This window comes from Macrotis lagotis, chromosome 1, assembly GCF_037893015.1.
Source record: "Macrotis lagotis isolate mMagLag1 chromosome 1, bilby.v1.9.chrom.fasta, whole genome shotgun sequence".
Taxonomy (NCBI): Eukaryota; Metazoa; Chordata; class Mammalia; order Peramelemorphia; family Peramelidae; genus Macrotis; species Macrotis lagotis.
This window is the reverse complement of record NC_133658.1, coordinates 138597409-138741587: the sequence shown is the minus strand read 5'-3', so window position 1 is coordinate 138741587 and position 144179 is coordinate 138597409. Positions and strand designations below refer to the sequence as shown.

Genomic DNA, 144179 nt, shown 5'->3' with positions numbered 1-144179 from the left:
CCATCAGCTCCTTTTGGTTAGAGCTGCTATTATTCTGTGTGATGTATCACATCAAACAGGACATGAATGAAGAAAGCATAATGATTAAACTGTTCCAGCATAAGTCAATGCAGGCAGGGATGAAATAGTCAAAGAGCAGTTTTGATAGTGCCTACTTTTCAGAACTGGGTCTTGTCTAACCTTCATCTTTGATTTTCTGCCCTGCAAATGCCTGGGCTTTGATCTCTACTTTTGCCTTAACTTTGAATATTATGGCTCAGCCTACTTGTCTCCTTTCTGAAAGGACTCTTGACTCCCTATACGCTGGTTTTGTTGCCCCAGTGGAAACTGTATTTGAATCAGAATCAGAAGGTGTAGGTCTCTGATACACACTAGCTATGTGTCTGTGGACTAATCACCTCACTCTTCTGAAACTTCCCCTATAAAATGGCATCATGAAATTCAGGCAAACCACTTCACATGGTGATTATCAGGAAACAAGTTTGTAAACCTTCAAGCACTTCAGAAGTGTGAGGGAGTGTGTTGCAGTGGGACTAAGGGTTGAATTTGGATTCAAGCTTTAAATGATTGTTCAAATCCTACCTGTGCCACCAACTATGTAACCACAAAACACTTAAAATTCTTTGGACTTCAATTTTCTCTTCTTTATAAAATCAAGTGATTGCTCTAGATGATTTCCAGGGTTACTTCAACTTTCCAGTCTCACTCTTTGTGATATTTCTATTAAACTTTGGAGTTGTAGAAGTATTTAGCATAGCTCAAACCCCTCATTTTACAGATGAGGAAATGAATTCTCAGAGAAGTTTGTACTTATCCAAGACTACCTAGGAAGATGTAGCAGATTTATTGGTTCTTTGATCTGAAGTCCAGCACTATTTATACTACAGCTTCCTACTTCATTAGAATTAGCTTTCATCTGAACATCTCCAGCTTGAATCTAGTAGTTGCTTTGGTCCCTCTGTTTTTTTTTTTTTTTTTTTTTTTGCAAGTGACCTGGCCCAGTGCTACCTGGTCGTTTCCTCCCTTTTCCGCACTAGCATGTTTCCTTATTGTTGCTTATAGTTCCATATTGTTCCATATTTTTCAGTCATATCTGATTCTTTGTGATGCTATTTAAGGATTTTTTGGCAGGGTTACTGGAGTGGTTTGCCATTTCCTTTTCCAGATCATTTTATAGATGAGGGAACTGAAGAAAACAATATCAGGTGACTTGCTCAGGGAAAGCTAATAAATGTCTGAGGCTGGACTTGAACTCAGGTCTTCCTGATTCCAGGTCAGGTACTCTATCCTCTACACTACCCAGTGGCTCCTCATTACCAACTGTATACTGGATATTTCTACTCAGATGTACCATGGGAGTCCTATGAGTTTGTCTTATGAGGTTGAATATAACATCTCAAAAATAGAACTCATGACCTTTCCCCCTAAAAATCCCAATATCTTCCACATTTCCTTATTTTTTTTTTTTAGTTTTTGCAAGGCAATGGGGTTAAGTGGCTTGCCCAAGGTCACACGGCTAGGTAAATTATTAAGTGTCTGAGGCTAGATTTGAACACAGGTACTCCTGGGCCATTGCTCTATCCACTGTGCCACCTAACTGCCCCCAAATTTCCTAATTTCTACTGAGAATACCACTCCCTTTCTGTCACCCAGGTTTACAAGTTTGGAGTCATCAGCAACTCTTCAACCATCCTTATCTCACATATTCAATCAATTATCAAGTCTTATTAGTTCCACTTCCATGACATCTCACATCTGTCTCCTTTTCCTCACTCACATTGCCACTGATATGGTCATTAGCTTCTCTTTGCCTCCTCAATCCATCCTCTATACAGCCACTGAAAATGATTGCCTAAAACACAGTTTTCACTGTCACTCTCCTGTTCAAAAAACACCATTGCTCCCGATTACCTTTAGTATTAAATAGAATCACCTCTGTTTAACGCTCTTTCCAACCTGGCTCAAACCCACCTTTTACATACTGTATAATCCAGTGAAAATGACTTTCTTGTTGTTCCTCAGGTACATTTTGTTTCCCATCTCTGTCTTTTAACTGGTGGTCTGCCTTACCTTTGGATGATCTCCCTCCTTATTTCCATGACATAGGATTTCACTGGATCTCTTTTTTCCTTGAAAGTTCACTCAAGTTGAGTCTTCTCCTCTCCTCAATTTCTGATGCTTCTTTCCAAATTACATCCCTAATTATTTTCTATGTCTTGTTTGTTCCTATAGAGTGTGAGCTCCTTGGGGAAAGGGACTATTTAATTTCTGTTTTTGTATCTTGCACAGTGACATTAAAAATGCTTGAACATTATTTCCCTGATTCCACCAAACCTTGCTTGGGTAGGATGCAATTTACTCAAGAATATGCACCTGTAAAGCATCCTGGAAATGTCTGACTGCTTGTCACTCATCCCTGACCCAGACTCTGCCCCTGCAAAAGCCAGAAGAAATGAAACAATGACCCTCTTGGGTATCAAAAAAATGCTGGAACTGAGCTAAGGGAAATTGTTTATTCTGATTCTAGCAAGCAAAATCCATTAAGTCTGACAGAAACACAGCAAAAGTTAAGATTTGTCATCTGTTTAGGGGGGGAGGGATGGGAAGCATTCAACTTACTTTTTTTGCCAATTTAAGGTTATTATATCCTCTGCACCTGCTTAGTATAGTCTCTGTCATTCTATTAATTTTCCAAGGAAACCAGTTGAACTTTTCCCACATTTTCTGTATGGTTTGGTGAAGAGTTGGTATCTTTGACACATGTTGAGGTGTTTAGCTATGGAATCTAAATAGCCAACTCCCAAAGAAAAAGGTCACTATTTTTTTAAACAATTATCTGTATTTCTTTTATTTAGGGATTTTAAAATTGAGGATGGAAAAGCAGTAATTCTGTTTGGGTATAACAGTCCAAGGTAATGTACTTAATGTAATTTATCATGCAAGATCAACACTAGGAGGAAGGTTGCAAGCAAAGGTAACAACTTAAGAGACCTTATCTTTTCTACCACTTGTCATACGTTAATCACTCCCTTTTTCTATAGGCAGCAGCTAATTCTTCTAAAAGAATTTAATTGTATCATTATATGAGTTCTGAATACCTGGGCTAATCAATATTGCTATGTGTTGTTTTTTCAATCATATTCAACACTTTGATTCCATTTGGAGTTTTCTTGGCAAAGATACTGAAGTGAGTGATTTGTGATTTCCTTCTCTAGATCATTTTACTGAAGAGAAAACTGAGGCAAACAGTTACTGTTTGTGACCAGGGTCACATAGCTAGTCAGCATCTGAGGCCAGAATTCAAATTTAGGAAGATGAGTCTTTCTGACTCTAGGCCCAGAACTCTCTCATTGTGCCAAATGTTATTTTGAAGCATAAAAAGAAGTAGATAAACATATAGTTGGGGATACCAGAGACAACTAAATGAAGTAATTTGAGAACACTGAGAATTCAATTCAATTTGAGAATTCTTTCTTCAGTGCCTTCTTTGTGCCAGACACTGTGTAACACACTGAGGGTGCCAAGATACACCTCATGTGTGCAGCTTAGTAAATATAAGGCTGTTAGTTTAGAAAGAGGAGGCTCAAAGAATTGGGGAGGTGAGAGGGGGATCAGCTTCACTGGGACCCTGATACCTAAAGTAAGCCCTGAAAGAACCTAAGAGTTATTTTTTTTAGTGACATGGAGTATTTTATTTAATATTTATGCTCATTTTGTACAAATAATATTTTTTATACATTAATAAAATATTCTTGTTTAAGAGTTAATGAAATACCCCCCATAAATATAGACTCAGTTGAGCGATAAAGTAAAGGGGAGAGGAAAAAAATTAAAATTAAAAAAATAATAGTAATAATTGTAGGTATGGCTAGGTGGCGCAATGGATGGAGCAAAAAAAATTAGAAGAAAATGTGAAACATCTCATTGAAAAAACAACTGATATGCAAAACAGACTTAGGAAAGATAATTTAAAAATTATTGGAATACCTGAAAAAGGTCACTATTAACATGGGTGCTTCCCAGTCACAATCTTGGGGATGGATACGTTTCTCAGGCTATTGCTAAATAACTTTGAAGAAGTAAGGGTTTCAATTGACCTCATGGCTGAAGAACCAGTTGGGATTGACAGTTAGGAAGGGGAAAGCAAAGGAATTAGGAAAGTGAGAGGAGGGGCAGATTGTCTCAGAAGTTAGAAATATGTGTGCATGTGAGAGGTGTTTACTCATTACTAAAGCATAGGAACCTCCCCTCTCACTTGCTTCTCATTTTGGTCATAGGATGTTATATAAGGGACAAGGAGGGACCTTGGAATTAATTCAATTGAATATCCTCATTTTACAGATGAGGAAACTGAGATTGAGGTTACATAGTCAACAAGTAGCAGAGAGACAATATGAATGCAGTCCATGACTCTGAGTCCAGCTCTGCTATTATTATTATTGTTGTATTGCTGAACATTTTGATGCATCTACAATCATCTCATCAATGAAGACAAGACCTCCAGTGGCACAAAGTATAGTCCACCCACTGCTACTACTCATGCCATGCAGTCCTTGCTCTGCATGTCCTCAGAAGACTTCAATGTGAAGTCTACCCAGTGCCCCAGAAGTTTTCCTTTATTGCAGAGATTCTTAACCTGGGGTCACAGAATTTATTTAAGAACACACATGTGTATATACACACCTGCAATGCACATGCAGATACACAATGCATACATATATGTGCTCATATAAATGCATGCCCATAGTACAGCACAAGCAGGTAATGCAATATATATAAATATGTACATGCACACCACACATACATGCTCACACAGAGATGCAAAGGCATGGTGCAATGCAACATGCCAACAGCCATGCTTACATGTATATGTGTGTGTATATATATATATATATATATATACATACATATATATAATCACATATAAGCATGACAAATACACCTCCATGTGTGCATTCTGTATACAACACACACAAAATTTACATAGAAATGTGTATACATAATGCACCTTTGTACACCCATATACACACATGGGACAATACATGCAATGCATATATGACTGTCCACATGCAACAATACATCTGTTTACATACATACATGTGTGGAAGTAATTTTCAGTGTTTAGCTGCCCTGTACATGCAACAAACATATCCATGAAGTATGAATGCATCATGGATATGTATATATGTACATGTAGGAACACATGTTTTATATGGCATGGTGAATTGGTTTCTTTTGTAATATTATGGATTTTATATATTTTAAATATGTATAAGGGTAATAAAGGTAGATATAGATATAGATATAATTTTTTCCAGCCCTAAATCTCTGAACCCTTTATTATTTTTAATAAACATGATCTATGTTAAATTTTAGGAATCTGGCACTTTCAGAGGATGTAGAGAAACTGATTTATTATCAATTCTACTACTACTGCTACTACTGACAATTGAAAAGCAAAACTTTTTCCACTTGGATCAAGTGAAAAAGAAATTCCCTCTCTATTAATAGGTTGGTAATATGTCTCATCACAGGTCCTCTGGAATTGTGGTTGATCATGACATAGTCAGAGTTCTTAAATGTATCAAAGATGTTTTCATAGTGTTGTTTATGTAAAAAAATGTTTTCCTGGTTCTGCTCATTTCACTCTGCATTAGTTCATAAAAATCTTTCTATTTTCTCTGCAATTATTATCTTTTTAATTCTGCAATTATTTCCTACAGCAAAATAGTATTTCATTACATTAATACAATCATAATTTATTCCACCACTCCTCCGTTTATGGTACCCTCTTAGTATTTTTCTTTGTTCCCATACAAAGAACTGCTATAGATATTTATATATGTATAGGTCTTTTTCTTCTTGATTTGCAGAGTAGCTAGGTGGTGCAGTGGATGGATCACCAGTCCTGGAGTCAGGAGGACCTGAGTTTAAATGTGACCTCAGACACTTGACACTTATTAGCTGTGTGACCTTGAGCAAGTCACTTAACCCTGACTGTTTTGCAATCATTTCTAGTTGTCCTGATCTGTATCTGGCCATTGGACTCAGATGGTTCCAGAGAAAAAAGTGAGATTGGTGACTTAATATTGCAACCCCTCCTCAAATCCAATTCACTTGCATGTCATTACATCACCTCCCTGACATTCTCTTCAAGAAGTCAGGACAAATATCATCATTTGGTTTCTTTGAGGTATAGATCTTGTAGAGTAGAGAAAGTCTTTATTTTCTTTCTCTGATCCTCTCTCCTCTGCCTTAATGTGTTTCCATTGTCTTGAATCATTTTACTTGGCAGTGCAAGTCAGACACAGTAGTCCCAATTTATATTGTAGCCCAAAAGGAAATCAGCAAACTCTTGGATTTGTAAACCACTGAAAGTGATTTTTTGTCTATATTTCTGGAAACCTTTCTGCCTCACAACTGAGTTTGGGAAGTATCAAGGGTCACAAACTCTTTTCTTTTTGAATCAGTTGTTTGTCCAGACTGTATGGATGCTGGTGAATGCCAATGAAAAGTGTATCATCAAAAAAGACAATCTCAGGATACTGCCTCATGTGGACAAGACTTGATGGAATAAATATTTTCCCCTATGTATTGTTTCTCTAGGGATATGCTGGTAAAACACAACTCCCTTTTAAGGTAAATATTATACACTCAACCTTATTATTTCCATTTTCTTAATAATTTTTAAGTTTAATTTTCATTGTTCTCTGTCACTCTATTAAGTCTAGACAACCCATAAAATAGTAAATCAGACCAAGATTATTAGCATTTGCCATTTCCAAGGCATATATGCACACACTGGAAATTTAACATTTGGTTGAGCTGGCTACAGAACACCCTTGTGTTGACCTGGACTCAGGGTCATGAATTGCCTTCATAGTCTATCTCTACTATTTGTTGACTATGTAGCCTCAATCTCAGTTTCCTCATTTGTAAAATGAGAAGGTCCTTCCTCATCCCTTATATAACATCCTATGACTAAAATAAGAAGCAAGTGAAGGAGGAGGTCCATATGCTTTAACAATAGGTAAACACCCTTCACACACAAACATGCATATTTCTAACTTCTGGGACAATCTGCCCCCCTTTCACCTTCCTAATTTTCTGCTTGCAGTGATACCTCTTCTCCATCCTGGACTTCTTTTCTTCTCCTGTATTATGGTTAGTTATCAATATCATACCTTAACCAAGTTTGAGTGATGCAAGGCAAACTTGGGTAATAAACCCTTGATTTCCTTACCAAATGAAGAGACCAGAGCAACTAAGATTAGCCATAGTTTAGATGGTAGACATTTATAACCATAGTGTTATCTCTTTTTTTTTAGGTTTTTTTGCAAGGCAAATGGGGTTAAGTGGCTTGCCCAAGGCCACACAGCTAGGTAATTATTAAGTGTCTGAGACTGGATTTGAACCCAGGTACTCCTGACCCCAAGGCTGGTGCTTTATCCACTATGCCACCTAGCTGCCTCTATAGTGTTATCTCATAAACCAAAGAGAAGCATGTAAAAAAGTCTTAGTCTGAGATCCAACTAAAGTCTTAGCATCCTAAGAGAATTTATAAATGAAAGTAAAGGGACAACAAAGAGAGGAAAAAGGAAACAGATTTGCCAGCATTTTTATAACATTATTCTATTGTTCTCTTCTCATTCTCAGTTGTATTGGAACTTTGTCATTTAGATGCTAACACCCAAGTACCTAGTATACTATATAAAGAAATATAGGCATACTTTATTTTAGTGTACTTCTCTTTCTTGTACTTTGCAGATACTGCTTTTTCAATAACAAGTTGAAGGATTGCAGCAACCCCGCATCAAGCATTTTTATTGGCAACATTCCCAACAGCATGTGCTTATATAGTGTCTCTATGTCACATTTTGGTAATTCTCTCACTATTTCAAACTTTTACATTATTTTAATCTCTTTTATGGTGATGTGTGATCAGTGATCTTTGATTACTATTATAATGGCTTGGGGTGCCAGTAACCAAATCCAAATAAGATAGAGAACTCAATTGATTAATGTTGTATGTGTTCTGACTGTTCTATATACCCACTGTTTTCCTTCTCTTTCCCTGTCTTACAGTCTTCCTATTCCCTGAGACAACAATGTTGAAATTAAGCAAATTAAAAATCCTACAATGACCTCTAAGTATTCAAGGTGGGACAAAATGTGTTGTTCTCTTATTTTAAGAAATTACCACAGTCACCCTAACTTTTACTAGCCACCATCCTGATCAGTGATCAGCCTTCAACATGGAGGTAAGACCCTCCTCCAACAAAAAGTTTCCAATTTCTTACTAATTATTAGTATTTTTAGGAATAAAGAATTTTTAAATTAAACTTATATGTAATATGAAATTAAGCAAATACTATTATACATTTAATAGACTATGGTATAGTGTAAATATAACTTTTATGTGTGCTCAAAAAACAAAAATTCATGCAACTCATTTTACTGCTAAGAGATGATTATTTCTGTCTTATATTAATAAACAATTATTGAGTTAGAGCCAGGATAATTTTATCTTATTATTTCCTCATTCATAAAGCAGCCCATTATAGTTTATTCACCCAGTAACTGAAGAAAATTGCTGATAATGAGATTAGATTAACATTTTCCTCAATCTTTTTCAGACCTCCCCCAGATGGGCAAACTCTACTGTAGTCTGTCTACTCAGGTTTGGGTGAGGAAGAGTAGATCCTTTGTTTAGACTACTCAAGACTAGGTGTGGTCTGGGAGTAAAAATGACAATCAATATCATTCCACCCTCCCACTTCCCAGACCTTCATTAGGATAAGTCCTGCATTTCATTATAATATTCATTCTTCTAATTAATTGTTAACCAATCAGAGTTGATTGCTGCCTGTCAAGAACACCCTCTCTTTCAAGGGCATTTAAGTATCAAGAAGTCACTGTGATTCATCTCCAGTTCATGAAAGATGGTCAAATGACCAATTGCTTTATTAATTATTCACTAACCATAATTAACAAAGTGATTAATTACCCAGAAATTATATCTCTAGAACTTTTAATTCATCACATTATGATATTTGCTTTATTGTGGTGGTCTGGAGCTGAACCTGCATTATCGTTGAAGTTATGCTTATATAAAATATCACACACAAAAAAAAAATGAATTAGGGAAGAGCAGCAGGACCTGACCAGTTATACCCAGAAGAAATCCATGCCTGAGGAAAATCAAACTGAAAACATTAGGGGATTGTTTTTATTTTCAGGAAATCTCAAAAGTTCAAGTCCACCAGCATTTATTAATGTGCTAAGTACTGGAAATACAAAGAAAGGTTAAAAAATCCCTTGCCCTTCAGGAGCTTACAGTCTAATGTGAGGAGAGTCTAAAGAGGGGTAAGAGTGGATAAAACCCTGGATGGAAATAACAAAAAAGTTGTGTGTGAATATATAGGGGGCTCTTATGAGCAGACTATACCAAAACCATGTGTAAAAATAATGATTCTTTTTTTTCCTTTATAAAATATTGTGAGAATGATATAGTCAGAGAATCTGGGGTCAAATTCCATCTGTACTACTTGCTTCCTCTGTGACTTTTGAGAAAATCTCTTGACCTCTCTGGATTTTGTTTTTCCTTGTCAATAAAATGAGGTAGTTGTATTAAATGATCTCAAAGGGCCTGAAGTCAAAAGCCTCGTCTTAAGGAATTTAAATCTGGCTTCAGACAATTTGTAGTTGTATGACTTTGGACAAGTCTCTTAACCCTTTTTACCACAGTTTCCTCATTTGCAAAATGACTTGGAGAAGGGAAAGACAAATTTCTCCAGTATCTTTGCCAAGAAAACCCTAAATGGGGTCTCAAGGAGTTGGACCCTTCCAGTTCTAAATATGTGATTTTTTTTAATTGAAGGTATCTAATGAAAATATGACTCTCTCTCTCTCTCTCTCTCTCTCTCTCTCTCTCTATATATATATATATATATATATGTATATATATATACATATATATATATATAATATATGCTCATATGAATCATTTTCTATAGTAGATAACATCTTTACAGTTATAGAAAGGTACAATCTTAAACAAAATAATGTCTAGACCCTAGAGGAAAGAGTCTTATATTAGTTGGCAAAGGATCTCCAGTCTCTTACACTAACTGTGTGATCTTTTGCAAGTCACTGAATTTCTCTGGGCTTCAGCTTCCTTACCAACAAAATAAGGGTATTGTGTTAATTGACTTCTAATTTTTTCCCCTAGCTAGGTCTATGAGCCTATGATCTCAATTAGAGCTTGCTTCTGACAAGGCATCTCTCATCCATATGTTAAGAGCACACAAGATTCCTTGTTAAATATAATCATGGAGATTACTCTGTTCAGTGACTCTCTGATTATTGATGTCAAGTGAGGCAGAAAACCAGGAGACATATGCTTGCCAAGGGATTTCTTTACTGCCATGAAGAATGTCTTGTGAAGAGTCCAAATGGTTGAAGAATTCCCTATAAAATGGTCTAAGACCTTCCAGGTGTTCATTTACAGATGATGTAATGCTCATCACACCATGTCCCTAAATACTCCAGGGCTACCTCTGGAAGGTCCTTGACCACCCAAGGGATCAACCTAATGATCAAGAAAGGAAAATAAAAGAGTAAAAAGCTATTTATTACTTGGATTAAAATGTGATGGTGAATGGTCAATCTATTGAGTTAGTATATCAGTATATCCATTTGTATTAGTTTTAATGGATCAATACCTCCATTTATATTGGTTTTATATGTATCAAAGCACCCATTTTTATTGGTTTTAATTTATCAATGTTATCTCCTATTGGTTTTTACTATTTCAATGCACCTATCAAGTTTGATGAGGTAAGGGAGAAGGGAAGAAGTATTAAGTAATATCTATGTGCTAAGTATTTCGCAAATATTATTCCATTTGGTCCTCACAACAATACTGGGAAGAAGGGTTTATGATGATTTCCATTTTTTTTCAGTTGAAGAAATCCAGGCAGATAGAAGTTAAGTGACTTTCCCAGGGTCACACAACTAGCAAGTGTCTTAAGCCTGATTTGAATTCAAATCCTTCTGACTCCAGGTACAGCATTTACCCACTTTTCCAGCTAGTAGATAGGCAATGGGTTAAGCCTGACATTGATTGAATAGCAAGAAGAGAATGGACTGTATAGCATTTGGAAAACTGTGTATTGCTTTCCACAATGCCAAGGGTTTCTAGACATGACTGCCCTCCTCCATATTTTTGACCCCAATATTATCTTAATGAAGCTTTTTGACTACAAAACACAGAACACCATGTCTTCAAAGAATCCAAATTATAGGGGTGACTAGGTGCCACAGTGGATAGGAGTCAGGAGTACCTGAGTTTAAATCTGGCCTCAGACACGATAATTACCTAGCTGTGTATCCTTGCTCAAGCCACTTAACCCTATTTGCCTTGCAACCCCCCTTCCAAAAAAAAGAATCAAAATTATAGGAGACACAAATGGCAATGAAGACACCTATACATAGTGGGCACAATTGACTGATCGAATCACTAGGAATGACTTGCATATAGGCATTAACCTTTGGTATATTATTTAAGAAAAATGAGATCAGAAAAGATATACCTGTCAAAAATCAAGGCCAAGGGCACTATGTGGACATCTTGAGCACTCAACCAGTAAACTTGAGATTTTAGACTTCCAGTGTTAGAATTTATGAGAAGACATGAGAAAGAATCAAGGAAGCATGGACAAGTTGAATATATGACTTTGGTATGAATACTTACGTTCATGACATTTTATGAAATGTTAGAGATTCATAGATCCAGTTTCCTTAGTTCTTTTTAATGTGGTTGTTTGGGCCTATGACTTTATCAGGGCAAAGAACTCTTAGTGTGGAAATCCTTTTCCTTGACTCATTCATATTAGATTAATAGCTCTTCTGCAATTTGTCCTTTTACTAGTCTTCTTTTTCCTCCTATTGCTTTCTTCCTACTTAGACTTTGGTATGGGTTGTCTCTGTGGACTTCTGGCATTAACCTCAGAAGGGTATTATTTTAACTGTCTTGAATTTCTTCTGGGACCATATCCTTCCCCATTCTGTACTTGTTTCCCTCTGGCTTTGCTAGCTGCCAATAGCCAATAGCTCCAGTTCTATTCTTAATCCCTTATCTCCATTATTCAATACTGTGTTAGGCTCCTACCTTTGCTACTTCATCTAACCAAGAGTTTACTTTCAGGGCTCTTGAAAATCCTTCCACTTCCTTTAACCAGGACCATTCCACTGTGCCTAGCTGAGTTACTATGTTGAAGATTTACGGAGGACTGTGATGAAGTTGGAGTTTCTCACACATATGAATATAGCATGAGTGTCTCTGTGTTTTACTCTGTATTTTTCTGTTTGAGAACAGTGTGTTTAGCATCCAAGCTGCACAAATGTTTTTTAAAAGTGAGAGAAACATGGATGGCTTTGCCAAGCCCCAAAGCACCACACTTAGAAATGTAAACTGTTTGGTAACAGGACAGTTTCCATGTACCATACATAGTGAGGAAGGCCCAAGGGCCCAGGAAACAACTATAAGAGTGCAGCTAACTGAGTATTTCTGTGGTACATCACCTCCATGTATACAATTAGAGTTATATAAATGAACACACATATAAGCCAGTGTATGTTATTAAGAAATCGTGGGTGAGTGAAAGGATGTTTCTATATGATGGGTAATTCAATATTTATTGTTTAGCATTTTTTCTTATTCTCTGGACCAATTTTCTCCAAAGTGGGGGCTGAAGTCTGATTCCAAGTAATGTTGCAAACCACTTTCCCTGCAACTGTAGATTATGGGACTTGACTCTGACATCACCAAAATGGCCCTTTTACCCTAATCCTCTCGTCATTGTGCAAATTTCTGTGGAAGATCCTACACAGGCATCCAAAGTAGCAGCACATGATAATTTATTGTAAAACTGCATTTTTAAATGTTGAGGCTTAGAGTGAACTATACCTATATAATATCTCAGAGTGATTTTCTCTTTAAATGACCATCCTCTAGACAATATATTCTAGTTGATCTGGAATTTCTCAAGAATATCATTCTGTTTCCTACATCAAATTGTGATGCTTTCCACCTGGGTTTTCTGATATGGGGATTGAGGGATGAGATGAAAGACTTTTCTAATTTTTCTTAGAAGCACTGAGGTCCACAGCAACTATTGATCAACTTTGAGAATTCCCTGTGTATATCATGTATATACCTAGTTTGCATCTCTCCCATCAGTATGTAAACTTACTAATGGTAGGGACTGTCTTGTATTCCCAGTGATTGGCACAAAGTTAGCGCCCAATAAATGCCTTTGAATGTTTCTTGTTGATAAAGTAGGTACTTACTAAATATAGATTTAATTTTTCAAGTTAGTATAATTGTCTGAGTTTACTGGTTGCTTATGCTACTGCAAATCCAAAGTCTCATTGAGAAAATTAAGAAAAATCCTGCTGATATAGTAGTCTCCATTAGTGTCTTCTAAACCTTCCTTTGCAAACTCTCCCCCCCAGTTTGCTCATATCTTTGTGGTTCCTTCTTTTATTTTTGTTGTTAATAAATTACATTTATATGTCTTCATAATGCTTATAGTATCTCATTGTGAGTTTCAAAATAATAGCACACAGGGGTGGCTAGGTGGTGTAGTGGATAAAGCACTAGCCCTGGAGTCAGGAGTACCTGGGTTCAAATCCGGTCTCAGACACTTAATAATTACCTAGCTGTGTGGCCTTGGGCAAGCCACTTAACCCCATTTGCCTTGCAAAAACCCTAAAAAAAATAATAGCACACATTTACATCATTCTTTATGGGTTTGTAAAATGCTTTCCTCACAACAACCTTTTGAATTGACAATACACCTTTTTTAATTCACATTTTAAAGTAGAAGCTGAGATTCAGTAAGAGTAAATGACGTGTTCAGAGACACACAGCTGATTCCTCACAATAACCTTTTAAAGTAGGAAACATAATTTTTAAATCCACATTTTAAAGTAGAAACTGAGGTTCAGTGAGATTGATTTGTTCAAATGCACAACTAATTAGTGATAGCTTCTTATCTAGTATACCAGTCTTTTGCATCATTGGTATCATGATATCTTAGCTAGCATTTATATAGTACCTACTATCTGCCAGGAACCACATGCAAAGAACTTTACCAAAAAATTATCTTATTTTGTCTTCACAATGTCTCTGGGAAGTAGGAACTATTATTATTATTCCCATTTTATAGATTAGGAAACTGAGACAAACAGTGACTTGCCCAAGATCACTTGTACATATATATTTGAGGCTGGATTTGAACTCAGATATTCCTAACTTTGAGTTTAGGAACTTGCCAACTACTGACTTTATGTCAAAAGGCAGGTTGGGAACCATTTTCTCTAGGTGACTTTGCAAAGTCACCATTTTTTACAATCCCCTTGAACAAGGTTTACAAATTCTCTTTGAACTTGAACATGTAGGTACCTGATTTGTGTCTAGCCAACTTTGTAAGATAAGGTGGTCTTTCTTACCTGATCATAATTGCTAGTACTCTCATGGCTACATGAGTGAGTCATCTCTACTGGAATGAAGTGAAGCTTTTAGTTTCATATTCTTTCTCAGCCCTGCTATAGGATGAAAAAGCAGGCATAAGAGAAGGCTCCTCTTCTTTGCCAGTGGTTTTCACCAGACACACAATTCAACTGATAAAAGATGATCATATCTTAAAATATTTTATGTATAAAAATATTTATAGCAGCTCTTGTTTTTGAAGTGACAAACAATTAGAAATTGAAAGAAACCAACGATTGGGGAGTGATTGAATAAACTGTTGTATGAATATTATTGATAAGTAATACAAGAACAGGTGGACTTCAAAAAAAACTGAAAAAATTTACATGAACTGATGCTGAGTAAAGTCAGCAGAACCAGGAGATATTTTTCCCCCCTACTGGCAATATTATATGGTGATCAACTATGATAAACTTAACTCTTCTCAACAATAAAGTGATCAAAGACAATTCTAAAAGGCTTTTGATGGAAAATACCATCCAGAAAAAGAACTATGGATCCTGCATATGGACCAAAACATATTATTTTCACTTTTTAAAATTTATTGTATGTTTCTTCTTTTTTTCATGGTTTCCCCCCATTGTTCTGAATCTTCTTCCACAACATGATGAAAACATGTTAAACATTATTGTATAGGTATAATCTTTATCAGATCACTCCCTGCTATGAAGAGGGAAGGGGAAGGGAGGGAGGGAGAAAAATGTGTAACTCAAAACTTTACAAAAATAAATGTTGGACATTATCTCTACACATAATTGGAAAAATAAAATTAAAACTAAAAACATGACTAGTCTTCTTCAAACTTTTTGTCTTCATGTAATATAGCTCTTTATTCTTAGTATACATCATTCAGAGTAAATTATCTAAAATATAAAACTCAACTATCTTTATTAAAGGGAAAGAATCTTTATTGTTCCAGTGTTAGAAATTCTCAGCACATTTAATTAAACACTTTTTATGTGCTCAGAACAGACTCTAAATATTAATGTCACACCTTTAAAGTGCTTGGTAGTTTATGAGATAACACAATTAGAAGGAAGCCTTAGAGGAAATTGAGCTACAGAGTAGGTAAAGACTTGTCCAGACAAAAATAGACTTGGCCAAGATCACACATAATAAATGTCTAAGGTAAGATTTGAACACAAACCTTCCTGACTCCAAATCTAGTAGTATCCTCTATCGTGCTTAGCACTGTGACTAAGATATAGTAGGAGCTTAATAAATGATTTTTTTTTTGACTGACTACCCACACTGCCATTATGTTTCTTGTATAGAACTTTTCCTTTCATCAGTACTATTTCAGGTACTTTGACATTATTATCTATATTTTACAAATGAGGAAACTAAATAGTAATGAGGTTAAAAGGATTTTATCTTTCCATCTGAATTAAAGAAATTTCCATTATATGTTGTTGCCCTCCGTTAGAAGTTCTTGAGAGTAGGACTGTAGTGCTTTTCTATTTATATCCAGACTTCTTAAAAATATAGTAAGTGCTTAATATAATAAGTGCTTAATAAATTTTTTTTTGTTCATTCCTTCATTTATTCAAGACCCCATAGCTAGTAAATGTTGGAAATGGGACTTGAAGCAGGCCACCTAACACTGTTTTTCCATGACATCATGCTTTGCCTATAGTTTAAGAGTAGGGTCCATTGTGGTCCAATTTCTCTTAGGCTAGTTAGGAGGTTGGAGGTAATAATATATGGATTGAAGCATGGTGGCACCATCTCTGTCAGCTCTCTGACTGAAATAGGCTCTAGGTACAAAGCACCACTCCAAAATCATTGCTTCAGATTTCCAGCACAACAGCTTAATGATGGCTAATAACAGCTAGCATTTACATAGTACTCTAATATTTGCAAAGTTCTTTATAAATATTACTTCATTTTATCCTCTCAACAACCCTGGGAGATAGGTTCTATTATTATCTTCATTTTACTGATGGGAGAACTGAGGCAGACATATGTTAAATGAGTTGCCTGTGCTCACATAGCAATTAATTGTCTCAATTGAATTTGAACTCTGGTCTTCCCAACTCCAGAATTAGTATTTTTTTCTACTGTGTCTCTTAGCTGCTCTTAGATTAGATTCTGCCTAGATTAATTTGAAGAATATCTTCTTTTCTGTTTTTCATTTTCTTTGATCTTCTCCTACTTTTATTAAAGACTCTCCATATCTGGTCCCATGGAAACTTTCTCCCCTTACCTCCTATGCCTTCCCTTCAGATGTCCCACATTCTAGCTGAGTTTTACTTTTTACCTCTCTGTGATAGTATCCTATATTCTCCTTCCCCCATTCCTTTACTCATACAATTCCCTTTGCCTGGAATTACCCCTAAGCCTTTGCCTAGGTTATTCACTATTTAAAGTCCAACTCAAATGCCTATGCATCCAGGGAGGCTTTTCCAATTCCATCTCTCCCCTCCAGCAACTAATCATCCAGCTTTGACTCTCACAAGATATTTTATTTTTATGACTTTTTTAAAAAATTATATTTTTAACATGAATTATAGTTATCTCTGTGTTCCTTTTTCCTCCCTTAGTCTTCTAAGCTCCGTGGATCTTGTTTTATTTAAACTTTGTATCTCACTCAGTTCAGAACACAGGGCTCTTCCTAACACAGAAACTCAAGTTGGATTGAGTTAATTTTATTTTGCTCACACTTAGTCCCTTGGAGTTACAACAACATTAGTTGGCTTGTCTGCTCCTCTATTGTTCTGTTTCCTGTCACTCAGATTCTAGCTCTTCACATTAGCATTTACAAGGTTTTCTGTTGGCATTTAACATACATAAGATAACTTTTGTCCACAGAAAGAAGTATATTCATTATGAGCATATATCTGGAGATGAGGTTATTCATCAAGCCTGAAACAAGACTCTAGAGGAGGCAGATTAGCCTTTAGAGGTATGTAGAAGCCTTTAGATCTGTGGTAAACAGATCTCCCTTGTTCAAAAGAAGGAGGTCATAATCTCTCTCTGACACTTGTATATTAGGATGGCTAATTAATGCTTCATTAGCTATCATTTCTTCAAGTAGTGATCAGGAATAAGATTAATAAATGAAGCAGCTGTGAAAATGCAATTACAAGCATTTACATGGTTTTTTCTCTGCTAGGTTGTTGTCTGTCCCCTCCTTTTTTGTTCAGCAAAGGAAAAATGATGTTGACCCAGAGTGTGTTGGGAGAAAACTCCAGGAATGAATGAAAAAGCATCATGTGCCAAAGATTGAGCTGGAGATACAAATTCAACTAAGAAATTCTATCGTACCCTCCAGGAGCTTACATCTTAATAGGAAATGTCTACATTTGTAGGCAGGTATGGTGAGGGAGGAATATTGTAGCCAGGAAAATCAGAGAAAATAGTGACTGGAGTAATAGAGAAATTGACTGATGTGGTCTTTTAGGGAATGGTAGTATTGATTTGCTTATATTTTTCAGAATTAGAGTTAGAAAGGGGACAGGATTCATGAATGTGGTATGGGATAGGTATTGTGGGGAAGGAGAGGTTTCTCTGCCAAGACAAAGAATTCTGATGAAATGGAGAAGGCTAAGTGAGTTAGAAAGACTTCTAATTACTTAAATGTATGAGCAAAATCCTAAAAGGCTTCAAAATCTTCACCACATATCAGATATTACAACTATCATATAACAGAAAATACCTTCAATTTGTTATTAAAACATCTGAGTTCAAGTCTCAGAAGTGTCACTTAGCTGAGTAACAGAGGGCAAGTCACTTAAACTCTATGTGTCTCAGTATTCTTCTCTTTAAAATGAGCAAGTTGGACCAGATGATCATTAAATCATTGATTTGGAGTTGGAAAACTCCTTGAAGACAGAGATTGCTGAATCAGTTCATATGGTCTCTGGAGAATATATTGTTAAATTTTCAATAGGAACATTTTCACCTTGGAAATCAATAAGCACTGCATTTTATTATTATTTAGACTTAAGAAAATGTTGGAGAAATATTAATAATGAAGATTAAACTTAAAAGTATATTCTGTGTACATTTTTCCCTTAAGAGTTGATTGTTAGGGGTGGCTAGGTGGCATAGTGGATAAAGCACTGGCCCTGGAGTCAGAAGTACCTGGGTTCAAATCCAGTCTCAGACACTTAATAATTACCTAGCTGTGTGGCCTTGGGCAAGCCACTTAACCCTGTTTGCCTTGCAAAAACCTAAAAAAAGAGTTGATTGTTAAAGATTTACTATAATCCCCCTGCTCAGGGATCATCTAGACCAATTTTCTCTTTTTGACATTAAGGTTTGACTTACAAAAGAAGGTCATAGTATTTGAATGACCTACCTATGGTAATGCAGGTACTGAGGGACAGAGGTCTCTGAGATTCCTTTTACTCATATACTCTTAGATTCTATGGACCTTAAATTCCATGATTTGGAAAAGGAAGAGTAACGGTTTCTGTACAAGTCATATTCTAAGCTCCAAGTAAGAACAGATTGAGGCTATTTTTTTTTCCTTCACTTCCATTGCATATACCTAATGTATGTTTGTTGAATTGAGCTGAATGGGTTTCAGAAGAATGAATGAGTTCTAGTTCTGGCATAAATTCACTTTGAGACTTTGGATGGACCAGTCATGTAATGTCTTGGATCTTAGTTTCTTTCTCTGAAAAACGTGGGTGATAATACCTTAATCTTATGATCTGGGGGCATAGATTGGATGCTCTTGTGTCGGTCCTTTTTGTCTAGAGGCTATGATTCTGTGTTTTTGTCCAATCTGTTGCCAAAACTTTGTAATTGGCTGAAGATTCCCATGTACTAATTTCGTTGCTATTCCAGGTGAGCAATGGAAGGATTAAACTTTTACACAAAGGAGAAAGGGCTTGCCTTGAAATATGCAGAATTATGTGAAGTATTATATGAAGCATGTATGACATGGAGGGGCATTGTAATACTGGTTCAAGTCCTAACTTTGCCAGTGACAAGGGCAAGTCATCATATATCTAGACCTCATAGTTTCCTAAGAGGAGAAAGTTAGACCTGTTGGTTTCTATGGTCTCATTTCAGACACAGCATTTACATGTCACTCTCCTATGCCTCCTCAACTTTACTTGAGGACTTAGTATTCACACCCTAGGAAAAACAGATACTTCTAACAAAAGGCAGGGTAAAAAATAAGTAGAGGATATATAATACATCTATGACGGAGTTTGGAGCATAATTTTATAAGAAGCAGCATGATTCAGGGCCAAGAACACTGAATTTAAAAAGAGGCTTTGAAGACAAAGGAACAAGGTTTGAATCTTAACTTTGCCACTTAAGACAAGTCAACCAGTCAATTACCTTAGGTGATTTTGGACAAATCACCAAATGCTATGAACCTGTTTCTTCTTCAGTACAATGAGACTAGAAGCTTTCTGACACACCATGATCTATAATCTTAAACTGAAGGACATGCAGAGGAAGGCAACTTGGATAGTGAAAAATCTTGAACTAATACCAACTAGAAATAGCAATGACCAGCATTTATAGAGAGCTTTAATGTTTTTCAAAGCACTTTCCATGTGTTATGAAGGAATTGAGGATGTTTAGTCTTGGAATGAGAAAAATTGGATTGGAGGCAACATGAAACAAACTTTTCAAATATTTGAAGGCCTGTAATATGGGGAAAAAAGATTAGTCTAGTTCTGTTTGGGCCCAAAAGGCAGAGTTAGGAATAGGCAGCAGAAGTTACAGAGGCAGATTTCATCCAGATGGAAAGAAAAAACTTTCTAATAATTAAATCACCCCCGAAAGCAAAGTGACTCCTATGAAGGGGAGGGTCCTCCTCATTAAAAAGTTTTGGAGCAAATGCTAGATGACCATTTGTCAGTTATGTGGGAGATGACTTATGAGGTCATTTCATCTTGGGAACACTGTGATGCTATACAGACTTAGACATAGTTCCTCTGTTAATGTTAATAGCAACAGCTCACATTTTTACAATGCTTAATGGCTTATTTTGCATGCCTCCTTTGGTCTTCCCAATAACTCTAGGAGGTAGTTAGCAGAAACATCATCATTCCTATTTTACAGGTGGGAAAATGAAGGTCCTAAGAAATAAAATGGCTTCTACAAGGTTACAAAACTAATAAGTAGGTTCTCATATTAACTCAAAGAGTCTGGGTTCAAACCCTGGCCTTCTAAATTGTGAGTGATGATGATGATGATGATGATGATGATGATGATGATGATGATGATGAAGATGATGATGATATTTGTCCTTCATTCTTGAAGAAGACAATGACATCGTGGGAAGTGATGCTATGACAAGCACATGAATTGGATCTAAGTGAGGGAATGATATGCTAAGTCACCAGCCTCACTTTCTCCTCCAGAGTCATCTGGATCCTGTGGCCAGTATGAATCAGGATGACTGGAGATGACCCAGGATGTGAGGCAATCAGGATTAAGTGATTTTCCCAAGGTCACACAGCTAGTGTCAAGTCTCTGAGGCTGGATTCAAGCTCCTGTCCTCTTGACTCCAAGGCCAGTACTCTCTATCCACCGCATCATCTAACTTCCTACTCAATTGATGAATCTGACTGTAACCATAACTATGACATTTCCCACTGCATCTTAGAAGAAGAAACCTGGGAGTCTTGAATGCTAGGGTTTATATATCTATCATTTGAATGTGGTGGAAATAACCAGCTAACTTACTGCATTTTCCAATTAAAGCAAAGCAAATAAGAATATAGTGAAAGCATTGTCCTACAGGTAAGAGCAATCTGAGGCCATTTGCAAGACTACAAGATACGGAGACACTGGAAAATAGCAATGATATGACATAAAAACATTTCATTCCCCAGGGAAGTGAGTATTTGGTGAGGAACAGTAAGACATTAGGGAAAATATTGTTTTAATAGATCATTGAAAGGGAACTTTTTATTGCCCAAGGTAAATCCTGCACCAGCTTCAAGGAGATTCAAATATCAAGACTGAGGTTCAAGGATTTAGAATGTTTCAACTTTAGACTTGGAAAGGATCTTAGAGACCCCGTCATTCTAGTTAAAGACAAGCAATGACTTATAGGCCAGGCGTCTAACATTAAATTGTTTTAAGGTCATGAAGCTAGAAATCAATGACATATAGTTGATAAGAGTACTGAATTCAGAAAGACCTGGGTTTGAATCCTGCCTCAGATACCTGCTAGCTATATGACTTTGGATAAGAGATTTAATGAGCCTGAGCTCCCTCATCTGTAAAATGGGGACAATAACCTCCTAGAGTTGTTGTGATGATCAAATGAGAATGTATGTAAATAGCTTTATAAACTTGAAGTTTATATATAAATATCAGCTATTATTAGAATATGGCACAGCTGGGATGAACACCCAGGTCTCTGATTTGGCTTTCACTTTTTTCCTTTTCTACTACTTATTTAATTCCCTGCTCTTCTTTTCCTTCTTAATTCTCCCTCTCCCAAAGAATACATATGTGTGCACACTGATACACAGATACATACTCACACACACACACACACACACACACACACACACACACACAAACACATCTACACTAACACAAACGCACTCCTTAGTATCAATAAAGGACAGAGGTCAGTGATAATGCATTCTCTCTTTCTGGACTGACTAGTTATATAGTTCCACCTTAAGCCAAGACACTGAGAAATTTCTGGACCAACCAGGTGCCTCTGAGAGTTATGCATAACCCCGGGCCATAGAGACCTCCCCCCCCCCCCCCCCCCCCCGCTAGTACATGCTAACAGCTTGTACTCCCTCATGCATTTTCCAGTTAACACAACTATTAACTCCTGGATGTCATCAATCTGTGCCCACATACAACTTCCCCACAGACTTCCAGCAACTCTGCCACCTGCCTGCCCTTCCTGATCCGGCACCCCACTCTGTTAGCAGTGACACCCCTTCCTTTCCCCCTCCTCGCTGTGTCTGACACTAACTCACTCAGAAACTTGCCGCTGGGGCTGGAATTTTGTCGTTGCTATGGAAGTGGGAACCAGTTCAGCCTTCCAAACTCACAAAGTGTCCAAAAACACACACAGCGTCTTGAGCTGACATGCCACTGACAACCTGCGATGACGGGGATGTACGTTTGAGTGTCATCTTGACAAGGAGCAGGAGACTCTATCTGCTGGCCCATCAGCCCGGCCATCTGTCTCCTGAGATTATCTGCACTTGACTGGCGAGGATCTGATGCCTCTGCCTGCCTTTCTCTCTCTCTCTCTCTCTCTCTCTCTCTCTCTCTCTCTCTCTCTCTCTCTCTCTCTCTCTCTCTCTCTCTCTCCCTCTCTCTCTTCCTCTCTCTCTCCTCTCTCTCCTCTCTCTCCTCTCCTCTCCTCTCCTCTCCTCTCCTCTCCTCTCCTCTCCTCTCCTCTCCTCTCCTCTCCTCTCCTCTCCTCTCCTCTCCTCTCCTCTCCTCTCCTCTCCTCTCCTCTCCTCTCCTCCTCTCCTCTCCTCTCTCCTCTCCTCTCCTCTCCTCTCCTCTCCTCTCCTCTCCTCTCCTCCTCTCCTCTCCTCTCCTCTCCTCTCCTCTCCTCTCCTCTCCTCTCCTCTCCTCTCCTCTCCTCTCCTCTCCTCTCTCTCCTCTCCTCTCCTTTCCTCTCCTGTTCTCTCTCTCTGTCTCTCTTCATCTTCCTCCCTCCGTCTCTCCCTCTCTCTCTCATTGCTTGGCTCCTGTATCTTGCGAATGGAGGTCAGCACCTTGGCTGGACCTGTTCTGCTGGAGTAAGAGAGGAGTGGTAAGAATGTGGGTGAGGCTATGGCCACCAGCCAGGCTTTGACAGTTGCAAGGTCAGAGACAGACATTTCAACTGGGTGATACAGGGAAATGAAGGGGTAGGGGGAGGCAAACTAAAACCCTCCCTTCCTTGTTTGAGGTCCAAAACCACAGAATTCAGGATTTCTTCCCTCCTTGGAAAGTGATTCTTGTGCATTGGGGTGGTACAGTTTCAAACTGTAGATGTATAAAACCTAGTATCTAAGTGGTGATGGGAGGGATGCCCATGAGATATGGATTCCATATAGTTTCCCAGGCTTGATTTTCCTCAATGGAGATGACTGATAAAAGGTCCATTCTGAATGTACAGAACCACTTTTGGCAGGAAAACAGCTCAACCCTCAAGTTCAAAACTAGGGAGATGGAGGTAAAAAGAAAGATTACAGATTCTTGAATCATGAAATTTGATATTAGGAGTAAATGAATTGGAATGAAAGGCAAGGTTACTAAGGTTATGTTGAAGACAGCTAGAGGTGTGTATGACATTCCTTTGCACCAGTGGATCTGCATCACTTTTACTGTATTTAAATACTACCTTATTTCATAGTTGTTTATCTAGATCTTTTTTTTTCTGACTTAGATTGTAAGCACCTCAATGCCAGGGGTTAAATCTTAAGGGATACATCTTTGTATCCCTAGTAGTACCCAGGATGCTGCCTTACACATAGTAGACACATTGAATACTAAATAAATGAATGATTTTTATTTCAAAAATTCCCTGATTTCAGATCACAAAGCATGTTTTGCATTGGTAAGCATGCTAGTCTTACATTCAACAGACCTGAACTCAAGTCTTTATCCCATCATTTACTGGACGTGACCCTATAGAGATTCCTCTACTTTCATTTACTCATCTACATGATGGGGATAATCATACCATGTCACAAAGCTATTGTGAGGAATAAACCCTAAAAGTAAACACACCTATATGGATGCATACATACATACATGCACACACACAGTATGCATAAAAAACACACAGGAACATAAGCATACAATACATATATATGTATATACAAATATATCTATGTGAATATATGTGTAGCATATAAATTAGTCAGTAGGAGTAGTAGTAGTAGTTTTTGTGGTCAGAAAAGTTAATCACCTTGACTTTGTTATATCTCCTTAAATGAATGAGGAGCAGTTGAATTGCATATTTATTCAGCATCTACTATGTTTAAGACATTGTGTTAAAGAATAATCAATACAAAAACAAAAATTAAATAATTTTTGCCCTTGAGGAACTTATTCTCTGCCAGGTTAAAATGCTATATATGCAAGGCAGCTTAAAATCCTCATTTGTGAAGTGGGAGTTTGTATTACATGACCTCTAATGGACCTTCCAAATATAAACCTTTGCTCCTATGAGTTCATTTAGTCAGGTAGATGACACTGGACTTGAAAGCCAGAAGACTCAACTTCATGAGTTCAAATCCATCCTTAGACACTTACTAGCTGTGTGATCCTGGGCAAGTTACTTAACCCCATTTGCCTCAGTTTCCTCACTTGTAAAATGGTCTGGAGAAGAAAATTCCATACCACTACTGTATCTTTGCTGAGAAAGTCCCAAATGGGGTCATGAAAAATAAGACATGATTGAAAAAAACAACTCAACAACAATATGATCCTATTGCCCAAAGGTCTGTCATTTTATTTTCATTCCCTCCCCTGTTCTTGAAATAGATTCATTTCCATTTTGAAATGGAAGCCCTGTCCTCTCTTACATTACTAGGATAGTATGTTCAGAATGATTTCTTTCTTCCACCTGCTCATATTGAAAGCATACAATCCCTCTCGTCTGACTCTTGGAATAGCAAAGGGTTCAGAAGCTTCATTAGCTTTGGGTTCATCAGAGGTCTTGACTGAAGCCACTTCTATCACTTCCACAATATGGTGACTGTGTGACCACTGGGTGAGCATCTTCCTTCTGGTTCAGGTAAGAGCCTGGAAGGACAGAAAGATGGCAGCTTTGTCAAGATGACAGCTTTCCTCCTGCTGTTGGGAGGCTACTGGCTTCCCAGCAGTTAAATCAGCTGATAAATATTTGGCTTGCATCTCCAGTTAAAATAAGCCTCACACCCGGTGGTAACTGTCAGGCCCAGCATTGGTGTCTAATTTGAGCCTGTTTGTCTACAGCTGGAGCCAAGATACTCATGTGACTGGACAGCCTTGTGGAGAAGAACTTAGAAATGTGGTTAAAACCCAAAATCAAGTTATTTTCCTGGGGGGAAATGATAAATGTGATGTGGGTGGAGGGCCTCTGGAAAATATGCCCTGTACAAGCCATTGTTTTTGCCTGCCCATGGTCTCTTTATTGTCAGTTCTAATGATAGTAAAGTGATGAATAAGTATTTGAACAACAAGATTTCAGAACTTTCAGTATTTTAAAAATTTATTTAAGGCAATGGGGTTAAATATCTTGCCCAAGGTCATACAGTTAGGCAGTCATTAAGTATCTGAGACCAGATTTGAACTCAGGTCCTCCTGACTCCAGGGCAGGCACTCTATCCACTGCACTGTCTAGCTGCCCCAGATCTTTCAGTATTAAAAGAGAAAAAACAAAACCAAAATTATTAGCATAAGTTAGACATCAAGCCATCATGGTATTTAGATTTCCTGTCATATGATTCTCCAAATTTGGAACACAAGTTTGCTGCAGGTAATTTGTAGAGGGTTAATCAACAAGCAACAACCATTTTATTGATTAACTGCTATATTCCAGGTTCTTTGTTAGGTATTGGAGTCTGCAAAGACAAAAATGAAACAGTTCTTGCCCTCGAGGAGCTTATTTTCTACTGGGGGGAGGGGAGGGTTCTATATCTATATCTAATCTATATCTATATCTATCATGAGGTATCAATACTGGAATTAATATCTTCTGACCAAAATTTTTAGTGGCATGAGGAGGACCAAATGCTGCTAGAGTCACCAACAAGACCCTGTTTCTCATGTCTAGGAACTGAAAGACACTTGGCACATCCCTATTCACAAATGCTTAATTTCTGGTCTTTACAATTTTTTTTCTTTTTTAAAAAAATGATTTATTTTTTTCATCCATATGTACATGTATATTTTAAAGTTACAAAATTTCCTTCCACTCTCCCTTCCCACCCCACTCCCCTCAGCGGTGAACAGTCAGGTTAGCATTGTACATACATATTTTTGATAAACATGTTTATAAATTAGTCATTTTTGGAATGGGGAATTAGGATTAAAGGAAAGAGATACATAAGAGAAAAATTTTATTAAGTGTTCATCAGATTCTGAAGTGTTGTTTTTTTTTCCTTCCACTTGATGGTCTACATGTTTTTGTCAATTCAGTATAATAGATGAAACAGAGTTCACCTAGTGTTCCTGCTGTTGGAGGGAGGCTGGTAGACTTCAGTAGTTCTGATCCACAGGAAGGTTAAAGCCAATCAGGAGTATCCAGTGTTGGGTACCAATATGGTGAATATAAGCATTAGTGTCCATTTTGGAGAAATGGAAAATGTGATAGCTTCTGTACTGATTGGTCTTAATATCTGGCCTCTAAGTGGTCACTGAACTTCTTGCCTGGGTGAGATAGGAAAATCTCAAAAACTCCAAAGAACCACAACCCAAATTGATTACCAGGTTTAAGAACTGATTCTCTCACTATCTTTATGACCATTACCAATTTACTAAACTTCTGGGTTCAGTTTTTTTCCATCTATAAAGTGGAGGAGATAACACTTACCTGGTTTACTGTAAAGAATTGTTATGAAGATACCTTAAAGCTATAAAAATATGATCAATTCCATCACTAAATATTTTCATAATTAATTCAAATGAGGATTTTCTTTTTGTCCTGTTCAGAGACAGTGGGAAGACTTGCTACTACAGTAGATACAAGTATCCTTTATTTATCTTCCTTTTCCTTTCCTTTGCCTTGGGCAACCTAGAACCCATCCAGGCTGTTTAACTGCTATCATGATTTTGAATGCTATGAAAATTACTAATTCTGTTCCTTCCAAACAGCTGGAGGATCACCAGACCTAGCAATTTGCCTGCCACTGATAGCTAAGGTCCTCTATGTGCTCTGCCTTTGCACACTAAAGAAGACCCTTCTTATCTACATTTGTCCTCTGGGTCTTGCCATCTATTCTGCTGCCAAAACTTTGGGACTTTCAGTCTTTTCCATCAGTCCTTCAACTGAATGTTTTTATGCATTGTCTTCCCTAATTAAAGTATGAGCTCTTTGAGAGCCAGGACTATCTTAGCTTTTTCTATTTGTATTTTCAGTGCTCATCACAGTATTTGTCACATAGTATAAATGCTCAAGAGAAACTTAAAATTCATTCATTCTTTCTTTCATCCATTCAGGTGTCTCACAGATGTCTTGCCCTCTTTAGAAAACCCAGTACCGAAGTTCTCTAACTGCCCCAGGCTGTCTTCCATGTCTGCTCTTATTCTAGCCTGATATGCACCATTACTAACTTCTTTCAATGCCATTCCAGGGAGTTGGTGAGAATACTGGAAAAGTGCCCAGTTCCTGTCTTGAAGAACCTTATTCAGACAATAGAAAATGGAATTGACACTGAGTTCTAAGAGCCTAGGTGACTGGCCCAAGCCTAAAGCCCAAGTTGACTGGCAAGGCCACTATTTTAGAGAATTCCTATTATTCCACTGATTTAGGGGTTTTACTATTTGTGGAGTCCTCGATGTTTTGAGATCAATCAATCAGCAAACATTTATTAAGCATCTACTCATGTGTTAGGTGCTATGCTCAGGGCTGGAAATATAAAGACAAAAATGAAATGTCCCTGCCCACAAAGAGTTTATAGTTGGTAATGACTCTTCTCTTGAACTTATGGTTTTCTTCATCTTCTCTGCTACCTAATTTTTCCCCTCTTTTGGACTTGGGCTCTTCATCTTTAGAACAAAGGAGATAGACTAGATAGTACAAGATCACAATCTTTATTGTGAAATATTATGGTTTTACTAAGGAAAGATAATGAAAAGTACGCTGAAGACCTAGGATTAATGATCTACCTAAAAGACAGTAGGGAAAAAATATAGCTTCTGGTATAGTGCTAAGGATATTAGTATTTAATTCTGTTTGAATTAAACTTCATTGAAAAATATACCATTTTCATTCACCATCATTTTTCCACTGTTGATCCCAAGGATCAACTAAGGGAAGTAAATAAAGCTGGCCAGGCTTTGAGATCTTCACATTGTAGGATGTTGTTTTTAATTCTTTAGTCCATAGATTTAAGGAACTCTTATGATGTGAAGTTTTGTATGGAATGGAGAGAATTTTATTATTGACAATCACCTAGCAGAGATGTTTCTCAATTTAAAGGGCATCTCTCTATAATGTGAATTTGCAAAATGACCTAGACCATAAACCATTGGGGTGAATAAAGCATAAAGAAAATAGTATATTTATAGAAACCTTGATGTTCTGAGTTGCAAGGGAGCTAAGAGGAACTTTGGGACATGAACAGGAAGGAGTTCCCTCCACAAAATTCTTGCCATGGTGTTATCCAGGCTTTATTTGAAGAGCTCCAGTGAAAGACACCTTATTTTTTTGAGTCAGCACATTTCAGCTTTAGACAGTTCTAAGTGTTAAGAAATTTTTCTTTATGTTGAACAAAGAAATCTTCATTTTTGCAATTTTGTAATCATTTCTCCTAATTTTGCCTTCTGAGACTCAAGCAGGATATATGCCATTTACAATTCTTTCCCAAATGATAACCCTTACAATATTGTGGATAGATCCTCTATTTCTTCCTTAGTCTTTCCTTCTCCAGATTAAACATCACAGTTTCTTTATTGAGGATCTGGTGTGTTTTCTGGTCCTCTCTTAGACTATATCCATTTTGAGACTCTGCATTGATGGCACCTCACAACATTTTAGAAGAAAGTAGATGAGATGTTTCAATGGCAATAATTTTAAGGCTCAGGGTTTTTCTGACATTCTTGGGTGATCTTTTTACTTTCTCTGAGTGCTAGCTGTCATACTTGGCAATATCTGAAAAACTGACCTATGAAGCATTCTCTCTCCAGTCCTAGGTGTTTCAGTCCCTAGCCACCATGTCCCCTGCCTTCAACTGCCCTGGACTGTCTTCAGTCTTTTGCTTGGTGCTTTGATTTCTGCAGTTTTGCTGAGGATCTCCATTGCAGCTTGTTGACTTATCACTCATCCCAATAAGTTCCCATTCTCTCTCCTCCTGACAGCTTTGCCTAATGTACTTATTCATTCAATTTAAATAAATCGAACATGGACCTATGACAGCCGATAAGTGAGTCACACAAGAGCAAACAGAAAGGGAAGCTTTGTAAATAGTCAAATGTCAAGTCAGAATGGAAAACTGTCCCCACAGCTTCAACGAACCTTGGATGTCTAATATTTATGGCCAATTGATGTCATTAGAAAGTAAATAAGCCCTCTTATGCTGCATTACATAAGATTAACTGCAAGCAATGGAGTTTAAATAGCACAGATAAGTGCAGATGGAAATAAACCTGTTTAAAGCTGGAAATATTTGCTGGGCCTTCTCGCTGCTTTTAAGATAATTGATCTGTATATCTGTATTGAACCTTACCATAAAAGCTTTGCGGCAACTTGTGGCAAAGGCAATTTTGGGTCTCTAAACCATCTTGCTTTAGGGTCACCCATTCAAAAGGTGAAGCTTCTTCATTCCTGAAAATAATACTTCCTTCAGTGATTGGGGGTACTGACTTTAGCTGAGGTGCTTGTGTATAAGTTGGGTAGAAATATGCCCACATCCATATACCAAGAGTAGCTGATGGAAATCAATGGATCTGGAATAAATGAGGCAAGATAACTCATGAGAAGAATCAAATGGAAGTCATCTAAACTTGATTCCAACTCACCATACCTGAGCTAGTTTTCTTGACCTATGAATCTGATATATATATATATATATATATATATATATATATATATATATATATATATATATATATGGAAAGAATGGTTGCTTTAGATTTATAAAGCTGGTATTTAAAATCTGACTAACATTTAATAGCTGTGTGATCTTGGGCAAATTATTTAAACTCTTTGAGCTTTGGTTTCATCATCTGTATGATGAGGATGATAACCAGGTCACTATTTAGAAGATAGATTTGTAAGAATTAAACTTTTCAATTCTCCAAGCATGTGGGCATTTATGAACTATTACTATCACAAAATCTGAGAGATGAATGGGATCTTGGCAACTCATCTAGTCCAGGTCTTACATGAAAAGAAGCCTCACTGTAATATTCTTAACAAATGGTTCTCCAGCTTTTACCTGAAAGCTTCCAAGGAGGAAATCTAGCACCTCTTAATGTGGGTCATTCCATTTTTGGATTGTTCTAATTGTTAGAATATATCTTCCTGATTATCAAGCCTATACTGTCTCTTTGTAATTTCTAACCATTGTTTTTTTTTTTTGTTCTCTGGGGTCAAACACAGCAAATTTAATCATTTTTCCATGTGAAAGTCCTTCAGATACATGAAGGCAGCTACCATATCCCCTTGAATTTTGTCTACTTCCTTCCATCAGTTCTCATGTCACCAACTCAAGGACTTTCACAATTCTGATGGTTCTCCTTTGGTCCCTCTTTAAATTATCCAATGGCATCCAAAATTCATTATTACAGAGAAGGTCTGATATAAGGAGGTTAGAGGGAGACCATTACCTCTCTATTCCTAGAATTTTTGTCTCTCCTTATGTAGACAAGAGTACTGTAATCTCTTATATGCTAACTAGTATGTATAATGTGATATAATGACGTATGATTGCATCCCAACCCAGTCAGTGGTCAAAGCTTGGTCTTCAGTCCTTGAACCTCTTTTTCCTCCTTCAGGCTTTTAGAATTAAATAAATTATCACCTTGACTATATCATTGTATTCTTTTCTTTCAAGTAAGAATCTTATTTGGGATAGATTGGGTCTTGTCATTAAAGTTTCTGTATAGTGATAAACATTCAGTTGGCATTTGATATTATTCAGTGATAAAAGTATTAAGAGACTTCTCATTAGGTTGACTGAAGGGTGAAGACATATTCTTCCACAGGAACTCTGTGAAGATTTTTTTTTAGGTTTTTGCAAGGCAAATGGGGTTAAGTGGCTTTCCCAAGGCCACACAGCTAGGTAATTATCAAGTGTCTGAGAATGGATTTGAACCCAGGTACTTCTGACTCCAGGGCCGGTGCTTTATCCACTGTGCCACCTAGCCGCCCCTGTGAAGATGTTTTAATAAGTTGCAGAGAGATTTCAGTGCGGGTCAATGGAAGGAGAATCCACACTTTTAATATTCCATATCCTTGAAGGACTAAAATATTTTTCTACTTTTTTAATGTTTTCCTTCAATAGATTTTGATATGTTTTCTTTTACTATTACCTTGATTTCCCATTATCCTCTGCTCTTGTCCCATAGTAATTTTTTTTTGTTTTTTGCAAGGCAATGGGGTTAAGACTTGTCCAAGGTCACATAGCTAGGTAATTATTAAGTGTCTGAATTCAGATTTGAACTCAGTTCCTCCTGACTCCAGGGGTGGTGCTCTATCTACTGTGCCACCTAGCTGCCCCTCAATTTTTTTAAAAAAGAAAAAGAGCAAAAGGAGAAAAAAGTTGGCAAAATTCACACACACACACACACACACACACACACACATATATATATATATATATGATCACATATTTTTATATATGCATATAAATATTGATATCTACTATATATAACATCATACATAACCTAATATGAGATGGGATCTCTACACAACTTCAAAAATACATTTCTTCAAAGAACTGGGGGAAAGTGTCATAGCTCTTCTTTGTGGATAAGCTTGTCTTTTCTATTTTCTCATTATTTTATTTTGATAATTTTGTTTATTTTGCAGTGATTATTCTCCACATTTACAACATTGTAATTGTTATTGTGCTTACTGTGTTTCTGGTTCTGTTTACTTCACTCTTCATAAGTTCATGGAAGGATTGAAGTGTTGAAAAATAGTAAAAAAAATGAGGGAGATCAGAGACTTACCTTTGTGGAATTGTCTAGAACAATGGCCCCATCAAAACAGTACTGTTTACTTCCCCTCCCATTATGACAGTTATTGCATAATTAGTATTGGTTGATTATGAAAATGCACCGGGGCAGCTAGGTGGCACAGTGGATAGAGCACCGGCCCTGGAGTCAGGAGGACCTGAGTTCAAATCCAGTTTCAGGCACATAATAATTACCTAGCTATGTGATCTTGGGCAAATCACTAAACCCTACTGTCTTGCAAAAACTAAAAAAAAACAACAACAAAAAAACCAAAAAGAAAATGCACAACTAGATGGAAACTCCTTGAAATAATTCCATACCCTCCCATGGGTCTAAAATCTACAGATTCAAAGTGAAGCAACAAGCATTTACACACCAGGAATCATCATAGCCAAAATTAGAACAGTCTCTCCATTGTCCAGGAGATAATATTCTATCAGCCATCAGAGTAATCAACAGGGACACATGCAGGTACATTTACAATAAATGGAAAAAAGATTAAACATAGTTTGGGGAGGAGAGTCTTAAGGAATATCAGAAAAGACTTCTTGTAGTAGGTGAGTACTGAAGGAAGGAGGGAGGACAAGAGAGTGCCCATTCCACTTGCCAATGAACTTTGGTTCTTATTAGAACAACTTTTCATGGTTATTGATCTTTTTATATCTATGTCCCACTTTTCCATTTAGATCATGAGATCTTTGGGCCCAGGGACCACATACTCTTTTGTATCTTCACTTTTTCAATAAAATATAACTACAAAAATACAGGTTAAAGAAATAACATACTAGAAAGCATTTTTAGAACTTTAAGGTTTGCAAAGCATTTTATAAATAAGACTCATTTTTTCCCTCACACCAGCTTTTGGAGGCAAATGTTATAATTATTCCCTTTTTGCATAGATTAAGAATTTGAGGTGGAGAGAAGTGAAGTTCCTTGACTATAGTTACATAGCTAATAAATGTCCAAATGTGCAGCTGGTTGGCTCAACAGATAGATCACTAGGTCTGGAGTCAGACTAACCTTCCTAAATCCAAATCTAGACATTTACTAACCATGTGGCATCAGGCACATTACTTAACCCTGTTTGCCTCCATTTCCTCATTTTGAAATGAGCTGGAGAAGGAAATGACAAATTACTACATAACTTTACCTAGAAAATCTCAATCGGGTTGTGAGGAGTTGGACATGATTGAAACAACTGAACAACAGTAATAACAACTTCTTGACTCCAGGTCCCATGCTTTCTCCACTAATTAGATGTCTTCTGAAGTTACTTTCAACTCTGAGATCCTGTGTTTCTGCAAAGAAGGGGATTTCTTATGTGGCTAGTAGAATTCAATGAATTACTTGTTAAACAGGGAATTGTATGGTTGTCAAAGGTATTTACTAATGTCCTGAGAGAGGTTGTCTGTGGATAGGAATGTTTGGAGAACCTTGTCATCAACAGGGAATTCCTCCTTCCTAGGACCTTACACAAAATTACATTATATAACCTTGAACACTGAATACCACAAAATCTCCTCTTTGTAATATAAAATGATGTTAGTCTAACTTGACTATATACATTGGGGAAAAAAAGTGGATGAAAACGATACCAGACTTGGATGGTGGCTAGGGAAGAACTCCATTGAAGTGGTCTATTAATATGTTTATCTTGGATAGATGTTGAAGCCAGATAATGAACAAGATCCAAAACTGAAAGCAGAAGATTGAGCTGGAATCCCCTGAGAGAAATGGCCAATACTTTCTATGATCTCAAACTGTCATTCTGAGTCAGAGAAGGAACTTGGATAAGGAGTCCAGAACTGCTTCCCCACTATGTTCTATCAGTTTTTGCCACATAATAATAAGATGTGGGGGGGGGGGAGGGGAGAGAGAGAGAGAGAGAGAGAGAGAGAGAGAGAGAGAGAGAGAGCAAGAGCATGACTGGTAGGGAACAAGGAAGAATAGAGGGTGAGAGTGACTGCAGAGGTGGTTAGACTGCATTTTATGCACACTGCACCCATACCCCCTCCAATTTCCTTTTGGTGGACCCCAGACTATATTTCCCACCACACTGTCTTCTGAGTCACTGCCAAACCCGAAGGGAAAACCTACTAAACTAGCTTTTCTTGGAAAACCCATACTTGATTTTTTTGGTTGCAAATCATAGGAGAACATGCTTTCCATTCAATTCAACGAATATTTATTAGTTTCATCATTATATGTGAAACACTGCACTATGGGGCTCAAGCTACAAAGATGAAGCAAAGCAATGACTCTTGCCTTGAAGGAGGTTATGATCATAGAAGAATTAAAATTACAACCCAAAGGACAATGGGAATGTTCATAATGGACATAAATAAGTGATATAGCATGTTACTAATGGAGACTGGAAAGCAAAAAAGGCATAAAAATATTAACAAGAACTCTATGTGATGGGATAATAAGATGAGTTGGTGATAAAGCAAGAAATAGAGATAAGAGGTGGACAACCCAAGTCGTAAGAGATAGTCATTCTAGCAGAATCAGGGGAAGTCTCTAGCTCTATGAAGGATTTATGAGAACATACAGAGAAGGAAGGCATAGGATGCAAAAGGATAAAGGAGTTGTAATCTGAATTTAGTGGAGGGAATATCTAATTTAATAAACTAAAAGATCTTTTTCCATCAGTAGTTAAAGACTTAGGGGATTTATAGATGACTTAAGAAAGATACAATTACCCCAAATAGAATTTACCTGGCAATAAATTGGGTCAAGGTGAAGGTTTTGGGCAGAAAATGAGTTTAGAAATTTGCCTATACTACATGAGGGTGCAATGTGACATATTAATGCATCCATTACATATATATCTATATATGCATAATAAATGGAATGATGCTGTGAATAGTGATTCTTAGAATCAAAGAGACCTGGGTTCAGATTCCAACTGCCTGTGTGACTCTAAACAAATCAGTTAACTTCTTAGTGCCTCAGATAACTAGAACTGTAAGTTATAGTTTCTGTGGGAGGGAGATCTCAGACCAAGAGTTACTAAACTTTGAGTTACTAAAATCATAGAAAAGAATTAAAAACCCAAAACAAATTAGACAAATAATTCTCTGTACCATGGTTTCAGATTTTGGAGCTTTCAAGGACCTCATAGATTACTTAGACCATTTCCAACTTTTTATAGATGAGGAAATTGAGGCTTAAAGGACATGTGAGCTGCCCCTTGTCCCATGGGAGTAAAATATCAAAGCTGAGATTTATGCCCACATCCTTGAACTTAAAATCTACTTCTCATTCCATGGCATGAGAGAACCTTTGAAGAACAAGCATTATCCTGGGGAATGATCTAGGCAGGTAAATTACATCCCCTAATTAAGAGGAGAGAGAGAGAGGGAGAGAGAGGGAGAGAGAGAGAGAATCTGTTATGTCTATGTCTTTCAGTGTATTTGTGTGTCTGTGTCTGACTGTATGTATGAATATCCACCTGCCCATCTAATATCCAACTATCCATATATCTGTTGATCTATATCTGTCTATGAACTGTCTACCTATTTATCCTCTCTCTCTCTCTCTCTCTCAGCATGTACATAGCTATCATGTATCTATCTATTTCTCTCTCTGTCTTCCTGTCTCTATCTATTCTAATCTTTCTGATATTGGACACTGAATGCTCATTATAAATTTGTGGGAATATTTCTCATTTGAAGTGTCACTATTGGGAATGCTTCATAAATGACTCCAAAAAATCTTGGCACATTTTTATTTTCTAATCACCCCAATATGTTTTCTGGTTGAAGAATGTCTTTAAATAGATGTCTCCTAGTTCCTGAAGGAATATTATTCTTTCTGCCATGTTCAGGTTTCACTTAGGTAGTATGTGTCAGGAGTACACACATTCAAATTGTACATCTGGGTAAGTTTTTTAAGATTATTTTCCAGGCACATTGTGATATTGTAGGTTGGTTGTCTTCTTATGAATTGGTGGCTTTGAGGCATGGATCCTTGTGCAGAGAGGAGAGATGAGTTCTTTCAGTATGGTTACATGATGGGAAATTCTTCTGGGTTTATGGTTGGTGAACTCTTGCCTTAGATATTCAGCCTGCAACCAAAGACAACTGTTGGAGCCACACCCTGGTCCCAATGCCATTCTCGGCATGCCCACCAGGCACCATCTGCAGGGGAAGTGCATGCCAAGGCAGCACCATTACCACTATTTCCACTGCAGAAACATTTATTTGATCTTCCAGCGCTGCTTTCAAGATGATTAATCTTTGCACGGCTGCTGTGTTTCGGCTCTCCATAAAGGCAGGTGCATGTGTTGGTGTGCGGCTGCTGTCAGGACTGCTAATGTAAGCGTCTGTTTTACAGCCCAATTGACAGCTGTATTGTACTGGCAGGGTTACAACTCTGACATGTGGAATCAATCTTTTTAACCTGTCAATTAATCAGCGGGCAGCTGTCAGCCCAGCTGAAAGGCCTGAAGGACAGCGCCCTTTCAATGGATTATACTGGGGGCCATGGGGAAGTAAAATTGAACACTTCAAGCTTCAGGGAACTCTTGTTGCATTCAAAGCCAGGCTTCACTCTCACTGAAGGGGACAGCTCAGGCTTGGGTTCTGGCCCCACAGAAGAAGGCTTGATTAATACAGCAGGAGGAGGGCTATAAGGAAGGACAGGAGAGCCCCCTTCCTTAGCCCCTTCTCTGGACTCTGGGAATCTTGGAAGTATGTTTCAAAGAATCTATGTATGAATACAGGGAGGGACTGGACAGTTTGGGGCAAATGACTTATTATCCATTTCTCCACACTGAAACCAAAGTTGCTCTTATATAGTATTTTTATCTCCCTCCATCAGGCCTTTATACAGGCTATGTCCCATATCTAAGTTCTTCCTAGTTCCCTCCATATCTGTCTTTTGCCCTTTTCCAAATGTTGTCTCTTACTTGAAGCCTTTCCCAATCCTCTCACAATTCTTAATTTTTTTTATTCATTTCTCCCAATTGTTAGCCTTTCCCCCAATAACATTTTGTTTATATTGGATATATTTTATGTTTTTTAATGGGTGACTGTATTATTGCCACTTAGCCCTAGTAGAAATGTAAGATCCTTGAAAACAGGGACTGTTTTCCTTTTTTGAAGTTGTATATCTCGTGCCTCCTGCCATTTCTAGAAAAGTAGGTCTTTAGTAAATGCATGTCAAATTAAGTTGAATTTTCTTTGCTAAGCAGTGTTGGGCCAGCTGGTTTCTGTTTAAAGAAGAGACAAATCAGCTTTTATCTCAGTGTTCTTTTATCCACCACCTGTTTGATATAAGGCACTTCTCAAGTTGGAGAGAGGGGTACAAAGAAGAATTGATGTTTTTGCCCTCAATGGGCTTCTAGTCTAGTTGAGGAATCAAGAGATTTCACACACATCAAAATGTTATGGACAACTAATAGAGAGTGGGTTCCTCTTGGTTGTGTGAGGCAATGCCATTTAATGGAAAGAAATGGGCAGCTAGGTGGTGCAATGGATAGAACATTGGCCCAGGAGTAAGTTTAGATGTGGTTTTAGTCACTAACTGTGTGACCCTGGGAAACCACTAAGCCTCAATTACCTCAGGGAGAAAAAAGAAAGAAAGAAAAAAAAGCACTGATTCAAAGTCAGGAAACTCCATATTAAATCCCAGCTTTCACACTTCTCCAATCCAGGTCAAAGTTTTCTCATTTTTTTTTAAACTATGAATTAAATAGCTAGAATTTTAAGGTTTGAAAAACACCTTACAAATACAACATCATTTTATCCTCACAGCAATCCTAGGAGATTGGTGTGCTTTTATGCATATTTTACAGATGAAGAAACTGAGGCACAGAGAATGACTTGCTTAGGAAGTACCTGAGGCTAAATTTGAACTCAAATATTCCTCATTCTTAAGTCCAACATTTTATCTACTGAACCATCTTGCTGTCTATGAAATGAGCTTTATGGTTCTTCCCACTTTATAATCCCATGATTCATTGGTTTACAAAGGTCTGCTGCCTTGCTCTGTTCTTTGAATAGGATCAGTCAATTATTTTTTTTTCTTTTTGTTAGTTTTTGCAAGGCAATGGGGTTAAGTGGCTTGCCCAAGGCCACACAGCTAGGTAATTATTAAGTGTCTGAGACCAGATTTGAACTCAGGTACTCCTGACTCCAGGGCCAGTGCTCTATCCACTGCGCCACCTAGCCACCCAATCAGTCAATTATTAAGTCAACTATTTCCCTTTCCTCCTTCCAGGGAGTTCCTCGTCAAAGTTCTTAACTCTTGTAACTAACAATAAGGATGCATGCATAGTGTTGAAAATGTGCTAGCTTTGGGGTCTTTAGTTTCCCCATATGTAAGAGGGGAATGATAATACTTCTTTGTCTACACCACTAGGTTGCTATAAGGAAAATACCTTGCAAATTTTAAAACACTCTGTAAGGATGAACTTTCATTGTTATATTATTCAATCTCCTATTGTTCTCAATTGTCTCTCCATTTATTTCTTCCTCTTGACCCCTGTCCTGAATCACAAATACTTGCTGGATTTTTTTGTGTTAGGTTTTTGCAAGGCAATGTGGTTAAGTGGCTTGCCCAAGGCAATTAGGTAATTATTAAGTGTCTGATACCTGATTTGAACCCAGTTACTCCTGACTCCATGGCCAGTGCTTTGTCCACTGCACCACCTAGCCGCCCCTACTTGTTGGATTTTTGTGTTGCCCTAGTCTCCACACTTAGAATAAAAACCTCCTTATTGGCCTACTTGATCTAATTTTCACTATTTCTTCCAGAATTCAGCCAATGCATGATAGATAGTTGATACTAAAAGAATACTCATTTGACTGACTTGCTGGAGTTTGTCCCCTGGGTTATGTCTTGTTTGGTCCATTACATTTGCATTCAAACAATGGACACAGCAGATGGGGCCCTTCAGCTGGCCAGAGTGCTGCTTATAGAACAGTAAAACATAAATCTTACAAAGGATCTGTGATGTCTTAAGTGTGGGAATTTCCTCCATCAGCATTATTTCAATTTGTCTGTTGCTTTTTATATACAACTTAGGGAGTTGCCTAAATATTAGAGAAGTTAATTGATTTACTTATGGTGGTCATATAGCTAATAAGGAGAGGTAGGATTTGAACTCAGGTCAACCTAAGTCTAAGTTCAGCATTCTATCTGCTATACTGCTGCTGATTATGATAATGATGCTACTTATTATATTTAAGAGGGAACTTCTCTTGGAAAATGAACCTAATTTCCCAGGATGTTACATGGATTTGGTCCTTTGAGAAAGGACATATGTCAGAAATAGTTCTTGGCTGTTTCTTAACAAAAGAAGATGTTTGGAAGAAACTAACAATCCTCTTTCTTTGCTACTTACAGACCCTAAGTTGGATTTCTCTTCCCAGATCAACCACCACTCTTCTCTGACAATAGCATCCTCATTGATGTCATGGTATCAAGGAATTAGTGAAGGGTCCAGTGACTAGACCATTGGCCTTGGAGTCAGTAAGGCCTGAAGTTCAAATCTTGTCTTAGACACTAGCTATGTGAATCTAGGGAAATCCCCCAATTTTTTTCAGCTTCAGTTTCCTCCCCTATTAAATGATGGTATTAATAGCAACTCTCTCATAGAATTGTTGTGAGGACTATATGGATGACTACAAAATTATCCATTGTTACTATTGTTGTTATTATTATTATTGTTACTTCAAATCCAGAGCTCCTGTGCCCCACTGTAAAGGGCTATGGCAAGGCCCAAACCCAATGACTCCATGGGATGGCTCCTAATATACATATATATGTTAACAAATTTTTGTTGATATAAAATACATGATAATATAACAACTCAAATTCCCATAGAACTTTAAAAACTTCCAAATAGGTTTCATCACAACTGTGTGAGATTGACTTCCTTCCTTCCTTCCTTCCTTTCTTTCTTTCTTTCTTTCTTTCTTTCTTTCTTTCTTTCTTTCTTTCTTTCTTTCTTTCTCTTTCTTATTCCTATTTTATAAGTAAAAAAATGAGGTTTAGGGAGGTTTCCTTATTTTGTACCACAGAATCTATTAGCATAGAAACCACTATTTTCTCTAGCAGTGTTTAGATGGAGGGGTAGCCTACTTATATGTGTTCAATTCAATGGGGGGGGTGTTTCAAGAAGTGTGACTGGATCCCAAGGAATCAACAGCTCAGGCCCTCATTCTTTCTCTCCCCCTCTCTCTGCCACACAATTTATAGCATCTGTTCCAAGCAAATGCACCCACGGGTGTCAGAACTGGCATGTGAAGGTTGTATTTTTGGTGATGTGTGCATCTGCAGAGCCCATCCAGGATATGGAGTCAGGGAAAGTCTTCAATCTCACTTGTCAACTTCTCTCCATTCAGTTCTATTACTCCTAAGCAACTTGTACATCTGTGAGCACTCTCTAGGTTTCTGAGATAAAGTGAAAAGGAATCTAAAGAGGTGTCAAGAGGTTGGAGGAAAGAAGAATGGGATACAGAAGAGGGAAAGAAGACAAATTATGAGTCTCTGGAGCTCTGTCATGTATTACCTCCCTGATGTTATAGTTGTTTTTTTTTTTTTAAACAAAGGATAGGCAACAACAATGGCTACTGTAAGGACGAGCAGTGAAGTTTATGGTGTTCACCATTGCCTGCATAATGACAAACACTGGATACTAGAACCAAGCATCATCAGTACCCATCTGCCAGAACATTGTGTACTAGACACCATTATATAGGACTGTGTTATTTGAGCTTGAGGTTAGGGGAAAGCAATTTTGAAATTCACTATTTCAAAATTACCTTAGAAGCCAAGAAACAAATTTAGGACTGAGAGGAAAGTCATCTAATTCAATCCTATATTTTTTCAGATGAGGGTACTGAGGCACAGAGAAGTTGAGGAATATTTTCAAGGTCACAAAATACATGCTAAGGAAGTCTCCTGAGTCCAAATTGAGTAATTTTGGCAGTACTCCACTCTGTCTTCATATATTTGAGGAAAAACACATTATTTTTCAGTTCAGAAAAGTTACTAGAAGCATTAAATACTGGTGAAACCATGAAATTAAGAGAACCTTCAAAATGTTTGCTGTTGTATCACTGAATACCCTCTGACTCCTGATGAAAGGAATTGGTAGTGGGGAGTTTTGTTGTTGTTCAGGTTTTAGTATCATATTTGGGATTTTCTTAGCAAAGATATTGAAGTGGTTTGCATTTACTTCTCCAGTTCATTTTACTGATGAGAAAACTGAGGCAAACAGGATTAAGTAATTTACATGGCTATGAGTATCTAAAGTCAGATTTGAACTCAGTAAGATGAGTCTTCTTCACTCTACACCCATCACTCTACCCACTGTGTGACCTAATTTCCTGAAGAAAATGTACCTTGTTATTGGCTATGTAGCCATCAAGTCTATCCTGAGTCATCTGGAGGGTAAACGACACTATTTGTTGTTCCTCATCAATTCCTATGAATATAATTATCAATTCTATGCTATTGATTCATAAATCTACCTATCCAATCATTACCTTTCAGTTGACTTCCAGTCTCACTTCTTTAACTACTTTTCAGACATCTTGAATTCTGTCTCTAGAAAACATCTTAAACTCATCTTGTCCCAAATTAAATTCATTATCTATCTCCCCTTATTCCATTATCTCTCAAAATTCCTATTACTGTGGAGGGCAGTATGATCCTTCCAGGCTCCCAACTCCAAGCCTAAGTATCTTCTTTAACACCTATCTCTTACCCTTCATATCCAATCTTTTGCCAACCCCTGACAATTTTACTTTTACAAAATTTCTCATTTGTGTCCCTTTCTCTCACTATTAAATAGCCTAATGGTGAAACTGCCTCAAGTCTCTCTCCACTCCAATCTATTCTCCATTTAACCATCAAATTGATTTTCTTAAAGCACAGGTTGGACCATGTCAACCTCACTCAATAAACTCCAGTGCTTATCTATGACCTCCAGGTAGATAGATAGTACAATAATAGATAGAGTACTAGACCTGGAGTTGGAAGAAATCATCTTCCTGAGTTCAAATTTGATCTCACACTTATTAGCTATATGACTCTGGTTAAGTCACTTAACCCTGTTTCTCATCTGTAAAATGAGTTGGAGAAGGAAATGATGAATCACTAGAGCTCTTTTGCCAAGAAATTCCCAAAATAGAGTCACTAAGAATTAGATATGGCCGAAAAGCAACTGAAATTTGAAGTTCTCTATTTGGAATTTAAAGCTCTTTATAAAAGTCTCCCCATTTCCTATGTTTACAATTTCCTTATGTCTTACTCCCAAGTCACATGCTTTTCCATAATGGTCTTTTTTAAAATTCTCAAACAAGAAATTCCAAATCTTGACTCTGGGAATTTTCCTTTGTCTGTCCTATACACCGGAATGTTCTCTCTTCGTCTTTCTCTCATCTCCACTTCCTAATTTTCTTGACTTTCTTCAAGGACCAACTAGAATTCCACTTTTCACAGAAAGGTTTTCCTTATTCCACTTAATTCTCCTAGGAGAACAGTAGAATTTACTTGGTCTACTGAACTTCTCTTGTATTAATTTCCTATTTATTCTGTGTATAGTTTGTTCATCCAGATTTATTTATCATTTATCATGTTAGATTATGAGATTTTTTGAGGGCAGAGATAGTTTTATGTTTTCCTTTGAAACCATTATATAGCACAAAGTCTGGAAAAGTAGTTTTGACTGACCTTCAACAAATCATGACATGGACCTACTCCAATATACATTTAATACTTTGTCATCTTTATATTTTTATTTACTTGTTCCCTATGCCTAATCACTGATAATGATTGTTGCCTCAGATTAACTGGGACCTGGGAAAGACCTTAGCTTAAAATGGTCAAAGTCTCCCACTGAATCCAGGGCTATCTCCAGTTGTTCTTGCCACTTGACCCAAATGCTTCTGGAGGAGAGAGTGAGGCTGATGACTTTCCATCACACTGCCTCACTGAGATCCAATACACTTGAAAGTCAAGACATCACCTTCCTGAAATCACTGGTATTCTGAGAAGGAAAGGACAAACAACAACCCTATGCCTAGAATGATTTGCCTTCTCAACTCCACCCTCATTCCTTTGTGGAATTTTTACCCAGCCTAGCATGGAGCTCAACACACCATAGGGACTGAATAAATTCTAACTTAATTGAATTTAACAGAAATGGAAAGTTCCTGATAGCAAAAGCAATTAAGAGGGAAAGGTAAATGGAACTGAGGTGATAGGAGGAGGCAAGGATGTAGGGACAAACAAGATTACTGTCTTTGAAAAGTTGCTTTGAGGTCTTGAATGTCTGTGAGGAAAATAGAGCACTGCATTTGAAAGTTGTTATCACTGGCAAGACATTCAATCTCTCTCAGCCTCAGTTTCTAAAATGAAAAATAGTAATACTTGCTTCATATGGTTTTTGGGGAGAGAGCCCCAAATAGATGTGAGTCTTTTATTACAAATTAAGATCATATGATACATGTCATATAAAAATGGCTGTCTTTTGTCATTGGCCTCCAGCTTTAATTTGTGAAGTCATGGTCATGATGATCAGCAATAGGAGCTACAAGAACAGCTCCTACCACCAACCTAACTGCTGCTTAGTCTCCCTATTAAAAGTCTCTCTGCATTTCAGTCCATCCTCCACTCAAGTCAAAGTGATATTCCTTAAATCCATGTCTCAAATATGGAAGCCCTTCAAAACCTACTCCCTTACATCTTTCCAGGCTTCACTTTATACCACCACCCTTCCCCCATATATTCCATAATCCAGTGGCACTGGTCTCCCTGTTGTGCCTGGAACAAGACAGACTACTATTTCCAGACTCTAGACATTTTCTCTGACTATCCCCCAATGCCTACAATGCTCTTACTCCTCTTCTCTACCTTCTGACTTCCCTGGCTTCCTTTAAATATTAACTAAAATTTCACTTTTGGTACCTTCCTTCTTGTGATTATTTATAATTTAACCTGTTCATCTTTCATTTGTATATAGTTGTTTACATGTTGTCTCCCTATTAATGTAAGTTCCTTGTGGACAGGGACTGACTTTTGCCTTTCTTTGTTTTCTCAGTGCTTAGTAAGTGCCTAATAAATGTTCATTGATTGACAAGAACTGCTTTTAGTCTAGGTGCTTTATCCACCCTCCAGTTTCAAGTTCAGCTATACAGAACCTTGAGTTAAGATTTATTTAGAAATGGAACCCCCAAAAAGCTAAGTTGCTTTCTTCTCCCTGGTCTAGCTTTTGTCTGCCACACAATCACAATGACCACTCTAAGATAAGTAAAAGATAAAAAATATGGGACACAGGTTTTGAATAAAAAATCTGTATTTTAAAATTCCAATTATTTACCTTATTGGACAAGTTACTTTATTTCTCTGAGACTCAGTTTCCTTTTCAGTAAAAGATAATGACCTTTTAGGTTCCCCTCCAGTTCTAAAATGCTAAAATGTGATTTACAGGATTGGGTAAATGAAGTCTCTCCAACCTTAGATCATTCTGGAAGACAGTATTAATTTAAAATCAAATCTTTAGATTCGCTCATCTGTCAGATAAAAAAATATATATTAAGGAAAAAATGGAAATCACCTTCTCCTGACAAGATAACAAGATATGCTGGTTTTAATTTATCAATGTTTCTCTTCTAATAATTTGGGAAGATGTTATAACTTGTCAAGAGATAACATTTTTATCTTTACTTCCCCTCCTCCCCCATCCCCCCTCCTTCTTGCCTAGAGTCAGGAGGACAATGGACTGGGACTTTAGCAGCTCTGTTTTGCATTATGTTCATTATCTGGGGATCTGACTTTCCCTGTTCATGATATGATTGGTCTCTACCTCACTGTTCTCTCTCCATTTCTTTACCACCCCTGGTCCCAATCAGCTTTCCACCTAAAGTTCTGGAATAGAGATAGAATAAGAAATAGAAGTTCCTAGGTGAAGAAACTCCCTCTACCAAAGGCAGTCAATGTTTCTCTGAAATGTGTAGTATTTTAGGGATACTAAAAAGTAACTGACTTATCCAGGATCAAATGACCAGAATGTGTCATAGATGAGATTTAAACACTTGTCATTGAGGTCAACTCTATCCTGATTCCATGCTGCCTCTGAGAATAATGTTCAACTTCATGCCATCATTCACAGAAAAGATAAGTCAAATAATTTACAACCTCACTCACTTTCCCTGTGATATCTATGATATAACACCCTTTGCTGGCTGCCACTCCTTTTTTGTTAACTTTCCTGATTAGAATATAAGCTCCTAGGGGATGAAATCAAAATGACAGAGCAAAAGCAGGGACTTGCCTAATTTTTCTCCAAGAAATCTTTTAAACAATGCCTCACAACAAGTTTTGGAGTAGCAGAGAACACAACTCAAGAAATTTTAGAAAGTTGACATGAAAGGTATGACTCTGGAATTAGAGTAAAGTGTGGTATACCTAAACAGGAAGAGCAAAAGTAGAGAAAGAAAACCATAGATCAATTTTCCTAATGAATTGGTGCAAAGTTTTCAATAAAATATAAACAAGGAGATTACAGCAAGCTCTCACAAAAGTAATACATTACAACCATGTGGGATTTATACCAGGAATACAGGGCTTCAATATTAGGAAACCTATTAATATAATTGACTATATCAAAAATAAAACCAATAAAAATCACAGGAGTATCTCAATAGATACTGAAAAAGCTTTTGTCAAAATATTATACACATTCCTATTTAAAACATAGGAATAAATGGGGATTTTCTTAAATTGATAAGTATATTTGTCTAAAAACCATCAGTAAGCTTTATCTATAATGCAGACGAGATAGAAACCTTTCCAATAAAATCAGGAGTGAAGCAAGAATGTCCATTATCCACTATTATTCAAAATTGTCCTAGAAACGAACCCGTTTTTCTCATATACCTTATGAGATAAAGTTGAAAGTTAAATTGAAATCAAATTATAAAGGATGTTTTGGGAGTTGATACTTTATTAGTTAATTAATAGCTATGGGTTGGGGTTAGGCTCAGCATAACTCATGAAAAGCACATTGTATTTTAGTGGAAAGAGCATTGGGTTTGGAGTCAAAAGACCTGGTTCTGAAAATTGACTTTGATGTTTATTACATGTGTGACCTTCAAAACTTTAGTTGTATCTTCAATAAAATGAGGGGTTTGATTTTGAAACTATCCCCAAAGAGCTATAAACCTGTGCATACCCTTCAATATCAATAGCACTGTCAGCATTGTATCTCAAAGATGAAAGAAAATTAGAAATGATCTATAAGTTCTTTTTGTACTGGCAAAGAAGTGGAAATTGAGGGATTACCTGTCAACTGAAGAATGATTGAACGAGTTGTTGTATATGATTGTGATAGAATACTATTGGGCTGAAAAAATTATGAGCAGGATGGTTTCAGAAAAACCTGGGAAGACTTCTATGAATTGATGGAAAGTGAAATGAAGAAGAGAAAATTATACATACTAATAGCAATATTATAACTTGATCAATTGTGAAAGACTTAGCTATTCTGAAAAAGAAAATGATTCAAGACTATTATAAGACTCATGTTGAAAAATGTCATCTACGTCGAGAGATAGAATTGATAAACTAATTCAGAGAGAAGCATACTTTTTTAAAAAAAGCTTTCTTTTTCTTTTTTTGCATGTTTTCTTTTGTAACATGGATAATATGGAAAATGATTTACATGATTTCACATATTTAATCAATATCATATTATTAGCCTTCTCAAGGGATTTAGGAAAGGTGTGAGAGAACACAATTTGTAGCACAAAATTTTTAAAAAGTGAATGTTAAATTTTTTACATGTAATTAGGAAATATTTAATGAAATAAATAAAATATGTTGTAAAAACAGAAAATGAGTTTAGACTGAATGTTCTCTAAGATCCTTTCCAGTTTTAACTTCCATGATTCTTAAGATATGCCATCATGGAAAGGGTATTCATGGAAAGGGTAGTCAGAAGAACTAAGTTTGAGTATCCGCTATGATAAATATGCAAATTTGACTCTCTCAGTTTCCTCTTCAGTGATTAGGAATAATAGAGTTATCACAAATCTGAAAGCATCCTATAAATGAGTCGTCATTATTGATCAATGCAGTTAACAGTCATTGCCACTATTTTCACTTACATCATCATTCCTTCCAGTTCAGAAGAAGTAGAATAAACTTGGGCCTTATTCTCCCTTTATCTCAGTGTTGCTCTTTTCCATGCTCTCTCGTTCCAAGGCAAGATACAGTTTTAATCATGCTGTCAGTGGTTCTGAAAATCATCTACTTAGATAGCCTGCACCACCAATGTAGGCTGTTTGCAAGTCCATTTCTGTAGGCATTAAGTTCTTGGTAAGTAATTATGTCATGTTTTCTCTCTCTCCTTTAGCACTACAAGGAAAAGGGGGAGTAAAAACTTCTGAGCTTACTAGTTCTTGGCAACTCACTACACACCAGCAGTCTCAAAATATTTGCAAATCTTTTCTTAGATAAGGACAGACTTAGTAATGGACTCCTTCTGGCAAATGTCTTTTTTACTGTTTGGGTTTGTGGGCCTGCGATAAGATGATGCTGGGGCGGATGTTACTGCAAAGGCAAGGAAGGTTTTGTAGAGAAAAACAGCTGAAATCAGAAAGCCTTGTGTTCTGATGGTTTCTGTGTTGGGTCAGAGCAGAAGAATGGTCCTGGGACCTAGGAATGACAAATTCTGCCTGCAAGTCTTTTAGGCAATCATAGGGATAGAACAGGAACTTGATGGCTGGATCAGCTCCACAAATCTTTATGTCTATTTGGTGGACAGTGGAGAGATTTATGTGATGCCCAATATCTACCCTTAAGGAATGCAAGGGTGAGATAAAAATATATTCTTAGAAACCTCTCCATACACCCTATACTAAAATAAGGTCAAAATGACTACAGGATTTAGACATAAAGAATGACACCATAGATAAATTAATAGACCAAGAAATACTCTATCATATTTGTGAAAAGGGGATAAATTTATGACCATTTAAATTATGACCATTTAAAACACATTATAAACTGCAAAATGAATGATTCTGACCATATTAAATTAAAAAGTTTTTGTACTAATAAAATCAATGCTGCCAAAATTAGAAGGAAAACAGAAAGCTAGAAAACAATCTTCACAAGTCAGAGTTCTGATGAAGGTCTCATTTCTAAACTATATAGAGAATTACATCAAATTACAAGTAATTCCCCAATTGATAAATGGCCAGGATATGAATAGTCAGTTTTCAAATGAAGAAATTAAAGTTATAAATAAGCATATCAGAGAAATGCAAATTAAAGCAATGAGATATCATCTTACACCTATCATATTGACCAAGATGAGAAAAAAAGGGAAAATGATCAATGGTGGAGAATTTGGGGAGAATTGGGACATTGATGCATTACTGGTGGAGCTGTGAATGGATTCAGCCTTTCTGGAGAAAAATGTGGAACTCTACCCAAAGAGCTATAAAACTGTTCATACCCTTTGACCCAACAAATCCAATTCTAGGTCTATATCCAGAAGAAATTATAAAAAAGAGAAAAGTCCTACTTGTTAGTGACAAAGAATTGGAATTTGAGGGGATGTCCATCAATTGGAAAATGGCTAAACAGTTATGGTACATGAATACTTTGGAATACTATTATTCTGTAAGAAATCATAAATGGTCAGACTCTAGAGAAGCCTGGGATCTGATGCTGAGTGAAGAGAGTAGAACCAAGAGAACAATGTACACATCAACAACAACATTATGAGATGAACAACACTGATGGAAGCAGTTCTTCTCAGCAGTTCAGAGAGCTAGGACAATTATATTAGACCGGCTATAGACTATGTTATCCCCATCCAGATGCAGAGAAATAAAACAAAACAAAAGAGATGTACACAACCATTCAGAATCTCTTATATATCTCTTTCCCTTAATCCTAATTCTTCATACCAAAAATAACTAATCTATAAACATGTTTATTAAAATATGTATGTACAAAGCTAACCTGACTGTTCACTACTCAGGGGAGGGGGGTGGGAATGGAGGGTGGAAGGAAATTTTGTATCTTAAAAATATGCATGTGCATATGGATGAAAATAAATTTAAAAGTAAATAAACCTCTATTTTCTTAAAAAAAGAAACCTCTCCATAGAACCCAGAAGAGAAATAAAAATGTAAATCAACATTTATAAATGCATTTAAAAATTTTATTACCAAAACCAGTATTCTCCAGATTAATCAGCAACTTTAATTCATTCTATTTGGCTTCATGAGGATCTAGGTTGCTTCCAAAAATTAAACACCTTCAAAGGGTGAAAATCTGCCAACAATGAAGATATTTCAAATTATTGAATTACTATGGCAACTAGAAACTGTTCGACCCTGGAAAAGTTTTATACACACACACATCCTTATATATGGCATTAATAGTTTCATTTCGTATGTTGGCTAAAGACTTGTGCAAATCAAATGACATAATTTTTGTAAATCTATTTAATTCAATGCACTTATTGCATATCTAAAATGTATAAGGCCTATCCTAGGTAACTGCAATAAAAAGGGGAAAATAAGGCATTTCCTTCCCTCAAGGAGCTCATATTCTACTAGGTATTGATAGGATGGGAAGGGGGGTGGATTGTTAACAGCATAAGTAAATACAAAGTTATTTCAAGAGGGAAAGAATGTAATTAATTCTGAAAGAACATGGGTATCGAAATTACAAAAGACCTTTGAAGGAGGCAAAACCTGAACTGGGATATACCTGAATGATGCTTCTTGGCATAGGGATTTTAAGACATTGAATTGAGAAATGAGGGCATTCCCCAGAATTCGGAATTATTCCAGCAAAGGCAGAGTAGAGGGCAATTTCATGGAATGGAGAGGTCCAGAAAGGAAGTAATGAAAGAAAACTGGAATAGAAGTAGGGGAAGAGATTGGGAAAGGTGAGAAATGATAAACTAGAACATTTGTGCTTTATCTTAGAGGCAATCTGGGGCCATTGAAGATTTTTAAAGTGATGGCTACTTTGTCAAATGTGTACATTAGGAATATCAATTTGGCAGCTATTTGAAGAATGGATTGATGAGGGAAGAGGTTAAAGGCAGGGAAACGAATTAGAAGGCTACTATAATAGTTCAGGTGAGAGTTGATGAGGGTCATTACTTTAACTAGTGTTGTTCAATTGTGTTCAACTCTTCATAAGCTCATTTGGGTTTTTCCTGACAAAGAAGTGGTTTTCCATTTCCTTCTCATTTTACAGATGGGGAAACTAAGACAAATAAGGTTAATGACTTGCTCAGGATCACACAAATAAGTAAGTGATTGAATGCAGATTTGAATTCATGAAGATGATTTTTCCTGACTCTAAAATCATTTCTATACATGCATTCAAATATTATATACAAACACAGAATTTATATATATAAGCACAAACACATATGTATACATACACATATTTATGAATATTTATGTCAAAAGTCTATATATTTCAATATATTTCTGTCAAAAACCTATATATATATTTATGAGCATATATATATATATATATATATATATGTATACCTGTAGATTTTTTACATGTTTATCAATGTGCTTTAAAAATATTTATAATTGGGGCAGCTAGGTGGTGCAGTGGATAGAGCCTTGACCCTAGAGTCAGGATACCTGAGTTCAAATCTGACCTCAGACACTTAATAATTACCTAGCTGTGTGGCCTTGGGCAAGTCACTTAATCCCACTGCCTTGCAAAAACTAAAAAAAAAAAGAATATCTACAATCCTCATTCTTTTTTTTTTTTTTTGCCAAGAAAGGGCTAATTTTTCTATAGCTGTATTAGGGGACAACCCTGTATTTCATTAATATTGTATTTTTTAGTGGAATTACCAAATCTGTTATGGTTTTTTTTTTTATTTTGGAGAGTATAAATTGAGACTGGCATTGTATAAGTATAGAGTTGAGTTGGTTCAACCAGTGGTCAAGCTAAGTAAGAATGTAGTCACTGAAGGGATAATGGCTGAGGGATGGAAGATTATAATAAGATACTTCTAGCTACATCAAGGACATAACCATTTCTTTGTGGAGCTCAGAGGGAGTGAAGGAGTGAAGAATTAAGTCATGGGAATTGAGTAGAATAGGGAACTAGGAGCTTAGGACATTTTTGAGATCCTCAATGTGCATACTGACATCTCTAAGTATGGGATCATACTTAGGAGATAGGGAGAAGACAAAGGTTGTTAGTTTGGCACTGAAGTCTTTGAAGAAGAAAATGGAATGTCCTGAGTGTCAACAGATAATATTCACCCTGAATTGGACTAGGTGATAGATAGTGTGAACTTCAAAGGAGATATCCAGAGATGAACACAATACTCAGGATTTGGTCCGACTAGTGATGAATACAACAGGACAATCAATCGCCTCATTCATTCTGTATATTAAACTTCTATTAACAGACTTTCATTTTATGTTCTGTCATGTCACACTGTTGACTCATGTTAAGGTTGAATTTATTTTAATCAATCATATTTTAAATTTATTAGTGATGGAGCTATTTAAAGGAACCCTGTGGTAACTCTGTCCTTTTTTAATGTAAATAATCATCCTTCATTTATCTTTTTTTTGTAAATTTATTTAACATGAATTACATTTTCTTAAAGTAAAGCACATCTTGCATTTCTTCAGAGTGAATTGTCTGTATCATGTGGTCTAGCATTTTGTCACTCATATAACACATTAAAATTTGCAAAGCACTTTCCTCACAACAACCCTGTAAAGTAGGTGTAATAGATGGGAAAAAAGGAATGAGCATTAAAAGCTCCCACTAGGTAGTCTGGTACAGTGTTCAATGATTTATAAATATTATCTCCCTTTATTATCTCCTAACTGTAAAGTTAGGAATATTGAATCAGACAGAAGCTAAGTGACTTGCCCAAGGTATCACAGCAAACCAAATTCTGGATTTGAACTCATGTTTTCCTGACTTCAGCCCAGCATTTCTTTACTGTGCCACTGATGATGTATAGATCCCCACTTAAAGGATAAAGGAACAATGACTCTTAATGGCTTAATAAGACTTTTTAAACTTAAAGGATTCATCCTACTAGAGCTGTCTTAATTCTTGTAACTATCTCCTTTTTATCCTGTATTAAGTTTGTATATATTTTTGTTTGCTTCTTGACTCCTCCTCAACTAAAATAGGAACTTCTTAATGATATTGTCTTTTGCCTCTTTTTTTTGTACTTCCCGCTGCTTTACAAAGTGACTAGCACAAAGTAGATATTTAAATGCTTATTAATTGACTGACAGAAAACTATGGATAACTACTTCATTTCATTTTGCATGTGCTGCTCTCCCTGGTTTCAACTCCATGGGATAAGATTCCTCTCCCAGGACAAGCTCATCCCTTTTAATCTCTCCACTATACTGCCAACTCAAGCCTTGACTGACATCATCTCCCTCAGCCTTCTCTCCCTTGCAACTGAAAGACTGGAGAGTTGAGAACCTAATTCCTTCCAATGCTTTTCTTTAAAGAAGGCTGACACTGGACACACAGTTCACCCCTCTTTGCATCTGTTGCCTTACCTGGGCTCCCTCCTTTTGTATATTGTCTTCCCCTTTGATTGTAAGCTCCTTGAGAACAGGGATTGTCTTTATTTTCATTCATTGTATCCCCTGTGCTTGACACAGTACATACTTTTGTTGCTGTTATTCAGTTATGTCTGACTCTATAACCTTATGGACAATAGTACATTAATACTGTTCTTGCATTTTTCTTGGCAAAGAAACTGAAGAGGTGGGCCATTTTCTTCTCTGGTGTATTAAGACAAACAGATTAAATGACTTGTCCAAGGTCACGCAGTTGAGTAAATTTCTTAAGTTGGATTTGAACTCAGGCCTTCTTAACTCCAGGCTCAACATTCTATTCATTGAGTCATCTAGCTGCCTAGTAGTCATGCTAGGCACTTAATAAATATTTATTAGATTAGGTTGGGTTGGGTTGTCAGGAAGTTCAAATCTGACTCATTACCTGTTTTGTATGGCCTGAGAGCTGAGTGATTTCTTCTTACAAAAACAAGGATTAGAGTATGTAGTTAAAAACTCTCATTTGCAGAAGAGAAAATTGAAACCCTGAAAGTGGTGACAACCTTGGATCATACAACTAGTAAGTGACAAAACTTGGAAATGAATCCAGGTCTTTTCACTCTAAGACCAAGACTCCCCCATTAAATTTTCATTTCAGTTGAAACAGGTTTATAGTTTTCCCCCTTCCAAGTTCAGCTTGAAAAAAACCTAAATGAAGTTTTAACTTGTAATATTGTTTGGTGTATACCTATACATATATTTTATTTTCCCTTTTAGAGTAGCTTGATTTTAAGGGCATAACCAAGACTGTAGATCATATTGTTCATCTCGTGAAGGATGGAAGAAGACCACAAGGTGATCTCAGAAGACTTGAGTCTTAAATTTCCAAGTAACATTTCCCTATGTGACATAGCATGTGTGAGCATCAGAGCTGCTCAGTCCTGCTCTAATGAGAGATATAGATCACACCCTTCATTTTTCTGAATTCCAGCTTCTGTCAGATCTGAAACTCAGTGGAGATGTATCCTTTTTTTCAAGGGGAAAAGTCAGTTTTTAATCAGAATTTTTTGTTCTATATAATAAGAAAATATTAGCTATAATAGAAATATGTTTAACACAGCCAAACATGTATAACCTATATTAGATTGCTCTCTGTCAAGGAGAGAGAAGGAGGGAGAAAAATGTGGAACTTAAAACCTTACAAAAATTGATTGCTAAAAACTATCTTTACATGTAGTTGGAAAAATAAAATGATTAATCAAACATATTAGATATAGTTCTTTAAGGTAGGCAAAGTACTTAACATGTGTTCGTACATTTTATTCTTATAGTAGTCCTGTAAGTGTAATAGGCCCAGGTGTCTATTATTATCCTTCTACAAATGAAGAAATTGAGGCTGAGGAGTGAGATGACTTGTCCAGTTTTGCTCAGCTAGCAAGTGTCTGAAATAAAAGTCAAATTCAGATCTTCCTGACCCCATACAGTGTTCTATACATTAAGTCAATTAAAATCATAAAGTCATTCCTTCAACCCAATGGACGTCAAATAACAGTGAGTTGACAGACATTTAATAATCATTACTATGTGTCAGATGATGAGGTTACAAAGTTTAAAAAAGAAGAATTATCCCTAGATAACTCTACTCCCCAGGAGTTTATTTTTATGGGGAGGAAAGTATCTACACAAATATTTGATGAAACAACATAAAAATTACAAACACAAATAAATATAAAGGAGTTTGGTGCAACAACATGCCTTGTTGATTGGATTGGGTAAAGGGAATTTATTCTGCCGCCCATCGCAAACACCTGAAGATTACTTGGTTTCTTATTGTGATGACAATATTGACAAGGATGGATATGAGAGTAGATTCCTAAAATGTCAATACTCCCTCACTCAAATTCCATTCATGTGCTTGTCATAGCATCACTTCCTTTGATGTCTAGGTCTTCTTGGAGAATAAAAGACAAGCATTATCATCATCCTCACATAACATTTTAAAAATGGAGGCTTTGAGACCTAGGAAAAAAGAAGTGGATTAACCAAGATGGCACAGTGTGTATCAACAATAGGATTCAAACTGAGCACAGAATCTTTTTGCCATGCTATGCTGCTTTGAACATCATGAGGACACCCACCTTCCATACCTTTCTTAATTTCTGTGAACAGAGTTCTTCCCCTTTGTCCATCAGCAGTATATTTTGTTTTCATTTCCTTAAAAAGATGGGAAGTTTCTACCAAGGTCTTCTTCACAGAAACACTAGGGCTGTTATCAATGGCAACAAATAAATTGTGTAAGAGAAAAAAAGAAAAGGAGGAGGAAAGGAGAAATATGACAAGGAAGGGGAAGAAAAGGAGAAAGAGAAGGAGGAGGATAGAAAAGAGGATTGAAAAGGAGGATGGGAAGGAAGAAGATGGGGAGGAGGAGGAGGGAGGGGACATTAAACGAGGAAGGGACACTAGTTTGAGAAACTCAGCATTGTAAATGCTGTGTTTTTCTAGTCCCTGAAGTCTCATGTACTGTAGTTGTAGTTGAATGCCCACTAATTTGATTCATATGAGAGATTTGACCCTATTCCACCAAGTGTTTTCCAGCCTGAATATCTCTAACTGCATGTTTATAGAGAGTATATGGAGCTTTTTATGTTTTTTCAGCTGTTTAGTTACTCCAATTTCCCCCCCCTTTTTTGGTCCCTGGATGCCAGAGTATAGACCACAAAGGTTCCCCCCCACCCCCATGCTGCCTCATCTGCTAGTGTGCTAGTGCTGTCAGGGAAAAGAGGGCCAGGGGTCGTTCATTGGATTGCTGTATCGTTTATTATGAGAATGTTACTTCCAATGCTATTATCTTTGTTTGGCAGAAACAGAGAGCAGTTAATGCTGCTGGTAATCTATCTTAGAATCAAAAAGCTATGGAGACAGAGACAGACTCCTCTCCAAGCCTTTATCTCTCACCACCATCATTTTCTCAGCAGGCAGCGACCCTAGTTCCAATATGCTACTCAATGATTTTAGATGATTGATCTTTCTAAAGTGCTTTTCCGTTTCTTACCACACAGACGGGGATAGATTAAGCAATTATGGATTATTTCAATGTCAGATGCCCTGAGACAATTAGTCACAGGAGATGTGAAGAAATCACTCCACCCCTATCTTTCAATAAAGGGGAGTCCATGGGAGATTTTAGGGTGGAGTGAGGCAGAGGTACATATTGGGGTAGGAACAGTGAGGAGGAGACAAAGTTAGGAGAGGCTGGACATGTCAGAATGAGGAAGAAAACATTCTCTATAGATGGTTTATAGACCCTGAGAGCTGGGTGAGTCTCAAGGATCTCAAGAGAACAGGATCTCAAGGATCTCAGAGCTAGGCCTGAAAGGGGCTTGAGAGGTGATACAGACCCTTCATTTTACAGAGAAAGAAGCCTAAGACCTAGAGTGGGCAAATTGACTGTCTCTGGAATAAGATGCTATATGCTCAAATTCTCATCTGACTAGTCAAAAAACATTTATCAAAACCCTTCTACTATGTATCAGGAACTGAGCTAATTCTATGAATACAAAGAAAATCAGAAAGTAGTCCCTTGCTTCAAGGACCTCAGAATCTAATGCAGGGAGACATTACCTAAAAAGAACCTGAAAAGACGACCTGGAACTTCTTGGGAAATGATGAGGTGCCTACAGGAGGAACTCACCATTGTTGACCCCTACATTCTCTAATCAGAGGGAGGTAGGGGAGGGAGGGAGGAGTCCCAGGACTAGGCATTCTGAGATATGAGTTTCAGAGTTGATGTGATTTTGCAGGAAGATGAATTACTAGAGACAATGATGAGGTCAAGAGATCAGCAGGATGGAAAATGATATATGACAATTGTTCCCTATTTGTCCTTGGATTAAGTCCCTCAATCTCCCTGGAATTCTTCAATAAAACTAGATTTTGGACTAGATAGCCTCAACCTTTGAGGTCCCTTCTAGTTCAAGACCTATGGTCTCAAGTTGCTTGCTGAAGGTTACATGGGTGGTATAAAGAATACTCATAGAAAGTGAGTTTTGAATTCAGATCTTCTAACATGAAATTCAGCTTTATGTCTATTCTACTGATGTCACAGACATTTATTTTAACTTCCCACTTTATAGATGAAGACACTGAATCTTACAAAGGTTAAGTGAATTGCTCAAGGTTACATGCCTGGTAAATGACAGAAACAAGACTTGAACCTGGGTCTTCTGATTCCATATTTAGTGTATTTGCCAGTTTTCTGCCTTGTGTTCTTTTCTATTTTGCCCCTCTATCGTGCTCCTGACACATAGGTAGGACCCCCCCCCCCCAAGCTGTCTTTGATTTATACTCCCTATTGGAATCATTGTAAGGAAGATTAGATTGCTGGCTCCTTTTTGAAGAGAAAGTTGGGGGAGAGAGGGGGAGAGAGAGAGAGGGAGAGAGAGAGAGAGAGAGAGAGAGAGAGAGAGAGAGAGAGAGAGAGAGAGAGACAGAGAGAGACAGAGAGACAGAGAGACAGAGAGACAGAGAGACAGAGAGACAGAGAGAGACAGAGACAGAGAGACAGAGAGAGAGACAGAGAGAAATAGAAAGACCAAGATATAGAAAGTGAGAGGCACAGAGACAAAGATAGAGATAGAAAGACTAGGAGATAGAGAAAGATAGCAATATGCATAAAGAACAGAGATAGACACAGAGAAAGAGAGAGAGAGAGAGAGAGAGAGAGAGAGAGAGAGAGAGAGAGAGAGAAACAAAGATAGATATGGAAAAATCAAGAGATAGAAAGGGAGATACAGACAGAAATAGAGATAGAAAGACACACACACAGATAAAAAGACCAAGAAAAAGACTAAGAGAGAGGAGAGAGAGGGGTACAGAGTTAGAGAGAGAGAGATAGCTACAGAGAGAGAGAGAGAGAGAGAGAGAGAGAGAGAGAGAGAGAGAGAGAGAGAGAGAGAGAGAGAGAAATCAGACAGACAGACGACGGAGACCAGAGATACTCTGGGTAGTGCATGTAATAAAAGACAATAGATTAGATAGTCTCTGAATGAATGTAGCCCCTAAATCACTCTTGGGCCCTGCTGCCAAGATGCAGACTTCCTGAGCAAGGTCCTCATGCTTTATGGTGTCGTCAGCGCTCCTGGGAGTGAGTTACAACCTTGCAGTCAGTAGGCGGCTATCTGTTATGCTACATGTAAACAGGTATTCAAATTCTAGCTCCAGAGCCTTCACTTTGGCATTTAATCATGATGGTAATCTAACCCCCATCCCTGCCAAGGTCGCCACCGTTTGGATTGTTTGACTTTCAGATTCTTCTCTGGCACTGAAGGCTAGAGCAGCCGGACTGACAGTCACCCAACTCCTCAAGCAAGCTGACAGGACCAAAAATTAACTTTGATATATTATGTGGAATAATTCAGTAGCAATTGTACCAGAATATGTTCTGTAGCCTAAATTCAATTTACATCCTGCTAAGAGTATCGTGGAATTTTTCAGGTTGTTGGAAAGCACCTAAGAATATAGCATGTATGTGAGTATGTGTGTGTGTGTGGTATACACACATGTGCATGCTGTTGGAGGTGAGTGTTCATATGCATAAAGATATATCATTTTTATTAATTTTGTATGTGAGGTAAATATTCAACAAATCAATTCTCAGTTATTCAAGAGATGATTATTCAAGGTCCTATATTCTTTTTTTCTGAGATGTCAAAGAGATGAAGTGTGGTGCTATAGAAAGATACACTTGAGTTCAAATTCCAGCCTTGGAACTTGCTACTTCTGTGACCTTGGACATATCATCTAATGTCTTTGTGTCTCACTTTCCCCATTTATAAGGAGGGAACTTTGGACCCGATAGATTGTAGTCTTTTTCCTCCTTAAATCTGGAATCATGTGACTTTATGGAAGATGAACATAAAGGAAAAATGGGCCAAAAATTGAGTTTGGGGATCTTCTGTGAGTTTTGTTTTTGATGCAGATACTGTGATACTGTTCTAAGCAAATAGATGTAGATAAAAATTTCCTTCCCTTCAAGGAATATCATATTCTAATGAGGGAAACATTACATATAGGGGATGGAGGGTGGCAACCAAAGAGAAGAATTTTAATAGTGTTGATTAGATTTTTCAGAATCATAGAGTAGGAAGAGGAAAGTGTGCATGGGTATGGTATGATTGGGAGAAATTGGAGTTCAGTCTATATATGTTCAGACGTTTCTTAAACTGGCCCAGGGACAAAGGTGGACATTTGGACACCAGCCAGCTAGTGGCAGATTGTAGGACACAGAAACGTGAGAAGATCAAGATTGCTGTGTTTTCTCTATACTCCTTTATTAGCCAGAATATGGTATTTATGATACAAGATTCCCTCTAGACTAGAATCTTGTCACTTTAAGAAGACTTCTAATCTTCACTGATGTTAGCGTTGGATTAGACATAAGTCCCTGGAGAACAATTCTTCTAATCATCTTCTGCTGATTTAAATCTACTGGACAGACACAGATCCTTAGAGATTGGTCTTTAATGAAAGACAGAAAATATTGTAGTTCCTTAGAGTCTAAATATTGAATGTTTCCCTATTATATAGAACTGAACTGTGTGGTGTTATAGCTACTCTTCTGTCTGTGGTGTTCTTGGTGTTAACATCTGTTCTCTTGGTAGATGAGTCTTTTTTATTCCAATATCCCTTTGATACTTCTATAATCTAACCCTCCTTGGAGATGTCTAAGAAAGGTCTGACAAATGTATGTTTCTGCTTTATGGAGGAAACAACTCTGACAGAAAGATTCTATTCACCTTTCTTAGAGTCTCTTCTATTCACAGCAGATTTTCAGTAGAAGAGAACCATAGAAATCAGCAGGTCCTCTCTTATTTTTCAGCTGAGAAAAATGAGATCTAGTGAAATGACTTTTCAATCACATGATATCATCTTTAGAGTTGATTGGGACTTATGAAGTAAATGAGTTGGATCTTTACCTCACTAAAAAATCCACTTCATAACATTCCCAGACAGTGGTCACCAGCCTTTGCCTGAAGATCTCAGGCAAGAGGAAATCTGCTACCCTTCCCATAGTAGTGCTAGAATTCAATTCAGGTCTATTAAATGTCTACCTAATCCCTTAAGAGTCAATTTATAATGGGCATGATGGCACATACTGTAACCCTAGGAGGCTAAGACTAATGGATCTCTTGAACTCAAGAGTTTTGAGCTGCAGAGAGCTGAGGTGACTGAGTGTTTATGCTAAGACTGACATCAATATATTGAGCCCCTCAGTTTTGGGGGAGCGCTACCAGATTCCCTAAGGAGGAAGCCAGTCCAGGTTGAAAGTGAAGAAGCTCATAGTGATGGTCTGTAGTAAGACTGGGCCTGTAAATTGCCTCTCATTTCCAGCCTGGGTGGGAAAGGAATACTTGATTTTATAAAAAGGTATTTCATATGACACTATATATTTTTAAAATCCTTACAACAGCAATAGCTAGCATTTTTATAATTCATTAAGGTTTGCAAAACACTTTGCATGTATAATCTAATTTGATCCTCACAATAAATCTGGGAGGTAGAAATTATTATTCCTATTTTACAAATGAGGAAACTGAGGCAGACTGTGTTTAGGTAACTTTCCAAGGTACACACAGCTAGTGACTAAAGTAGAATTTAAACTCAGATCTTCCTAACTCCATGTCCAGTGTGTTCTATTCATTAAGCCATTTGACTGCCTTAATGCACTTGTAGTAACAGTACGGCAATTATAACTAATATTTTCATGATACTTTAAACTTTAAATTTTTGCATGTTAACTCATGAGTATTATGGCAGTACTATAACATAGACTCTATAGGTATTATTAACCTCATTTTACAGAAATTAAATGGCTTTTCATGGTCATATAGTTAATATGTCAAAGGCAGATTCTGTACCCAAGCTCTCTGATTCCAAATCTTACAATTAACCCCTTTGTAGCTTCTGAGGACAGGACTTGAGTATTATGTAAGGTTTCTATCTCTTTCAGTAAAATGCATAATTTACTGTACAGAGAAGATTCTTCAAAAAAGTTGTGTTATATAGCATTTTTCCAATGTACTTTCACCACTCTACACTACCTGTCAAGATTTCTCTTGTGGGTGGAAGATTTTTATTCTTGACAGCGGGGGCATGAAATATGAGGGAGATGAAGACAGAGAGGAGGGGTAGTACCATGAGTAGTCTCTGGGAGCTTACAGTCAACTGTGTAATTTGAATTTGAAAATAGAAATCAACTGGAATATTTTCTATTCCTTGGATGACTAAACTTTTACTCATATAGAGAATTATTGGGATGTCTTGGCCTCTAATATTGAAATCTCTCCAAGTTAAGTTACAGTCGGTTTACATAGCCTTCTGACCATCTTTGGTTTTTTTTTTTTAGGGAACAATTTATAAAGTCATGATCATTGGTTACCATTTCTCTTTTGGGTAAGTCCTGAAAGTGAAAGTCTTTTGGATGAGCCTTATAGAAACTGAGAACTATGGAGAATGGAGTAGTTAACTCATCAGTTAGCTAAGGCTTGGTAGAAAGTCTAACTCTCCCTTTAATCTGTATTTCTTCCCAGAAAATACCCTACATTTAAATATGGACTTGTCTACTCCTGGTAGGGGCAATATATATTTTCTCTTTTAATAGAAATAGCACATCTATGTTGTTTTCATCAAAAAGGAAAGCTCAGGGATTCTCTGTATCATATATAAAATAATCCTCGGTTCATTCCTGGCTCTAAGCAAGTTCAGTATACATCACCTCGTTTAATTCAGCAATATCATCAATGTCAGTGCGTATCCACCGGCTGTTGGCTATTGGTCATCCGGACCTGACACAAACTCAATAAATACTCCATAACCCCTGACAGCCGCTAGCAGATTAGCCTGAAATGAGCGATTGCCCAGCCAACACCTGCTGAACCAAATCAGCCCAGTGACGGATGGTCCTGTACTGAGCTCTGACCACAAGTGAGATCAGTGGAAGAATGATTTTATACTTTAAGAAAAGAATTAGGGATGGTGTTCACTGGAGTGATTGGAAAGCTTTCAGAGGGGGCTGTTTTTCTTCTTCTTCTCTCTCAGCAATTCTCTAATGTTTCACCCTACCTTCCTTCTTTCTTCTTCTCCTCCCCTTAGTTTCTATTGTTCTCATTATAATTAAGACTCCAGACCTAAAGAATAATATTGAAATGGACTAGCCCAGAGTGACACCTGAGGCCTTGGAGCTAAGACCTGGAGAAGGAAACTGCCTTATTGCATGGTAGGATCTCTAAAAAGCATACTTGGACTTGGAGTAAGGAATGTCCTAGATTTGAATTATGACCCTGCCATTCATTTATGGACAACTTGGGCCATTGGCTTAACTTTTGAGAGCCTTAGTTTGCTCATCTGTAAAATGTGAATTGGAGATAATGATGCTTATAACTCATGATAGTTGTAAGATAAATGAAGCAATCTATATAGTCAGTCAACCAGTGTTTATTAAGTACTCTGTAAACTTTAAATTACCATATAAGTGTCAAATTACTACTACTACTACCAGTACTGCTACTACTACTACTACCACCACCACCACCACCACCAACTCCACTACCACACCACCACCACCACTACTACTGTCACTACTACTTCTACTGCTACTATACTACTACTATTATGACTACTACTATTACAAGTGCTCTGGATTAAGAGATGGAAGAACTGAGTCTAGCTTTAGACAATGGTTGTATGACTCTGGGCAAGGCACTCAACCTTACTCTGCTAAAGATTCTTCATTTATAAAATCAGAATTATAATTACACCTACCTCCTATACTTATTTGAAAATCAAATGAGATTATATGTGTAAAGTAACTAAATCTTAAAACACTACATAAATACTATTATTATTTATTATAATTAATATATATATATATATATTTTATATACAATAAGATATAAAAATGACACTATTAATAAAAAGATAAAAATAAAATAATCTTTGTCCTCAGGGAGCTGACATTTCATTAGAAGAAGGTCTTGTCAACAGAATCTAAGCTCTAGAAGCTCCTGGTAAACTAGAATAGTTTGAGTATGGAGATAAAAATGAACAATATAACATTTGTGTTTGGTCTAACCAAATTCTGAGATGCTTATTACTCTGTTCTTGATCATCAATGATTCTTTTCAGCCATAGAAACTCATGAAAATTTCAACTAAGATATATAGAGGTTATGATCTTCAAGTGAATACCAGCTACTTCAGATAAAATCTTGGATCTTTGAAGTATTTAGCTAGGCACTAGGAAATGGTGGAGACGGTGATACTTTACTTCTTCAATGGATATGAGCCCATTCATGCCTACTCCTCTTGAAGAGGTCTTGTCTTTTTCCTTCCACAAATTATCTGCAGAGGAGCTACCCAATACACTAAAATTTCCTCTGGGTCTTTTTTCATATTTCATGGCTACCAAGGCTATACTAGACATTTCTTTGTTAACTTTCTCTCCCATTTAATGACCACTCCGATTCCTTTTTTCAGTCCTAGGTACTTTGCTATATTTTAAGGTATTTCTTCATGGATTATATGCTGATGTGAAGTTTAAATCAAAACCCAGACTTGTTCCAGCCTTTTTCACACTCACAATCTAATAAGGAGACACTGGTGGTTCATGGAAAATCATCTGACAAATTGGGAGTCTGTGTATGTGTGCATGTGTGCATGTGTGCGTGTGTGTGTGTGTGTGTATGTGTATGAAGAAGATGTATTATTCTTATTCCTAAATTTTAGCTCTTGCTCTGTAAAGGGAAATTCACTTTTGTTGAGATATCTGGCATATGTCACTTTGCTCAAATTGATCATGGAACATTTCCTTGTAGCTTAGGGTCATGTGAGAGAGTAGTTCAGATATAAAATAAATAAACAAATAAACAAGCCTTAACTTTGGAGGTATGCAATATTGTGTTCCTGGAGAAATGAAACATATTGCTTTTATGTCTTGAGGATTTCTTCCTTTTCAGTGCAAAAAAAAAGTTCAGGAAGTTATCCTTAAATCTTTTCTAATTCTGCTTTTTCCATAAAATATCTTCATTCCTCCCAGCCATCTATCATACTCATCCTCCCCAGGACTTTACCAAATCAGGGTTGCTAAATATTACAGATTTTTGTCCTCCCTTTTATTGCCTACAACTACTAGAGAAATACAGAATAGTATAATGTAAAGAGTTATTTTATGAAGTCAAAGTTCCTGGGTGAAAATTTCATATTTACCATTTATGACCTCAATGACCTTGGATTTGTCATTTAACCAAGAATTGGGTCTCAGTTCCCAAATATTTGATAGGGTTAGACTAAATCTAAGCTCATGTCTAGTCTAATTTTATGATCCTATCTTCTGTCTCATTCTTTAAAGGCCCAACTAATTTGATTAAACTGATTTTGAATTCATGTATTTGTTACTTCTCTCTCAAATAACATTTTTCATAATAGTCTTTGATGACTAAATTCAAGGGAATGAATGAAGGATGTGATTTTTAAAGTTCATTGTTAATGATATTGGGGAGGTAATAATTTTGGGTCAAGTAGTCTTTTCCAGGACTCCATAAATGTCAGTCTTTTATTCCTGCTGTCTGTGTATGTCACAGTAAGACAGATTAACTAGGGATAGAAACCTCAGGATCAGTTCATGAACAGTATGTTCAGAATTCTCCAAGAGTTTCTTGGATGAGTGAAGAACCAGGAAAAGAGAATGGCGATTCTTTTTCATTTCTTTTACTCATAGGACTTAAAATCAGAAGAAACACTGGAAACACTCTGCTCCAACCCCTTTTTACACATGAAGAAACTAAACTCCCTTTTTAGGAAGAAGCTAAACTGTCATTTTTACACATGAAAAATCTAAAGCAACAAAAATTCCTTATTAAGAACATATTAAATTGTCCTTTTTACACATGAAGAAACTAAAACTTCTTGAGAAGGGATGGGATTAGCTTAAGTTCACCAAGTTAATGTTTCTCAGAGCCAGACCTGATGTTAGATCTGAGCATTATTTCCATGATACTAACCTGACTTCTGTTATAGAGGAGCAGAGAGATGTTTGGAGAAAGGCTGGATTGATTAGGGGAATTGTAAGGCTCTGTGTCTGGTAACAGTACTCCCAGTTATAGTGACAAAACTAGTCTCAGATGTTCTTTGAATTACTACCTGAAATAGTTGAGAAAGAGATTGTTTCATTCTTGGTTTTTGTAGCCTTACTGTCCAGGCACATAGGCACTAAATAAATGCTTGCTTGTTGGCTAAGTGATTGATTGAAAGCGTAGCAAGGTGGTGACTACTTAGCCTTCATGATTTATACCCATGAGGCCCTGATCAGGAAGTTCAAGAGGTTTTCAAAGGGAGGGCTCTCTTCTGCTATTCAGGGCTCTGTATGTAGCAGTGAGGGTCACCAGGACCATTTCAAGAACTATTTAAGGAATCTAAAACATTAAGTTCATGCACACATACACACAGACTCCCAATGTACAAGATGTATTGGATTGATGTATTGGATTGAAATATGACTGGATTTGGAGACAGGGTACTTGGGTTCAAAGCCTGGCTGCATGTGGTTTTACTACCTATTTGACCAAAGCTAAGTAAGCTACTCCTTTTATAAAAAGACCAAGATGGGGCAGTTTGGTGGTACAGTGTTTAGTGGTCCAGACTTGGTTTCAGGAAAACTCATCTTCCTGAGCTCAAATCTGGCCTAAGAGATTTACTAGCTGTGTGACTCTGGATAAGAACCATTATGACTCAGTTTCCTCATTTGTAAAGTGAACTGGAGACAACAGGAGACAACATCTGTATAGGAGACAACACCTGTAAAGAGAAGGAAATGACTAACAATTCCAGTATCTTTGCCAAGAAAATGCAAATGGGGTCATGAAGAATCTGAAATGACCAAACAATAACACCTAAATTATCTTCTAACTCTAAACCCTATGATATTTTCTTAGTCTGTGAAAATGGGGATCTTTCAAATAGTTTTGTTTAAATTATGCTTATAGACATTCCTGAAGAATGAGTCCAAATATGAATTCAATAAGCATTCATTATGTGTCTTCTTTAAGGAGAAATATGAGTCACTCGTCCATGTATGTGCTTTATGTCTTCACTATGTGTATATTTCCCATACATGAAATTTCTCCATGTTCAATTTTTTTCCCATTGATGGTATGTGTATTTGAGGGAAAGTGAAGTCCAGGTTTATGAGAAGAAAATTTCATTTTTAATTATATTACTTTGCTATTAAATTAAATTCCTTTGCTTAAAAAAATATTTACTATGTTTTCCAGATAACTGAAGTTTACTGTCTCAAGTTCCAAAGTAATTTATTTTCATCATTCTGAATAGTCATCTATAGAGTATTTCTTTTTCTTTTATACTTGGACCTCAAACTTAATTTCATCTTTTCTTGATCTATGGTTGTACTATTGCAAACACTGAAATAATACACCACAGTTCTGTATCTGCTTTTGAGTTTTTCTGTCTCTTGCTTCTTAGTCACTGCTTCTAGTCAGTAATCAACTAAGAATCCAGATACACTAAGCTTCAGATTTTTTTTTTTGCTTGAAAAGGATAAAATGATGCTGAATGATGGTCTATGGATTTCTTCTAAACAATAAAGTTAAAATATTGGAGGTTACATGAGAGTTATTTTAGTGGTGAGAAGTATTCTGAGGCCTTCTGGTTGTGTTTTAGAATATAAAGATGATTTACTTAAATTTAGAGTGTTGCAGTGCCTGGTTTGAAGAATAGTATAAAAATATTTTTGGACATTTCCTAATTAGGAGTGTCATATGTCATTAATGTCTGTCGACCTAGATTTGAATCTTAGTTCTGTAATGTATAAATTCTCATCATTGTGCAAGTCACTTTGCTCCTTTGGAGGAGCCTCAGACTCCCCATCTGTACAATGACGGCATTGGATAAGAAGATCTCTAAGAGTCCTTTCAGCTCTTAATTCTCTGATCCTATGTGTCTCATCCAACTAGTTGGATCCTTGAATTGGATCTGCCATTGTTTCACGTGCCAGACGACCTGTCACTAGGTTTTCTGCCTGCCAACTTTCTTGTGTCTGGACTTTGTCCGAGGCAGGATCTTCCCACAGAGAATGCAATATAGATTGAAAATGCCTACAGGAATATGCTTGGCCCCTCCAGCTCAGAGGGATGGCCCCGGATTGAAGAGCTGTTGGGATGAGACAGATACTAGGTATTTGGAATGTAATTTGACTTGCTAGAGGGTTGCAGATAGCTGTTGGTCAGCAGAAATTTCTCCCCCGCTTCTTCTGTCAACTGTAATCAGCATCTAGTTGCCTAACCCCAGGCAGCAGGGTCTCCCCCTCCTGTGTTTTGGCCTCATATTGAGTTACATCAGTTATATTGGCAGCCTGGGAGCATTAAAGGTAGGCAGGGAGACATGCAAGGCTCCTCATTGGTATCACCTGGGCTTCCCCAAGGGAAAAGTCCATAGGTTCAGGAAAATCCAGCTCTCACCCTCTCTATTTGCAACCAGGGAATTCCTTCTAATGGAAATTAGGATATTTTCTCATGAGCCATAGTTCTCCATGCTGTTAGATTTGTTTTTGGCAGCATGTCACTTTCTCAGGTCCCTCAATCACCTCTTTAGCCCCTTTGGAAATCTCAGAGAATTTAAAGCAAGATAGAAAACCAGCAAACTCTGTGATTGTGAATGAAAGAGCTGTCCTTAATTATAGGTAAAATCAGTGACTATAATTTCAGGGAATAGAAAAGTATAAGTATGCAGTTCTCTACTCCTGATGACTGAAATTTGATATTTAGAGATTCATTGCTTTATTTTTAGACAGCTTGCCTACTACAGTATAGTTAGATATTTAATAAATGTAAGATGAATGGAATAAGAACAATATATACAGTGACTATATAGTCAGATTTATTTTTTATTTTTAAAGTCTACAGGCAGGTTTAGAATGAGACAAAACAAATAATTTTTTACTATTTTCCTTTTAAAATTTGCATCATTATTTTTCCAATCAAAATGTAAACTTTTTTGTGATTTTTGTCTGGAGAGGCATTGCATTTATTATTTGATTATCTTTGTTTATCTATCTCTTCCTTCTTTCCTTCCTTCCTTCCTTCCTTCCTTCCTTCCTTCCTTCCTTCCTTCCTTCCTTCCTTCCTTCCTCCCTCCCTCCCTCCCTTTCTCTCTCTCTCTTTCTTTCTTTCTCTAAATTCCCTAAACTAAGAGCTGGAAGGGACCACATAGGCCACCTGTTCCAATCTGTAGGAGACAAGAATATCATGAGGGAGGAACTAAAAGTAGGTCAGTGTCCTTGGATTGGAGTATGCATGGAGGGAAGTAAAGGTAGCCTGGAAAGGTAGGAAGGGGACAAGTTATGACATTCTTAAAATAGCAGAGTTAGGGTTTCTTTTTATTGAATCCTGGAGTTAATAGGGGGACACTAGAACTCCTTGGAATGGGGGGGAATGGGGTTAGGGTAGGAGGGAAGGAAGATTCATTTATGAAGACCTATCCTTTAGAAAATTACCTTTGCAACTTAATGGAGGATGGGTTAGCTTGGAGATGAGTGAGGTGGGGTGTGTGATACAAGGAGATGAGTTAGAATAGGATTGGCAGGGGCAGCTAGCTGGTGCAGTGGATAGAGCACTGACCCTGCAGTCAGGAAGACCTGAGTTCAAATCCAACCTCAGACACTTAATAATTACCTAGCTGTGTGACCTTGGACAAGTCATATAATTTCACTGCCTTGCAAAAACAAACAAAAAATAGTGAACAGAACATGTCTAGGAGCAAATCCCTGGGAGTATTTCATTAGATTTCTCTGTCCAGTCTGACATACGTTTGACATGGATATATCATTCATTCAATTCCAAATCTATTTAATCATAATAACAGAAGACCACATTTCTTTAAGAAAGCAGCATAATATAGTGGAAAGTACCCTAGAAGTGAATAAATGAGCACTCAAATCCTGATGCTGTCACTTAAATCTGTGTACTTTTGAGTAGGTCAACAGGTCAAGTCAATTAGCATTTATTAATCACCTTTGTCCCAGGCATTGTACTCATCCTGGAGATATAAGAAAGGCAAAAATGCTTCCTTTTCTCAAGGATCTCACAATCTATAGGAGACAAAATGTAACAAACTGTGTATAAGCAGGATATATATATATATATATATATATATATATATACATATATATATACACACAGGATAAATTATAGTTTATCTTAGAGGGAATTCTCTAGAGTTCAGGGAGATCAGAGATGGCTTCTTGATGAAGGTGGGATTTTAACTGACATCCAAAGAAAGTCAGGAAGCAAGGAGGCGAAAATGAGGAAACAATTTCAGCAAAGAGGGACAGTTAGTGAAAAATAGTGTCAGGAGATGGAGTGTCCTTTTTGTAGAACAAGGAGGAAGGCAGTAAGATATAAGAAAACTGGAAAAATGATAAAGCACCAAATTCAAAAAAGGTTTTTAAAACAAACAGAATCTTGTAGGTAATAGGGAGCATTTCATCATGTTGGACCTTGATTTCAAAATAGGGTTGTATTCAAAAATATCCAAGGTCCTGGCTAGCTCTAATACTTTATGAGTTCATGAAAAGATGCCTTTCCTGTTACTAGAATTCTTCAGGAAGACAGAAAACTTGTTGGGGAATACTGGATAAAGGACTCCTGTGCAGTTATAGGTTTGAAATATCTGGACCCTGGAATCTTTTTATTCTGTAAATCTTGTTCTTAAGGATATCATTAATTAATCAGTCAGCTAATTAATAAATATTTTTAATCACCTCCCATTGTGAGATACCGTACTAAGTGTTGGGGATATAAAAAGAGACAAAAGTCCCTGCACTAGAATTAAGAAGGACTGTGGAAATCTCCTGTAGGAGGTAGGATTTGAGTTATGACTTAAAGGAAGCCAGGGTGGTCAATAAAAGGAGCAGAGAATAGAGAACATTTCAGGCATGGGGGATAGCCAGAGAAAATATCTGATACAAAGAGAGAGAAAGTTTTGTTTATGGAACAGTCAAAGAGATATTGTCAAATGCTTTGCCCAAATTCAGGGATAATGTATTGAAGAATTGAACTACTGAATTTATTTTAATGGATCCATGATTTCATTGGTATGGCATGGTTTTCCTTGCAGCAATGAAGATCATGTTTTATTGGCTCCTTCTCATCCTGTCCATGGCTTCTTTGCAAATTCTCCTTAGTAAATACCGAATTTACTAGAGGCCTTCATCTATTATTTTTCTCAATATTTTGGAATAACAGTAATAATTAACATTTATAGAGTACTTCATGATTTAACAATGTCCTTAAAAGAAGTTTTCTTATTTAATCCCTAAAACAACCTTGGAAGGCAGTGGTATTATTCTTATTATAAACCTTATTTTATAAATAAGAATATTAAGGATAGGAAACATTTAGGTGTTTCTTCATGACAAATTATGGGAAGAAATAGAAAAGTATCACATAGCAGATATAGATGTATTAGGATCAGAATCACAACATTTCTGGGTGAAAGAGAATTTTCAAATGACATCTCTGTGTACATCTTTCCACTAGAAGCTTTGAGTCTTAATTGGATCACACATAATTTGACTTACTCATTCACTCAACCAACACTAGTTAATAATTTATTTTATGATTACAATAATAGTGATTACTATTATTATTATCATTATTTATATGGTACTTTCCTTGTGGAGAGCCTTGCTTATTTTATTTCATTTGATTCTCAAAACAATCCTTTGAAGCAAGTGCCATAGTTGTTTTTTTTTCTTATTTCATAGTTGAGGAAACTGGGATGGAAAGATTAAGTGACTTGCTCATTGGCACAAAAACTAGTACTCTTTCTGATTTCAATTCAAGCATGTTATTTGTTATGGATCTAAGGGACACAATATGTTTACCACAGAATAAATTACTCTGTTACTTCAGCTCTTACAATAGCTAATCCAAGCTAGGGAATGGGGCAGAGAATACTGTAGCCTCTTATTCTTAGAGTCAAACAAGTTTTGATGTATGCTTGTCAAACTTGCTTATCACTGTCATGGAGGATGTCCAGTACTGAGTCCAATGGGAGAAAGATTCCCTATAAATGGATGGGTCCTCTAGATTATGCTTGAGGTTATATTGATTACATCAAGCCTAAGAACAGTGAAGGACCTCCTAATTGAATTTTTGGTTTTTGTTGTTGTTGTTGTTGTTGTTGTTGAGTTGTTTCAGCCATATATGACTTTTCTGGCCCCCATTTGGAGTTTTCCTGGCAAAGATACTGGAGTGGTTTTCTGTTTCCTTATTCAACTCATTTCACAGATGAGAAACTGAGGCAAACAGGGTTAAGTGACTTGCCAAGGACTAGACAGTAAGTATCTGAGTCAGATTTGAACTTATGAAGATATATGTCTTCCTGATTCCAAGCCCAGTAATCTATCTACTGTGCCTCCTACCTACTTGAGTTCTATAACTATTAAAAAACCCCTTCATCTAAGTTATTCGAACTGGGAAAAATTAAATAAAGAATATCTATAATTCAGATTATAGTCTGCATCTGTATGGATAATCCAAAAATCTAGTTTATCAGTTCAGATATCTTGAACAGACACTGCACGTGGACAGTGAACTGTATCTAGAACTGAGTAGGAAAAAATGTTGACTGAATTGAAATTGAAAAATTTCACAACAAATTCAATGATTCAAAGTTTTGCAATGAATTTAATGATGCTGAAACAAAATACTATCTTTTTAATAAGAATATTCTTTCAGTGATACTGTTACATAAGGATGTGAGACATGGGACAACTCAATCTGGGAAGAGTCTGAAGAGTTGGTCACTCAAAGAATGTTTAAATAGACTGAAGCATTAAAAAAAAACAATAATAAAAGATAGGATCAAAAGATATTTTCCTGGAAAAGGAGGTGGGCCAGACCTAAAGCTAGAGCAAAGGGTAACTGATGGCACATCCACATGATAATGTCAAGTGATTTAAAAGAAGGCTCATAGCATTTTAATGGATCTCTTATAGAAGATATTTATGAAGACCTGTAGTTACAAAAGAGTAGATTGTAAATTGCCTTGTTGGAAGGAGTGCCTAGACCAGTGTGAATACATGTACGCTGAAGTATAAGAAAGGAATGAGGAAGAACATATTTTCTTTTTCTATCCTTTCAGGGAAGCAAAGGCAGATAAAGTTCCCAGGTATTCAAGGAATCCTTTTGGGCTTCTATATTTAGTTAGCAATGGCTTCCCATTGCCTTCAGAATAATGTCAATTTTTAACTTATTCTTTAAGGTCATCTCCATTCTGGTCCCAGGCTAGTATTTAAAAGTAACTACTCTTCTAACCAACTGCTCTTCTCTCCTACTCTTGGAACCCTATAAGTCAATTCAGTGCACCAAACCCATTCCTACCTTTTGCTCCTGTTCTTCTTTGCTCATACTATACCTTATCTCCACTTGTCTGTTCACTAACTCCACTAATCCTGTGAAACCCCTGCTTAGGTTTCAGGGTGTTTCATTCCATAAACTATATCACAGCAATTTTTATTTGTAGCTTTCATTACTACTTCCCATTTAACAATAACACAGACTAGCATATGAATGGGGAAGGGGAGGAGAACAAGCATTTTTAAAATTTTAATAATTTTATTCCCCCAATTACATGTTAAAACAACTTTTAGCATTCTTTTTTTAAAATTTTGAGTTTTAAATTCTATCCCTCTTCTGCTCCCTCCCCTCCCTGCCTCTCCCACCAGAAGGCAAGCAATTTGATAAAGGTTATACATGAGCAATCTTGTACAATATTTTCATGTACTCTTTAGTGAAATAAAACCTAAGCATGGAAGAGAGAAAGAAAGAAAGAAAGAAAGAAAGAAAGAAAGAAAGAAAGAAAGAAAGAAAGAAAGAAAGAAAAATAGTATGTCTTAGTCTACATTCAGAAGACATTAGTTCTTTCTCTAGAGGTAGATAGCATTTTTCATTAGTCTTTGAAGATTATCTTGGATCATTACTGAGTAAAGTTAAGTCAATTCACAGTTGTCCATCATAGAATATTGCTATTACTGTGCACAATGTTCTCTTGGTGCTGCTCACTTTACTCTGCATCAGTTCATGCAAGATTTTCTAGGATTTTCTGAAATTATCTTGCATATTACTTCCTATAGCACAATAATATTTCACTATAACTATATGCCTAAACTTGTTCAGTCACTTCCCAGTTGATGGGTATCCCCTCAATGTCCAATTCTTAGCCACAATAAAAAGAGCTGCTATACATATTTTTGGACAAATAGATTCTTCCCCTGCCTGTTTTAAAATTTTCTTGGAAACCTAGTAGTGATATTGCTGGATCAAAGTGAATAGATAGTTTTATTATCATTTGGGCTTAGTTTCAAATTTTTTTCCCAGAAAGGTTGCATCAGTTCACAACTTCACCAGCAGTGCATTACTGCCCCAGTATTTCCACATCCCCTACAACATTTATTATTTTCCTTTTCTGTCATACTAACCATGTGCTAAACACAGCTCTAATTGTGTTACAAATTTTATATCACTTTATAATTTGAGTGGTTCCTATCTGTTATTTCATTAATGTAAAGAATTCTCAGTGTAAAAACTCCTTTCAATAATGTAATATTGACAACTCATCTTTTTTATTTTAATCTGAGAGAATTTTGGGGGGTCACTGAAAGATTTAGTGGTATGCCCCATTCATTCAGCCAATGAATAAGCATTTATTAAATGCTTTATTAAGCACAATGATCATCACTGAGAATACAAATGAGTGTATGTATTTTGCCCTTAAGGAATTCCCATCATCATAGAACTAGTGACCTCATATCTTCTTGACCCCTAGATTGGCCCTCTGCCCACTACTGCCATACTAACTCTCAGCATTTGATAATGTCCATAGAGCTTTTTTTTTTTAGGTTTTTGCAAGGCAAATGGGATTAAGTGGCTTGCCCAAGGCCACACAGCTAGGTAATTATTAAGTGTCTGAGACCAGATTTGAACCCAGGTACTCCTGACTCCAGGGCCGGTGTTTTATCCACTGTGCCACCTAGCCGCCCCCATTTTATATTTTTGTATTTTCCTCATTAAAACTCTGAGGTCAAAAATGCAAGATAGCCTCATTTTATAGATAAGGGTAATGAGCTTCAGTGTTGGAGATCTTCCAGCGAGAGATACTTGCCAGTGATCATTCAGTAAATAATTGATCTACAATCCATTTTTCTGAGAGCATGAGATTCCAAGTCCAGCACTTCTTCCAGAAATAGGAATGGTCTTTGCCTCATCAGTCTCTCCTTCCTCCTATATGACCAAACATAAAGCTATCTTCTGAAGAACCACCAGATGCAACTGAATAAAAGGATAAAATGCAAGCACTAGCACTCTGGATTGGAATCCACCAGCTATGTCCCATAGCTTCTTGTATCCTCAGGACGAAACAGAATGACTTGAATATCATAGATACTCAATATTTGGCTGTCAATGGTGTTGAAGATGACAGTAATAATGATAATCATATTAGTATGATAATGATATTGAAACTCTCCCCTGTGGTCACCCAACTCCATGGCAAAGCTTTCCTCAGTATGTGGAGTGTTTGCCAAGCCCCTCTACACAGAGCACAATCAGCAAGCCTAGGGGGCTTTAACAAAAGAGGATGCAGGCCTAACAAATGTGCACTTCTGCTCTGACTTAATTTGTTCCTCACTGCTCTATAGAGCTGGCTGCCAATTAACCAATTAGTAACTAATTTAATTTTCTCCATTAGGGTCACAGCAGAAGGTTTCCTGTTATGAATGTGAAGCATGCCAGGGCAGACATGGGTATGCTATTTGCCTATTCATGACAAAGACTGGACATGGTATTGTGGATTATAGTAAGGGAACCTGGGTTTTAGTTCTAATTTTTTCTCTACCTTCCTATATGACCCTAGACAAGTAACTTAACAATCTGGTTTCCATTTCCTTATCAGTAAAATAAGAGTTGAATTAGATTATTTCTAGGGTCCCTTTGGGCCCTAGCCTCCCATATCTCAACTATTTTGCCTGTATGATTCAAAATCACACACGTTGTATCAGATGAGGTAGATTGCTTTCTATCATGGGATTCTCCAAAGAATAATCCTGGGAAAAGTTGTCAGTCTTACTGTTATAATTTATTCCAACTTTGTATTTGAGAAGTGGTCTAACAGATGCCATCAAGGAAATGTTTGATAGGAAACAAGAGGTAAATCCATCATGTATTAAGTGAAGGGGTAAACACTAATAGCTCTGAATAGCAAAAGACCTAGAAGCATATATCCAGTGTGTTGTTCTTTGAAGATTTGGTGGAAAGCCTTGGCTAAGAATTGTACAATATGACTAAGTATGAAGAAATAGAATACCCATATCAGAAACATGAACCCTTCAAAGAGTGGATAATGAAGGGGTCGACTTATATCAAAAGACCTTTCTAATGCTAACATTGTATGATGCTAATCCTTCCCTATAGTACATGAAACAAATTTTGATGCATGTATATGTTACTTTTTATATGTTTAAAAAAAATTTTAATGGGCACCTACTATATGGCAGACACACTAAAAAGTGCTGGTATTAAAGAGAAAAGAAAGCGATATAATTCTTACCCCCAAAGAATTTTACAATCTAAGAGTATATAAATAAAATGCAAAGACATATAGATACAAAGTAATTGGGATTCGAGGAAATGAATACTACTAATTGTGGGAATTAGAAAATGATTAGATCTCATGTAGAAGACTGCATATGATTTGAGTCATGAAGGGTTATAGTTTTCCAAAGGGTCATAGATGAAAGAGGGAAAGTTTTCCAAGCATGAGGGCCAACCTATTCAAAGTCATGATATGAGAAATGGAATGTTGTACCTGATGCTGTACGTAATATATGTAAATATTAACATGGGAAAGGAAGATGACTATTTCCAACTTCATTTTGTTGATGGAGTCCATCAACAAAATGTCCTCTATTACCTATCTTTTTCTGGTTGTTGTTACCCCATGTCGGTTTAATTAACTTGGCACCCTTGAAATCTTACCTTGCCAGAGAAAACCCATTTGCCCTGGGATGGAAATGGTTCATCTCCAAAATTTTATCTTGTTCTAACATTTTATGGTCCCTGATCTAAGTATTAAAAGTAGTGTAAGGGCTATTTTTTTCCCTTAGTGGCTTTATAAGTCAATACAAAATCAATTGAATTAATTTTTGTAGGTTTTGGCATTTAGAGATAAGTTATTTTCTTTTTAAAAGAAGAGAAAAGGGGGGGTTCTTGGGAGAGAGAGAGAGAGAGAGAGAGAGAGAGAGAGAGAGAGAGAGAGAGAGAGAGAGAGAGGAAATTGATTGATTTCAAAGGAGATTAATTCAGCCTGTGAGATTTTTAGGACGAAAGGAGCCTTAGCTTATGGAGGAGACAGGACACAACTCCACTGACAGTCTGATTTAAAGATGAACATGGGCCAGGGGATGTAGAACATTTCTAGATTTAAGGGTAATGAAAATAAATAACAGTGAAGGATTTGACATGTTAATGAAATGCAGTTCTCAACATGTTCCTGAGGCCTCATTTCCCCCCAAAAATTTCAAACTTACTATTCACCCTTCCCTCCCATAGGAAGAATGAATACTGGTTTTTTTTCAGACTACTTGGTTTTTCAGTGAGTAATATCTTTCTGGAACATTCAGAGACACCTAGCCATCTTTCAGTTATCTGAGGAAACAAATGGTCCTAGGACTTGGAACCTTAGAGCTCATATCTATAATCCAACCACTTCATTCTACAAATAAGCAAACTGAAGTCCAGAACTCAGAGATCCTATCTCTGAGAGCTTGTGAATATGAGTAATTTCTCATTCATCTCCAGACTGTACTCTAGACTCTAGTATAGACTTTCTCTCTCATGTTCTGGGGGCCTCTTCATCCTGGTTTACTCCAGTCCTAGATTTCACATGTTGGAAGCACCCTCCACCCCTGCAACCTCTTCCTTTGATTGGATGACTTTTCTAAGAACTTCCAATTACGAAGGGCACCCAGGGTAGCCTTGTCTCAATGGTTTCCAGGTTGAACTATAGATTGTCTTTACCATTCTCTCATGGGTAGTACCTTTTCTAATAACCCTTTCTACTTCTCAGCTTTCTTTTACTAGATTCCTTTTATTTTTTGTCTTCCCTAATTAGACTGTAAGCCTCTCGACTATTTTTTTGTTTCTGTTTATCTTTGTGTGTGTGATTGGCACTGTGACTGGCAGAGTAAGTGATAAATAAGTGTTTGACTTACAGGTAAATTAGTTGAGGACATGATGTGTGTTTCCAGTGGTAAGGAAAGGGACTTTTGAGAATAGTTTGCAGTCATTTCTCCATTCTTCAGCTTCTTTGAACCCTCTGTTGAAATTACTATTTTACTTATCACAGTGTCTTACAGTAGTTTATGTATGTGTTTTCTACACTGGAACATCCTTGAAGGCAGGATCTTTGTGGCTTCTATATCCCTGCAATCCCTGTACTTAATAAAAAACCTTGAATGTAGTAGGTGATAAATTAAATTGGATGTGGAAGGAAAATACCTATTATTATACCTCATTGCCAGTTTTTAATCATTTCCCCCTTCCCTGGTTCTATCAGGACGCAAGTAAAAAGAAGTATAAATCAAATACTTTGCTTCTGATTAGCAAATTTGATTGGCAAGAACACTTAGAAGAATTTCTGTGTATCTTTCTGGCTTCAGGGAAATGGTGCTACTCTTCTGGCTCCCCTTATTCTTTGACTCTTTAAATTCAGTTCATTCATTTAATAAATATTTATTAAGCATCTGCTATGTACCAGGCACCAGTTCAAGCATTTATTATGTGACTTCTCAATGCAAGTCATTGTATAAGTTGACAGATATATAGAGAGGGGAGAAAAACTCCAGTCTGTTCTCATGGAGCTTACATTCTCCTGGCAGGGTGAGGTGGAGGGGGCACAATATGTACTACACCATGAATAGAATGTTGGATTGTGAGTCAGAGGATCTAGAATTGGATCTTTCCATAGCTTACCCATGGAACTTACCTTTATGAAGCTCAGTTTCCCCATCTATAAATGAAATATAATAGGACTTGGGAGACCTGAGTGACCTTCCACATTTATCCCAGGTTAATGAATTAAGAGACTTAAGGAGGTACACATAACTCTTCATCTTGCTTGAATGAACTTCTCTTTCCTGGACTCATACTTTTCCTCCAATGGCCTTATGTAATATCCCAGGATGTCTGTCTTTCTGGAAAGGGTTAATATCTTTCCATCTCCCACCTGTCTTAACTATTGAAGGTGTTTTTGTTTGATCCTAGGTGCAAAATGTCTAGTTACACATTTCTAAAAAGTAGTCATTTAGCTTCTTCTTGAAGATCCTTTAATGATTTTTTTTACTTCTGCCTTAGGTCTTTTGGGACTGATTAGATTGTATGGAATTAATCATTTTGAGTTCATATGTAGCCCTTAACCATGAGGACCCTCAATGGGGATAGACAATGGATTATGGATGAATCTTATATAAACCAGTTATCAGAAAGGAAATGAAGTACTTCTGATTTCACAAACTATTCCTGCAGTGACTGTATTTGTAAGTGACTGGGAAGGGTCCTCTGAAGTAAGGACCTGAAAGGCCACAACTGGATATCCTTGTAGAGGATTTGTACATGTTTGCTGAGTATATTTTGTAAAACATTATTTTGATTCAATCTCTCTGAATCATAACCTGGCATTTGAGATCTAAGACAGCCTCTGAAGATGAAGAACTCACTACTTATTGAGTTACTTCAGTCCACTTCAGGGCAGCTCTAATTATTAGAAAATTTCCCCTTTTATATTGAAATGAAATCTATCTTCCTGTAGCTTTAATCTACTGCTTCTAGTTCTACTCTCCTGGGAAAAGAAAAACAAGTCTAATCCTTTTTACACATGAGAAATCTTTGAAGAATTGAAAACAAAGTCCCCCAGTCCCCAAATTTTACTTTCTTCCACGTTAAGTCATCTCAGTTTCTATTCAGCACAATTTTAAGTCTTCATCATATTGGTTACCTTCTGCTGCCTGCCTCGTCAGTGTCTTTCCTAAAATAATACACCTTCCCTCTCTCTCTCTACAGGATTACCTTTTCAGTCTCCTTTCTCAGTGCCTGATTTTCTTAACCAACTGTCATTCCTAGACAGTTAATCCTTGGCTAAGGTGTTAACTACTGATAAAGTCTTGAGGTATTACTTCATAAGGGTATGTGCATTTTTAATAAGGGATTCTTGAAGAAGAAAAGTCTTTAGGATCAGAATAAATGCGTTTCTAATAGTAGAATTTCAGAAAGTTTTTAAGTATTATGAGATGGTGATGGAGATTTTCTGGTAATAATCAAGTTGAATCACTGAGATAGCATCAGGTTTCTTCGGAGGATGATGCCATAGACCTCTGATAAAGCATAAAATTCCTCTTGTCTGACAATATTAAAACTCTCCATAACTGCCTACCCCTTATGTACATGTAAAAGAACATGCACATATAAGCACATCTTTCTTCTTGCTATTCTAGTTACAGAGGAAAAGGACATACTAGAAACTATACTAATATCTCCACCTACTGCTTCCCACATATGAATAGATGTGTCTTTTGTAAACCTTGATGGAGATGAGGGAATCTATGTAGCAAAGTTAAAGGGGTTAGAAATTGTCCTAATTGTCTGTTTCTATTTTCTTGGGTGGCCTGTGCTCTAAAGTTTCACACTTTTGCCTTCCCTCAGTTAAAAATAAAAACTAAAACAAAAATTAGAAACTACTTAAATCCCTGCCCCCCCCCATTGAATGTGCAGGAATTGATGCTTTTGTTGTCCAGCATTTAGGGTCTCCTCACCCTGGAACATCCAACTATCCTGTGTGCCATTCTCAATAATTTCCCTCTGGAAGGCCTACCCTCTTCTCCTGTTGTTGTCTTCCTCCCGAAGCCTCCATTTTTAGAAGAGTTGAGGCTGGCCTTTATTCTCCCCTCAGGTCTCTTTTCTGGTTCCAAACGCCCCTAAAGAGATACCTTTCCCAATCCCTCACCCCCTTTTCAGCATCCTTTTGTGTGTCCTGAGACCTGGGGAAGACCATCTTGGGTCATCTCCAGTCATCCCATTAGAAAATAATCTCCTTGAGGCCAAAGATTATCTTTCTTTTAGTTTATATCAGTGTCTCCTAGTATCTAGTTCAGTACTTAATAAATGCTTGTTTCTTTCATCCCTCTTTTTTCCTTCTTTACTGTCCTCCTTCCTTCCCTGCCTCCTTCCCTTCCTTCTTTCCTTTCTCCCTCCCTCCTTTTTCCCCCCTCCTCCTTCTCTCCCTTCTTTTCTACTCTTTTTTATCATAGGCACTAGTGAAGTGACTATAAATGCATAGATCAGTAGCAAAGTAGCAGGAAATAATATAAACACACATTTCTGAACATATTTCCCTCACTCAGGGTAGTTTGGGAAATTTGTCCTTTGTATTCTCTATTCTTCTAGGGACAGTATGTTCGAGGTATTTTCCTGCAACTGGAATGAGGAGGTAGAAGCTTCAGTGTGAGCAGCATTGGTCTCCTTGATGGACAATTGGATGAGGTATTTTACTTGGACACTCCCAGCCTTTATGCAGCTTCCACCTTAGTTTGCTAATCTATTTAGTCCCATGGAGTCTCCAATTGATGACTTCTCTCCCTCTTCAGTATAATCAACCTGCTCAGCTGGCACACATCGGATATTAGTTGTTTTTTATTCTTTCAATGAACATCATGCTCTGGACACAGGTTTCTGGGGAACACATTCTTCACTTTAGTTTCCACATTTCACAATTATTTGTCCTGTGGAGGGAAAGTAATAAATTAGATTTTTTTTTTTTTAGTTGGCTAAGTCTTCTATAGGTGGAGTACCAAAATATTATCAAGATGTTTTCTGGTTGACTTGAACTTGAAATCTTGAAATGGAAAAAGAGACAAGTGACTTCAGTAGGTAAATTCAAAATTGATTTGGGAATGATTTGGGGCATATAGTGAAAGAAAAATAGGATAATATGGGCAGGGACAGATTCACTATGGGAAGAAAGATGGTAAGCCTAGATGGGGAATTTTGGACATATCATAGATTAGGATGATTAAAACCATTTAGTCTGAGTCTGGATAGTTTTCTGATTTTTGCTTCAAATTACTAGCCATGGTGTATTATTTCTGAATTTCTATGGACTGATTTCTTTTCTTTTTCTTTTTTTTTTAGTAAATCATAGAAAGTACATTCTGGTGTTCTGAAATATGGAGGCAGGTGATAGAAAGGTAAGAGAGAAGTGGAAAATGGCAAATGGTATCCAGAGATAATGGGAACAACAGAAGGGGAACTACTGTAGTACTGTTCTCTGAAGCTACGGACTTAATTTGTCTGACTTGGTAGCTATGTCTTCTGTGCTCTTTGAGTCTTAATGGACCATAAATATAGAAATCTTGGTAAAGAATGAAAGGCAAGTATCCTAGGGTCCAAAGCAAGGGATCAGGAAAAACTGGCGCTCATGAAAACTGAGGGCAGTGAGAACCCAAAGATCCTTTTGAATCTTTTACATCATATACTTCCCATTCAATCTCATGTCATTCCCTTTACATGATGCATTCATTGTCCACAAGCATTGAAAACTAACAATGACTAGTATTTTTGTGGTGCTTTAAGGTTTGCAAAGCCCTTTACAAAAATTATGTCATTTTATTCCCCCCCAAAAAAACCCTGGGAGCTTGGTCATATTATTATCTTCATTTTACATATGAATAAACTGAGTCATATGAAGGTTAAATGACTTGGGCAGGGTCACATAGCTAGAAAGTATATATGGGACTGGTTTGAGTTTAAGTCTCAAAAAGTTGCAAAAAAAGGGGCAAAAACAGCCCTAGCCCTCAGGGAGATAACATTCTAATGTGGGAGACACAAATATACAGTGCAATATGGGAGGTGATTGCAGAGAGCAGGCAAAGGATTCTTGTAGAAAATGGGGTTTGATTTTTGTGCTACAGTGAGAAGAATGCTGGGTTTGGAGCCTAAAGCCCTGGTTTTCCAATCCCAGCCTTGCCAGTGACAACCTGCATGACCATGGACCAATCTATTAGCTTCATGTTTCTCATGGATAAAATGAGGGAAATCAGTTGATGGTGAAAGTTCCTCCTGTTGACCCATAGCATTAGGCTTTCAGCACAGCCCCCAAGCTACTAGAGATAAGTCCTTGAAAGAAAAGAAAAGAAGCTCAAGGCCTTGTTATTTTGTGTGGAGAAGCATCTTAAAGGGAGCAGAAAGTCCCGAGATGTGATGTGATTTTTTTAAAAGTTACTTTTGCTGACTGCTGTGTTGGTGACATTTCCTTCAAACTGCAATAACTAACCTGTCATAGCCCTACAAATGCTGACAATACAGCGCCATGTGGGGTTGACTTAATAAACCTCATTTACATTCATTTTGATTCACTCAGGCGTTGAAAAACATTTCACAGGAAAAACTAGGAACTTCTCCAAGAAGACATGATGTTTGCTGATACGATATGAACAGATTTAATAGGCAGCATATATGAAAACATGAATTTCTTAGGTTATTAGCAAACTTTCTCCTTGAAATTGTTTATGATTATTTTAAAATTATTCTTTTATGTGCTGAATTCCCAAGCTGGTGAGAGACAGTGAATGGATGGCCTTAGTTACTTAGAGTTTTCTTTCTAGTGATATCTACTGATCAGAAAGAAAGTAGTAGATACCTTATTACTTATATCATAATGATATGTGATATGTGATAGGCTCACATAAGTGGATACTCATGGATCTTCCATCTTCGGCTGGAGAAGTGATTTTTTGTGGCCTTTCCATTGTACCACTTTTGTCCAAAGTGGAAGACTTTCAAATTATGCCTGGTATCTGTGAATTAAATATAATTATATTTCAATATAATTGGTTTATTTTGTAATTGAATACACTTTTATGCATATAAATTTTTACAATAAGTGATCTATAGGTTTCACCAGACTGACAAAGAAGTTCATGACTCAGAATGAGGTTAAGAGCCCTAGCCATAAACCTGTGTCTATGATAATTTCCCTGATTGAATTTTACTGATCATATATATTTCTTTTTCCCTGATTTTATATATATATATATATATATATATGTATATTTCATAGTATCATTGATGTAGATATTGAACATAACTTTAAGGTTACCTAATCTAAGATCTTCATTTTATAAATGAGGAAACTGAGGCCCAGAATTTCTTCTCTTTCTTCCAGATACAGCTCAAATACCACTTTTTAAATGTAGTCTTTCATGATGCTCTAATTGATAGTACCCTCGCTCCAAACTATTTTGTATTTATTTGCAAATGTTTATTTTGTATCTTTATGTTTCTTTTGTATTTACTTGTACTGTATACTCTCCCTTAGAAAATACTTTGTTGATTTGTAGAGATTGTTTCATTATTTGTATTTTTGTTTCCAATATAGAATAGTGCCTGGTATGAAGTAGATGTTTAATATATCTTTGTTGTTTGATTAAGTGACTTGTCTATGATTAATAAGTACCAAAGTTAGCATATAAATCTTTGCTCTATCCTGTCTCTTCTAAGAAAAACTTGCTGGGAAATTGAGAAAAAAAATTTTGAGCAAATCTCTCTGATAAAGGTCTCATTTCACAAATATATAACAAAATAAAACCAACATTTATTAAAATAAGTGCCATTCTCCAATTAATACATGGTCAAAGAATATGAACAAGCAATTTTCAAATGAAGAATTAAAGCTATTATTAATTAAAGGAAAAATGTTCTAAATCACTAATAATTAGAGTAATGCAAATTGAAACAGCTCTGAGATAGCACCTCATACCCTTCAAACTGACTCACATAACAGAAAAGAAGATTCTGGATAGTATGTGGGGAATAATTTGGGGAAAATAGGGGCACTAATACATTGGTGAGTTGTGAGCTATTCTGGAGAATAATTTCAACCTATGCCCACAGAGCTATCAAATTTTGACTACTAGGTCTATATCCCAAAGACATCAAAGAAAAAGGAAAAGGATTCATATGCACAAAAATATTTATAGCAGTTATTTTTGTGATGAGAAAGAACTGGAAATTTAGGGGATGCTCATTAATTGGAGAATAACTGAACAAGTTGTGGCATTTAACTGTGATAGAATGCTATTGTGTTATTAGAAATGATGAATGAGATACTTTCAGAAAAACCTGAGAAGACATATGAACTGATACAAAGTGAAGTAAACAGAACTAGGAGGATGTTATATATACAGCAACAGCAATATTTTGATGATGATCAACTATTAATTAAAGAAACACTTATCTACTTTGATCAATACAATGATCCAAACTGATTCCAAAGGTCTCATGATAAAAAATGGTATTCATTTCCAGAGAGGGAGATGTTGTACTCAGAGTGCAGATTAAAGCATATTATTTATAAGTTTTTCTTATTTTGTTTTGATTTTGCAGCATGGCTAATATAGAAATATATTTTGTATGACTTTTTGTTTGACTTCACATATACAATATACAATTGTCATATTGCTTGCCTTCTCAATGGATTGCAGAAGGAATAAAAGGAGGGAGAGAATTTGGAACTAAAACAAAAGGATGTCTAAAATAAGTAAATAAACAAATAAATAAATAAATAATGTGAAAAAGAAAACCTTGCAGGCAAGGGCCTTTCTGAAATTACTAGATCCATTAAAACTTGTATTGTGCCTGATACATGCTAGACATCATTCTATTTAACATACATTTATGATGTGCTTACCAAGAACTTTGATATAAACTGGGGGGGGGGGATAAAAGGCAAAAAACACTTCCTCCTCTTAAGGAAATTGCATTCTAATATGGGAGGTAATTTGTAAATGATTAGATCTAGTAATTAAATTAATACTGAGTAAATAGAAATGAACTTTAAAGGTAAAGTCTCTAACTTCTAGGGTGCAAGAAAAGTTTTCCCATAGAAAATGACATTTAATTTCACTCTTGAAGGGAATCAGGAAATCTAAAAAATAGAGGTGAGTATAGGGTGCATTTCAGGTAAAAAGGACAATCAGTACAAAGAAACAGAAATGGGAAATGGACTGTCATATTTGGGGACAAGTATTTAGACCTGTGTGGCTATATTACACACTATGTGGAGGGAATAAAGTAAAAGAAGATTAGAAAAGAAGGAAAGGACCAGTTTGTTAATGACTTATAGGTAAATCTCTAGGTAATTGAGTAGAGGGTTAAAATGGTCAGACCTGTGCTTAGGGAACACCACTTTGGTTGTGGTACACAATGAATTGGAGTGGGGAGAGATTTAAAGCAAAGAGACCAGTTAAACAGCTATTGCACTAATCCAGGTAAGAGGTGATGAGGGACAGAATGGTTATGTGAGTAGAGAAGCAGATGTATGTGTGAATTTATTTATGTGTATATACACATATACATATACGTGTGTGTGTGTGTGTGTGTGTGTGTGAGAGAGAGAGAGAGAGAGAGAGAGAGAGAGAGAGAGAGAGAGAGAGAGAGAGAGAGATGTTGTGAATGTAGAAATAATAAAATTTGGCAACAGACTATATATGGGGTAAGTGAAAGTGAGGAATCCAGGTTTTCGTGAGTTGTAAGCATGCATGACTGGGAAAATACTGATCTCCTTGAAAGTAATAAAAAGTATAGAAGAGGAAAAGGTTTTGCTTTTTGAGGGTGGGGAGGTTGGTGATAGAGTATAATGAGTTCTGTATGGGACATGTTGGATCTGAGATGATTACGAGTCTTTCAATTAGAAATGCTTAATAGGCAAGTGATACCAGATTGAAGATCAGGACATAGACTAGGTTAGACATCTAGATCTAAGAAAAGCGATAATAATAGAACCCACGAGAGCTGATTAGTTCACAAAGAAAAATGGTATAGAGAGGAAAAGAATCACGGATCCAGGACAGAATCTTGAGGGAGGGATACTATAGTTAATAAATATGACATGAAGGAAAGAAATGAGAAGGGAGATGTTAGGTGGTAGAAGAACCTCAAGAGAAAGAAATAAACTAAAAACCCAGGGAACAGAGAATGTCTGGGAGAAAGTTTGCAACACATTAGTTCTTGTGGAAAGGTCAAGAAGGAGTAGGACTGTGAAAATGTTATTAAATTGGACAATTAAGAGATCCCTGGTAACTTGGAAGAGAGCAGTTTCAATTGAATGATGAAGCTGGATGACAGGCTGCAGAACAAGATTAAGTCAAAGACTTCATAGATGTCAAGAATATCAGATAGCAAAACAAGATTAGTACCACTGGCCAGAACAATAGTGATAGTTATGAATTGTGGATGGGGTTATAGCTACATAGTCTCAATCAGGTTATACTGAAAAAAAAAACTTCAAAAGGCTTTGAAAATGACAGGATGTCTTACTTAACATTTTTATCCCAGATAGAATTTTTTTGGAAAAAAATTATGGCAATGCATATGTAGACCCTATCCTTATTCAGATACATCAGATAATTATATCAGCTAACCAGAAACTGTAGGAAGATTGCTATTCTTCTTGGAACCCAATTCAAAAGGAGGATCAAAGGCAGTAAAAAAATCTGGAAACTCAAGAACATTCTTTTCATCTTGGGCTCAGCTAAAAACAACCCTCATACTTTCTTAGGAGAGGTAGATTCTGGTCTACCGAGAATAGGGCAGTTAGTGGCAAAATGGATAGAATGCCCAGCTTGAAGTTAGGAAGACTCATTTTCAAGAGTTCAAATCTGGCCTAAGACACCAACTAGTTGTGTGACCCTGAACAAGTCACTGAACTCTGCCTCAGCTTCCTCATCTGAATGAAAGAAATGGAAAATCACTCCAGTATTCCTGCCAAGTAAATCCTCAAATAAGGTCAAGAGGAATGAGACATGAATAGATCGAATAATAATACACTATAGTATAATCATAGGAGCTGGCTATGATATCCATGTTGAGTAATGTTTGGATTACTCCACAGGGTTTTTGGAGCTAGGAGAATAGGGATAGATAGAAGTGGATAGATAGAAGTCAAGTTCTACCCTATTTGTGACTTGGTGGCACAAGATAGCAACCACATATTCAGTCCCAGGTCCTCACCGCTAATATTATCACCCCTTCCCAGCTCCACTCCCTCATTCCTCATGTAAATCAGTGGATAAAATCAATATAGGTGTTGGTCACAGGTGGCGGTAGCACCAGCTGGGTACAGTGAAACAAAGGATAGAAATGGAAATACTAAGGGTTATTGGTTATACTAAGGGGGGGGAGTAAAATTTTTTAAGATGATTCTTTTTTCTTGGGGGGGACCAAATGAACATATAAAGTCAACCAGTAGCATTCTTACATTAAATACTGCTTTCTTCTTTTCAATAGGTTTGTGAATGGCATGAATATCAACTAGTGAAGGCTTTATAGGATTCTTTAGAATGGACAGATTAAAAATTTGAAAGTCCAAATCTACTTTAGAAATACTTATTACAGCCCTTGGTTCCAATTCTCTTAAAATATTAGAACTGATGGAACTTGGTCCAGTTACTTTATAGAAGGTATTGCACTATTCACATGTGCCTAGATTGGTTATTGAAAGTAGAAGAAAATAAATTGGGGGGGGCAGAAAATAACTGGTATATAAAGAAAAAGGATTAATAAACTTCAGAGTGATGTAATAGACTCATCCTTTCCTATGTGAACACTTTGGTTTGCAGAGACAGAGGAAGAACTTTTGTTTATGAGAACCTGTATATGTGAAGAAAGTTTTCCCATTAAACATGAAAATAGACACAGGTTCCTAAGGGTCAAATTGAAAACTTGGAGGATCTGTTTGAGGTTAGAGGAATAATGGAAGATTCAGGGCATTATTGTTCCTCAGTTTAATTTTCATACAAGTGTTTTTAGAGTTTGAGAAGATTAACTCACAAAGTAATAAGTCACTTCTTAGAGTCTAGAAAGATTAAATAAAGGCTGTTGGTTTCATAGCTAATAGAAAGTGTGTTTCATGGGTTTTACCTCATAAGGAAAAGATGATTGAATATCAGGAGATTCTTATTTATTCCATTGACGGTAATAAAGAAGTTAGAAGGACTGAGAGAGCTGATTTTAAAAGATAGTAAGAAACAGTTTAGAATACAGCAAAAGAATCAACTTAAAGGAAAGATCCAGGTGCTGGTTTGGGTGTTGCATTGGCTAAGGTTCAGACACCAGAATTCTCTCTAGCACTATTTAGAGGTATCTTGGACTTACCTATGTGATCCACTAAACTGAATATTGAGGCAGAAATAAATTCAAAAATGAGTATCAGACACTTGCTGTATGATTTTGATCAAATCATGGAATCTCTGTTTGCATTAGTTTTCTCAACTGTAAAATGGGGAAAATACTAGCACCTACCCCCTGAGGTTATTGTGAGAATTAAGTGAGATATTTATGAATCATTTAGGACAATGCTGGTATTTAGTTCATGCCTTATAAGTATTATTATTATTATTATCATCTATATCATTGAAAGATGAAACCTCTCAGAGATGCTTATTTCTCTCTGCTGCCATCTCTGATTTGATAGTGAGAATTAGAAGCAAAGACAGACTTTGTAACTGCTCTACTTTATAAACTAAGCTGAGAGTTGATAAGGCTGCAGAGCATCCTGTTGAGTGAGGAGCTGACTGGCTTGTTTGAACTGCCCAGAAAGCCACCCTGAGAAAACTGCAGTTCTCTGTCTTCAGGGAACCAGCTGTCACAATCACAGTGCACAGAATCCTTTTAAGATGAGTGTAAGTTAAAAGAGCTTGTCATTGTTGTATTAGTTGTAGAAGAGAAGAGAGAGGAGCATATTTGCCTAACAGGAGAGTGCTAAGGACCAGTAGGGGAAGTAGTTATCAGAGAAACATTTTCATGAAATTCAGATTATTCATCAAAGAACCAAGAATATCAGGGTCTGCAGTGTGGAAATGTGAGCCGCAAAAAGCACAGAGGTTATTCTCACTCATTTGTCTTCCTGCTAGGTTTCCAAAAGCACGTGCCCAATCTCTCCCACAGATACTGTGTACATTGATAGAAGAATAAATATAATTCAGGTTTATGTATGGACTGGGATATATTTATTATTTCTACATTTGCTTTATATGGAGTAACAGATCTGTCACAGTCCTTTTGGCAAGGCTTAAACTGGATGACTTTCAAGGGGTCCTAAGTTGCTAAAGACCCTGGGGATTATATTTTCTTCAGTTCAGGAAGAGAGAAAAGCTAGTTTGAGATAAGGATTAGAGGGCAGAGTTTTTCCTCTATAGCAGGAATTTTAAGGATTTCTCTTGAGAAAGGTGAGAAAATATATGAAAAAAACAGTGAAGTGATTTTCTCTTCATTACATGGAACAATAGCAGGGCTCTAATAGCTCTGATATTAGTGGTAGCTTACACTCTTAGAATTAAGGTTCCATGGGAGTCTCCAAGAGTTGAAACCAAAGAATAAGCATCAGGATATAAATTATATTTTGTTTTATTTTGGTTTTTAGCATAGAACCCTCACTCAGGTGAATCAAGTGCTGAAGAAAAAAAAATAACAGAGGAAATGGAAATCCTTTCCTCCTTCCCTATCTTTATTTGGGTAAGATTGATACCCATCTCTGAATCTCTCATTTTGTTTTATTAAAGACTGCATCTGACTTGACTAACCATATTTCTCATAGATAATTGTGATTGACTCTTCCTTTTCAATTCTTGTGTCCCTTTGCTTGTACGATGAGGACATGGACATCTCTGGGGGCTAAACAAGAAAGAGTAACCTTTCCTAGTACATGATTGAGATATCAATTCCCAGTCCATTGTAAGAAGGTTTTTGCTAAAAAATTAGGGCACTAATAGTGGGACATTTATATTTTCCATAATTATAAAACCAAGAGGAAAATACTACAAATTTGGGGCTTTCAAATATGCATCATCATACATTGAAATCTTTTGCAATCCCTAGTGGTTACACATTGATTATTTTTGCTTTTATCTTATTGTTAAATAAATGTTTCATATTTAGGAGTTAATGACATCATTATTGTGAATGACTGATTTCATGTGGAGGTGAGCACACCGGTGGGGGCTCATAAATTTTATATTATATTTTCCACAAAAGAGTTACCACTATTATCCTGAGAGAGTTTGAACTGTAACTGAATGTTGGTGATTTCCCTTTGGGAACTTAGAGCTTTCTGTGTCAGACTAGGTTGGGTCCAGAGTCAGTCCAGGGCGGGGGGGTGAGCATGCATGGTGGAAATGGTTGCATAGATCAGAATGATACCCCAGCATGGCTATTCCATTTAGTTATGTAAAACTTGGGAAAGGAAGTGTGTACTACATTCTGTTTTCCTTTAGCAAATTAGAAACTGAAACAAAGAAGGAATGTAATTTTAAAACCCCAACCCTCTTGATTTTGAAACTGCTTTAAATCTGTTGATAATAACTGTAATGGGAACATCTAAGATGACTTTGGGCTTATAAATTCAGAGGCTGTCTGTTCTCAAGAGTCACATAAAACCTTGCCTAGTTGACATGCTTGCCAGAAGAAAATCCGTCCTTTGAGAGAATGATATGGAGCAATCACCCTTTGGGATTTTTTTCTAATATTTTTATCCAGGGAAACTCAGATTAAGAATATCAAGGGCAACCCTGAAGTACAGAATTTAGCCTCAAAAGCCATGGAGAAAAACACATGTAAATCTAAAGAGTCACTCCTTCCCATTTCACCTTAATAACATTAAAATTCCAAAAATCAACCTCTTAAATACAGGATGGTAGAGACGTGTTTTATGATGTTAATGTGACAAAGAGTTGGTTACTTCTGTCAATGGTATGACGAGGCAACCAAGAACTAATGCCATCTTAAGCAATTTCAAACAGGCATAGTGTTGAAAACAAAGGACATCAGGGAAGTTTCCAATCTTGATCAGATATCATCTGGAGCATTGCATTCAATGAAGGATTCAATATTTAAGGAATAAACTATAGAGTGACTGATCTACACATCCAAGTTTCATCTCTCTACTGAGTTCCATTTCTATATCAATGACTATTTGGTTTTTTTTTTTAGATTTTTGCAAGGCAAATGGGGTTAAGTGGCTTGCCCAAGGCCACACAGCTAGGTAATTATTAAGTGTCTGAGACCGGATTTGAACCCAGGTACTCCTGACTCCAAGGCCTGTGCTTTATCCACTGCGCCACCTAGCTGCCCCGCCCCTATCAATGACTATTTGGTAGAATTCATCATGTAGATGTCCTATAAGCATCTCAGACTCATCATGTCCAAAATAGAATTCAATTTATTTCTCCCTAAACCCACCCTTTGCTAATATCCCTGATTCTATTAATGCCAATGACATCCTTCCAGTTCCCTTTGAGGTTTTCTTAGGGGACTCTTCTAATTTTATTAGAAACAGAATCTTGCAAGCTACCTACCTTTGTGTCTAACAAGCTCTTATTGTGATGGGAGTTTCCCAGTGTTTTAGCTTATATTCTGGCAGCCAAAACTTTTAATGTTATTCTCTACTACTAAGATATTTATTCTTGAACTACCTTTCGTTTTACTGCATCTTATTTATTTGTATTTATTTTCTTTCTATTTATTTGGTATATATATATATATATATATATATTTGAGTGTATATCTGTACATATATTGCTATACATATGTGTAAATGTACATATATATATATATATATATATATAAAACAAATCACGTAGTCATTAATTGTTAGCTATGTTCTAGACACTGTACTAAGAGCTAAGGACACAAATAAAGCAGAAGAAAAGAATCCTTGTTTTACAGGATGATCACCTTGGGGGATGAGGGGGAAAACAACATGTAGATAACCAAAAATGAAAATAACCAAAAGGAAAAGTTCCAGAAATATTATACCCCAAAGACAGAGCTTCTACATCAAAGGAAAATGCTCCAAGTTGTTAGAAACAGTTTGAGTACAAAGAAAACATAATCAAAACCACATAAGGCCTGGTAGTTTTTCCTAAAGATGAGAGGAAATTGGTTGGTGTGCTCCTAAATCTCTGCTACTGGGGAGTCTGAGGCTGGTGGATCCCTTGAACTCAGGAGTTCTGAGCTGCAGGACTTAATATCATCACTGGCAGAGTTGGGACTGGGGATTGGGGCAGCAGAGCCACTTCCACCTGGCTAAGTGGGGTAAATAGGCCTGGGTCAGAAATAGAGCAAGTCAAAATTCCTTTCTGGATTCAAAATGGATGACTCATGAATGACCCCTGTACTTCCAGCCAGGATAGGATCCAAAAGACCCCAACCTACAAACTAACAAATGAATGAGCAAATAAATAAGAAATGAGAGGAGATCTTGGAACACAATATCTCAAAAGATAATCAAATATAGGCTTACAGGAATTAAGAATTTAACCTCCAAAACTGAGTAAAATTCTTTAGGGGGAAACATGGAGTTTTAAAGGAATAGAAATCTTCAATAAAGGTCTGTTCTTATGGAAAAGATTAGGGTTGAGTAGGAACTTGGTAATGCAAACACAAGACTCAAGAGAAGCCTAGAAAGTTAAACTTATTTGAATATTTAGAAGGGACTATAGAAGTCAGATTGTGGGAGTAGAATAATTCAGGATTTGCAATTAGCGTAGCATTTTCAAGGCATATATATTAGAATATATGGCTTCATTTTTGAATTTGTAGACCAAGAACCTAGCAGAGAACCTGGCACCTCACTTAAAATGATTCTTACCTAATTGATCTCACTTAATCATGTATCAGCCTAAAAGGAGGTAGCACAGATTTTGCAGATAAAGAAAATGAGACTTAGAGAGATAAAACAACTGCCTCCGTGACACTTAGCTTGTTGATAGTACAAACAAGATCAGAACCCAGGCTTTTTCTCTGCCTTGTTGCCTCTCCCAAGATCTGATGAGGAGATAGACTCAAGCAGAAATTAATGAATTTAGAAATAAGCTGAGGGATTTGGTTTAGAAATGGGCAAATGAAATTAAAAATGGACAAATTCTATTAGAGAAAGGCATGATACCATATAGGAACTTTACTAAGTGGATGGAGGGTCACTGTGCTATGAAAGAAGAAAATAGGTATTCATTCAATCCATTCATTGTATCCAAAACATGATGGAGTCAGGGACAGATTGATGTCCCCACTGTGCTCTTTGAAATATACAACTTAAGTGATCAAAATTGTGTGTATGTCTATCTGTGTATGCCTTCATGTTTATATACATTTATAAATTTTAAAAAATTCTTTCTTAGTTTTTAACCATATAATTTTTAAAAGGTCAATTTTTTCATAAGTTCCTTTTCTAAAGACTTTTGCATAGAGATAATGTAGGTAAAGTGCTTTGCAAACTTTAAAATGTCAGTTATTATTAGCAGAAATAGTAGTTTAATAGTAGATCTCAAGTCCCAGAGCCTCAGATAATAAGGTGCCTTGTGGTGCTTCTGTGATGTTTGAAAACATGCCAAACTTTTTATCATTACTTGTAATTATATTTAACTGGATTGTAACTGTATCTTGACCTTGCCCTCGTACACATTAGACATGGGAAAGAACATTTTCTGCCTCCTATCAGAAATAAGCTAAAAATTATACTTATGAGGGAAATTAGTAATAACAACAAAATACTTAGAAATATAAAGTTAATATTCCTTACATGCTCCAAATGAAAGGGAACTAGATATAAATAGCAAATGTTATCCTAGTCAAGTCACTTTTATCTCTATGAATTTCAGTTTTTCTCATCTGCAAAAATGGTGTCTTTCCCAGCTTGTTTCACAGCATTGTTTTGAGTTTCAAATGAAATAACATTTTTATGTGTTTTGTAACTATTATTCTTCTCAGGCACTGTATATTCCTGTCAAACTGACCTATTTGCTGTTCCCCCAGATGATATTCTAGCTCCCAAGACTTGTCTTTTATGCTCATATTACATTGCTTCAAGTGCCATCTCCTGCCACTACCCTCCCACTGGAATCGTTTTGTGTTTTGTATTATACTTACACATACATGTATTGTTGCTTCACAGCAATATCATGTAAGACCAGGTTACTAAAGGAACAGGAAGTACTATGCTTTGTGACAGCCTGATACTTCTACTGCTGTTACTATTAATTATCTGCATGGAAAGACCTATGATCAAAAGTTTTGATATTAAAATATCACATGTTTAATGAATAATACTAATATCAATACAAACATGGATTTTTTTCATTTTTGTCCCTCCCCTTTTTGTTCTCAGCCCCTAATATGAAATCTACTTAGTCAGCATTTTAATATATGCTTGTTGTTAGTATGTTATCATTCCCATTCTATACCAGTTAGATAGAAGTATGACATAAGAAATCAAAGGTAGACATGATCACTCTGAAGGTATTAGGGAAGGCTCATGAAGCAAGCAATGCCTAAGTTAGCTATGGTGGTGATGGTGGTGGTGATAAGGAGTTCAAGAGTCAGACATGACCAGACTTGAAATATAAGATCCACAAGGATATTGATGATGTTTTATTTAAACTCTTAAAAAAATTACCCAGTTCCTAGTACAGTTGTTTGTTTGCAGTCAGAGTTTAACAGATGCTCATGAAATTGTTTTTGAATTGACCTTGGAGTCTCCTAGGCAATGCCAACTGAGTATAAAAGGAAACATTGAAGTTTCTGTTCTAAGTTAAAAGCCTGAATCCAAGGATGACCTGTTACCCAAAGTCAATTTACAAGGGGATACCACTTCTCAGCTTTAAAATCATGGCATTTGAAAGATTTTTGGAAGAAATTGGAGATTTGGAAGAGAAAAGACATATGAGAACTGTCTGCAAGGATTTGTAGGACTGTTAAACAGAACAGGGATTAGTCCTGTTTTAATCTTGCTCCAAGGTAGTCCTAGGAGCAAAAGGTAAAACTTGCCAAGAGAGACAAACTTAAACTTTATATGAGAACAAATTTCCTAACAGAGTTAACTCAAAATGGAATTGAATACCTTAGAAAGGGATGAGGGTATCATAATAGACTTTCTTTCAAAGGAGTTTTCCAAACCAAGGTTGGAGAGCACTTAGAAGGCAATATTACCAGTTAATCTTTTCCAACTCTGATATTCCATCAACTTCCTTCTATGTTCAAGACACTGAGGAATCAATGTCATGGTCCCTGCCCTCAAAGAACTTGTGATCTAGAAAGGAGATTACATCTCTAGCTCTATCTAATCCATATCTATATTCTACATCCATATGGTTATATCTCAATATATCTATATTCAACAGTCCTGCAAATTATCTACCAGTTCTAGCCTCTGATCAATTTTTTTTATGGTTTGGGATGTCTATATCACTATGGAGATATGCAACATACTATGTGTGTGTGCGTGTGTGTGTGTGTGTATGTATGTGTATATACATGCCTATATATGCATATCTATCTATCTATCTATCTATCTATCTATCTATCTATCTATCTATCTATAATATCACCAGTTAGAATGTGATTTATATATATTGGTTTGGCCTGAGAGATTGAAGGTTGACATCACTCTGAAGACATCAGAAAAGGCTCATGAAGCAGGTAATGCCTAAGCTAGTTGTGATGGTGGTGGTGGTGGTAAGGAGTTCATTTCCACATTGGTGAAAATGTAGAAAGGCAGGAAAAGCAGAAAGAAATGAAGGAAAAATAAAAAATTCAGTTTTTATGAAGCTTAAAGTGTAAGAATAGAGTATGAAATAAGATACATAAGGACAGTTGAAGTTAAATTGTTGAAGACCTTGGATACCAGGCAAAAAATTAGGTATTTTTAATGGGGAGATATTGATGATCTTTTAGGAAGAGAGTGATATGAAAAGACAGTTCATTAGTAAGACTACTTGCTCAGGGGTAGGAAAGATGGATTAGAGAGTGGGAGAAATTGGTTAATATTATTGGCTTCCTATGTTCTGCTGAGTAGTCAACTTATTCTAAGGATTTAGCCCTTCTCTTAGAATGGTGAAAACCCAGCTTATTCTGAACAGGCAGTCCCACTCTTTGGCACTATGAACCAATAGGCAGAGCAATGTACTCACTGAATCCCTGGATTCTCTCCCAGATTGATTTTTATCTTTTTTACTTTCTACAAATATACTCTGTCTACATCTGCAAGTCAACTAATTATACTTCCCAAGGCAGAAAGGAATAATTAATAATGGTATCATTAATAAATAATTATTTTATGCCTAATCCTTCACTGGGGGCCTCCTCCAATGTCTCATTATAGTGCAGACACCACCCTAGATTATGGTGACCATACCAGGGTAGAAAATGTGGTCAACTTCAACTAAGGTGGAAAGAAAACTATGTATGGGCACAACTTGATGAGTATGTGTATATCTTATCATTCAAGGACTAACTTGGTAAAATGTGGAAAGGGTTTTACCAAGCATATAGACACAGTCATTCACTAAACCAAAAGGGTCTACAATTTGGCACAACAACAATAACTGACATTTAAACAGCATTTTCAGATTTGCAAAGTATTTTACAAATATCCCATTATATCCTCACAACAAACTCAGGAGGTACTATTATCTTCATTTTACCAAGGAGGAAACTGAGACAGGCAGTACTCAAGTGACTTGACCAAGGGCACTGCCAATAGTGTTATAATCAGAATTTGACTCAGATCTTTTTAATTTTAGAGCTCTATCTACTCTACCTACCACCCATCTTAATGAAAGAAATATTCCCATGGATGAAATCCCATATCCATGAAGATTGAAATACAAGCCAGGCTTACAGTCAGCAGGTAAGGGCATGGTACATAAATGGGCCAATAATAATGCAAGATGGACTATTTTAATAATACTTGTAGAGACCCTAGAACTCCTTAGAAGTATTTAATATGTTTCTTTTAGTATCTATTATCAGCATCATATCTCTTTCTTACCCACAGTGAGATTGAGATTTTGGTATTTTGTTCAGATATATGTGACAGGCAATGATTATGAAGTCTCTGAGTTAGGGGGACCATTGGAAATTCCCTACCAATTCTAGCCTCTGCTTGAAAAGATTTTTGAAGTTTGGGACAGTTCTTCAGGTATGGGTTAATTTAGAAATCCTGTTATAGGCATGTTCTGAGATCCCTTTAAATTCTTAGATACTGGAATTCCATGGTATGGGTACCCAATCGCCAACTCTTCTGCTTCCCAAAAGATCAGAATCATTGCAGGATGTCAGATGCAGAGTAATTTGGCGAAGACCTTAGCTGCGACCACTACAACATGCTGCCAATTGAAAGACTTTTCTATGTTCCCATTTAAAATCAGTCCCCAGGAGAAGGACTTCGCTAATGTGTCCTACCTTTCCCTAGCTCTTCCTTCTCAGGAAGCCTCAGAGTTGATCTGCAGTCTCTTTGTGGCTGTTGTTTTTCATTACCCTTGAATTTTCTCTGTCTCTCTGTCTCTCTGTCTCTTTTCATTACCCTTGAATTTCTCTCTCTCTCTCTCTCTCTCTCTCTCTCTCTCTCTCTCTCTCTCTCTCTCTCTCTCTCTCTCTCTCTCTCTCTCTCTCTTTTCCCCCACCTGAGAAAAACCAAAAATTGACAAGTGGCAGGACAGGAGAAATTGAGCTATATTATTCCCCCTTTGGGAGCCTCACGGCACTGCCTTTATCTGAAAGCTATCATTTTCTACATCTCCTGGCAAGGGTTCTTATTGACTAGTGACCCCTAAATGCCTATGCTGATCAATAGCCCCCGGTTTCTTATTGACATGCTCATTGACAGCTCTCACTGTGCACAGGAGTCAGAGATGGCAGCCAATTGCCATCTGTTAAGGTTGTTTGAGAAGCAAGGGAGGCACTACTTTGGTATTGACTCTGTAAGTGGAGGCAGTTTACTTAGCACTCAGAGAAGATGCATTTGTTAAGGATCCTGATAGATGTCATTGCTATTTAAGGATCTGGGCTGAGGATTTCAGAAGTTGGTACTGGTGAGGCCAGGAGGACAGGTGGGTGGGGATCTTCCTAGTCCTCTAACCCAAACACTGATCTTAAGTAGGAATCTATTCTATAGAAGCCCCCTACTAGGTGACTAATAAGTTTCAAAAAACAATGATTACTTGAATTTCTATAGTCCTTTAGTCTTTTCTCATAGATTCTGTGAAACTTGTAATTTATGTTTTTATCCTCATCTTACATATATGGAAACTGAAATCCAGAGAGATATACTATCTAGTTTAAAGTCATTGAGGCTGGAAAGTATAAGAACCAGAATCTGAATCCTGGTGTCTTAACTTATAGATTAATGCCATTTCAAAGCATGATTGTTATTTCATTTCATTGTTATAACATTTCAGTCATGTACAACTCTTTGTCTCCCATTTGAGGTTTTCTTGCTAAAGATATTGGAGTGTTTTCCCATTTTCTTCTCTGGCTCATTTTACTGATGAAGAAATTGAGGTAAACAAGGTTAAGTGACACCCAGAGTTACAGTCAGGAAAATATCTGAGACCAGATTTAAACTCAGAAAAATGAGTCTTCCTAATTGTTCTGTCCACTATGCCACCTAGTTTAAAAAGTTTGGGTGACCCTATTAGAATTCAGGCCTTTTTGGTATCTTTTATTCCAACTCTGTCCTGCCTCCTAGCCAAGGTCAAATCAAATCTTTAGCTGCTTCTCAAAGAGGTATCAAGATGCAATTCAATGAAAAACAGTAGCATACATGCCTTAGGCTGACCTTTTCTAGCTAATGGGGTCTTAGAAAAATATTGCATAGACATCATTATCCAATTCTCCTAGTCATTACCTCAAATTGTCAGTCACTGATGAGTTATAACATTATTGAATTTAAAGAGTGTTTGAAACTTTAATGCTTCCGATTAGGGAATGGTGACAATTCATTCTGCTCTGCACTGTAGCTAACATAGTCTCTAATTCTCAGATGAGAAGAATTTGGTGAGAAAGGCATGTGTAGCTGCCAAGATAGTTATTATTGTAAATGAACACCTCTGTCACCATCCAACCACCTCTTATGATTAACTGCAAATAAGCTTTTGATATCATCCAGAACTAAAGGTTGTAAGACAGACAGGGCTTATTCCATTTGCTTAGGCAACTGTCCCCTTGCTTATATAGGATTAACTTTGTGTAAGTCAAGAGTTTCATTTGGGAGGGTAGGAATGACCTTCTTCCCAGAGAGTTCTAATACCAAGTATCAGATTCTGTTGGCAGATAGCAGCAAGTCTGTTGCCTTAGGTATGTGTCCACCTTATATGAGGACTATTGAGATTTTTAACTGTGAGAGATCTATGTTCAAAATTACATTTTGGTCTGGTACTGGTCTGTCCAGTACAAATTCTCCCCAATATCATAATGAAAAACAAAAATAAAAATGGGAAACAACTTAGATCTACTTATATTTGGTGCTTGGACTTTGTTTCTGGACTAAAGTCTTTGTAAAGCAAGACCCTTCCTTGTAGTCTTTATTCAGTATCCATTTCTAACTATGCTGTTAAGATCAGATCCCTTTGCCTCAAACATCTCCCCACTTGTACTGGGAAGGCAAAGCTTTCTCTCTCTCTTTCTTTTTCTTTATACACCCGCACACTCCCCCCAACCCCCTCCCCCTCCCCCATCACAATCTAATACTAGGGCCATTTGTCAGCAGTCAGCATAGTTGCAAGGGCTGCCGAGGGTAATGGTCTCCATTCCAGCATGCCATTTCACCATCCCTCACCAGCTACCACTAATTCAGCTTACTTGGTGAGGGGGTGGGTGGGAATGAAGGGGGAAGGGAAGAAACAAATGCATGAAAAGGAATATTGAACTTCTAATGCACTGTAATTACCAAATGATCCTATCTTGCAAGTGATGGGGCCCAGTGGGATTTATTGCCGAATTAACAGCGGTTTCCCCATTACATTACTTAATGAATAATGTCTGAGCTAATAACCCACCAAAGCACATGCACATACACACACACACATACATACACACACATACACACATACACAAACTCCTTCCACTGTAATTTTTATTTTTCCTAATGTGGGTGATTCTTGCATAAATACTGATATCTCTTTACTAGGTTCTTGTATAACTGCTTTTGAAAAAAAATGGGCCCTATTAAATTTCCATCAGACTACAAACTGTATGTTATTCTCTTATTTATTTATTTTCCTTGGATGGGTTTGGATTTTCATAAAGGCAGAGAGACCCTCCTTTCTCTGAGCCTCTGCCCACAATACCATGCCAACACCCCACCCTGGCCTACCCACCTCCCTCCCAAACTCTACCTGGAATGGATGGCATTTATAGAAGCAGGAAGAGGGCCTCAGCTGTGCAAACACAGCGCCTCTGTTTATTTTGGTAGCCTCCGAAATATTTGTTGAGAGTTATTCGAGCAGAAAGGCTGAATGGAGATCATTGCAATGTGTCAAATTAAGGAGTGCTTAATGCCTGCCTAATCTCTTGGTAATTACTGTTGTGGCAGGGGAAGGCTTCAGAGCCTGGTAAGAAAGCTAATGATAGTGAGAGACAGGGAGGCTGCCCGGCATCCGTGGCATGGCATCATTGCTCTCCTGCAATTAAGGCCCCACTTTGATCAGACAGACGGAACTGTTTGATCCTTTGTCACTTGAAAACATCAAGGATTGGCCTCTGGAGGCAATGGAGTCAGACAGAAACCTCAACTCTGGGTCAGTGGAGAGTGGACTTCTTCATTTGGGATCACTCCACTGGAGACATTCTTAGAATGTGACAGCCAGGAGATGTCCTCGTGAGCCCGGACAATAACTGGAGGATAGAGAGTGGTCTCAGGGTGGATGATGAGCAAAGCCACAACCAACGGTTTGCATCTATCACTCTCTCTCTGTGTCTCTTTGACTCTGCTCTCTCTCTCTCTCTCTCTCTCTCTCTCTCTCACACACACACACACACACACACACACACACACACACACACACACACCCTTCTCCTCCTCTCCCTTCTCCCTTTTCCTTTCCAGGAATATCAGTACCATCCCTGAAATTTATATTCTTAGAGAATTTCCTGAGACACTCAGAAATTAAGTAATTTATTTGTCCAGGGTCACACTGATAGTATGCCTCAGAGGCAGGATGTGAACCTAGGTATTTTCTGCCTCTAATATAACCATTATTTCTTCCCATTCTTTCATGCCTAACAACCATTAACTTTAATCAGTTATACCAGTTCATTATAAAACTTCATGGAAGAAAAAAGGAGGAAAGAAGTGGCCAAAAGAGCCCAAGTTACACCCTTAAAAATATCTAAGAACCTCAACTTGCATGAAAGGAAATAATAGATTCTGTCTTAACAATATAATGTAGAGGGCCTAATAAGTTACTATGAAGAAAACAGGTTGTTAAGTGGTGCAGTGGTTAGAGCACTTGATCTTGAATTCAAGGGGATGGGAATTTGAATCTTGTCTCAGTCACTTGTCATTTACTGTTAGTTACTAACTTGTCATTTACTAACCTTGGGCAAGTCACTTAACCCTAATTGCCTTGCTTTCAGGGTCATCTTGGTCATCCTGATTCATATCTGGTCACTGGACCCTGATGATTCTGGAGGAGAAAGTGAGGCCAGTGATATAGCACAGTACTCCCTCACTCAAATATGATTCACATGCTTACCATAGCATCAACTCCCTGATGTCATGGTCTTCTTTGAAAATGAAGGACAAACATTATTATTATAAAGAAAATGTTATGAAAATGATGAAATTGTATACAAGATAGGAAGTTATCAAAGTTGTAATGTAGCTGCCTCCTGCCTTCCCTAGTTTTCTTCCAGTCTTATCTAAAACTTCCTTGTCTGTAAGAAGTCTCTTCTAGTGTCTTTTCTTTTGGGAACAATTCCTATGTACACAGTTTAAATTTATTTGTGCATTTTGTTGCTTTTTGTTAATTTCTCAAGGATGTCCTACTCTTCATGATCCCATTTTGACAAAGATAATGGAATTGATTTCCATTTTCTCCTCCAGCTCATTTTGCAGATGAGGAAACTGAGATAGAGTTGAATGACTTGCCCAGGCTCACATAGCTAGTGTCTATTTAAACTCAGGAAGGTGAGTATTGCAGAGAGGGAATTGTAGAAAAGGCTATACATAAGGAAAGTCTGCCTGTAGATGGACAAACATTTAAGTGCCAACTATTTTCCAAACACTGTGTTAAATCCCAGTAATTTAGCATAAAAATTAAACAATCTCTACCCTTAAGGAGCTTAAATTTTGTCAGGGGAAACAACTAGATTTGTCAGAGACTCTGATTTCAGATCTCATTCTTTGTATGATCTTGGAAAAATCATTTAACACATCTTGGCCTTAGTTCACCATTTATAAAAATGCAGGGGTTGAGTTTGTTAACACCAAGGTTCCTTTCAGCTTTGAATCTATGAGCCACTGAATTGAAAGTAGTTTGTATCTGAGAGGAAAAGACTTACTTCCATCTTGGAGATTTTGGTATTTTATAAAATACTATGCTCTTTCCATGGCAAATGGGTAGTACTATAGAAAAGATACTGAACTTAGAATAAGAAGAATTGAGTTCAAATCCTGCCTAATATACTTACTAATATAAGTCACATCAGTTCTCTGTGACTCAGTTTCCTCACCTGAAAAAGTGTATATGTGTGTGTGTGTGTGTGTGTGAATTTGATAGCCTCTTAGATTCTCTTCAAGTTCTAAATCCATGATTTTATGATGTATTGGCAAAATTAGGCTTCACTACAGTGCTCCATATTTTAAAATGGAATCACAATAGCTGAAAGGACCTTCTGGATCATCTGTTCCAGCCTCCTGGCTGTGGGCATATAACCCCTGAAGATATTCCTAGCAAATCTATCCTCTTTGCGGTTAGGAAAAGATTTCATAGGATAAAGTTTCCTTTAAGTGACTTCTTTACTTATCCTGTTCCTAATGTCTGATCACCTTTATAGTCAGGAAGCACTTTGTATCTAATTGAATTCCCTCCTGCTGAAGTTGTAAGCCTCTTTTCTTCTTATCTGATTTTCTTAGAATTCAAAGAAAGAGAGATAATCCATCAGATGTGGGCTGACTAGGGTGCAAGTCAGTGGGACTGTGTTCAGTTATAATCACTATGTTTTAGGAAGGACCTTGAGAAGTTAGAATGCAACCAGGGGAGGGTGACCAAGTTGATGAAGAGTCTGGAAACAATGCCCTATGAGGATTGTTTTAAGGAAATGGAAATATTTCTCCTGAAGATAAGAAGGTTTGAGGAGGACATGATAGTTGTCTGAAGAACTTCCAGGTAAGGAAGAGATTAGATTTGTTCTGTTTAGCTCCCAGTGGCAGAGCTACCAGCAATGTCAGAAAGTCAAAGATTTCAAAAAGAAATTTCCCAACAGTTGAGTTGCCCAAAAAGAGAATGGATGACCTTGAGAGTTTAGTAAGTCAAGTCAACAAAAATTTATTAAGTAGTCACTTAATGTGCTAAATTTGGGGGATACAAAAAAAAATGGTGAAAACAGTCCCTGCTCTCTCAGAGCTTATATTATAATGCAGAAGACAATTACAAATATGCAAGACATATGTAGGGTAAATTGGAACTGAGTTTAGAGGGAAGGCATGAACATTAAAGAGAAGAGAGGCTTTTTGCTTTTTTTTGCTGAGGCATGAAGTAATACAGGCAATCAAGAAGGTAGAGGTGAGGAGGAAAAACATTCTAGGCATGAGGGACAACCAATGAAAAGATGCAGAAGATAGTCTTATGTGAGAAATAGCAAGGATGTCAACATTCCTGGATTGTAAGGTTTGTGGAAAGGAATAAACTATAAGAAAACTCCGAAGGTTGCAAAGGGATAAATTAGGAAGGGCTTGAAAAGTCAAAGACAGGAATTTATATTTGAACCTAGAAATAATAAGGAACAATTGGAATTTTTTATTTGGGGGTGACATGGGCAGACTTGTATTTTAGGATGTTCAGTTTGACAGCTGAAAAGAGGATGGACTAAAGCAGTGAGACTTATGGCAGGTTTACCAAACAGAAGGCTATTAAACTAGTCCAGGAATGAAATGATGAGGGCCTGAATCAAGGTGGTGGCAATGTCAGAGCAAAGATCTTATAAAGGTAGAATATACTACAATTTGGCAAGACATTGGAATTGGTGGGTGGATGGGGCATAGGGGGAGACAGAGAAAGAGAAATTGAGAGTGAGAGAATGACAAAAAGAGAAAAGAATGAGAGAATGAGAGAAAGAATGAATGAGGAAGAGAGAGAGAAGAGAGAATTAGTGAAATTTCTTTCTCTAAAGGTCTTTGAATAGAAGCTGGATGATCGCTTCCAGGGATATTGTAGTCTATTTACATACAGTTTAGGCCTAATAGGTTGTTTATTAGGTCCCTTCCTTCTCTTAGAATTTCTGCTTCTGAGATCTCCAAAGACAGTGAGCAGGAACCTTATAATCTCAAACTATCAGATTCCAGATAGGTGGCATCTCTACTTTTAGAACTGTCACAGAAAATCCCTAGTTAATCACTGGTGAGAGAAGAGAGGAAAAGCTTTGTCTGAGGAACATGATAGACTTCAATTCTGTGCAGAATGTGGGGTCCTTCTTCATGGGAGAATTGATAAGAGTTTCTAGGGCCTAGAAGGTAACTCATCTAAAAACCGGTGTAGACCTTCATCCCTTATCAAAGGAGGGGGTACAACTAAGTTTTAAAATTCATAGTAAATCTTAAAGTCAGGAGGGGAATAGGAAACTAAATGGCTACTCTATGGATTTGTCAGGAAGATAACTATTAGTTGGGGGAGGGGAGAGGAGCTAAAAGGAGATGGAAAGAAGGAGGAAAAGGAATAAATGCTGAGATTGTGACTTTGAGGGGTGAAAAATGCAAGTCATTTGACTGGAATCGTAACTCACAACTGAAATAGTCAGGTTGAGTAGCCCAAGAAGGCACCATGTGCTATGAATATGGCAAAAGCAAGAGGCAAAAGGCCAGGGAAAACCAGAGCTCTGTGGGTCAGGTGAAATGCATAAAGCCCCATTCAGCATTCTTGGCCTCAGGTTTAATTTTATTGCAGTGAATTGGTGGACTCAATGTAAACTGAAGGGAAAGTGCTTCGTTTGCTTCAGAACACTCATCACAGAGCTGACTGCCATTGGTTTCTCAGTTATCTGGTCAAATGAAATTGAAAGTATATGGTACTGGGTAGCAGGTTGGCAGATGATTTTTTCTCTAGGGAGTCCAGAGTTTGAGGGCATCAACAGCATTTGGATTGCTTCTGCTGTTGAGAAACGATTGAGACTATCCTCTACTTAGAAATAATTAAAAATGTTATCAGGTGGCAAGCTGCTTCCCCAGTGGTCACATTATAAATGATTGCCATCTTTGACTGCCCTTCACTGGTTTTCCCAGCACTGACTTTGCCTCTCCTGGGATAACTTCAACTGAATAGCCTTGGGCATCAGTATTGTTTGTTGTGGTTCTGATGGGAAGATGTGTGTGAGAGGTAAACAGACGAACCTCCTAAGTGTCATTCCAAGTTAACATTGTTGAGTTCCATCCATGATGTTAAAGGTTGGTGGACCATTGAGATAGTAACAAGGTTTGTGCTAATCCCCTTAGTGTGTTCATGGTCATAGGCTTGGAGATAGAAGGGGACTTAAAAGTCATCTAGTTCAGCTCCCTAATCTTTTAGAGGAGGAAATTGAGGCACATAGAGGGAAAGTGACTTTCTCATGGCCATTCAGGTAATGAGTAGCAGAATTGGGATCTGATCCCAGTTCTTCTGACTTCAAATCAAGTGCTGTCAGAGGTAGCAAGCAGAATGGTTAGACCATAGACATCTTCATCAGTCATTGGTTTTTTCAGGTTTCTAGACATATGATTCTGTACATTAGGAAATCATTCAGTGGAATAGGAGCTGTATGGAATAAGTCAACAACATCGGAGATAATAAATAAGCAAAATAAGAGAAATTTAGCCTCCAACTACTAAAATCCAGCCATTTCTGAAAGAGATTATATCTTGATGAAAATCCCCAAATTCCCAGTGGCTACTTCAGTGTCTTTTGACATCTTAATTGTAAATTGTTTGAAGCACAATCTATCTGATTCTTGGGTTAAAATCAAATTTGGATTGAAAGTAGTTTGCATCTGGTTACATATGAGATCATTTGAAATTTGACTGGTTGCAAGACAGTCTAAATGACCATATCTTGTGAAATTCAGTCTTCATGATCTAAGGGCCACAGGTTGTGTGTGACCCCTTTTATACCATGTCTGACATGGAATGTTTGCTGGTTTTACCTGTGCTCTGTCTTGATAGGAACTTAATGCTGACAGCTTTGTGCTTAATTGAAGATGTTAAAAGTAACCTCACCCCCATTCCTAATGACTAAGACTATTGGAAATATGAAGGATAGTTAGAGACAGAGACAGAAAAGGATAGAGAAGAGAAATCAGAGTGAAGAGGGAAGACAGAATAGATATAGGAGTCAGTGTGATAGTAGGTGGCCCAGAGGGAAAGAAAAGGAAGGAATGGGTCAGTGGCAGCAATAAGGAGGGGGAGGATGGACTGAACCAGTCTACTCCAGTTATAGAGCTCAGTGAGAAAGAGGTTCATCATTAACTGTCAAACAGCGGTTTTAATCAGCTCTTCTCCTTAGTGGAAGATAGATTTAATATCAAGGCACATTTTCAGAGCCATTAGTTTAATTATGACAGGTGTCTGCAAACTGGACGGCTTTGCTTTCATCCCTAAATGACAGCGTTTAATTCTCTGGACCCATGGGGACCACTGGGGTACTTTACCCAAATGAGCATCCATTAAAAGCCTAAGTGTTTTGTTTCTGTCCCACCCCCTATTCCTGCCCCCTTTTTTCTTCCTGCCCTCCTCCTCCTCCTCTGTTCTATTGTATACATCAGAAGAAAAGAGGACAGAATTAGAATATTTTACATTGGATTGAGGTGGAAGAGTTTTGCCTTGCCTAGTTTCCCACAGCTGAGCACCTGGTCAAGCTAAGGCCTCTCTTGGATCTCTTAACCTTCCCATGAGCCCTTCATCTGTTCAGTGTCTTTGGTAATTACAAGTGTCAGTTGGTTATTCTAATGCCTTTTGGCAGAGGACCATTAAGCTCCCTACTGACTGAAGGGATGGCAAATATGACTACAGCCATTACATGGATGGGTAAATGAAGGGAGAACCCAGAGAGATGGAAACTGCTCTCAGATACGTGATGACTATAAGGCAAACCCAAGGAAATCTAGAAGAGCCAGAAAGGATCTTTGTTGTCACTTGTACTCTCCCTTTGCCTTTGCCAAAGAAAATCATTCACTTTTTCTGAAACTTTGTCCAAGGACCACATCAGCTTTCCTGATTTTTCCCTCATGTCTGCCTCCACTCCCACTTCTGACTACCAATTACTTTGTATTTTCCTGCCTCAAATTTAATTAGTATTTATTCTGTACATGCATATACTGTTCTCAATCTACCCCTTCTCTTCAATAACAGCAAATTTCCATTTTTGTGACTCTAATGTCCAACATGGTACCTTATTCCTAGCAGAAGCTTAATAAATGATAGTTAAATGATAGAGTGGTTCGATAAGTCCTAGAAGTATAGCATCTAAAACTGTATATAGGACAGAAAAACCAGAATTTTGCCTTGAAAATTAGAGGGTACCAAAAGCATCATATCAATGGAATCATTCCCTCAAGGACCTACACCCTTTACTTTATCCCAAGATGATTTCTTATTCCCCTCCCCTTATTTTTATTAAGGATCTTTATACTAGGTGTTACATTCCCTCCCTTGGTCTTAGTTTCCTCATCTGTTAAATGAGGAGTTGGGGCTAGATAACTTTTCAGGTGACTTCTAAAAGTCTATGAGTCTATGAAACTATAACTCCAGGTAGGATACTATAACTACTATAACAGTCAATCAAAACAGAATACTGGATTTTCCTTCAGCAATAGAATAGGGTAGGATATGATGGGACATATAAGAGCAGATCAAGAAATCCCAGGAATAGGCCCCCAACCAACTACTGCTTGGTGCTGCTGTTGAATTTCATTACCCATTGGCTGATTCCTTTCCTTCTCAGGCCTTTGAAGCTCAAAGTTAGCCAGTAATAGAGGTTTTTCTTTCTTGAAGACTCCCTCAGTCAGGGAGACCTGCCACTTCTCTTGACATCTTACTTGCTGGGGTTGTCATCTAATTTCCATTGCAAGTGTTACTTTGTAAAATGGGGGGTGAGAAATTGGGGTTGGGGAATGTGAAGGGAATAAGAGGAGGGCAGAGTTTGGTAAGAGAGTTCACACAATGCCAGATACAGAGAAAGCTGACCAGGCAGGTGCTCAGCAGCTAGCATCCCTAGTCCTTAGTTCTGTTTCTGCTGTGGCTTCTCTGCTGGTATATAGTGACCCCTGCTGCAAAGGAAAACAGCTGAGAGAGAGAGAGAGAGAGAGAGAGAGAGAGAGAGAGAGAGAGAGAGAGAGAGAGAGAGAGATCAAGATCGACCCAGTCCACGAGTGGGGCCTGATTCTACCAGAGACCTGTCTGGAAGTCCTGAAGCCAACCAAGGCACCTCAAGGACTTGACCCTGTGATTTAGCAGAGTCAAATACCAGGTGATGATGAGAGATCAGATTCTTTGATTATCTGGATGCCTTTTGATAGCCCCATTTAAAAGAGGAATTACTCATTGCCCCCATGCTAGAGCTCTTAAATAAGATGGATGTGGAATAACTCAGGGCCTTTTAGAGTGACTTCTTTAAAAAGGGGTTTGGGGGGGTGGGGTATGGATGGAGTGTTAGTTTCCTTTTTGTTGTTGCCATTTAATAATTCTGTTTCCCTAAAAAGATGTTGGATAAAAAAGGTTGAAGAAATAATAATGGATTACATTTATGATATATAGGTGAAGTTAATAGAGAAGCAACCTTAGAACCAGGTAAAACTGACATCCAGGACATTTTTGACTCATAATGTCTGTGGGACCTTGGACAAATATCATCTCTAAGCTACAGGCAAGTCTCTAAGATTGTCTTTTGGAAAGAGGGTGCCACCATACATTGGAAGATGTATGACTCTTTGTGATCTTATTTGAGGTTTTCTTGGCAAAGATATAGGAGTGGTTTGCCATTCCCTTCTTCAAGTTCATTTTACAGATGAGGGAACTGAGGCAAAAAGGATGAAATGTCTGGTCCAGGATCATAAAGTAAGTAACTGAGTCCAGCTTTGAATTCATGAAAAGGAATCAAAGTTTGGCACTCTATCCACTGTGCTTTCTCAAACAGAGTTAGTTATTTGTAAATAGATGTTATATGTAACTTACAGTTGTATGTAAATATATGTATAATAGAAATATATGCATTATATGTATGTTACACATATATTATCATTCAATACCCACAACAGCCCCATAAATATAGTGTAATTATAATTAGCCCCACTTTAGATATGAGAAAACTGAGGTTTAAAGAAATAAAGTCATTTGTCCAAGTTCATATGACCAATAAATTGCCATAGCTGGGTTTTAAACCCAGGCTTATTAGCTACAAGTCCATATTCATTGCTTTAAGTCATAGAGAGAGAAAAGAATGGTCTAAGAGGGTACCTGATGCAATCTGGTAAAGGGCAGTCTAAACCTGCAAAACAGGGTCTCTGATAAAGAAGGGTAGCATCTTGATGGGGTACAATGAACCCCAGAGGACAAGTACACTTTGTCCTATGGCTTAATGACCTTTTCTTCTTGCCCAGTCCAAAAATTCTAGAGCCAGTATTTGCCTTAAAGACCAGCAAAAATGCATAACTGGCCTTACTTGAGACCTTGAAGGAGTAGTGGTGGAGGGGAATGCAGGAGTGGTTTCTTGATTTACATGAGCTTACCCTGTGCAAATAATGGTAAAAATGGATGAATGTAATGGGTGAGAATGAATGTATAAGTTGTGCTTCAGGTAAAGTGTTCCTATATTCCAGCCACAGATGATTTTCAGACAGTCAGCAATATTTCTGCATGAGCCTGGGGAAAAAATGTATTTTCTTTAAGCATGCTAGAGAAGCAAATCCCAGATATCAGAACTGACAAATTGGAAATTGGCACACTCAGGTAGAGAAGGTGGGAATTGGTGACAGTTTGAACATAATATAATGGATTTTGCCACACCTTCCTAGAAATAGTCTGAGAGCAGACTCCAGATATGTGGGCACATCATCCCTACTTCTACTGACTTGTTAATACTGCCTTTGAAATTTCCTTTCCTTTTGTTTCTTTCTAACTCAATCTTGTCCATCCTTTAAGCTGAATTGTACAGTGGTTAGAGCACTGAGTCTGGAGTTAGGAAGACGGGTTCAAATCCAACCTCAAACCCTTTGCTCTATTTGTGTGACTTTTGAGAAATCATTCAGTCTTGTCTGCTTCAGTTTCCAAAGGTGTAAAAGGGGATCAAAACAATACCTTCCTCCTGGAGCTGTTGTGAGAATTAAATGAGATAGTTATAAAGTGCTTAGCACAGAGTTAAATGATTAATAAATGTTCCTCTCTCCTTCCCTTCCTTCCTTCCTTCTTTTGTTCCTTTTTTCATTTCTATACTGTACAAATGATTACGTTCTGCTTTATCCTATTCCACAATAGAATCACAAAATCTCCAAAATATTCCAATTTTCTGTCCTGCATTCCTGACAAAGGGTCATCCAGTCTTTGCTGACAGACCTCCATGGAAATGAAAGCTCACTATGTCCTGAGGCAGCCCATTCCACTTTTGGATAACTCTAATTGTTAGATAGCTTTTCTCTACATGAAATATAAATCCATCTCTCTGTATCTTATACCCATTCCTCCTATATCTGTGATTTGGGCTTAAGAAGAAAAAGTTGAATAACTTCTCACATATTAGTCCTCCCAATCCTCAAAGAATGCAATAATGCTGTCCTCCTATGTCCAACACAAGATTGTGTAGGATCCTGTGGACTATTCCCTGCAGCTCTCTATTTCTCTTGTGTCTCCCTTAGCACACACAAAAGTACAAGTCATGGAGGAGCTATTTGGTTACGACAGCTAGCATTGACATAGTGCTTTAAAATGTTCATAGTGTTTCAGATCAATGTTCATAGTGTTTTCAGCTCAACCCCATGAAATAGTTGATATTATTATCCCTATTTTACAGATGGGGAAACTGAGACTTCCCTGGAGTCATATAGCCAGTAACTATCTACAGAAAAACTTGTACCCAGATCTCCCTGATTCCATCTCCAGATTCTATCAACTATATCACATGGTTACATCAATATATTTATTTGGTGAGAAAGACCAACTATCCTAAGAAGATAGCCTACAATTGATTTAATGAACTTCCAACTACAATTTCCAAAATCTGTTTAATTTTCATTTGGCAAAATCTAGCCTGAATAGTGAGGCAAATCTATAACCTAAATTTGATTCAATTTAGTTTAGTTCTGGAATCAGGGTGTATGCCACACATGTACATAGTCAACACCCTGAATGATTTAATGATCTCTTGATCTGGGCTCCCCAATGAAGAATTTTAATATCTCTTCCACCCAGATTGGAAGCATTTGGGAAACTTGGACTGAAAAGAGCTTCCTACTCCATATATAAATCTTTCAGACGTTATGGAAGACGCCTCACATTTTCAAAGTCTCTGTTGAATATTAAAAAAAAAAGCTAGCAGATTCCAACTTGGCAAACCCCTCCTGTTCTTCTGGGGTGGGGAATCAAGACAGCATGTGTCTCATGTACCACCTCAATTCATATCAGGCCTTCCTTCCTGGCAGGAACCAAGGGAACTGCTCTGAGGTCCTGTTGTTGTTGTCCTTGTTGTTTCGGTTGACACAATCAAAGGGTTGTGACAGAGAATTCTGAATGCCTGGCAAGTGAGAGAAAGCACCAAGAATCCAGATACCAAATCATATGTCAAAGTAGTCAACCCTATGAGTATCAACACTTGGCAGGGATAAAGGGTGTATATGTTACCACAGCACCCATAACTCAAGGCCTGACAACTAATGTGGGTTTAAAGTGTCTATTTATTTTAGGATTTCAAAATAAAAATTTAAAGTATGGAAGTGGCAATATGGAGTCATCTTTCATGCCCTTCAAGATAACTCTCTAACCTTTTAACCTGAAATAGGTACAGCATGGACTCAGATAATATTTTTATTGTTTTAAATTAAAGAACATTTCCAAATTGCTTAATAAAATGTTCATTGAAAAACAAAATGTACATAGTAATTAGTTTAGGTGCATAGTTTAGTAGAAAGAATATTAGATTTATTATCAAAAAGTCTAAGTTCTAATACTGACTTGGCTATTTATTAGCAAATATGGTATCTCTGAGGACCTTATTTCTTTTCTGCAAAATGAGGGACTTGCATTTGATAAACAGAGAACCAAGGGGATTGAAGAAACCTTCTTGCAAGGGAGTTAGTTGGTTCTTATGTTAGATAGTAACAGTTCTTATATCCTCATTTGGCAATGTTCCACACCCTTCAAGTCCTCCAGTCAGATTCAACTCAATAACAATGTGTCTTTACAATTAAGTTGATCTTGCAACTAAAATAGTCTTTTAATCTATGACCTCTGATACCTTATAAGTGCTTTATTAAGAAGAATCATTTCCTTGGGGCAGCTAGGTGTTGAAGTAGATAGAGCATTGGCTCTATCTGGAGTCAGGAGTACCTGAGTTCAAATTCGGCCTCAGACACTTAATAATTACCTAGCTGTGTGGCCTTGGGCAGACCACTTAACCCCATTGCCTTGCAAAAACCTAAAAAAATTAAAAATAAAAAATAAGAATCATTTCTTAGTATTTTCATTTTTTTCCTGATAATGATCTCTTTACCTTTCTCTATCATACATATTGCCAAAAAGCATCTGGGCTTCCTAAAGTTCTGATTGAAAATTTTACATATTTTTTTATTTTTGTAAGGCAAAATAACCTTGCAAAAATTAAGGGTTAAGTGACTTGCCCAAGGTCACATAGGTAGGTAATTGCTAAGTATCTGAGGCTGGATTTGAGCTCAAGTCCTTCTGACTCCAGGGCTGGTACTTTATCCACTATACCACCTAGCTGCCCCCAATCCTAGACATTGTAACAGTGGACCCAAGTCTTGATTTACACCTTATTATCAGTGACTACTTGTCTCTCTCATCATCTCTATGAGCCTGTGAACTCCTAGATAGCTGGGATGTGTTTTATGTTGCCCATCTACTTTAAAGGGCTTACTGTGGGTGTTCTGTTCAATATGGTGACTAGTGACTGATTGACTTGTATAAACTTCAGAAATGAACCCAAGAAAGTATATATCTTTCCAGTTCCACCAACATGATAAATAACAAATACTTATTTCCTGGGTGAAAAAGACATTTCTATGTAGTTAATGACTTCTTTCTGAATTGGTCAGTCTTACAAGACCACATAGTGAAATGCAAAGAATAACCAATTCATCAAGAATAAAAATATTTATTAGGTAACCCATGTTTCATTCTTCTGACACCTGTTCTTTGTCTCATTGAAACCCACAATCCTCCATTTCCTGGTACTTTTTCCAGGTTTTCTTTCCTGCTCTGACTTAGTTTTCCCCCTCCCCAACTCAAACTAATAGTTAACATTGCAACTTAATATATATCTCTTAAATTCCTTGCCCCTTGTCCTTGTATGGATCTTTTGTGCCAGACTTTGGCCCTTGATTACTTTCATTATTGGCTTCCTCTTACTACTACAGTGACTTTCTGAAGAGTTGAAACAAATATCACAATCCTGCTGACTGAGTAGACTACAAATACACGTTACTCAAACTAAACTGAACTTTTGCAGCAATAGCAGTTATTTTATTCCTCCTTAGTTAATTCCTTATATAAGCTATTTATAACCTTATTTCCCCTCCTCAATCCCCCAGTCTGTTCACTATCTTTATTCTGTTCAGCTGATATTTTCCTACTGAATTTCCTCTTATTTTACTGAAAAAGTTGAGGCCACTTGATGTGATTTCCTTCTTACTCAATTCTCTTCATCCATAACCCTTTGACATCCTCTTTTCCCTCAAGACTGACAGAAAATTTTTTTTTGTTTATTTACCGAAGTCAGTATGCACTCGATCCTATTCTCTCCCTTCTTCTGCAGATTGCATCCTCCATTATGCCCTCCCTCCCCTTCAGCTGGTCTTTATCAACTTATTCCTTTCCTACTGCCTTCAGATACCCCCAAATCTTCCTTAAAATTATTTTATAAAAAACTTTCACTAGACCATACCATCCCCTCAGACTATCTTTCTATGTTTTATCTTTTTCTGTTAAACTTCTTGAAAAAAAAATTATCTCTTCTTAGTTCTTCCACTTCCTCTTTTCTTAATTTGTAGTCATTTGCAACCTGGTTTTCAATCTTATAACTCAGCTTAAACTACCTTCTCCAAAGTTACAATGACCCCGTAATTGCAAAATAGATCGATCTTTTCTTAGACTTTTTCTTTCTTTGAACTATCTACTACATCTGGGACTGTTGACCACCCTCTCCTCCTGTTTATTTTTTTAATCTCCTTGTTTTTATGACAATATTCTCTCTTGGTTCTCCATTGATCTATCTTACTGGTTCTTATTCTTCTCTGTTGATTCATATCCACATAACAACCTTTTAATTAGTCTTCCTGAGGATTCTTTCCTGGTCTCTATTTTCTTCTCCCTCTATATTCTATTTTAGTAACTATATCAGTTTCCAAGGATTTATCTTTCATTTCTACTTTAAGGACCCTCAGATCAGATCTACATATTCACCTCAATTCTTATCTCCATCCTACAAATTGCAGTCCCTTATCACTAATTTCCATTTTATCTATAATATACTAGAAATATTTTGAACTCAACATGTCCAAAATTAGATTCATTAACTTTTCCACTTAACATTCCCCTCTTTTGAACTTCCCTATTTCTGCCAAAGTTGCTACCAAACTGCTAGTGTCTTAGGTTATAATTTTGACATTAACCTCAATTCCTCACTTTTTCTCACCCTGCCTATCAATCAGTTGCCAAATCTTGCCATTGCAACTTTTCTAACATGTCTAGCATCAAATCCCTTTCTTCACTCCTAGTTATCAATTTACCTCAGACCCTCAATGCAATAACTTTCTAAATGCTCTCTTTGTTTCAAATATTTTACAAGTCTTGTTCATTCTACACTTTGTGTCCAAGGTAATTCTCCTTAAGCTCAGATTTGACCTTATATCTCCCCTTGTCAACCAATTCTAGGCTTACAATTACCTTATTATAAACTGTTAACTCTTCCATTTAGCTTATGTAGCTCTACACAACCTAACTTTGACCTACCTTTCCCACTTCTTTGAATATTACTCTATTATAATATACAATCTAGCCAAACTTTTCTTCCTTTTGTTCCTCTCTCAATATTCCAATTTCAACTTTCAGTGATTTTTGCACTAGACATTTCCCATGAATACAACCTCTCATTTCAGAGAATCCTGAAAAGACTTGCATGAACTGATGCTGAGTGAGATGAGCAGATCAGAAGAACACTGTGCACCCTAACAACAACAGGGAAGTGATGATCAGCCTTAATGGATTTGCTCATTCCATCAGTGCAACAATCAGGGACAATTTTAAGGTATGTGTGATAGAGAATACCATCCGAAGAAAGAACTGTGGAATTTAAACAGAGACCAAATACTATTACCTTCATTTTTTAAGTGTCTTATGTACTACATAATTTTGCTATCTCTAACATTTTATTTTCTACTCAAGAATATGATTTCTCTCTAAATACATTAAATTTTTATAAATGTATAGCATGCAAACAACAACAAAAAAGAAACCAAGTAAAATATTTCAGTGGAGATAATGTTTGACCTGGAGTGAGGAGACTTGCTTTCAAATCAGACTTTAGACATTTGCTTCCTGTGAGAACTTGGGTAAGATGCCTAGCCTCCCTCAATCTCAGCTTCTTCCTCATAAAAGTGCTCAAATAGTATCTGAAATATAGTGGGACTTAAATAAATGCCTATGTTCTTCTCTTATCCAAAAGTGATTTGCAAACTTTAAAATGCTATATAAATGCTAACTATTATTAGAGAAATATGTTTACATATGTATATTTATATATAATTTAATATATTTTAATACATTATTGTTGTTGTTATTAAAAATCCTGATTTATAGACTTAAAATAAAAACCATAATATCACATTGCAAATGCAGGAAAGGAATCCCAGAGCTATAGTGATATAATCTCACTATCCTGATTTACTTTATATGACAGGATAATCAATAACTAATAAATAGGTTTGAAAAGCAAAAAAATAATGAATGCACCCTCTCCTTACCTCCACTTTATAGTATCCTGTTGTCTTAAAATATAGCTTATGCATCATCTTCTGCATGAAAGTTTTCTTAATCCATATCTCTGCTCTAATTGCTGCTGGTCTCCTTTTCAAACTAACTTGTATTTTATTTATATGTGTGTATGTATTTGTAGGATACATATATGTGTATGTGTATTCATGCATGCTTCACATTTACATGTTCATGTGTCCCAATTCTGGTACATTTTAGATGGGTAATCTTAGATAAGTGATTTAATTTCTTTAAATATCAATTCTCTACTGTACAAATAGAGTTCAATCAATCTAGCAACAAATATTTATCAAGCATCATATATGTGCCTGGTGTCAGAGAAAATAAAATAGCCTCTTCCCTAAAAGAACTTCTATTCTACCAGAGGGAACATATAAGTATATATAAAAATTATTAAATAAATAAAAGATAATTTAAGCAGGGAGACACTGGTCCCTTGAGGACTCCCTAATGGGCTTGTGGATTGCTTGAGATAGGTTTTGTAAGAACATAGGGATACTAAAAGGTAGCAGCACTGGACAGTTAAATCAGTTAACAAAGAATTGCTTAAGTGTCTACTATGGTCCATACAGTGTGCTAAATGATTAGGTTATTGGATATTATTTTAACTATAACTAGATGCCTGTAAGGTCCCTTTTAACTCTCGGATTCCATACTTCTGCTATTCTATGAATTGAAAAGGAATTGTCCTACAGCCATGAAGGCAATGATAAGAGTTAGAATGTCCTACATGAAGAATAGTAAGATATCAGTTTGGCTGAATTGTAGTGTGCACAAATGGGGAGCAATATGCAATAAATCTAGAAGGATAGGTTGGAGCCAGGTTAAAAGGACTTTAAATGCCAAGGGAGTTTGTACTTGATCCTAGAGGCAATAAGCCAATAAAATTTATTGAGCAAGTGATTAAAATGGTTAGACTGTGTGAATAATGCTTGAACTAAGTGATTACCAGAGCTGTTTCAGGGCAAATATTCTAAAAACCTTAAAGCACAACAGAAATGTAAGTTACTAATATTGTGTATTCTTTACTAGAAGGATTTCAATATTTCTGTACACATATTATATAAATAAGATCTTTTGTAGAGAGATAGCACATTCTGAGCTAGGGAAAAATGCAAAAAAAAAAACTAAGGGACTAGAGATTTTGTTATGGAAGAAGAACCTAATAAACACAGGTTGATTGTCTACCAGTTCTTGCCTGCTTTACCTAGCCTCATTATTCTTAGCTTCTAAATCCATTTGTATTCCAATCAGAGAACTTATTACAAAGGATGAAGCTTAGATCTCACATAGTTCATTTCAGTCTGCATCTGTTCACTGAAGTCTTCCCAGGATTCTTTAAAGCAACATTTTCATCATTTCTTACAGCACAGTAGTTATTCTGTTTCATTTATATACTATAATTTCTTTAGCCTTTCTCCAGTAGTTTCTAAGTTTTTGCTACTTTGAAAAGAGCTACTATAAATATTGTGTTTACATGGGTTTATGAATGCCCTTTCCCCTCTCTTTGATCTCCTTTGGGTATCATCCTAGTCATGGTATCATTAGATAAAAGGGTATTAGTACATTTTAAGCATAGTTCCCAGTAACTTAACAGAATGCCTGTACCAGTTCACACTTTACTAGTAGTGATTGATGTGCCTGTTTTCCTAAGGCTCTTCCAATATTTGTTATTTTCCTTTTTTTTGTCAGCCTTGTCAATCTGAGGGGTATAAGGAAAACTTCAGAGTTATAGTAATTGCTATTTCTCAAATTGTTAGTGTTTTGAAGCTCTTATTTTAGGGAAAAATATGACCTGGATTTCTTTTTGAAACTAAATGTTCATATACATTCATGTAAATTGGGAAAGGCATTTATTCTTATGTTTAAAGTAATGATGAGACCTTTGCCAGAGAAACTTGCTACGAAGTTTTTTTTCCTACTTGCCTTATCAAATTTAGGTATATTGCTTTTTTAATTTTATGTAATCAGCATTGTCTATTTTATATGGCTATCCTTTGTTTTTGTTAAAGTTTTTTTCTATTTTATTCTACAAATGTTTTATGGTATCAATCTTTATGTTTAAGTCACGGGCCTATTAGGAACTTATATTGTTATATGGTGTGAGGTTTTGTTTTATACCTATTTTCTGCTAGACTGTTTTGGAGCTTTTCCAATAGTTTTTTCACCCTCAAATAATGAGTTCTTATCCCAGTGTCTGGGGTCTTTGTACTTACCTAGAATTCTTTAAAACTGATATTATTGGGGTGGCTAGGTGGCATAGTGGATAAAGCACTGGCCCTGGAGTCAGGAGTGCCTGGGTTCAAATCTGGTCTCAGACACTTAATAATTACCTAGCTATGTGGCCTTGGGCAAGTCACTTAACCCCATTGCCTTGCAAAAAACCTAAAAAAAACCTGATACTATCTTCCTTCTCTTTCATAAGGAAATATTGCTTTTAATCTTGCAACAACTTTCTCTCTATTAACTTACATTTTATTCTTATGCCCTTGTCTATCATTTGACTCTTTTCAGTTATGAATAACATGTTTATTAGACATTTTAGGGACTCTTTGTAATGGTTTGTGATATAGCATCCATGATATTTATCAACTAAATATATAAATGAGATTATTGTCATTGATATCTATGTCATGTCTCCTATTCATATCTAAATTTTCATCAAAAAATGTGAGGTTGAAGTTACTTTTACTTTCTTGTCATATTCTTTTCTTGTTTTTCTTCTAGTTCTATATAAATTTTGATTTACACTAACAAGTTAGTGGACTTCTGAACTCAAAGTATGAATACAAGAATGACTATCAATCTAACAACAAGGGGTATGTATGTGTGTGTGTTGATATATAATTGATTTGATTTGATTTTGATGTTTACCTCACCTAGCTTCTTTTAGTTCATTTCTCAAAAAAAATTTATATACCATTGTGAAATTTCTTTGGTTTTGGCAAGTGTTTGGCCTATTCCAGTCTTGGGGGAGCTTTTCTGGAAGACACTTAGAAAGGTCATTCACTTTTGCTAGTATTGACCTGAAGCCCTGAGCCCACACACCCTTTTTTCCTGAGCTTTATACCTATTGGCTTTATTCTGAGTTCTGAAGCCAGAACATTCTGTAATCCTTAAAAGTAAATAGAGCATATTTGCTAGGTGTGTAGGCACACTGATTGCAAGGGCAAACACACCTTTGGAAAGGAGTGGACCAAAGGTATTTGGGAAGAAAAGCAGAGCACTTATTCTGGAAGCAACTGGGACCCTTCAAAAGCAAGCAATGATTCTATTGCGATGCACTGATTCTTATTGCTTTTCACTTGTTCTTGTTATTCCTATTTAATATAAGAATACAGTGAAGCAGATTTCTTTTATTATAATGACTACCTTGGGGATTCCTAATTACACAGAGAATTTGTCTTGGTGTAATCTGCTGACAGCAGCATTTATTTATTTATTTTAAAGGCACAACATCAAACCCTTCTCCAGTTACTCATTCAAAAACCAAACATTTTACTTTAAATATGTAGTTCCCTCCCACTTCAAAATCAATTCTGACCTTTACGTGATACTTCAAGAATACAATGGTATAAAACAAGAGAAAAGAAGAGAGAGAGCATGGCTTTGTAGATAGGGTTAGGATCTCTGGAATGAAAGCAAAGGGGTCAGAAACCTTCAGAGCAAGATTTACTGAACATTAGATAAAGCAGATTGGATTTGAAAGTTCAGACTGAATGGGGCTAAGGGGACCAGGGTTTCATAACCAAAAGTTTTGATGCCCTCTACTGCTTATAACAATATGGGAACAAGTAGCTTTCTAATCCATCATTTATGAGAGATCTTCTCACCTTTCCCCCAAGGCTGTCTGCGTTGAATACTGTAAGAAAGGCTGGGGGGCTAGGAATCAAGAAACTTGGCTTTTAGTCCTTGTTCTGTTTATTACTGGCTAGATTTGTGACTTTAGACCTAGAAGGCTCATATAACTCACTTCTTCAAAAGAAAGCGGAGACCCCAAATGATTGTTTAAGATCAATTCATCAACAATAATTTATTAACCATGGAGGCGCTAGGTGGCAAAGTGGATAGAATATCAACCTAGTACTTAGAAGGACCTGAGTTGAAATTTGACTTCAGATGCTTAATAATTACCTAGCTGTGTGACCTCGGGAAAGTCTCTTAACCTGATTGCTTTGCAAAAACAACAAAAAATAATAATTTTTTAACCATCTGCCAAGTCCTTTGCTGAATGGTAGGGGTATAGTGACAAAAATGTAAAGTCTCTTCCCTTAAGGAGTTTATATTCTATCAGAAGAAATAACATATGCATTAATCAATATATAAAAATAAATACAGGGTAGATTGTTTATGCATGAGAGTCACTGTCACCTGAGAAAATCAGAAAACATTCTGTAATAGAGGGCATTTAAGCAGAGTTTTGAAAGAAATAAAATATTCTAAAATATATTTCAGTCACAAGGGTTAAGCCATGTAAAGACTGAGACAGAGAGAACATCTGTTGCATACAATAATCAGGATGTCAGTTGTTTATAAAATATTTAAATCATTTTTCAAATTATAGCGCACACACACACACACATATATATACATGTATATATATATATATATATATATATATATATATATGAATCACTTTTCTGATTATTTGGAGGGGAAGTGATTTTGCCATATGCCATAAATTCAGGATGGTTTTGGGATCCTCAGGATCCAGGGATAAAGGGTCCTGTCCTGTCAAAGACACACCCTAGGTTAGGAAAGTGGTTGAACCCACTCAGAGAGGAAATAAATTTCTGATTAACTTTTTTCTATGATATCTATCAATTTACTTCTATCAATAGAGGGGAGTGAGAGTCATGGACCTTAGGCATTCAAGTTGAGGACCAGAGAACAACTTTGCCAGGAAGACGCATGCATTGAGGATAATAGAAATAAAGGTCTAGGAGAGGTCTATTGGCTCTTGTCATGAGGTCTGGGATTCCTTGGCATAGGTGTATTCTCTAAGGTAGAACTGATGAAAAAGATGGAGCTAGTGGAATATGCTTTAGTAGATCCCTCTCCCCACCCCCAAAGAGATGGAGGGTGAGATAAGAATATAAAAGATTTTCAAAGTTCTGAGAATATGTAAACCTTAATATCAGGGTATGAGAAAGACCTCCAAGACCCAGAAAGAGAAGAAAAATTCCTTTCTTACTAGAAGTTTGGGGGCAAGGGAGTCTCTAGGTTCTTTCTATGCCATAACTAAGTATAAGCTATTCCCAAGGGACCAAGTTGGGTAGTTATAGGAAGAAAGTCCTGACCTATGCCCCAGTATCCTATACTGTATCCTATATGTCAGAATGCTAAAGAAGCAGATTTCATAGGTGTGAAAATTACAGTCCCAGCCAAACAAATTTATTGTAAAGGAATGAGTTAAAATTGAAGTGAAGGCCAGAAAAAAATACATCAGATAGGAGAAAACTACAGACAACAGGTAGACTAGGATGAACTATCACAATTTTTATAACTTGTAATAGTCTTAACATTTCTATCCTTTAGCACAAATTCTTTCTTTCTTGGCCCTTAGCCCCACTCCTTTGCAATTTCCTCTGTGCTGCTTCATAGTATATCACTTAGAAGTTTGGTGGGCTGCTATTTTGGGATAAGGAGAGAAAGTATAGAAGGAAGGGATGGAAGTAAAGAAATAAGGAGGAAAAGAAAGAAGGTGAAAGTATGGGAGAAGGAAGGGGAATGAACTAAGGTCTAAGACCTACCTGCCTGGAAAATATGTTGATAAGAAACTGATATCCAAGTATCAATGTTCTATCTTTTGTCTCAAGGAGAATAAAGGAAAGTATTGATTGCTCACATAGCACCATACAGAATTTAAACCTTTTGGACATAACTCTACAAATTTTTAGAATTGAGAAAGCAATATGCAACTTTTCACTGTTTCATCTTCCTCAGAATTGGAAAATTTGCTAGGCTCTGGTCTACCTCAATAACCTCTAGTCCTGAAACGAGATATTGATAAAATGCTAAAGGTGGTGCCCATTGGGCGCAGATTTCCAGGCATCTAACAAATGTTCCATCTACCATCTACCTCTCTTCTATTACAGTCTTTCTTTCTCTGTCCTTTTCTCTCATAAACTCATCCACAGAAACAGGGAGCCAAGCTCAGTCTTATGCTTCAATGAGGGCCCCAAGCCCTCCTCTCTCATCCTGGGAGTCACCTCATTGCCCTCTTTCTTCCCTTCCTTCAAGGCTACTGATCTCAGAAGGTAAGGTGAGCAGTTGACCTTGTTGGAATAAAGGCGAACTTGGTTGTTCTACTCTTTGGAGGTAAGCCGGGGAGAATATTAGCCATCTAGATTGAATCTCCCTTTAAGGAATTCTTAACTTTTTATGTATTACAAATTCTTCTAGCAGCCTAATGAAGCCTGTGGATCCCTTTTCAGAAGAATCTTTTTAAATGCATAAACTCAAACATATACGCCTATACCAGAAACCAAAGTGTATTGAAATCATCATATTAAAAAAAATCTAGCAAACCCCTTTACAATCCCATATCTCAAGGCTCAGACATAGCAGAGGTAGATGAAGGAAAAGTCAGCTTGAGATTTAAGGGCTGAGTAGAACCCACATATCTTTCAGTTAATTAGTGTTGTGAAGTGTCCAAAGTGGCATGCTGAAGTCAGCTATTGTACGTGGTTGTCTCCCAGGCTCACTACTTCACCTTGGCTCCCCAGAGTGGAAAATTGGGCTTTGCTTGCCAGGATTAGTTTCACTAGGAAACAGAATATCCCAAAGGGAGTTTCTCACATTGTGGTGAAATAGTCAGACCATCAGGAGGCTCACCATAGTTGGATCTGGAAGCTGGCCCTGGCTTCACCCACCCAGCCTCAGGTTTCCTTTTGTTAATTCAAGGCTGCAAAGAACCTGCAACAGACTAGAGCTGAATTGGACCAAAAAAAAATCTATTCAAGCTAAAAATGCAGGGGCATTAGCTCCTCAGTGCTGTCACTGAAGAGAGATAAAATACGTCTGCTCTCAAGACCTGGTTGATGCTTGCAGTGTGATTATTTTTTTGGCTGGGAAAGCTGCTTAGCCGACAGAAAAGGGAACGTACCTGAACATTTATGAGTCGGCTTTTCAGAGACAGCGACCCTTCTTCCTCTTCACCACACTCTCTCTCCCCATCCTCCACTACCCCTCCTCTTCCCTTCTCTGGAAGGAAACACTTAGCAAAACTAAATAAATTATCAGCCTAGCCATGAAGAACTGCACTCTCAGGATAATGCAGGGGAATCTTGCAGTCATAAAGATGAGTCCATAGTGCTCAAACCATACAAAGGAGTGGTGGGGGCACTGCCTGGGCTTCTAAGGGGAAATGAGCTAAGAGATGAAAATATACCACATTACCCTCTTCACCTTCATAACTTCAGGGATGGAAATGTCCACACCTAGGGCTGTTTCTTTGACTCTCAAATCAGGTAGAAGGGTGATTATTGCTTGACTTCATTAATGTCAATACTTACAGAATTTGCAGCTTTTGTCAGTGTGGTTACTACTGCTGTTGACCTTGAACCCAATCCCTGCAGAAATATGGATCCATAATCTCCATAGCCAAAATAATAACAACAACAAGATAACAGCGACAATATCACCATCCTCTGATCAACTTGGTGATGAGTCTTCTGAGGTTTTCTGTTATCCTCAGGCAGCAGGCATAGTCCTTCCCTGGACCTCAGTTCCTTCTTGTCTCAGAGAAAAAAAAAAGACCTTCTTCAATGGCAAATACTATGCTTTATCTGTGGCCCTGATTTTTCCTTTCACCAAATGAAACTTCCCCATGAATATTTTCCATTCTTTTGTCCTTTATATACAAATATGCATATGACTTCCCTACCAGAAAAATTCTAGCCCTACCCTGGGCTACTCCTTTCAGTTATTTTTCTATCTTCTCTTTTTTAATGACCAGACATACAGAAATGATATTCAACAAGTGAAGACTTCTCTTTCTTATTGCTAATTCATTCTTCAACCTTGTGCAGTGAGACTTTTTAACCTGTACAACTCTATTTAATTTACCCTCTCCAAGAGCAACAAAGGTCTCCTAATTGCTACATTTAGTGGCCTTTTTCTCAGTCTTCTTCCATCTGCAAATCTTTGGTAATCTTATCAATATCCATGACTTCAGATAAAACCTCTATTTAGATGACCACCACAATTATTTCCAGAATTTAGCAGGTTACCAGTACATGTTTATATGTTTACATCACTTACATGTTTATTGACTATTTTACTGACTAATAGTAACGTCTCATTTAATAAACTATTGCTGTTATAATTTAATTTTTTTATTTTGATGTTTGATAGAGCTCTTATAAATTTTATGACAATTCGTGATTCTAAAATTAAATGTTTGGTAAACAGTTGAGGGGGTGGATTAGCATGACTAATTGTATTGGGATGCAGGTTCATCTCCCATAAACTCACTGAAAGTATCATTAGGACAGCTCTAGTCAGAAATAGGATGATAGGAATAACAGGTACTTTGCTGTTTCCCCATGGTTTTTATTTCTTCTATTAGATCGCTTTAATTTGGAAATTAGTGTTCAGTAGGTTCAGTAAAGCATTCTTCTGAAAATCTTATGAGTTATTATTCTGTCGAGGTAATTATGGGTAATAGTTTTACCTATGATACTGCTCTAGGACTAGTATATTTCATTTGTTGAATTTTCATAGTTATTTTGAGTTTTTCATTTTTAAGTTTGGGAATGTTACATATTAATTTATGAAAAGTAGTTAGCTTCTAGTATAAAACTCTGGCTACTTAATCATATCTTTACAGATATTCAATAGAATGACTTCTAATTTTTAACAATCTTCAGTGATGTTAAATAGTTTTTTTCATTTTATTTTAAAAACCAACACTTTTCAATTATTCTAGGATCCTTAAGAATAAGTTTTATGTAGTTTCTAAATACTATTATGAATGCCCCCATTTCAGTAAATATTCACTTGATCCAGTACCTTGTCTGACATCTCTTTATCAATATATTATTTACTGCTTATGTGTGGATATCACAATTGGAGATACTTTTGGTTCCCTTCTTAGACCAAGATATTTCTCTTGCTATTGTTATTCCATTATCTTCTTGCCTCAATAGAACTCCAAAAAGTAGAAAAGAAGACAAGTATGGACTTGTAGCTCATCCTATTGCCACGTTGTTTTAATTTCTTTCACTAAGCTTCTACATTCTAAAAGTTTTGCATTACCTTGGAAATAATAAGAATTTGATATGATAATATCAAAATGTTTTTAATTTTTTTTATGAATCAGTGTTTTGTCTGAGCAGTGATGGCCAACAAGCATGTCTGTGATAATTCTCAATTTCCTATGCAGATTACTGATGCAATTCTCAAGGATATTTTGTATTTATAGTATAGGAATTTGTTATCTCTTAGTTTATAAATTACAGGGAACTTCTGGTGTAAAATTCTAGCCATCTGATTATATCTAGGCATTTGACAGATGCTAAATTTTCACACCCTACAGTTGAACAGTTTCTATCACTGAGTTAATTGTTCTTTGACAATTAATAAATTCAGGCTTTTTAAAGATCACCTCTCTGAATTTTGGGGGTCAGTGATGTTATCTTGAATCTCTATCTTTAACCTCATTTTGTTTCTTTAAACATTTCTGCATGATTCAGTCATTTGTTACTGCTTTGTAGACATTGCTAGTCGACTTCATTTTGCTAGGTATATGGTGGATAGAACATTGGTTGGTATCAAGAAGACTTAACACTTAAGACTATGGGCAAGTCACTAAATCTTTCTGACTCAGTTTCCTCAACTGTAAAATTGAAATATTATTGTGAGGATGAAATGACATAAAGTTTATAAAATTCAATCCAGCAAATAGTAGGTTCTACATAAATGTTTATTCTTTTCTTCCATTTATGTGGATATTGTCTTTGGAACAGCTGTTTTTTATTGATTCAAATCTTATTTCTTAGTCACTTCAGAGGCTCCTTCTGGATTTAGAACAACTTTGGTTATAATTGAGAAGTTTCATAGTGAGGAAAAAAGCTTGTCAGACTGCTATTACTTTATGAAATCAGGTATATTTGTTTATATAAACATTTCTCTAAAGTTTTAACATCATTATTAGGTACTTTTATATATATTAGTTTTCTCTTTTTTGGTAGTAATTTTGTTTTACCTGCTGGGGTTTAGGGGTCTTGTGTTTTATTGCTAATGTTTAAATTTTTGTCTGAATATCTTCTGGAGCTCTTGTTTTCTATTTTATTGTCAAAAATATTCATTGAAACTGGTCTTGGGTGGGAGTTAAATGTTCTCATATTCTTCACATTTAGGGAAGTCAAACAGACTCTTAACATATATAACTTCAACTTTCACCTTGAAGTATCTTGCCTGGGAAGATCAAGATATTTGTAGGTATCACCTTTATCTTTTAACTCAATTTGGCCCCCAGATTCAAACTCAAAGGTTTCAATTTTGATTTTTTCCTTGACCCACATTAGAAATTGTTCACTTATGTCTAAGTTACATTTTGATGTGATTGGAAAGATTATTCAATAGATACCATAGCTATTTAGTAAGCATTTCCTCTAAGCCATCTAAGAACATCATTCATGTACATCTATGACTCTTTTACTTGAAAGCCATGCTCCTTTCTATTTAAGGGTGTTGTTAAAGGATCTCAAGCTGGGCCATATTTTTGCCAGACAGAAAAATAGGAGGCTTATATTATTATTTCTTGGACATTGTAATTATTATGTCAGTAGCTTATTTTAAATAGAGAACAATTTTCCCTATATAAACAAATTCTCCATAATTCTATGTTTAATTAGTTTTATATATTTACAATACAAGAGTATGAGTCAAGAATGCAAAACTTAGTCAAAAGCTTTGTGATGATCAAAAATATCAGTGTAGATGTTTTGGCATTTTGGGGTGGCTTGTTCAATAAACTAAACCGATGATCAGTAGCTCTTTATTACCCTTGGGTGTTTTGGCACATTGCTTTTGCTACTCAGCTTGTAAAATGGTTTTGTGTATTTGTTTATTAATTTATTGAAGTGAGATGAACTGTGAATGTTTTACTTAAGATACATAATTAGATAATTGACCTATATTTAAATAAATCAATAATATTCTCATCTTTGGTACTAAACTATATGATATCTTTCATTGAAAAAGATGAGCTCTGGTTAGAAAAAGTAGAAGTACTTTGCTACGTACATATATGCCACTGTGAAACATTTGAATTAAATGGTGAATAGTTTCTGAACCCTCCCCTCCCCCCAAATCCCCATACAGGTTTATTTTGTAGGGAAGCTTATGTTTCATTCATTTTCCTTGATATAACCTTTGTGTTATTCATTATATCAATAGTGTATAAACATTTTACTTCACATTTAATCCAACTTGTTCTTTTTTGCATGTTATACTTCCTTTGACCAAATAATTGACTAGAATATCTTTCTTTGGAGATTCCCTTTTCTCTAATTTCATCTCTTCTGAAATCTCTGTAGATAAATTTTTATTAATATTGACTTATATTTTGGAGGGATAGGTCCTGCTTTTATTTATTTTCTGTCTTAATCTCTTGGGTTTTGATTCTAATTGCTGATTAAGGCCATCAAGAATTGCTGATATATTTTTCTCTTCCAGATCTCATTCTTCAGTTTATTTTCCACTGTTTTAAATTGAGCAATATTGGGTTTGCTTTTTTATTGCCCATAATAGCTAGCTTTTGACATAAACTTCCAATAGCTTTCCACAGCTCTTTACCCTACTATGATAGTACTATATTTGACATCTGTCTCTAGGAATAGTCCTAGAATACTTTATCTTTCTTCCTGTGGTCCTAAGCAAAGTAGCAATAACAGTATTGTTTTTGGAAATTCTTTTGGGGGGCTTGCAAGGAACTGGGGTTACATGACTTGCCCAAGATCACACAGCTAAGTAAGTATTAAATGACTGATTCTGGATTTGAACTCAGATCTTCCTGATTCCAGGCCAATGCTCTATCCACTCTACCACCTAGCTGCCCCTGCAACTCTAGAAATATTTTTATAATGTCTGTTGAATATTAGAGGAGAATAGATTTCTCCATAATGATTTTCAGAATTGCTTTTTTCATGAAATTTGTCTTTTGCTGGCATACATGCCAGTAAACACAAAAAGATTTTTTGAAATTCCCTTCTAAGTATATATATACTCATCTCCTTTTCAAAATTATTTGTGACTTTACTTTTTAGTTTTGCTTTGTTTTCCCATCTATTTTGTTTTTAGGTAGTACTTCCAGAGTTTGGATAAAATTGAGATTTTCTATACCCTAATTATTTTAAACTTCTTTTATATATTTAAGCAATATTTCAATTTTCTCTTTAATTCATTTATTCTAGATTTATGAATAAAGTTACTTCTTGTGCTTGTTAAAGATATTGTTGACAAGAAGTACTATTAAGTCCTTGCCTATTACTGTTTAGGTTTATTTTCATTTTTGCCGTGATGGAGCACAGGTGTCCATTGTCGAATACTCAAGGTTTGGCTACCGTAGTGCTCAGCATCATCTGTAACAAACCATTTACAGAAGGTGAGATATTGGCATTTATAATGTGTTCTACTGTACCTTTTCTTTTGGTAATGGAACACAAAGGAGATCTTCGATGACAAACTTCTGTTGTGTTGATAACTGTTCTGAGTAGGACCAACCTTTAAGTCTATGGTGTACTTTTTTGGATTAAATTTTTCAGATTCATAGAACATTTACATCACATTGACTGGAATGCAAACCTGATCAATGGTAATAACAGAGTCCTACTGAGCAATATTTTAGTGTTCTTACTGGATCTTCACAGTTACTGTCATGTTCTTAGGGTACATTATTTCTCAACATCATATCACTATGACACTCCCTTACCTTTTTTATTGCTTCTATCTCAGATCCTAGAAATTAGGTTGGACTTTGAAAGCTTTGCAAATGATCAGTAGTATCCATTACTGTTCATGTTTTCTGTTGTTTTCATGAGAGAAAGGGAGAATTGAACTAAAAAATTGAATTTCTAAAACCAAATCCCTGAATGAGAGAACCAAATCAACCAATGTGGTAGCGTGTTATAATTCTGGATCAAATGACTTTTCTCTCTTCAGTCACAGAGTCCAGTATGTATGAGAAGCTAGATTTGAAAACAGATCTTAATGGTTCTAAATATGCTTCTTTATTCCTCCCATGCTATGTTTCTTTATAACAATGAAATCTTTTCTATAAAGCAAGTAATCTTAGAATATGAACTGTTTAATTAAATTATAAGCAATAAATAGTACTAGTAAATAATAGCTAGAATGATATCAGTACTTTTAGATTTGCAAGTATTTTTACAAATATTATGTCATCTTATTCTCACAACCCTGAAAAATAGATACTATTATTATCTTTATTATACGGATGAAGAGACTGAGGCAGACATGTCAGACTTTCCTATGGTTATTGAGCTAGTAAATAAGGTCAATCTAGGTCTACTATATAAATATTTTACTACTCTATTTCTTAGTCTGTATCAGACAGTATTGATGATTGTTACTTTATAATATAATTTTATATCTGGTATGACTAGGCTTCCTTCTTTTGCATTTTTGTCATTAATTCCTTTGATATTCTTGATCTTTTGCTCTTCTATATATAAATTTAGTTACTATTTTTTTCTTACTGACTAAATAATTTCTTTGAAAGTTTGATTGGTATGGATAATTTAATTTAGGTAGAATAGTCATTTTTATTATATTAGTTCAGCCTACCCATGAGCAATTTATATTTGCCCAGTTACTTAAATCTTATTTTATTTGTGTGAAAAGTGTTTTATAGTTCTTTTCTTAAAGTTTCTGATTCTGCCTTGGCAGGTAGACTCCCAAGTGTTTTATGTTGGCTAGTTATTTTAAATGAGGTTTCTCTTTCTATCTCTTGCTGTTCTATCTTATGACTTTGCTAAAGTTGCTAATTGTTTCCAGTAGTTTCTTAAAATGATTTTCTAGCATTCTCTGGGTATATTGTCTTATCATTTCCAAAAGAGTGAGAGTCTTGTTCCTTCATTATGAATTCTAATTCCTTCAATTGTTTTTCTTCTCTTACTGCTAAAGCTAAAATTTCTAATATGATATTGAATAAGACTGGTGATAATGGGCATACTTATTTCTCCCCAGTCTTATTGGCAGTGCTTCTAGTTTATCCTCATTGCACATAATGCTTGCTGATGGTGTTAGATAGATATTGCTAATCATTTTAAGGAACAATCCACTTAGTCATACTCTATAGTATTTTTAGTAGGGATGGGTGTTGTATTTTTGTCAAAAGTATTTTCAGCATCTATTGAGATAACCATATGATTTCTGCTAGGTTTATTATGATATATTCAATTATACTGACAGGTTTTATAATATGTTGAAAAAAATCCTGCATTCCTGACTTAAATCCTACTTGGTCTTACTGTATTATCCTGCTGAAAACTTGCTGTAATCACTTTGCTAATATTTTATTTAAAATTTTTGCCCATATTCATTAGGGAAATTAGTCTATAATTTTCTTTCTCTGTTTTGACTCTACCTGGTTCAGATATCAGCACCATATTAGTGTCATAGAAGGAATTAGTCAGAGTTCCATCTTCACCTATTTCATCAAGTAGTTTATATAAAATTAGAATCAATTGTTCCTTGAAGGTTTGATAAAATTCACTTGTGAATCCATATGGTCCTAGAGAATTTTTTCTTAGGGAGTTAATTGATGGTTTGTTGAATTTCTTTTTTTTCTGGGATATTTAAGTATTTAATTTCCTCTTTTTTTGTAAATATTCATCCATTTCACTTAGATTATCAAATTTATTTGCATGTAGTTGAACAAAATAGTTCCAAATTATTACTTTAATTTCTGCTTTGCTGATGGTGAATTCATCTTTTTCATTTTTGATACTAGTAATTTTGTTTTTATTCTTTCTTTTTTAAAAATCAAGTTAACCAAAGGTTTAGTTATTTTATGGTTTTTCATAAAAGCAATTCTTTGTTTTATTTATTAGTTTAATAGTTTTCTTTCTTTTGATTTTATTAATTTCACCTTTAATTGTCAGATTTTCTAATTTGTTTTTTTAATTGAGGATTTTTAATTTGTTCTTCCTCTAACCTTTTAAGTTGCATGTTGATTTCTTTGTTCTCCTCTTTCTCTATTTTTTTTTCATGTAAGCATTTAGAGATACATCTCCTAATAACTGCTTTGTCTGTATCCCATAAACTTTGGTATGTTGTCTCATTGTTATTGTCTTGGATGAAATCACTAAATCTTTCTATGCTTTGTTGTTTGAACTACTTATTCTTTAAAATTGGGTTATTTAGTTTCCAATTAGTTTTTAGGTCTATCTCTCCATGGTCCTTTATTGGATATGATTGTTACTGCATCATGGTCTGAAAAGGTTGCATTCAATAATTCTGCCTTTCTGCATTTGATTATGAGTTTTTATGCCCTAATACATAGTCAATTTTTGTGTAGGTGTCATGCACTGCAGAAAAATTATATTACTTTCTATCCCCATTCAGTTTTCTCCAGAGGTCTATCATATCTAAGTTTTCGAACATTCTATTCACCTCCTTAACTTCCTTCTTCTTTATTTTATGGCTAGATTTATCTAATTCTGAGAGAGGGAGGTTGAGGTCCCTCACAAGTAGAGTTTTGCTGCCTTTGTCTTTCTGTAACTCATTTAGCTTCTCCTTTAAGGATTTGGATGCCCTACTCTTTGGTACATTCAAATTTCATATTGAAATTACATCATTGTCTATAGTAACTTTTAGGAGGATATAATTTCCTTATCTCTTTTAATGAGATCTATTTTTGCAGCTGCTTTGTCTGAGATAAGGATTGCTACCCTTGTTTTTTTTTTTTTCACTTCAATTGAAGCATACTGAATTCTGTTCAGTCTTTCATCTTTACTCTTTATGTATCTCTCTGCTTCAAGCCTGTTTCTTATAAACAACAAATTGTGGGATTCTGGCTTTTAATCCACTGTGCTATCCACTTGTATTTCATAGGAGAGTTCATCCCCTTGACATTCAAAATTATAAATGCTAACTCTTTATTGCCCTTCATGCTATCTCCCCATTTGTATTTTTCTTTTTTGTACACCTTACCCCTCCTCTCCAGTATTTTGCTTCTGAATACTGCCTCCTTCAATGTTTATCCCTTTCTATCTGACCCTTCTCACTTTTCTTTCCCCTTTCACTTTTACCCTTCTTCCTTTCCTCCCTTCTGTCAGTCTCTCCTTCCCTCCATTTCCCCCCTTAATACTTGAAAGTTAAGATAAATTACTAAACTCAACTGAGTATGAGTGTTAATCCCTCTTTGAACCAAATCAGATGAGAGTAAGATTTAGGTGATTCTCACCTCCTCTTTTCTTCCCCACTATTGCAATAGGTCTTTTGCATCTCTTCATATGATGTAATTTACTTCATTAAATCTCCCCCTTCCTCCAATCTATTTACTGTCCTCCCCATAAAAGTCATGGACATATCATAAATATTCATTCCTTCTGCCTAAGTATATTCCCTCTAAAAGAACCACAATTCTCAAGAGTTTTGTGAATCTTCCTCCTAGGTGAGGATGTAACCAGTTTAATCTTATTAGATAACAGTTTTTTTTTTCTTTTCCCCATTACCTTTGCATGTATTTCTTGGGTCTCCTGTTTGAAGAGCAAATTTCCTGTTTACTCTGGTCTTTTTATCAGGAAAAATAAGTCTCATATTTTATTAAATGTCCATTTTTCTCTTGAAAGAAAAGGCTTTAGTTTGATAGATAGTGAATTCTTGCTTGTAATCCAAGCTCTCTTGATCTCCAGAATATCATATTACAGGTCCTTCAGTCCCTTAATATTGATGCAAGCCAGGTCATGTGTTATCCTCCTTGGTATTTGAATTGCTTCTTTCTGTCCACTTGCAGAATTTTTTTCTTGAGCTGATAATTTTGGGATTTTGACACAATATCCCTTGGTATTTTCAATTTGGGATCTTTTTTAGGAGAGGATCTATGACTTCTTTTAATGACAATTTTGTCCTCCCATTTGAGACAGTTCTCCTTAACTACATCCTGAAATAAGAAATCCAGGCTTTTTTTGAGGTTTTCAGATAGTCCTATGATTCATTTTAAATTGTCCTTTCTGGATCTATTTTCCAGGTCAATTGTTTTACCAATGAGGAATTTTATATTTTCTTCTATTTTTTATTTTGTTTAACAAATTCTTGGCATTTCATGGTATCATTACTTTCCACAGATTCCTGTCTTTTTTTAGAGAATAATTTTCTTCATTTAGTTTTTGCATCTCCTTTTCTAATTGGTCAATTCTATTTTTGAAGGAGCTGTTATGCTGTTCCAACTGCCCAATTGTGTTTTTAAGGGAAACATTTTCTTTTTGCATTTAAATCATTTTCTCTTGCATAGTGATTTTTTTGCATTTCTTTTTCCATTTTTTTTCCATTTGATTTGTATACTCCTTTCTCTTCTCTTCTAAGTAGTCTTTCTGGATTGGAGACCAATTCATATTGTCTCCTCATCCACCCACCAGGTATACAGCAAAGGCTTCCACCACAATGGTTCTCAGGTAAGTCCCTGGCCTCACCCCACCATGCTGTGTCTCTGCTCTCTTCCCTTGGCACATCCATACTCCCCCATGATAGACCTTGCTGGGAGATGTTCCTCTCTGTTCTTCAGTGGGTTTTTTGCATCTAAAATCTGTTAAGAGGCTTGATTCATGTTGTTTCTGAGGGTAAACTAGCAGAGCTTAAAACAGCACCTGGCTTCTTTCTGCCATCTTGAACAGAAGTTGAATTTAGACCTTCTAATGGTAGAATCTTCAGTGTTCCGTTCACTAAGAAACTTAGCCATATTGAAAAATATAGGTTTGTTCACTTATATTTGTATCCTATTATAATTATGAGCTCCTTGGGGATGGGCCCATTCTTTTAACCCTTCCTTGTATCCCTAGCAGTTACTGTTCCTAGCATGTAGTTGCTGTTGCTTAGTCATTTCAGTTGTGTCTGGCTCTTCATGGCCCCATTTGGGAGTTTCTTGGTAAAGATACTGGAGGGATTTGGCATTTGCTTCTCCAGATCCTTTTTCAGATGAGGAAACTCAGACAAACACTGTTTGCTGATTGACATACTGTACCATTGCTGCCACCATCATCACTGCCACCACCAATAATAACTCACATGTTTGTATCACTTTATAGTTTACTGATTGTTTTCCTTAAAACAGTTCCTTGGAGTAATGTATATGAGCATTCTTTTTTGCATCATAGAGATGAGTAGATTATGAGGGATGAAATGACATGTCCACAGTTGTACCACTGAGTGGGGTGGGTACATGGAAGTAATAATACAGATCTTCTGATTTAGACATTAGTGCTTGCTCAGTTGTTATTCTCATTTTATATCTGAAGACACTGGAGGCAGCCAAATGAACTGGTTTACCCATAATCTCATAGCTAGTCAGAGGAAGAAATGAGTCAAGTAGTTGAGTCAAGTGCATAAGCATTTAAATATTGGTTATCTGTGTTTAAAATAAGTGTTTACTCAGTCTGACATAGATCTAAAACAATAAATCATCCCATTTATTTTCTCTCTTTCCTTCCTAGACCCTCCTTTATCCAAGATTTAGGGCCACTCTTCTTTTTTGATAGTCCATATTAGACCTTTGTGGAAATCTATTAATATTGAGAAATATAGATCTTTTATGTCCCTGCTTCGATCTTTTGATCTCAGGTAGAAACTGTTCTTCTGATCACTTCTATCACTTCTCCCTATTATTTATCATATATTAAATCAGAAGATATCCCATGGACTCTGAAATCCCATGCCCTTTGGCATACTGTCTCTAGACTTCTATTTAGTTCTAGGTGCTCATTCTCTTAGTTCCTCTGAAATGAACTTCTTACCTAGTTTATTATTTCTTAATTTTTCTCTTCATCCTTCTTACCTGGATTCTTTTCTTTACAACTCTACTCATCCAATTCTCTCCTTCTTTCACTAGACATGGAGATACTACCTCTCCTCCACTCACTAAGAGTCTGATTGGCACATAACTCACCTTCATCAGGTATAGGACTAGTATATTAAAGAAACTTCCATTTAGCCCTAGCTTTATAGTAATTGACTTAATGCTTGCTATGAGCCAGGGATTGTTCAGGCCTGGGGTTATAAGGATAAACAAATAAAACAGTTTCTGTTTTAAAGAAACTTATATTCTGGCAGGGGATGACAACGTGTAATGGCAGAGTGGAAGGAAAGAAGGAGGGAATAAACTTTGGGAAAATGTAGGTATATCATCAAACAAAAATACTGAACCTGGGAGTTAAGGGACAAGATGTGAACTTGAATCTCACATCTGTCATTTACTAGTGATATGATCTCAAGTAATCAATCTCTCTAAGTCTTAGCTTTCTCATTCTAAATTTAAGTGGTTGGATTGGTTGACTTAAAATTTTTTCTACTTCTGAATCCTTCATCCCCTTTGGATCTCATCTTTTATTTTGTTTCATCTTTTGCAAAATGACAGTCTAGATGGTTTCCAAGTTTCTTTTCTAACTCCCAGATAAAACAATTCATTACTTTGAGGAAAGAAATATTTTTTTCTGTTTCATAGAAAAGTTTAATATCAGAGATGGAAAGGCCCTCAGAGCTCATCCAGAGCAACATGTTTAAGAATCATGGAATGCTTCTACTGCAGTCCAACAAAAGAGCTATATAGTTGCTTGAAGAATTAAAACCTTCTCTCTTTGAAGAAATTATCTCCCCACTTTGGGATGGCTCTAATTGCTTTTGCTTGATATCAAATAGAAAGTTGGAACATGAGTTTCTACAAGTCCTGGCCTCTGGAGCCCATCAGAATAAATCTACCCATCCTCCACATTATAGTCAGATACTTGAATACATTGATGGCATTTCCTCTTAAAGTCCTTTCTCAAAAGGAAATATTCTTTGTTCCATGAGACATGGTTTTGGGGCTCTTTACCATTATGGTTTCCCTTTTCTTGGATGCAAAGGAATGAATTCTAATTGTGGGAAACTCATTCCTTTGCATCCAAGAAAAGGGAAACCATAATGGCATGATGTCAAACTTGAAATAGTCAGGGAGATAGTTTGGTCAAATGGGACATTTCGGTGACTCAAATTGCAAAACTTCATTTGTATAAAAGACAGGCTCTACCTTTTGGCTTTATTTCTATGAAATTTCTATGAAATTTTCACTTCTATGAAAGAAGATGACTCCTTTCTTATCATAGACCAAGCTTAAAGTTATGGACATGTGCTGAAATAGTTTGTAAGAGACCAGAGATAAAACTACTATATATTGTGAGTTACAAAGGATATGCAAATTCGAATAGACCTACCCCCTTGTTTTGCAGACCAGGAAATAAAATCCAAAGAAGTTTAAATACTAACATGAAGTCACACATGGAGGGAGTAGCAAAGATGTCATTATAACACTAGAGCAGGAAGGAACTTCGGAAAACATCCAGTCTAAGCTCTTCATATGTAAGGGGAGATAACTAGGCTCATGGAAATTGTCACATAGCTAATTCACAGGCGTGATCTGAACCTAGGTCTTCTTATAGAAGAATCAATGATTTTTTTCACTATTTGTAAAATGTAGATGTGATTACCATATTTTTAAAATAGATTATGAAAAGAACTAGGAGAAGATAAAGTGTCCATATTCTGATTTTCAGTGAACAATGGGACTCCAATGGCAAAGAGAGATTCAACAACCCAGGGTCAAAGCAGAGATTGGCAAGACTAGTATAACAGGGTAACTCAAAGGAGGGACTGAAATTTTTACCAAAGAGTTTGGCCTATTCTTTCATGTTCAGTGAGCTTTAGAGGGTAATGGGCTTTAGAACAGAGTTCTTTCAATGTGGTCTTCCAAACTACTGTTTTAATGGGTTCTTACTAAAGAGTTCACCTCTGCAATCCTTTTGATAAGAAGTAGCTAGGAAGAGACCAGTGGACTCTGGCTAACATCCATTTGTGAAAGTTGCAAAATTGATACATCCCTAGATTATTAGACCTGGGAGTGACTTGTAATTTTCTAGATTTGTTTAGGTCCAGATCTCCAACAGCATGAGGGTAGAGAAATACCTGATGCTGTAGTACTTCCACAAGCCTACCTACATGTTTTTGTTATTTTACTTCTTGTAACCAACTTTTTCATTTGTTTTTGATGGTTGGAGGAGGAAAAGAAAAGAGCCTATAGAAAATAAATATGTCCCTTCATGAGTTTCCTTTAGGAGAGGCCCCTTCCCCTTCAATACAAAACCCCTCACAGTAAGATTTCATAGGCCATGCTAATTATTTTTTAGGGAAAGCATAATAAAACCCAGGTGACACTTTAATAGTTTCTCCTTATCTTCACACAGCTCAGGATCATTTACCCACATGGTGAGCAATTACCATAAGCCCTGACATTCTTACCAGACATTCTTTGTTGGAATCCTGCTAGGGTACAGGAAGGTTAATGTGCTTTTGCGCTCCAAAATCTGGCATTATCTTGTGCAGTGTAAGACATGTCTGTGATACATTGAATTCAGACATTTTACAAGATCACCAAAACTAAAGGCATTTCCCATGGGGAGCTTTTCTCCCCACTAATGATTTCCTCATAAGAATGTGACTCAATGCAAACTGGTGATTTGCAAGGTTTCTTATTAGGAAAAACACATCTGGCCTTTCCAGTCCATTTTCTCCACCCAGTATGGGCAGAGGAGTTTTAGGGCATCATGCTCTAAGTACCTGGATAATAAATTGGTAGACATTGAGTCCCCCATAAGAAATGAACAGTTTGGTTTATTAACAGTATACTATTTTTAAAAGTAAATTTGTTTTAGTATCTCTTTGTTTTTATTCTACCTACATACCCTAATATATCCCTTCATCCTTTCTCAGAATGCCATCTCTTATAATTAAGTCAGAACTCTTATTTGTATTAAAAACTTAAGGATATGTCTCCATAAAAATATAATCAGGAAACATTTATGTGCAAGGAAGACAGCTAGGTAGCTCAGTGGATAGTCCACCAGGTCTAAACTCATATTCCTGAGTTTAAATCTAGCCTCAGACACATTTACTAGCTATGTGACCCTAGGAAAATCATTTCATTTTGTTTACCTTGGTTTTCCATCTGCAAAAAGAACTGGAGAAGGAAATAACAAATTACTCCAGTAGCTTTGTCAAGATAACCTCAAATGGAGTCATGAGGAGATGGACAGAACTGAAAAACAATTTAATCAGACTCCAGGCTATGGGAATATAAAAAGAGACAAAAGTCCCTACCCTCAAGAAGCTCACAATCTAACAAGAGAGAGAACCTGCAAACAGATATATACAAAGCAAGCTTGTACAGGATAAATAAAAAATAATTAACGGAGAGAAGTCACTTGAATTAAGAGGGGAAAGGGAAGGCTTCAGCAAAAGAAGAGGTTTTAGTCTAGGACATAAAGTAAATTACAGAGGTCACTTGTAAGAGTGCAGAAGGGAGACCACTCTAGAAATGGGAAATTAACCAGAGAAAATTACTGGAAACCAGAGGATGATCTTGTTCATGGAATAGTCAGAAAACCAGGGTCACTACATCAATGAGTATGTGAATAACTACACCTCGGTTGGTTAATTGCATATCTTAGCGGATCAAAAGCTCTGGTAGGTCTTACCAAGGGAAAGGATACAGATTCAGACCTAGGAAGGACATTGGAGGTCATGTATTCAAACACATTAGTGTACAGATAAGGTGACTAAGACTGATGGAGACTTGTCACTCACCCAAGCCCACTAAGGTAATAATAATCATCAGGGTCAAGAATCAAACTTCATTCCTTTTACTCCAAATCTAGTGTTCCTTCTCCTTAGCAGGAGCTAAGAAGATCTCATTCAGCTACCTACTGTCACTTACATGCTTTGTTCCTCAGTTTCCTCACCCATAAAATGAGAATAATAATAACAATAATAATGAAATAGACATATAGAAAGATTATCAATAGATAGATGATAGAGAGAGATAGCTAGATAGAGAGAGAAATAATAGCTTCTACATCACAGGTTTGTTGTCAGAGTCAAACGATATATTTGAAATATTTTAAAAACCTTGAGATGATCTATAAGTGCTAGCTATTTTTATTACTATTATTTTAAAAGGAATGTTAAATAGTATTTCAAGGATTAGCCTAGCTAAGTTCAGAGGCTTATTACTAGAAGGGTGGCTACCACCTGATGACAGTTTTTTGCATAATTAATTAAACCATCTGTTGGATAGAGAAATGCTTGAATCTTCATTGAAAAATGGGACACTCACCCCAGTGAAATAATAGATCTTTGGGAGTATCCACATAGATGGAAGAGCTACTATTCTAGGAGTATATATTTAGAACCAAAAAAGGACTTTAAACATCATCTATTCTTACTCCTTTTCCAGATAAGGAAAGTGAGGTAAAGATTATTTAAATACATGTATATATATATATATATATTCATCCCCTAAATATATATAATATAAATAATTTAAGCAAATTTTAAAATTTATCACCTAATTATGAAAAATATAGTACTATACCACCCCCCAAAATGCATATGATTTGAGGGTTTTCTCTAGCCAATCCAATCCATTCACCTCTTCTTTTGATATTTATTCAAGGAACCCAAGTACTGATAAACAAAGATTAAAAAATATAAATGAATTAGTTCTTGCCTTCGAGAAACTTGCATTCTTAAGAAATAAGTATAATACAATAAGTATAATAACAGAGATAAGTATAATACATATTATGGTGTATATGAGTTAAAAATAGGTCAAGACAATGCACTCCTGGAAAATTTGAGGAGGAAAAAAACCTTTCAGTTGAGGTGTCTAATGAGGGAGAGTAGAGTGGGAAGGTGGCCAAAGCTAAGATTAAAGCTTCAGAAAAGCAGAGGGGAGAAGTGATTCTATTTCAGAACTGGGAAATGAGCTACCCTAATGTGAAGAAGGACATTCTGAGTTTTAGGAACAGATGTTAGTTTCTTATCAGTGAGGTTTAGTATTTATCAGTTAATAATCTGATATGGTTAGATATCATCTAATACTGGACAAAGAGGTGGGCTGGTCATATAGCACAAGAAAAGGATGATAGCTCAGCATTGGAGTATAATCCATGAAATGTTAAAAAAAAAACTACAAGATTTAGTAGTAAGTAGATCTAAAAGTACTATTGGCAACTTCACTATGGTGAGCCTATGGGAAAACATGAACAAAAATCAACAAAGATGAGAAGATATGTATGTAATATGATCAGTGTCCTAGCAAGAAGCATCCACATTAATGTAGATGCTTAATGGATAAAAGATGATGGATAATAATGGATATACCTAAATATCAAAGTATGTGATTATAGAATCCTAGATTTAGAGCTGGAAAAATGTATTTAGCTAATGATTTCAGGGATCAGAGCAAATGTGAAATAATTCACTTATAGTCCTTTGTTCTTGAAGAGGACCATACAGTCAGGAAGATGAGGCCATTACTTCCAAGTAAATTGAATTTAAGTGAGGAAGGGTTTAGCAAAGTCATCATCCTCACTCTCTCCTACAGAGCCAGCTGGATCCAGTAGCAAGATATAGCTCAGGATGACTAGAGATACACATAAATGAAGCTACTCCCTCCTTGACTAAGTTGCTGTTCTTTTGATCACCTAATAAATAGCCCAGTAAATTTACTATATGAGAGTAAACACTATTTGTGGTGTGACCCTATGGACATTCTTATTTTGACTTCATAGACTGTAGCCAGTCTTCCAAAATTTGTAGGTCCTACCCCAGTTAGCATTATGCTAGCATAGCCTCTAAGAGTCTATGGTTTCCTCTTATCTGAGGTAGGAATCAAAAGGGGATTGAAATGGAGGGAAAACTATGAAATGCCAAAGGTGACATGTTAAAAGTATATTGAGACATCAAGGGTAGGTTTGACTACAGTCTATCTCTTATTCCATTCATTCTTTTCTCCTTTTAGTTCCCAGGTTCTTTCACTAATAGATCTTCCAAAGGGTCTGTTCTTTTACCTGGTAATTTGTCAGTCTTTAATGTTTCCCCTATCCCCTTGGTAGGATGATGAGATAAATACACTTTGTTATTTTTAAGTCCTTTCTGATACATTATGACATGTTGGGGTTTTCTTGACAAAGATACTAGTGTGGTTTGCTATTTTCTTCTCCAAAGCATTTTACAGATGAGAAAATTGAGACAAATAGGAGTAGTGCAGCTAATATCTGAGTAATAGTAAATACCTGAGACTGGATTTAAATTCAGGTTTGCCTGACTCTGGGCCTTGTGCTCTATCCACTGAGCTACATAGTTGCCCAAAATAGTGGCTATGACAATAACCAAGGGCGTTTCTCATGGCAGGTACTTGAGACATATCTATTACTTTTTAAAAAAAATGGTTTTATTTTATTTTTCTTAATTACATGTAAAGATAATAGTTAACATTTTTAAATCATTTATATTATTATCCCTCTCTCCACTTCTTATCTCCCTTCCCTTTCCTTGAGAGGGGAAATAGTGTAGTATAGTCATTCATGCAAAACATATTTCCAAATTAGTCATATTGCAAAAGAGAATACAGACCAAAACCAAAAAAAACAAACCAAAATAAACCAAAAAGTAAAGTTTAAAATGTACATTTTCATTTGCATTTCAGACTCCATCAGTTCTTTCTCTGGAGACAAATAGCATTTTTCATTATCTCATGTCATTGTTTTGCTGAGATTAGCTAATTCATTCACAGTTGATCATTGTACAATGTTGTTATTACTGTATGTTTTTAATGATTTATTGACTGCTTATTTCACTTTGCATCAGTTCATATAAGCCTACCCAGGTTTTTCTGAAAGTATCTCAATCATCATTTCTTAGAGCACAATAGTATTCTATCACAATCAAATACCAAAATTTGTTCAGCAATTTCCTTCTGATGTGCATCCTCTCAGTTTCCAATTATTTTCCATCACAAAAAGAGCTGCTATAAATATTTTTGTACACATATAGGTCCTATTCCTTTTTCCTGAATCTCTTTGGGGTTTAGAGCAAGGAATGGTATTGCTGGGTCATAGAATATGAATAGATTTTTAGCCCTTTGAAAATAATTCCAAATTACTTTCCAAAATGATTAGATAAGTTCACAACTCCACTAAGATTATATTAGTGTCCCTGTTTTATTACATCTTCTCCAACATTTGTTTTCCTTTTATCGCATATAAGTCAATCTGATATGTGTGAGGTAGTATCTTGGAGGTGTTTTAATGTACATTTCTCTAATCATTAGTGATTCAGAAATTTTCATGTGATTATTGACAGCTTTTATTTCTTCTAAAAATTTCCTGTTAATCTTTGATTATTTATCAATTAGAGATTGACTCATATTCTTATGAATTTGACTCAATTCTCTGTGGACTTGAGAAATGAGGTCTTTATCAGAGAAACTTGATGTAAATTTCTCAGTTTCCTGCTTTCCTTTTAATCTTGGCTGCAATGGTTTTGCTTTTTCAAAACCTTTTAAGCTTTATATAATCAAAATTGTCCATCTTACAGTAAAAATTACTCTCTATCTCTTGTTTGGTCATAAATTCTTCACTTACCCATTCTCCCCATTTCACTTATATCAACCTTTATGTATAAATAATATTCTCATTTTTTAAAAATTCAGATCTTCCTGATTCTTTTTTCTTTTCTTTCTTTCTTTCTTTTTCATCTATATGCACATGTATATTTTTAAGTTACAAAATTTCCTTCCCATCCCCCTCCCCTTAATGATGAACAGTCAGGTTAGCATTGTACATACTTTATTTTTTCAGTGTGAGGAATTAAGATTAAGGGAAAGAGATACATAAGAGTTAATTTTTATAAAGTATTCATCAGATTCTGAAGGGTTGAGTTTTTTTGTTTTGTTTTTTTTCCTCTGGATGAGGATAACATTGTCCATAGCTACTCTAATGTGGTTATCCAAGCTCTCTGAACTGTTGAGAGGAGCTGCTTCCATGAAGGGTGATCAGCTTACAAAATTATTGTTAATGTGTATATTGTTCTCATGGTTCTGCTCCCTTACCTCAGCATCAGATCCCTGTAAGTCATTCCATGCTTCTCTAGAGTTCTAATGTTTATGGTTTCTTATAGAACAATAATATTCCATAGTATTCATGTACCATAACTTGTTTAGCCATTCCCCAACTGATGAGCATCCCCTCAATTTCCAGTTCTTTGCCACTACAAAAAGAGCTGCTATGAATATTTTGAAATGTGTAGACTTTTCCCTTTTTATGATTTCTTCTGGATATAGGTCAAAATATAGGTCTAGAATTAGAATTGCTGGGTCAAAGGGTATAAAGAGTTTTATTGCTCTTTGGGTATAGTTCCATATTGTTCTCCAAAATGGTTGGATCTGTTTACAAGTCCATCAGTAATGCATCAGTATCCCAATCCTCCCACAGTCTCTCCAACATTGATCATTTCCCCTTTTACTCATCTTGGCCAATCTGATACATTTGAGGTAATACCTCATTGCTGTTTTAATTTGCATTTTTCTAATCAATAATGATTTGGAGCATTTTTTCATATGATTAATTATAACTAATTTGTTCATTTGAAAACTGTCTATTTATAACCTTTGACCATTTATCAGTTGAGGAATTACTTGTAACCTTATAATTTTGATGCAATTCTCTTTTATATTTTAGAATCATCTGCCAAACTACTTTCCAGTTTTCCCTGTTGTTTATGTCAAGTAGTGAATTCTTTCCCCAAAGT

At 36.5% G+C, this 144179-nt stretch overlaps 1 long non-coding RNA gene across 1 annotated transcript; it reads left to right on the top strand.

Moving 5' to 3' along the window:
* Window positions 1–79102: 79102 nt before the first annotated feature.
* On the top strand, window positions 79103–115553 carry LOC141514285 (uncharacterized). Its single transcript, XR_012475983.1, has 5 exons — window positions 79103–79209; window positions 80468–80563; window positions 81212–81267; window positions 96652–96758; window positions 115415–115553. It is a non-coding gene; the product is annotated as an uncharacterized LOC141514285 (long non-coding RNA).
* The last annotated feature ends 28626 nt before the right edge of the window (window positions 115554–144179 follow it).